General features: G+C 34.6%; 12 protein-coding genes, 1 long non-coding RNA gene and 3 pseudogenes across 18 annotated transcripts; 6 read left to right on the forward strand and 10 right to left on the reverse strand.

Annotated features, from left to right (window-relative positions):
- Positions 1–8442: 8442 nt before the first annotated feature.
- Positions 8443–13097, forward strand: LOC120135531 (BTB/POZ domain-containing protein NPY1-like). The gene is made up of 5 exons (XM_039151809.1): positions 8443–8746; positions 9092–9180; positions 10557–10626; positions 10959–12134; positions 12357–13097. The coding sequence occupies exons 2-5, from the start codon at positions 9119–9121 to the stop codon at positions 12882–12884; spliced, it is 1836 nt and encodes a 611-aa protein (XP_039007740.1). The 5' UTR covers positions 8443–8746; positions 9092–9118; the 3' UTR covers positions 12885–13097.
- A 5623-nt stretch (positions 13098–18720) lies between these two features.
- LOC120135108 (protein POLAR LOCALIZATION DURING ASYMMETRIC DIVISION AND REDISTRIBUTION-like) lies at positions 18721–20027 on the reverse strand. Of its 3 annotated transcripts, none has more exons than XM_039151472.1 (3): positions 19658–20027; positions 19154–19521; positions 18721–19033 (listed from the first exon to the last, which is right to left on the reverse strand). In XM_039151472.1, the coding sequence occupies exons 1-3, from the start codon at positions 19962–19964 to the stop codon at positions 18725–18727; spliced, it is 984 nt and encodes a 327-aa protein (XP_039007403.1). In that variant the 5' UTR covers positions 19965–20027; the 3' UTR covers positions 18721–18724. The 3 variants fall into 3 exon arrangements, with proteins under 3 accessions (XP_039007403.1, XP_039007399.1, XP_039007393.1); XM_039151468.1 differs by having other exon boundaries at positions 19154–19560; XM_039151462.1 differs by having other exon boundaries at positions 19154–19563.
- A 4321-nt stretch (positions 20028–24348) lies between these two features.
- LOC120135541 (formin-like protein 13) lies at positions 24349–32077 on the forward strand. 2 transcript variants are annotated; one of them, XM_039151826.1, is made up of 18 exons: positions 24351–24522; positions 24651–24737; positions 25314–26014; positions 26168–26389; positions 26481–28039; positions 28114–28243; positions 28431–28502; positions 28654–28752; positions 28909–28950; positions 29035–29115; positions 29197–29247; positions 29343–29424; positions 29809–29903; positions 30511–30582; positions 30670–30786; positions 30952–31020; positions 31108–31174; positions 31526–32077. In XM_039151826.1, the coding sequence occupies exons 2-18, from the start codon at positions 24665–24667 to the stop codon at positions 31732–31734; spliced, it is 3741 nt and encodes a 1246-aa protein (XP_039007757.1). In that variant the 5' UTR covers positions 24351–24522; positions 24651–24664; the 3' UTR covers positions 31735–32077. The 2 variants fall into 2 exon arrangements, with proteins under 2 accessions (XP_039007751.1, XP_039007757.1); XM_039151820.1 differs by lacking the exons at positions 29197–29247; positions 29343–29424; positions 29809–29903; ... (3 more) ...; positions 31108–31174; positions 31526–32077 and having other exon boundaries at positions 24349–24522; positions 25314–25782; positions 25870–26014; positions 29035–29185.
- A 1018-nt stretch (positions 32078–33095) lies between these two features.
- LOC120135558 (probable WRKY transcription factor 40) lies at positions 33096–56866 on the reverse strand. The gene is made up of 6 exons (XM_039151834.1): positions 56855–56866; positions 53725–53734; positions 34285–34370; positions 34139–34198; positions 33728–34057; positions 33096–33628 (listed from the first exon to the last, which is right to left on the reverse strand). Exons 3-6 carry the CDS (start codon positions 34354–34356, stop codon positions 33146–33148), a joined length of 945 nt encoding a protein of 314 aa, XP_039007765.1. The 5' UTR covers positions 34357–34370; positions 53725–53734; positions 56855–56866; the 3' UTR covers positions 33096–33145.
- Positions 47822–55309, forward strand: LOC120135567 (annotated as a pseudogene).
- Positions 56867–62961: 6095 nt separating the features above from the next.
- Positions 62962–70690, reverse strand: LOC120135577 (protein IWS1 homolog). Of its 2 annotated transcripts, none has more exons than XM_039151843.1 (13): positions 70342–70690; positions 69008–69211; positions 68726–68907; positions 67747–67873; positions 67474–67668; positions 67079–67126; positions 65951–66931; positions 65330–65403; positions 64594–64645; positions 64382–64468; positions 64261–64304; positions 63884–63955; positions 62962–63805 (listed from the first exon to the last, which is right to left on the reverse strand). In XM_039151843.1, the coding sequence occupies exons 1-13, from the start codon at positions 70441–70443 to the stop codon at positions 63250–63252; spliced, it is 2724 nt and encodes a 907-aa protein (XP_039007774.1). In that variant the 5' UTR covers positions 70444–70690; the 3' UTR covers positions 62962–63249. The 2 variants fall into 2 exon arrangements, with proteins under 2 accessions (XP_039007774.1, XP_039007782.1); XM_039151851.1 differs by having other exon boundaries at positions 63696–63805; positions 63884–64005.
- Positions 70691–72759: 2069 nt separating this feature from the next.
- On the reverse strand, positions 72760–73818 carry LOC120135143. Its single transcript, XR_005517229.1, has 4 exons — positions 73804–73818; positions 73532–73665; positions 73248–73402; positions 72760–73126 (listed from the first exon to the last, which is right to left on the reverse strand). It is a non-coding gene; the product is annotated as an uncharacterized LOC120135143 (long non-coding RNA).
- A 624-nt stretch (positions 73819–74442) lies between these two features.
- On the reverse strand, positions 74443–75286 carry LOC120135132 (annotated as a pseudogene).
- A 610-nt stretch (positions 75287–75896) lies between these two features.
- On the forward strand, positions 75897–78190 carry LOC120135594 (annotated as a pseudogene).
- Positions 78191–78932: 742 nt separating this feature from the next.
- LOC120136373 (cell division control protein 7-like) lies at positions 78933–79772 on the reverse strand. The gene has a single exon (XM_039152422.1). The coding sequence runs from the start codon at positions 79770–79772 to the stop codon at positions 78933–78935; it is 840 nt and encodes a 279-aa protein (XP_039008353.1).
- A 6517-nt stretch (positions 79773–86289) lies between these two features.
- Positions 86290–88490, reverse strand: LOC120135604 (U-box domain-containing protein 45-like). The gene is made up of 2 exons (XM_039151861.1): positions 87740–88490; positions 86290–87373 (listed from the first exon to the last, which is right to left on the reverse strand). Exons 1-2 carry the CDS (start codon positions 88351–88353, stop codon positions 86458–86460), a joined length of 1530 nt encoding a protein of 509 aa, XP_039007792.1. The 5' UTR covers positions 88354–88490; the 3' UTR covers positions 86290–86457.
- A 6815-nt stretch (positions 88491–95305) lies between these two features.
- Positions 95306–96579, forward strand: LOC120135615 (probable CCR4-associated factor 1 homolog 6). The gene is made up of 2 exons (XM_039151867.1): positions 95306–95456; positions 95559–96579. Exon 2 carries the CDS (start codon positions 95671–95673, stop codon positions 96502–96504), a length of 834 nt encoding a protein of 277 aa, XP_039007798.1. The 5' UTR covers positions 95306–95456; positions 95559–95670; the 3' UTR covers positions 96505–96579.
- Positions 96580–97638: 1059 nt separating this feature from the next.
- On the reverse strand, positions 97639–100905 carry LOC120136383 (two-component response regulator ARR12-like). The gene is made up of 7 exons (XM_039152428.1): positions 100693–100905; positions 100147–100299; positions 99443–99835; positions 99206–99282; positions 98096–99122; positions 97941–97992; positions 97639–97801 (listed from the first exon to the last, which is right to left on the reverse strand). Exons 1-7 carry the CDS (start codon positions 100820–100822, stop codon positions 97639–97641), a joined length of 1995 nt encoding a protein of 664 aa, XP_039008359.1. The 5' UTR covers positions 100823–100905.
- Positions 100906–108499: 7594 nt separating this feature from the next.
- Positions 108500–109561, forward strand: LOC120135150 (zinc finger protein 3-like). Its single transcript, XM_039151483.1, has one exon. The coding sequence runs from the start codon at positions 108639–108641 to the stop codon at positions 109416–109418; it is 780 nt and encodes a 259-aa protein (XP_039007414.1). The 5' UTR covers positions 108500–108638; the 3' UTR covers positions 109419–109561.
- Positions 109562–111040: 1479 nt separating this feature from the next.
- On the reverse strand, positions 111041–112066 carry LOC120135158 (uncharacterized protein At2g39795, mitochondrial-like). Its single transcript, XM_039151489.1, has 3 exons — positions 111758–112066; positions 111357–111685; positions 111041–111277 (listed from the first exon to the last, which is right to left on the reverse strand). Exons 1-3 carry the CDS (start codon positions 111974–111976, stop codon positions 111094–111096), a joined length of 732 nt encoding a protein of 243 aa, XP_039007420.1. The 5' UTR covers positions 111977–112066; the 3' UTR covers positions 111041–111093.
- Positions 112067–117162: 5096 nt separating this feature from the next.
- LOC120135623 lies at positions 117163–118507 on the reverse strand. Of its 2 annotated transcripts, XM_039151878.1 has the most exons (2): positions 117565–118507; positions 117163–117534 (listed from the first exon to the last, which is right to left on the reverse strand). In XM_039151878.1, exons 1-2 carry the CDS (start codon positions 118439–118441, stop codon positions 117299–117301), a joined length of 1113 nt encoding a protein of 370 aa, XP_039007809.1. In that variant the 5' UTR covers positions 118442–118507; the 3' UTR covers positions 117163–117298. The 2 variants fall into 2 exon arrangements, with proteins under 2 accessions (XP_039007809.1, XP_039007805.1); XM_039151874.1 differs by having other exon boundaries at positions 117163–118507.
- Positions 118508–143769: the final 25262 nt, after the last annotated feature.

Raw genomic sequence — 143769 nt, forward strand, 5'->3', positions numbered from 1 at the left:
TGATTCCATGCATTTTTCATTCATGATTTAACATGATATTATATGAAGGAATGCCATTATCAGAGAATTCTTCCAGGTATGTGAAACAATGAAAATGATCATATGAAGTGACTTATGTGTTTACATGGACAATGATGAAAGAAATAAGAAATGAGAAATGTAATGATAATTAAGCACATGTTATTTAGTATGAGAGTTGTAGGTATAATTGGCATGCCAAGAGTCGAGGGATTATCAGTGGTCCTTCGGGACATTGTGGTCATTCGGGATAAATATTCAGTGCCCCTTGAGCGAATTATACGAGTTGTGGTGACAGCATAATGCATAACCTCTATGTACTCGTGTACCTTATGTTCTCAATAATGTACATGGGCAATCCAAAGATAAATTAAAGTGAAATTAGCATAAGAATATATGTTTTATATGTGCATATTATCGTCATATATGTTATAGTGTAATAAATATATGCAAGTCGAAATGTCATGATCAATGGTAAGAATGCATGTTCATAAATTTATTGTTATACATGTGTATACATATATTTATGTTATGTCTCACTAAGTCTATGACTTAGCGTGTAAGTGATTTACACGTAGGTATAAAAAATCAAGGGGAGCAGTAATAGAGGCGGCAATGACAACATCACTACTAAAAAATCAGATCACAAGTTATTGATAAAGTAGGTATTTTGTTGTGTATATTGTGTTGGCATGTAAGAAAAGTGTTAGTTACAAATACTCTGATCAATTTTGTCTTATTTTAACTTGTGTAAAGTAACAATGTTATTTTAATGAAATTTTTAAATTTATTTGATTTTTCGTCAAGAGTAAAAGTTTTAAAAGTCAATGTGACACCTCAGACTTGTATCAGAGTCGGGTACGGGTGGAGAGTGTTACAGCTTTTCACACCTACAACTGTTTAACAATCATAAACTTAACTAAAATAAAATTTTAATTATAATTGAGGGATCAAATGAATTATTATTCATTAATTATTATTTTTTAACAACAGTTAATAATATTATTCATTTTTAATAAAATTAAAATTTAATAGTTATTTTATATTTTTTTAAAATTAATATTATAAAGAATATTTTAAATAAAGAGATAATATTTTTTAGCTTTACATTATATTTTTATTGAATTTTATTCATTTTTAATTCATTTTTATTGCATTTTTATTTATTTTTAAAAAAGTAAACAATAATTTATTTGATATCTTCATTGTAATTAAAAGTTTATTTTAATATTTTTAAACAATTAAATTTAAAAGTCAATAAATATTAGTAATTGTTGTTAAAAATAATATCAAAAAAATAAATAGATAAAGTTAGCGTTTTTATACAAATATTACCCTAAAAGAAATTAATTACATATTAGGCACTAATTTAAAAATATTTACAAAATTAACACTCAGTTTTTTTACACATTTAACAAGGCGCGTTGCAAGGGGCGCGCCTTACCTAACGTGGCGTAAAGCGCGAAGTAGGGGAGCGTCTTTCTGCAAATGGTGTTAAATCGACAAATATAATCTGAACGGTACCTGACAGAGAAATAAAGGGGGCTAATGTGATTTTTTGGGAAAATCGCCTTTCTTTTTATCATAACCTAAAATAAATAATTGTTGCCAAAAAATAAATATTATATAAAATTTGATGTGCTTATATTATTTTACTTTTTTATATATAATGTGGTATACTATTATGTAAAATTTGAGTTTTAAAAAAAATATAATCCATAAAAAAAGTATAATTATTAATCAAAACATGATAATTCATCCAATAAATAAATACATAATAAAATTAATAATTATCCATAAGACATGATCTAACGATACAGCGTGACTATATAAGCCCATAAAAAAAACAAAAACACATAAAAAAGGAAACATAAAGAAAAGAAAATGAATAATGACCATCTATTAAGGAATGCATAAGTTTTTCAGTGATGAGAGCAATGATTATGATGCTAGGAGAGCTCCCACAGATAGAGCTTCTTTCGTCAGAAGCAAAGAGTGTCTCTGTTACCAGTAGAATTCCAAAGACAATGAAAATCTCCAAAAAATGAAACAACGAAGAGTGACGGCACAAGGATCATTTGAGGAGACAAGTCGTGGTCTTGTTAGAGCAATTAAATTCGTCATGGAAATCTACCATACTGATTAAAGAGAGGGGAATGAAGTAAACAATAAAAATTGGCAAGAGAATGAGTCGTAAAATGGACATCGACTTGTCAGAGAAATACAAAAACTACACCATTGAAGGCCCAACATCCATTTTAATCGTCGTTTGTCAAAAACTTATAAAAAATGAAAAGAAACACACTCTTTTTGAAACTTATTCTGATGGTAAAGTCAAATATAAGTCCTCTCTTAACGATACAGCACCGAAAGGAAAAAGGTTCTTGGATCAAATTTGTTAGGATAATAGGAGGGGAAGAATGGTTAGAGGGGTCAGTCAATCAACGCCTGATGGAACTAATATCATCAGAAGAGACTTATTTAGATCATAAAACGAGAGAAAAATAATTTTTATACTGATAAAAGTTTTACATAATATTTTTTAAAAAAAAAATTCAAAAAATAGTAAATAATTTAATTGATATTTTTAAAAATTTAACTAAGGTATAAATACCTTAATATAAACATATTGTATTCAAGGTCATTAAACGTATGGGTTGAGGCATTGCTGCTTGGTCCACCATATCCTGGTTGTCGTAATCGGTTTTCGTCCGGGCACGAATTTTTATTTCGGTGGGAAAAATAAAACGAATAAATAAATGATTTTGATTTTAAAAAAATTTTGGGAGTCGCCATTGACCTTTTTGGGTTAGGTAGGTCAAATACCTAAAAACAATCTTTTAAAATAATTTTTAAGAAAACATAATTTAAAAGATAATCTGATCTACGTATAACAAAAAAAATTTAATAAAAAAGATTTGTGGTCAGTTACGTTTAGGGAATGATTAGCACCCCTATAACGCCCAAAATTTGTACTCATTAATTATAATTTGTCTCTATTATTGGAAATTTAAAAATTTAAAAATATATTTAATTTATAATCTTGTTATTTCAAATTTATTAGTATCTTTAATAAAATCTATTAATTTATATATATAAATAAGATATTTATTTATTAAGAAATATCAGAAAATGACTTCTAGGTGCCTTAAGACACCTCTTTTCTTTGATATTAAAATAAATAAATAAATATTAATAAAACATTTTTAAAAAAATAGATTAATATATAATTTATAAAAATAGAATATGTATTTATTTAAAAATATCAGAAAATTGACATCAAGTTGTTTTAAGACTGTAATTTCTTAATATCAATAAATATATATTAAAATATGATTAAAATGATTTAATATATTAAATTTATAAATAGTAATTCCATAAAATAAATATTATTTATATATATATTTATAATACTAAATAAATATTATTTATATATATAAAATAATAAATAATAATAGTAATAGTAATGATATATATAAATATATAAAAGTAATATATGATTAAACAATGTTTAAAATAAATGAAATTAAAACATAGTATTAAAATGTAAAAAGTAATAAAGCTTGTAAAATAAATGAAAATATTAAGTTTAGGAACTAAATTATAATCTAATAAAATTAAATACCCAATTTGTAATTAATTATTTGAAATTATAGGGATTAGACATACTATTTTTCATTTATTTAATTTAGTGACTAAATTATAATTATATTAAATTCGAATATTAAATTAAAACAAATTAAAACATACTTTCTGGATTAAAATATTAATTATTAAAATTAAAGGACTAAATCCATCATTTACCTAAAATATTTATATAAACATATTAATGACTAAATTATAAAGTAAATAAAATTAGAAGACCAAATTAAAACGTTTAGAATTTGATTTCAGTGACTAAAAATGGAATGTTACAAAGCTAATGGACTGCAGACGGGATTTGGCCAAACAATAAATTACGGATATACCCCTCCCCAAAACGGCGTCGTTTGGAAAGGGGTATAAATTCCCCAGACGGCTGGCCCGAAGGGCCAGTATTCTCATTTCTCTTCTTTCTCTTCTCTCTCTATCTGAGAGAGAAGAAAACTCTTTCGCCTCTCTCTAGGATTCCCTCACCGGAGGGAATCTGGCGTCGATCACCGTCGTCGATATCGCCGCCGGCCACTGTCACCGGTGGTCGGAAAACACCAAAATTTCTTAAAACGTAGATCGGACCGTCCTAAAGACGATTACAGTGTCATTTTTTCTTAAATAGCTACCGATCAGAGCAAATCTAGGAAAATACCTTCGGTTTTCGAAGGTTTTGATGGCGTGTCGAGATTGGTATGAACTCCGGTGAAGGCGTGGCTTCCTCGATAAGTATCTCTCTGTCTTTTCCTTGTTATTCGTGGATGCTGGGTTACTTTCTTTTCTCTCTGTGTGTTCTCCTCTGTCGTGCCTCCTTCTGTTTGCAGGTGGTCGATGGCTTTTATAGCCATCGACGGTGTGGCTCTCGGACCGGTTAATAAGGTGGCCGCTTGGTGAGTCACCAAACTTCCAGTGGTGACTCACTGTTGAGCTACGTGTGCGGCTGGAATGGATCTTCTAGAAACTTTGACGGGGCATCGTGGCAGCGACGGAGCGACGTGGAGCGGCTGGAAGTAGAAATGACGCCGCGTGGTCCCTAGGGTATCATCATCCTAGAGTTTATTCTGGATGCGTATGGGCCGTTGGATCTCTCAGATCCAATGGCTGTGATGCTGAGGCGGCTAGAGTACTGAGATGGAAACTCTAATATGATTTTAGGGTTTAACTGGGCCACCATGTCTTGTCGATGTTGGGCCTGATGTATATGGATTGGGCTCGTAATATATTTGGGCCTATAATATGTAGTAATATTTATTAATAATAAAATAATAATAATAATAATTATAATTATAATAATAATTATTATATATATAATATTCAAATAAAAAAATGAGTATCTTCACTGGTCATTGCAAAGGGAAAAGGCCATCCACATTCTTCACCACACCCGTTACTGCTACGGGGACCCTCAGCTTCCCTATCATCATTTATTTATGATGGCTTCTGCTCACGCCTTTGCACTTTCATCTTATATACTGTTTTTTTTCACCCAAAAAAGAGTTAGGTATGCTTCATCATTTGACTCATATGTGGCTTTTTGCTAAACTGTCTCAACAAACTAATGGTCATAATTTAACACAAAACATTGAAAATCAGTGGGAACCTTTTTCATTACAAAAGAATGTTATTAAGTAGTGTTTGGCCCAAATTAAGCAAAAAACACAAGTAATTAAATAAATGGGGGAAGCAACTAAAGAGGAGGCTGGTATAAGTAAATTAATTTATGTCCAATCGAGTGTTTGATGTAAAGGCTCACCAGTAGATGAAGTTGAATGGTACAACGTAATAATGAGGAGGCAACTGTCCCTTGAAAAGAATGAAGAATGGTTGAAAAGGGCCTTTGGTCCGTATAATGTAATTAATCACCTAATTAATGGCATTGGAGTGATATTGCACTTTGTAAAAAGAAAAGAAAAAATAGATTCACTGTCGATTTAAAAGTCATACCTACGTTATCGATAGATTAAAAATTTTAAATATATTATTTTATAATTATTAAAAAATAGACCTGTACGTTTTTATGTGGATCCAAGTAGAATAAGAAGATGAAAGCTAATTAAAAAAATCAATGAAGATATGATAAAATAATATGGCTGAGGAGTTTGCACTTTAGTACTCCAATCATTCAATTAATTAATTAATTATATAGTTCAAATTGTTTGATTTACCTCAGTTTATTTAAAATAATGTATTTATTTTCTTTACGATGGATGGCATTATTCACTTTCATTTTTATAATTTACATATACAAATAATGAAAACTAATTGATCTGAATTTAAATAGTTACATTGATAAATGGGAAATAAACTCTGAAAATTTTGAAGGCATTTACGAGCATGATCTTGGGTTGGTAAAGCCTAAATGTAGTAGGAGTTAGGTAGATTCTAAAGCTATAAAAATAGTGATATAAGTCAGTGTCCATTAATTAAAATTCCATATTCGGTGTAGAAATGCAATCCAATAGTGCCAGCATGAACAAACATTTCCACTATTATTCTTACAACCGCCCTTGATTTCGCATTTCTACTTTTTTGAATAATGCAAACCCATCACAGGTTGCTATCATCTATTTCCTTGGAATTTAAGGCACTCAAAATTACTTTTCTCTTCAAAATTTTTAAGTTGAAAGTTTTTTTTTTTAATTTTTCGATCATCATATTTTTAATGAATTACTATCTAATTTATAAGAAATGAAACATCATCAAATGATATTTTTTGATATATCTGGCTGTTCAATTATTCTTAACCAATTAATATCGGATGCTCGTATCCTACTAGTGTTTGAACATGTGACCTCTATTCTTTGACCAATATTTATTTATTTTTCTTATCTCTACATTTTTCACTAATTCACTTCATTATCTCGTTAATCTGAATTAATTATAAGATAATATATATTCAGAGATAACTCTCAATCATTTGATATTGAACGCTTATACTCTTGATATTGCCAACATTTGAATCCAAAACTTCAAGGAATAACAATAATTTATTTACCACCAAAATCACTTGTGAATACAAATTTATTAACATTTAAATTAATTAAGTTGAAGCGAGATTATAAAATAAAGTAAATATCCATTGAAAAATAGCCACGTATGCCGTATGAAACCTCTCGACGACACGTGTCGAATTTCATCGTATTACAACAAACGACGAAGCTATAACTTATTCCATAGGATCCATATCCGATCCGAAGGGTAACGAACACAAAAAAAGCGTGTGACTTCAAAAAGACAACGAAGCAACACTAGGACAGTGGCAAGAGAAAATAAATGAGACAAAAAAACAAAGGGTAAAACGGGAAAGCCAAAAATGGCGTACTTTAACTTAAAGGAGAAGGTACCACCCTGTATGACAGTCTCCCTGCTTTTATTTTTTATAGCAACTTAAAACAATCAATGAAATAGCAAAATGAGAAAATATTAGCAGAGGAAGGATAAAAAGATTGACCAGTTCCTCCGACTCTGGAAGCTGGATCTCCTTCACAACTAAATATCTAAATTATTACTTTCCCTTCATTTTAAAATTATATTTTTTTTAAAATTATATTTAACGTTTAATTTATATTTTAATTTAATACTATATCAATACAAAATAATAGAATTATTGATATGATATATTTTTATTCTATCAATGATGATGTAATATTATTTTATGATGTCATGTTAGTATCACCGTTAAATTTTTAATTGTAGAGTACTAAAATAAAACTTAAATTAAATTTTAGGTATGATTTTAAGAAAATAAAATTTATGTATCAAAATAGAATAAAAATAATAATTTAGATATTAAATATATAATTTATTTTACATATAATATAAAGATATAATTAACTTACACAATATAACTTTTTTTAGTTTTACGTAAATATAAGACATTTAAATGAATAAAAATAAGTAATCGAGATTAACAATAATAAATAAGAAGATATTCATTGAAATAAAAACAAAAAAATAATTTTAAACTTATATTTTTACTCATTTAACAAGCATAAATATATAAAAATATTTTTTACTTATGCTATCTTATATATATATATATTAATGTTTACCATAGTTTAAGGAGTTAATATAAAAAAGTGTATAAATTATATCATTTTTTATTAAATATCTAAATTTTTTCAGTCAATATAGATGTTTAATATTATAAAATTATTATTTTAAATATTTCAACCGTAACAATCGTTAAAAAACTTCGTTAAATAATATGTGACATGTTTATATATTTTTTAAATCCGTTAAAAAGACATGCGACCCCAATGATAATGGTTGTCAAAAAGGAGAGATTAAGATTAGAGATATCAGGAATTTGGATTTTTTTTTAATTTTAAAGGAAATAAATTTTATTAATATATAATAATTTATTTTTAATTTTTTAAAATAAAATGTTCAAAATTATTAGAATACGGTATGTGTCATATTATCGTTCGAAACACTTAAAATAATAATAATAATAATAATATTTATAACGCTAAATACTTGAATTAACAAAAAATAATAATTTAAACATTTAAATAGAAAAATGGGTACAATTTAACTACTATATTTTTATATTAAGCATAGTTTAATAGAGAGAGAGAGGCTCATCGAGATTTGCGTCGAGTGGTAAAGGAGAGAGAAAGATCTTTTTGATATATTCTGCGGATCGGGCAGATTTAATACTAGTGATTTCGACCCCGAAAAAAGATGATGAAGAAATCTCTGATATTAAAAGCAAAGGCGGCGAGAATTTATTGATATGATGGAGTTGATATAAAATAACCCCATCATTTATGTACATGACTCCTTAGTTTTTAGCTCGTCTGTTACCACTCTCGCCTTTCTTCGTTACTTGTTGCTTGCTTTTGTTCTTCGTCTTCCATTTATAACTGTCCATAAATTCTCTCTTTCTTACGCCACAACTTTGTTTTGCTGCTTCTTTTCTGTTTTTTTTTTTACTTCTGTTCGGGATTCTGGACCTTTCCGGAATGTATTTTTATGGGTTCTCGTTTGGCTAGTGAGATTTTTTAAGGGTCATCCATGTTATCGTGAAGTGTGTGAACAGGGAAAATGGACTGAGAGCAGCGTACGTGTTCGAAGAAAGTTTGAATAGGATAAGGTACTAGGGTTCATCGTCTTGGTCAAATGTTTTATTAATTCTCTCTCCTTGGCTTCTTGCTGTCTACTTCGCTTGTTTTGTTTTCATTTTTAGAATTTCAGTGTATTGAACAAGATGGAGATATATATTTCCTTTTTTGGACTATAAAATTTCTTTTTGAACCTCGGTTTCTGGTCTGGTTTGGTTTTACTCACCTGAGAGAGAAGCATAGAAAGAAAGAAAAACTGTCGTTGGTACATGGTATCATTTATTGGCATCTCACAAATCACAATCACAAGCAACTTGGGCGAATCTCCTTGAATTTGTTTGAAGAGTGTTCTCCTGTTGTTTTTCATCTTTTGTAAGGTCTATTTACGAGGAAAAAAGAACAAGATGAAGTTTATGAAGCTTGGCTCAAAACCTGACACCTTCCAAGCTGATGGAAAATGCATCCGGTAAGATAGGTTTCACTACTCACACATTCTTCTCTTCTGCATAAAAATGCAATACAAAATACAATACCAGTGCTTCTGCCTCTCATTTTGTATTCCGTTGGGCTTTCTTATATTTTTCATATTAGTCTGTACAGTTTCCGAGCTGGAATCTCATCAGCTCTAGTTTCTATTTTTATTTTTCTGGATATGCATATCTTATTATAATTTGTATTACTTCTGTTCTGTATGACTTTTTTTTTAAACTTAGCTTTAGAAAAAAAGATAACTTTTTGCGGTTAATCATTCCATTGGAAAAAAAGTTAGAACTTTAACCTGTAATTTTTTCTCTCTTGATTCTGCTTTGGCTTGGTGACAGATTAACCACATGGGTGTTTTCATTACAATTATTATTCTTTTATTGTTTGGTTTTGTGGGGGGGAAGAGAACTGGAGAGTGAAAAAAAGAGATGAGCATCTTGGAGGTGGTCCAGCTGTTGAACATGTCCTTTTTATTTTTTTTTTCATTGAGTTAGTGGTCCAAATGTGGGAAAAGCATGTTGGGGTTGCAGGCCTTTTAATCATCGTGTTGTAAGAATCTCTTTTGTAAGCAATAGGCATATTTTACTAAACATTCGAGCATTTCCCAGATCTCCCAGCAAGGAACAAACTTCAATTTTACACCATAACATGCCTAAATAAAGTCTCTTCTCCTAACAACAACAACAACAACTCATTGGCTCATAGCCGAATCAGTTTCACTTTGTTGATAAAAGCATGTTTACTAACGATGTAGTCTAAGTACCCTGGATACATTCATTGAACGGATGATTTAATAAGATCCCAATAAATTGTTTCTTCTAATTTGATTAGTCGTTGATATCTTTCTTTGTAGCGGTTGTGAAATGAATGACATTTGTGTTCAGATTTCAACTTTTTCAGGATGACATTACTAATTCATTCTAGGAAAGTTGGAAGAAACTTGAGAGTGCTATTATTATGGAAATTGGTCATTGTTGCTCTTCGTTTCTCTCAATCGAGTGGTAATGTTCCGCGTCATGGATTTTCAATGGCATCATGAAATGACGATGTTAGAATTACTTTTTTTTTCTTAGTCTGAGATACTGAAATGGCTGAAGTCCCTTGTGTAAAGGTAGAGGTCGTATGGCTTGTGCAATAGGAAAATAGTTACAAATAAATCAACCATAAAAACCGGTATTAATTCTTAATCATAAAATGCTAGTACTGTAGCTAAATTTTGGAACTTTCAAGTCAACATAGGATCCTGGTTCCTTTTTTATATTGCTTATGGATGCACATTCGTGTGTACTTTGTGGTTCTTTCATATATTAAGTTTTAAGTTTCTTAGTGGGCTTAAACAGAGAATATCTGTCGATGCAGGCATGTCACATCTGATTTAGAAGAAGATGTTACCATAAACGTTGCTGATGTAAAATTTCACCTTCACAGGGTATGCCCAGTCTGCTATGTTTTTATGCTTCCTTTAGGTGCACGTGTTCGTAAATTCTGAATTTATATCCTTCTTTTTGTTTGTGTTAATTTATATATAATTTCCATTAAATCTGATTGAAAATATTGTTATAAGTATCATTTCTGTGAGCGTAAGTTTGCAAAATTCTGCAATTTAGCATAATCGCCATTGTAGTTGGATTGCAATGAATCGTTCTCTCAATGTGACCAAACTGTTGTTTTTATGAATTAAGTTATAGAATGCTTTGCCAGTGGGGAGCAGCTGTGCTCTAATTGATAATTTTGGTTGTGTTTTTTAATGCGCCTTTGCAGTTCCCTCTAATATCTAAGAGCAATCGGTTGCAAAAGCTGATAATGAAAGCTACTGAAGAGAACACTCTTGGAGTTGACATGGTTGATTTTCCTGGTGGACCAAAAGCATTTGAAATTTGTGCGAAATTCTGCTATGGTGTGACTGTTACTTTAAATGCTTACAATGTGGTGGCTGCTCGTTGTGCAGCTGAATACCTAGAGATGACCGAGGATGTTGATCGAGGTAACCTAGTTTTCAAAATCGAAGTATTTCTTAACTCTAGTATATTACGTAGCTGGAAAGATTCCATCATTGTTCTACAAACCACGAAATCTCTTCTGCCATGGTCTGAGAACCTGAAGATTGTTGGAAGATGCATTGATTCCATTGCATCGAAAACCTCTGTTGATCCTGCAAACGTCACATGGTCCTACACATATTACCGGAAGTTGTCAGCCCATGAAAAAATAGTAGAGTGTGTTACGAAATTTAGAGAGAAGATTGAATATGTTCCAAAGGATTGGTGGGTGGAAGATATATGTGAGCTAGATATTATTCTCTACAAAAGAGTCATGACTGCTGTGAAATCGAAGGGAAGAATGAATGGTGCCATCATATGCGAGGCGCTTAAAACGTATGCTGCCAGATGGTTGCCAGATTCTGTTGATGCGTTGGTATCTGATGTACATTCCAGGAGAAACAAATTACTGGTGGAAACAATTGTATGCTTATTACCTCCGGACAAGGGTGTGAGTTGTTTGTGCAGTTTCTTGCTGAAGCTGTTGAAAGTTGCCATTTTCGTTGGGGTGGATGATTCAGCAAAGGAAGATTTAGTGCAGAGGATAAGTTTAAAGCTGCAGGAAGCTTCTCTCAAGGATTTATTAATCCCAGCACGGCCTCCCCAAACTACCTTATATGATATTGAGATGGTGCTTTCTATTGTGAATGAGTATATGATGCATGAAGAGTGTAGTAGAGATTTAGATCTTGGAAAGAGTGATGTGGGATGTACTGATTATGTTCTGGGGCATGGAACCGTGTTGAGTGTTGGTAAACTGATTGATGCATATCTTGAAGAAATTGCACGCGACCCAAATCTTTCGCTTGCTACTTTCATCGACTTATCCCAGTCTATCCCCAAGTTTGCTAGGCCAGTACATGATGGACTCTATAAAGCCATTGACATCTACCTTAAGGTAGGCTTTTAAATTATGGATGCCAATTTCTTTAATCATCTCAAATTCTAGAATTATGCATTATCCCTTTCTATAAAATTCACATTCCTAGATCAATTTTTTTGCTGCTTGATATGGCAGACGGTTTTCGGAGTTTTGGGTTGTTGTACATCTGGTTGTGTGATATGGCATCAAAATTATTCAAACGCGGCTTGGTTTCTTGTAACAACTTGTTTTCTGCAGGAGCATCCGAGCTTGACAAAGGCCGAAAGAAAGAAACTGTGCGGTCTGATGGATGTCAAGAAGTTCACAACGGATGCGTCCATGCATGCTGCGCAGAATGATAGACTTCCACTTCGGGTGGTAGTTCAAGTTCTCTACTTTCAGCAAGCCAGAGCAGCAGCTGGAGTTAAGTCACTTAACAACAATCCCCATGACACTTGCCAGTCCACGCCGAACACTGACGAAGAGTGGGAGAAAACTGCAACTGAAGATTGTAACTCCATCAAGAAACAGATGGACCAGATCAAGATAAAAGAGGATGGGAGTAAATTGGTAAAGAAGAGTAGCAAAAACAGTAAAAGTGGGATGCAGCTGCTGCCTTCTCGATCGAGAAGAATATTTGACAAGTTGTGGGTGGTGGGAAAAGGGCAGGGCGAGAACAAAAGTTCTGAGACATCTGGAAGTTCACAAAGCCCGACATCGATGGTTCCGGGAGATACCAAGTCCTCCGGTTCATCTGCAAAACACAGGAGGCGTTCTATTTCCTAGAGAAGGGTATGTCGATGTCTACGAAGAAGATTCAGCAACTGCAGCAAGTGTAAAGAAGTTGGGGAGTTCCTATCATGTGTGAAGTATTCTTAAATAGGGTCAGCTGCTGAAAAAAATTAATGTAATATCAGATTTTTGGTCATTCTCTTACCAGACATCTTTAATCAGATTCTATGATCATCTTTTCTAGTAACAAGGCGACTACGTTTTCTTACAATGGCTAAAAAACCATGGCAATATATATATATATATATATATATATCTATCTATCTGTTGGTTATGCGATGAGAGGATAAGGATTAATTTTATTATATATATATCTATCTGTTGGTTATGCGATGAGAGGATAAGGATTAATTTTATGTTAGTAGTTTAAATTTAATTTTAATTCTAAGTCGGTTATGTAGGAGGTGTTGCGGAAGACGGCTATCGGATAGAGCAAAATCGTAATTGATAATTTGAGAAAATAAAAATGAAGATAAAGAATACACAAAATTTACATGGAAAACCCTTAAATAATATAGAGTAAAAACCACGGGCAACGGTAGAAGAATTTTACTATGAGAAAAATAAGAATTATAACCTCTCCCGATCTACCAAGGAGAAAACAATGATAATTCTCTCTTGATAAAAAGGAGAAAATAATTCTCAAGAAACTCTTTAAATTCTCTATAGTATTGTAAGAAAGCTAGAATGTTTTGGGATGATTTTGAAACTAAATGAGCTAGATATTTATAGTAGAAGCTTTAATGACTAATCTTATAAATACCCTAAATTACAATGACTAATTGCATAGTTTTACCATCCAAAAATTCAACAAAAGTTGGCTACCTAAATATGATCATTTAGCCGCCTATGTTTTGTTTACTTTCAACAATCTCCAACTTGAAGATTTGATTGTAACAATCATATCTTCACATCATTCTTTCTATCTTGTACCATCATGTTGCTTATGTCTCTGACAGACCACAGGAGGATTGACACCAGGTAAATTTATCCGCGTTGATTACCTTCGTCATGAAATTGCTATGTTGTCTTTGGTATGAATTTTCTGTATATCTACCGTCCCTTCTTCCACCTTTTCACGAATGAAGTGGTACTGAACTCGTATGTGCTTTGTCCTTGAATGAAATGTTGGATTCCTTGCTAGATGCAAGGCGCTTTGACTGTCACAAAACAAAGAGACATACTCTTGATTGTGCCCAAGCTCCTCCAATAGAATCTTCAACCAAATTGCTTCTTTACTGGCTTGTGTAGCTGCTACATATTCTACCTCTGTTGTGGATGTAGCCACAACTGACTGCAATTTTGAAACTCAGCTTACAACTCCACCAGTAATTTTGAACACATATCCTGTAGTAGATTTGCTTTCATCCAAATCTCCTGCATAGTCAGAATCTACATACCAATTGATTAATAAGTTTGATCCTCCGTAATATAATGCAACATTTGAGGTCCCTTTGATGTATCTCAGAATCCTCTTTACTATATTCCAACGCTCTTTGCTTGGATTTGCCATGTACCGACTAACCACTCCCACTGCTTGTGCAATGTCTGGTCTTGTGCATATCATAGCGAACATTAAACTTCCCACTGCCGATGCATACGGTACTCGAGACATCTCCATCCTCTCTTCTTCACTGCTAGGACTCATACTGGAGGATAATTTGAAGTTAATAGGAAGAGGGGTAGAAATTGACTTACAATCTTGCATGTTGAATCGTGATAAGATCTTCTTTAAGTAATTCTTTTGTGAAAGTCAAATCTTCCTATTACTTCTGTCTCGGTGAATTTGCATCTCTAGAATCTTGTTTGCTTATCCCAAGTCCTTCATTTCAAATTCCCTAGCTAGTTGTGCCTTCAATTCTTCAATATGATCTTTGTTGGGTCCTGCAACCAACATGTCATCCACATACAACAATAATATAACAAAATCGTTATCACCAGACCTCTTGAAATAAGCACAAGGGTCTGCATTAAGTCTGTTATATCCAAGGCACATAATGAAGGAATCAAATCTCTTATACCAACACCTCGGCGCCTGCTTTAGACCGTACAGAGATTTGTTCAACCTGCAAACCAAGTTCTTCTTTTCTTTTTCTTCAAAACCTTCAGGCTGGAGCATATAAATCTCTTCTTCAAGATTTCCATGAAGAAAAGCTGTTTTAACATCTAGTTGCTCTAGATGGAAGTTCAATGTAGCACACATTGCCAAAACTACTCGAACTGTTACTACTCGAACTGTTGTTAGTCGAACCACAGGAGAAAATATTTCATTGAAATCAATACCTTCTTTTTGAGCATATCCTTTGACCACCAGTCTTGCACGATACCTCTCAATTTGATCATCACCACTTCGCTTGATTTTGAAGACCCATTTGTTATCAATTGGCTTCCTTCCTTGTAGTAGTGGCATAAGGTCCCATGTATTATTTTTATGAAGGGCTTCGATTTCTTCTTGCATCGCCATCATCCACAGTGAAACATCTGAGCTGTGTATTGCCTCCTGGTATGTTGATGGCTCATCGTCCTCTGTTAAAAGGAAATATGCAATATTACCTTCTATAACATAATCTGAGTGTCAATTGGGACGTCTTCTCACACGATCTGATTGACGAGTTGTTGGAGCTTCAGAACTCTCTGGTTCTTGTTCATCATGTGCTGATTCTACTTTAGAAGAATCTCCTTGTTCAACCTCATTTTCCACATGTATCTGTGTGGTCTCTGACTTTTCAGTGCTATCATCATCTTCTTTTCTTTGTAACTTATCTTCTACAAAGATAACATCCCTGCTAATGATCACTTTACGGGCAGTAGGATCCCACAAGCGATACCCCTTTACACCATCAGCATACCCCAAGAATTTGCATTTCCTGGATTTTGGATCCAACTTTGAAATTTCTTGGGAGTTGTACATCACATACACAATACTTCCAAATACATGGAGGTTTGAATAATCAGCTGGTTTACCAGTCCACATCTCCATTGGTGTCTTCAGCTCTATTGCAGTTGATGGAGCTCGATTCACCAAATAACATGCGGTATTGACTGCTTCTGCCCAGAATGATTTTTCTAGGCCTGCATCCCTCAATATTGTTCTTGTTCTTTCTAACAAGGTTATGTTCATCCGCTCTACCACTCCATTTTGTTGAGGAGTGTTCGCCACTGTGAACTGTCTTTTGATGCCTTCTTTCCTGCAAAAGTCATCAAATTATTCGCTTGTGTATTCTCCTCCATTATCTGTTCTGAAACACTTGATCTTATTTTCAGAATCAAGTTCCACCCGCGCTTTGAAGTTTTTTGAAAGTGGAAAACACATATGACTTCTTCTTAATAGGGTACACCCAACATCTCCTGGAGTAGTCATCAATAAATGAGACAAAGTATTTTGCTTCACCTAGGGATGTAACTGGTGCTTGCCATACGTCAGAGTGAACCAATTCTAGAACACCTTTGCCTCTAGAATTTGATGTGTTGAATTTCAACCGGTGCTGCTTACTTGTTATGCAATGCTCACACAAAGGAAGTGATACCTTTGTTAAGCCTGGAAGTATCTTTTGCTCCACAAGGACTTTCATTCATTGTTCTGACATGTGTCCAAGTTTCTGGTGCCATAGCATTATCGAATTTGAACTACATGAGGCAACAGAGGCTTCTGCTTCTACCAAAGTCTCTCCCTTCAGCATGTACAAGTTTGCAGCTATCTTTACACCTTTCAGCACCACAAGCGCTCCACGGAACACCTTCATGATTCCTTTCCGTGTTTCAATCTTGCTTGCATTATTATCCAACAATCCGTAGGATAATAAATTTTTCTTCAGACCTTTCACGTTCCGCACATCTCGAACAACTTTAATTGTTCCATCATACATCTTCAATTTGATGGTTCCCACGCCAACGATCTCTAAGGCATGATCATTGCAACTATATACAGATCCTCCTGAGACAGGTTCATAATGATGGAACCATTCTCTTCTTGAGGTTATGTGATATGTTGCTCCCGAATCAATGAGCCATATATCTGCAAATCGTTTTCTTCCTTCCACGGTGGTTGACGCTTCACAGCATAGAACATCTCCATCATCTGAAGTGTTTGCAGTATTGCCTTGTGGATTGGAGTTTTTATTTAGACTCCAACAATCCTTCTTCAAGTGACCCTTCTTTCCACAGTTGTAACACTTTAAATTCTTCTTGCTTCTCGACTTCGATCTACCATGTTTGTGACTGCTGCTTTGGCCTCGTTCTGTTGATCTCCCTCTCATCGTTGTCATCGTTGTCAACGCTTTTGCTTGTTGCAGATTTACTTGTCTGTCTTCCTTGTTCTTACGCCGATTTTTTTCTTGTAGAACAGTAGCTGCAACGTCATCGAAGACTAGACTGGTGACATTATTGTTTGTCAAGTTGATGATGAGTTGATCATACTAATCCGGTAGACTTTGAAGTAGAAGTTCAGCACGTTATTGTTCTCCTATTTTACAGCTTAAGGATGTAAGCTGAGAAAATAAAGTGTTCAGTGTATTTAAGTGCTCCGTCACTGAAGTAGATTCTGGCATACGGAGAGTGTACAATTTTCTCTTAAGGAAAATTTTATTGTGCAGCGATGTGGCCTCGTACAGTTTGGTGAGATGATTCCATATCTCCTTAGCTGTCTTCTTCTCCTCGATGCTTGACAATACTTCATCTGCTAATGCTAGATGAAAGTTTGCAATAGCATTCCCGTCCATCTCGTTCCATTTGATGTCATCTGCGAAATCCATCGACCTTTCATTGATAGCTGCTAGACAACCGTCTTTCCTCAGGATGACCTTCATCTTCAATTTCCACAATGAGAAATTTTTCTCATTGAATTTTTTAATATCAAATTTCGTTGTCATATCTTCTTTTACGGATAGCTCCCACTATTTCACTATCGTGAATAGTTCTCTGGAACCTTCAAAGAATGGGTAATAACTTCTTACTTTCTTATGTTGGAGGATCCACCTTTTGGTGGCAACCACAAAGATAATAAGCAGATATTACACAATCAAATCTGGCTCTGATACCAATTGTTGCGGAAGACGGCTATCGAGTAGAGTAAAATCGCAACTGATAATTTGAGAAAATAAAAATGAAGATAAAGAAGACACAAAATTTACGTAGAAAACCCCTAAATAATATAGGATAAAAACCACGGGCAACGGTAGAAGAATTTCACTATGAGAAAAATATGAATTACAACCTCTCTCGATCTACCAATGAGAAAACAATGATAATTCTCTCTTGATAAAAAGGAGAAAACAACTCTCAAGAAACTCTCTAAATTTTCTATAGTATTGGAAGAAAGCTAGAATGATTTGGGATGATTTTGAAGCTAAATGAGCTAGGGTATTTATAGTAGAAGCTTTAAGGACTAATCTTAAAAATACCTTAAATTACAATGACTAATTACATAGTTTTATCATCCAAAAATTCAACAAAAGTTGACTACCTAAATATGACCATTTAGCGGCCCATGTTTTGCATACTTTAACAGGAGGCAGTATAGTTTGTGTCATTGTGTGGAATACCAACTCTTTAGCATTGTATATGACGCACTCATTACCTGTGTAAAAAAAGAGTTTGTCGTGAATGAAATTTAGGTTTTCCAGAAACCTATTTTCTTGGAATTAACAATATACTTTAATCTGTGAATTAATTTCATGTTTTAATACTTCCATTCCATTTAACAAACTTGATATATCGAAATAATAAATGCTTTTGATGTTTCAACAAAAAACAACTCATTTTTAAATACCAACAACTACACCTTATACATTACGGGGAAGCATAATAATCTCCAAAGTACTCCCCTATCATTTTTCTCATCTCAGGCGTTGAACATGTCGAACGTACTGGAAATTAAGTGGTGAAGATTGTTTCGCATGGTCTAACATAAGGTGTGCAGTGTCTTTCCACCAAGAAATCTCTCTTTCCTTTTCGCGGAGCTCTTTCTTTGCACTTTCCAAAGCATCTTCTAGATCTTTTATCTGTTGTTCCTGTCTTGTTTCCAGCAATTCATGCAACTTCATCTCCAGTTCATACGGAGGAACCCCACAATGCGAATCCGGACAGCCTTCTTCCTCAGCATCATCAATTACTTCCCCATGGCTTAGACTGCAGCTTTTACACTCCTATAGTTGCAAACAATACAATTTAACATCTTTGGGGAATTTGTAAAGATTTCAATTTAACATCTTTATATGAATCAAATTAGACATGGGAAATTAAGAGTTTCCAAGATTTATTTGTACCTCGATGGTTTCCTGGGGTGGGTTTGTGGGGAATTTGCCTGAATCCAAAAGGAGTTGTAAACGTTCTAATTCAACTTCAAGCTCTGCTTCGAGTCTGTCCATTCCTTCTAAGCAATCTTCTTTAGGCGCATCTTCACTTTTCAGAGACTGGTCAAACAGTACTCTGTTTGATATAAGATTGCTGTTAAATCCCAAACTTTCCTCGACCCCATCCCCTTCATTCGATTCAATATTCTTATGAACCAGTAAGTCTTTATTTAGAAGCCGCTCTTTAACTGTTTGAAGAACACTCTCCATTTGAATCCTCAATTCCGTCATCTTTTGGAGTTCATTCTTACTCTCAGCAATCAGATGGAGCAAACAGCACCCTATTCCCACATTAAATTTTGATTCACACCCACATATTTCTTCTTTAAAAATAATAATAAACAATATTAGGATGTGAATTTTCAGAAGCCAATATATAATATATTGTATATAGGAAATTGATGTTCTTAATCTTACCCGGTGATAAATCAGGACCGTCGGCTACATGATCAGGCGGCGCAACATCATCGTCTCCTTTTTTTTGGTCACCATGAAACTTATTCGTAAGCTTCCCGCGGGTAAAGCAAAAGAACAAGCGATCAGCGATACGACGGGGTTTGGAGCAGTTGGATGATCCTGTGCAACCGTCTGCGTGGAGGAGGCGATCTTCTTCATGGTCTTGGAGTAAAAGCACGTCGGCGATGCGGAAGGGAGGTGGAGGGTTGGATTTAAAGAAGGGAGATAAAAGTAGGGGCTTAAACTTCAACACTATTCGCATTGGCATGGAGTTTGAGCCAATATTTTCTGCGTAGAAGAAGAGAAAAAAAGAGAGTCAAAGTACAAAGGGAGTGAACAGTGAGGCGTTTTCAATTGTGGACAGATTTGGAGGGAAAAAAGTTTTTGATTTTGTGAGTTTCATTTAGAAATTGAAAAACGTAAAATAAAATATTTTTTTCATTTTTCTTTTAATTAAAGTAATGTATTGGCTGTTATATACAAAAAAATAGACGTGATAAATTCATTTTCTGAAAAAATGTATAGAAAATATATTGTTTTGTGGGGTTGGGGAGGAGCGGATATTGGCATAAAATTAGGAAATACAAACGGACGAAAATTTGCTTATTATTAATTGATGATAATTTCTGTCTTACTCGGGGCATAATTGAAGCTTTTCTAAAATAATAGCAACACAAACAACAAATCAAGCAGCTATTAGGCCATAATAATTCATGTCTCTTTTTATAATTGCACCAAAAATATAGATGATTATATTATAATTATTTATAGTTTTTAAGGGAAATTTAGGATTATTTTTAGTTAAAAAATTATTTGATTTCTGTTTTTTTAGCTTAAAAACATTGATAGTGCTCAAACTCAAAATCTCAAAAATAATAATAATTTTTTCATTACCAAGGTCACTTGGTTCGTACTGATTTCTTAATTAATTTTTATAGCTTTATTTTGATGTGGATTTTGAACTATTTAAAAATGGGTAAAGTATACAAATGATCTTTCGATTATATGGTGATATTTTGTTGAATCCATCAATTATTAAAAGTAACAAAATGGTCCCTCAACTACATAATGTTGTTTTGTTAATTCCTCCAACTATTAAAAGTTACAAAATGATCACCCAACTATCCATATATTCCAAACTCATTCTTTTTCATTAAAAAGTTGACAATCATGTGAGCTGAACATTAACATGTTGACTAAGATATGATAAAAATCATATTTTAATAACGGCTACTAGCACCACTGTTGCTTTCAAGCACTGACTCGACAATATAATCTTTCAAGCAAAGCTCAGATGACCACAAATTTTTTAACGAAAAATGACAAGTTTAAAATATATGAATAGTTGAGTTATCGTTTTATAACTTTTAATAGTTAGAAGACTTGACAATGCAACATTCTATAGTCGAAGGACCATATAACTTTTAATAGTCATAAGGCTCAACATAATAATATCATATAATTAGGGGACCATTTGTGTACTTTACCCTTAAAAAATTGATATTACTAATGATACTTTTGTTTGCGTCTCTTTTAATTAGGGTTTCGGCCAGACGCTAGGTATTTGGATCGTGATTAATTGAGAGGTAAGAATTGAATATATATTAGATACTATAATTTTTTTTATCAAATGTATTATAAATACTTTAATTATGTATCAAGATAAGGATTATCATAAAAATAATATTTAAATACTAAATTGCACTAGTTTAATATATTAAACTAAAATTATAACAAAAATTATCATAAAATTACAAATTCTGTAACAGGATATCAAATTGGAGGACTTTATAATTTTTTGGGAGCAAGCGAAAATTATCAAAATTTTAACTATTACTTAAAAGGGTTAAAACAAAATTTGAGAAAACTTTGAGGGAATTAAGGAAATTTCACCAAATTTAAGGGGACGGAACGCTTGCCAATCCCCGCTAAGATTCGATCTGTGTGGATACGTAGTGATTGATACGACAAGATCTTTTGAAACACGGTAATAATGAAGGGCGATTTCTGGTTCTAAAGTTCATCCATATGTTATTCCAAATTAATACATCATAGTTAGTATCGTGCTACCGGTGGTTGTGATTGGAGACCAATGCGTAAGAAGTGGTCAAAGGTAGCTTGTAAAATTGTAAGATCCACCTGATAAACCCAATGCTTCACACTTGAATCTGCATCCACGAGCGAGTTCCCTTGCATCATAACGCCAAAATAATTTTGCTGCTTTTTGGTGGGGACTCGGCACTGATAAAATCAGCCCAATAATCCAAGTGGGTAAATTATTTAGTCTAATAAGATGATTCGAAAAATTATTTTAAAATTTATTATATTTATTATAGTGTTTGTGAAACTCATCTGATGTGACGAGTTTCATAAAATATATTAAAGATTAGAACTCGTCATATGATATAAAATAAAATTGTATGGAACTTGTCACGCGAGCGTGATGAGTTTTAATTTTTTAATATATTTTATAAAATTCGTTACGCTGACGTGATAAGTTTCACGTGTATTGTAATAAATATTGTAGATCCCAAAATAATTTTCGAATCACCATATTAAACTAAATAATTTACCTGCTTGGATTATTAGACTGGTTTGCCCTTGGCACTCACTAGTGCCACTAGCATTGAAATTGCACTCTTTTGAAGAAAAATATATCATATTTTTATTTTGTATTAAAAGTAAAAAAAAAGTGAACTGATTATTTAAATTTGAAAAAGTATTAATTGTTTTTATGTAAATTTGCAAAAAAAAGTATGTCATACGAGCCAATGAAGCAATACACAAATTTAAAAAATAAGGTAGATTATATATATGACTATTTAATTATATGAAGATTGTAATCTGATTTTTTTTAAATTTTATCAATTAGATCACTTATAATTATTTAAATAATTTTAATCAAGTCATTTAATGTTAATATTTGATTGGGAAATTGACATGATAGTTAACAAAATTAATATAATTATATATTTGGTCCTTATTACTTATATATTTTTTATTAATTTATCATCATCATCCGATTGAAGATAAATAAAAATGATGTTGAGGGGAAGAATCAAACTTGAAATTAGGAAAAAAAAATTGATCACGCCTTAACCGCTGGGCAAATCCTATATTTATGATATCGATCAAAACATTATGTACATAATTTATATTGTAGTTAATACCAAATAAAAATAAAAGTGATCAATAATGAATTCGAATAAAAGTCAATTAGGGAGTTTAAGAACACTTAAATACTGAAATAAATATAATGTTATTTTATAATTGAAAGAATTGTATATATTAAAGTATAATTAATGCAAATTTTCGTGTATATTGTATGGATTAAGAGTAAAATTCTAAAATTTAAAACTACGTGAATCCATCGAGTGATCTCAATAGAAAAATAATTGTTTCCTCCCTAAAGGTCTTGAGTTTGAGCAATTGCGTCTGCAGAGTGTGTGTGCGTTATCAATTGATTAAGAAAGTTCTATATAGATATTATCTTGTAATCACTTCAGACAATTCAATTTTTTTAAAATACATAATTAAAAATAGTTAAACTAAAATATACTATATGAACTCATCAAGTAGTCTCAGTGGTTAAAGAGAATGTCGTTTTTCCTTGAGATATTGGGTTTGAACAATTGCATCTACATAGTGTGTATACGTTGTCAGTAATTAATAAATTGTTTAAACATATATTACCTTACAATCATCTAATATCGTTAAAAAATCAACAGTAAATTCATAATATGTTACATAGTATAAAGACAATGTATTTAGCCTAATAGACTAATTTGCCCTCTATTGTTTCATTTTTGTATTTCTGTTTATGGATAAGTCATCCATTGTTTAAGGTTTAGATTTAGTGGGCCGTTCCCCCTTTTTCTTCTTAATTTCCAATCAAATAACTTTGTTTATTATTATTATTATTCCAATCAATGATTTAACAACCTAACTCGTATTGATTTGATTTTGAGAGCCGGATTAGGCCCAGTAAAGAAACAACTTTTAAGTCGTTGAAATGCATGAATAAAGTACGTCTTTACTTGTTTAACGCGCAATTAAAACTGTCGTTTGTTTCCCTAGAAAACGACGTTGTTTTCTTGAAAGAAAATTAATATAGAATTTTTGGTATCATTATCAACTTAAAAGCTACTAACTGAAGGTGGAGTTTCGTTAAATCCTATGAGTTTAATATAGAAATTAAGTTCTCTTCCAGTCATCATTACCCGTAATTAAAACTACCGGATGCGACTACTACACTTTTTGTTTAACGGAGTATAAAAAATAATTTGGACAAAGAGTTTAAGTTTTTCAGACCAAATTATCCAAAAAAAAAAGTTTTTGGGACCAGAAAAAAGGTAGGACAAGGTAAAACAAACGAGCTGGTGAGTATTATTAAATGGTAGAAGATGATTATATTTTGAAGGAAAATACAAAAACAAAACAAAACAAAAAACCAAAAAGGGAAGAAAATTGAAACATGGACCAATCGTTGATGGTTTTCGTTATTCATTAACAATTAACAAACAAAAGGATTAAACAATGCGAAAACAGAGACAATGCTTAGATTCTCTTTTAGTTTTTTTTTTTCCTTTCTTTTTCTCTCTAGTGTTCTTTTATTTATTTATTCATGGTAATAAAACTCTACCAGACCAAATCTTTGTCTGTCCAGACACCAAAACATTGTCGCAATATTCTCTCCTAAATCTAAACTCTTGTATCTCTTTAACGACCTTCGAATCTTGATTGAAAGCTAAGTTTCTGGAACACTTCCCTAACAACTCGTTGCTTCAAAACCCTGCAATATTATCGTTGCTCCGCCAAGTGCTAGTGTAATCATTTGCACCCTTCTTCTCTTTCCTTTTCTTCTTCTTCTTCTTCTTCTTCTTCTTCTTACTCTCTCTATATTAGCTAAAGAATGTGGCTATCTTTTCTTCAGGAATGATTTGATTGTTGACAGATCTTGGAACGACAATGGCGTTGTTTAGGAAGCTGTTTAACAAAAAGCCGCCGGATGGGCTTTTGGAGATCTCTGAAAGGGTTTATGGTACGCTTTTCGTTTCTACTTATATTTGCTTCTTTGAATGGTAAACTATAATGGGATTAAACTGCTATTTTTGTGTATTTTTAATGCATATTCATGTAATTTGTCCTTGATATTAGTAATGCGACTTGGGATTCTTTTTTCATTGCTGAATATTTGAATTGGAGACCATATATGGGTTACAATGTCGTAGAACAGCTAGCCAATGCTTTCCATTCGTTTGTGAAAAAGGGCAAAAAAGAAAAGCGTTTAGCAGTTGGGTCTTCGATGTAAACTCTGCTGGGTGCCATAGTTGCAAGGATTCTTCCTTAGAGCCATTACCATGTAGCTTATTGCTTCTTCTTTTTTCTGTTAATTATGGTCCTAGTTTCAGTATGATGTATCATTTGATAATTTATTCCTTTTTGCCCTCTCTAAACAATACATGTTGCTTCCTTATAACATCGTTTTCTATATTTTGCTGTTAATTATGGTCCTAGTTTCGGTATATGTGAATCTGTGGTTGTGGTTTCAATCATTGGAAAGTATTATGGTATTATTACTTATTAATATCCATTGCTCTATCGTTTGCATATGCAGCTTTTGACTGCTGCTTTTCCACGGATATTTGGGAAGAAAAGGAATATAAATTCTACATTGAAGGTATAGTGCATAAACTACGCGATCATTATCCCGATGCTTCATTCATGGCGTTCAACTTCCAACAAGGAGAGCACCAAAGCCAAATTGCCAGTACATTGTCTGAGTATGATATGACTGTAATGGACTATCCTCGCCAATATGAAGGTTGCCCATTACTCACCACGGAAATGATCCATCATTTCTTGAAAATATGTGAAAACTGGTTATCACTTGGTCAACAAAATATGATCTTATTGCATAGTGAACGAGGTGGGTTGCCGGTTTTGGCATTTATGCTTGCTGCTCTCTTACTGTACCAGAAGCAGTTATCCGGAGAGAAGAAAACATTAGAAATGATCTATAAGCTAGCACCTCGTGAGCTTTTGCATTTGACGTCTCCCCTGAATCCACTACCCTCTCAACTAAGGTATCTCCAGTATGTCTCTGGGAGAAATGTGGGCTCAGAATGGCCTCCATCAGATAAGGCACTTACGCTGGACTGTATTATTCTAAGATTCATCCCTAATATGGATGGTGAGGGGGGCTGCCGTCCGATATTTAGGGTATATGGACGGGATCCTTTTATGGCTGCCGACAAGCCCCCCAAAGTCCTGTTCTCTACACCGAAGAATAGTAAACTTATTCGGTATTACAAGCAAGTGAGTCCAATTCTCATCTATATCTGTAATAACTATTTACCTTTTATTTTTTAACACAAGCTTCTTCTTCCTCATCATGATTCACATTGAGAATTCTTTTGCTTTCAACTTCAAAGATGAAGTTAATCTTATATTCTTCATTTATTCTTGCAGGTGGACTCTGAAGTTGTTAAAATCAATACCTATTGCCACGTTGTGGGTGATGTTGTGCTTGAATGTATTAGTTTGGACAGTGTTCAGGAGCGGGAATTAATGATGTTCAGGATCATGTTCAATACAGCCTATATAAGGTCAAATATTCTGATGCTTAACCGTGAAGAAATTGACACCTTATGGAACGGTAAGGATCAATTTCCAAAGGACTTCAGAGCAGAGGTATGTGATTATATATCTTTCTTCTTTCCTTTGTTTCCTGTCTTGTTTTGTTTATTCTGATCTTGTATAATCATTTTACGTATGGGTGAAGGTTCTTTTCTCCGATGTGGATGTTGCAACTTCTGCTGTATCAATTGATTTACCAGGTCATGAGGATAAAGATGACCTTCCCATTGATGATTTTGCTAAAGGTCAAGATGTTTTCAGCAAAGCTGACTATACAAATGTAGCAAATATGCTAGAAGAAAATTCGGAGACAGGTTGTCCCCGGGGTATGGAAAGAGCCAGTGCCTTGCAAGATGATAGAGTCAAGGAGAAATCAAATTTACTGACATCAGAGCACATCATCGCAAGTCTAACATCCAATGCTATGGATAAACAATCTAATTTCTCTTTTCAATCATCAGATGCAAATCCATCTACAAAGAAGTTTGAACCACAAGAAATCCAGGTTGCTCCTCCAAAGGCTGCACAACATACACCCTCTGCTGGATCTCCTTCAGATTCAAGCTCAATAGAGGGGAAAATTGAATCGAAAGAACTTCAAGTTGCTCCACATGAAGAACATTCTAAGAACTACGTTAAGCCATCTCCAGGAGCCAATTCAAGTATAAGGAATGTCGAAATTCAAAAACCTGAAGTTCTTGAACAACTTGTGCAGTCTACACCGTCTCTTAGTCCAGTCCTGGATGTAAATTCAATCAGAAAGAAAATTGAACCCCAAGAATTTCAGGTTGCTGTGCAATGCCCTGCACAACCTAAGATTATATCCCAGCGATCACTTCAGTCTTCAATCTCTTCTCCAGTTTCATGTAGCAATTCCTCGCAAGGTTCACCTGTACCGATATCAAGATACTGCAGTGCAGCTTCAGCTCTTGGCATTACAGCTTTATTGCATGATCATGATGCATCTGAAAGTGAGGATCGCAGTCATGCTGTGGAGGACTCTCATACCGCCACATCTCCTGCTTATCAATCCCCTTCTTTTCTGGAGGTATCTCCTCCTGCAGTGAAGAGTACATTCAAGTCTCCTCCTTACCCTCCCCCTCCTCCTCCTCTACATTCTTTTTCTAGGGCATCTCCATCTCCCTTGGTTAAGAACTCACTTCAATCTCTTCCTGCCTCATCACGTGCTTCTCTAGCTCCCAAAGACAACAGCTTATCACAAATCCCCTCATTCTCAGCTATTACTCCTTCTACTGTAAAGAATTCATTTTCAGCTCCCCCTCGTCCTCCGCCACTCCCTAGTGTTGCTTCCTCCACCACATGCTCGATTTCTTCTTCTGCACAGCTTCAGAGATCAAGACCCCCTCCTAGTAAATCCTCTGTTCCACAGCCACCACCACCTCCTCCTCCTAGTGTTGCCGTGAAGGGTTTTTCATCAAATAGCTCTGTGCATGCTCCATCCGTACCACCTCCTCCAGCCCCTTGTGCCAAAGGATTATCTAAAGCAGGTGGGAGTATACCTTCAATTCCTGGACCACCTGCTGCTCCCTTGAATTTGAAGGGATTGAGTATATCACGTATAGGTCCTAAAATTCTGGCTCAGCAGAAAAAATCTAACTTGAAGCCATACCATTGGTTGAAGTTGACGAGGGCGGTGCAAGGAAGTTTATGGGCTGAGGCTCAAAAACCAGAGGAAGCTTCCAAGTACGTATTTTTCACTAAACATTTTAGTCCATATGATTCTGTAGAGATGTAATTTGTTCTTTTATCTGTGCCAGGGCTCCAGAAATTGACATTTCAGAACTTGAGAGTCTTTTCTCTACTGTTGCAGCGAATTCAAATGATAGTAGAAGGGATCGGAAATCAAATCGAGGTGCCTCAAACCGTAAACCTGAGAAAGTCCAGCTGGTAATTAGCATGTTACTTTTTTTTCTGAAAAGGTTGAAACCCCTCATTAGTTATGACCATGGCTGTAAATCCTTTTTTTTTAACTTTCAAAACTGGAGCTTTTGGTGTCTTTTAACCTGTCTACAATTCCAGACATGGAACATCTTATCTCTGTTTGCTATCTCACAAGAAATTCATTAATTTGCAGATTGAGCTTAGGAGAGCATATAATTGTGAAATCATGCTAACAAAAGTCAAAATTCCTTTGCCTGAATTGACGGTAAGATAAAACATATAGCATTTCTCTTGATAACTGTAGTTTAGATTCTGAGTTATAGTTAGATTTACAGAGACCAATCTCATGCTTTTTCACTACTAATAAATGCCAAATTGATCTTTTACATTTTTGCATTGCTGACACTATCTTGCAGAGTTCGATCCTTACCTTAGATGATACAGCATTAGATTCTGATCAGCTTGAGAACCTTATTAAGTTTTGTCCTACAAAAGAAGAGGCGGAATTACTTAAGGTGCTGAAAATATGTTCTTATCTTTTCCTTGTCTGTGATCTTAAAGTAATAGTTTCGTGATTTTTAATGTTCACAACCGTGTCTGAGTTGATGACATTGTTTGGTATATTATGCGAATAATCATGTTGTTAGTGGTGGTCATATTTTTATTTTCAGGGTTATAATGGAGATAAGGACAAGTTGGGAAAATGTGAACAAGTTAGTGTCGCATTTTTTTTTGCGTTTATACTCGTTTATTTAACAAGTATTATATCTGATTATCTGCCTCGTATTTGGTGACAGTTTTTCCTAGAATTAATAAAAGTGCCACGGGTAGAGTCAAAGCTTAGAGTTTTCTTGTTCAAGATACAATTTTTTTCCCAGGTATGAGAAGAAACTCTAATCAGATTGGTAGGCAATGCTTTTTTTGTTGTCACCTAATTGGTACTCTTTGTGCCTTTCCAGATTTCTGACCTTAGAAATAGTTTGAATATTGTAAACTCTGCAGCTGAAGAGGTATAATTTCTCTTTCTTTTTCTTCGTATTCAATTGAATTGTTTTTTGTACTGAACAAATTTTGTTTTGTACCATTTGACAAATGCATACATCAGGTTAGGAATTCGGTCAAATTGAAAAGAATCATGCAAACTATTCTTTGTCTGGGAAATGCATTGAACCGTGGAACTGCAAGGGGTGAGTGATTTTTGTTGATGAGGTAGTTTTTATGATAATCTTATTGCAGTCATCTATTTTTATTCCATTCTAGTGAGGAAGATTTTCCAATGAGAAACAAGGTCAATCAACACACTGCTGATTTGCCTTAGAATAGAAACTAGAAACATGTAACTAGTATCTATGTCACCATTTCTTTACAGTTAATTGAATTTGAAATTCTGACAAGAAACCTAAATGAGTTTCATGTCGCTCTAATTTGGTAACTTTGTTTTGTTACTCTCCAAGTGCTATTGTAAGTACTGTAAATTCTTCTCCCCGGATGGCAGTTCTGTTCAATCTTCTGAAGAAGCATCAGTTTACTCCAACGGTTTAAGTAATTTGTAGTTTCTTTCTCTCCCGCAGGTTCTGCTGTCGGTTTTCGATTGGATAGTCTTCTTAAACTCAGTGAGACACGATCTAGGGATAACAAGATGACTCTCATGCATTATCTTTGCAAGGTAAAAGATGAATTACCTTACTTTCGCTGGTACTGATCTTTGCTATTAAGTTTGCCTGAACAACTTGAGTATTCTTGCACTTATACTCCTATGGTTCAAGGGGAATGCTTCTTTATTTGTTTTTAAGACCGCAGTACACTTGGTAAAGAATGTCTGCTGACGTTTACTTCATTGTTTAATTTAGTTGAAGACTAACTTTAAAATGCGAGAGTCATGAAGATTGTGAACAATTCTTGCAGAAAAGTGCATGAACTGTTTCTTTGTTTTTACATTTGGAATGATGGCGGTTTAATTATACAGTTATAAAACATAATAGCTAGTCTGCAGTATCTTTTCCTGCCGAGCAAGCTTCTATAAAGGTGGTTTCTAGTTCTACAAAAGCTTCGTGCTTCTCTTTTGATTAAAAGATGCTTTCTATATTCTTTATGTTTTCTGAAGTTTATTATCATTTGTTTTGATTGCATGTTTATAATTTACAAGAGATTCTATTGTATTCATTTCTATTTCTCAAAAACAAAGTGTTTAGGTTGAGAAGCTGCTTAATTGAACAATAACATATTCAATATGAAAATATTAATTATACTTACTAATGGCATCTAATGTTTAGGTCCTGGGGGAGAAGTTGCCAGAATTACTAGAGTTTCCAAAAGACCTTGTAAGTTTGGAAGCTTCAACAAAGGTAAATTATTATGGCATTTTGATGTCATAGCGGATTCGCTTAATCTTTGGCATATGATGCTATGTAAAATTGTTGATTGCCATGCAGATACAATTGAAATATTTGGCCGAGGAAATGCAAGCCTTCAGTAAAGGGTTGGAGAAAGTTGTACACGAACTGGCTGCCTCAGCAAATGATGGTCCAGTGTCTGAAACTTTTTGCTTGGTAATTCCTATTTATTATCTACTTATTTTGCACGTCAATTGGGGTTTCTGTACATTCTTGTAAACCCTAAACCCTAAACTCTAAACCCTATTTGTTATACTTGTTTTCTTACTCCATAATATTTGATAAGCAACTAATGCTTTGTTTTTTTGTTTTTACATTTAGACCTTGAAGGAGTTCCTTGGTTTTGCTGGAAGTGAAGTCAAGTCTTTGGCTTTGCTTTATTCTAGTGTGGTATGTATTATTTTGAGTTTTTGCTCTGCCCTCCTCAATGTGCTTACAATCTAACAAATTCATTGGCACTAAATTGGATGTCTTCAGGGTAGAAATGCGGATGCCTTGTCTCTTTATTTCGGAGAAGATCCGGCACGGTGCACATTTGAGCAAGGTAGTTTAGTCTTGACAAGTTTGCTGAATTCTTACTGACTACATTGCAAGTATTTAGGACTATAAACTTTATTCAAAGAACTGGTTCACTTATATTTTGTTGCCATTCATTTCAACAAACTGAAGTGGGGGAAAGAACAAGGGTAGGGTTGTTGAAGTCCGGGATAATGTAAACTTAATGGCTCTGAATTACATATTATAGCTAGCACTAATGCTAATATGATAGTTCTAAGTAATTTGATGGCATTTACACCTGTTTATGTGCATGTATTATGACTCTGAATGCTTTACATAACTAACATGCACCTGTTTATGTTATTTGTATCGCTCTTTTAATTTTTCCCCCCTATAGTTGTGTCCATTCTGCTCAACTTTGTGAGGATGTTTGTCCGAGCGCACGTGGAAAACCACAAGCAGCTTGAATTGGAACATAAGAAAGCAGAGAAGGAGGCAGAAAATGAGAAGATGAAAGTTACTACTCCGGAAAAGAAATCTGAACAACAGATTATAGCCGTATATCACTGTTATCATGTGGTGGAGGAGAGTATTGTTTATAATTAGACAGCGAGAAAAAGAAGAGGTAATTAGTTTAGACGGTGGCGGGGCCAAATATAAAGCTATTCTAGTTGCATTCGAGGTTTGGACACGGTTATGCCGTTTACCTGCCAGCCCATTCCTTAAGTTGCTTTCTGGTTTTGGAGCGGAGCGGAGCTGATGGACGGCATTTAATTAGGTCCTCTCGCGCCCCTTGTAGGTTGCCTAGAAATTTTTGTGGCAAAAATATAAGCATACATATATTTGTTCTCTTCTAATTATTTTGTATCAACTTTTAGTAATCAGATACTGAGAATTGTAAAAAAGATAATATGATCTTAATATCTCGAGATGATTAGCCGTTTCAAAGTTTTCTCATCCTGAATTAAGTTATAAGTTTTTAAATCGAATCAAATAAATTTGAGTTACACCCTAAAAGAAGGTAACATCATCTAGAAGAGGATGAATGAAAAGAATAATGTGGGAAACAACCAGGCAATCTACTATCATTAATTTGTGTCGAAAAAGTTTTCTACTAAAAAAACAAAACATGTAGCATGATTGAGTACTACGTCTCTTGTAATGGGAATCTTTAATTTTATAAAATTTACGATTCAATGGAATTATGGGTAATGATAAAAGATTGGAAAGTGACAGAATGCTATATTACGAAAAGAATATTTAGAAAAATGTCTACCTTCATATATAACGTCTAAATTCTCAGTCCAAGCACTTATAATTGGTTTATTCCACAGCCATCCATCCAATTCGTACACGAAATCTGCTGCTTTGACAAAAACACATATAACATCAATCTTAATTTACCTTTAATTAAAATAAAACTTTCAATTAATCATTTTTTAGTTTTAATGCACAAATTTTGCTATAATTTTAATTTGGTACAATCAATATCTATACATAAATATATTTGTTAAAAGTATTATTTAATACCACATTGAGTATTTTCGGATTCAATTATGTTTTGGACAATGACATTTGGTTGACTAAGCTAATATATGGAGCAGAAATGATCATCAGCTGCAAAGTTTGAATTTAAAAGGATTCGTTAAAGAAAATTAGAGGTAATGGGAAGACATATTGTCATTACAATAAAGATATAGTCCGTGATTCATTTGAAAACGTGCTATAGATTAAAGATGTTTTGGATATTCGATAATCATATAAATTAGGGTATTATGATCCCCAAACCTGCGCTCTCCAAATGGATTTCCCTTCTGGATTGGCGTTTCAAGACAACGGCAAGAACGGACCGCAAATTGCTTTGGCAAAGAATTACCTTCTTTTCTTTCCCACTTTTTTAAAATTAGATTCAATATTCTATTTACATCACTTCAATTTTTAACTATCTCAATTAATTTCAACAAAATGAAGAAAAAAAACTACAGAATTATGGATATCTCCCCAAGTTTGTTGAATTTCACCACTTCTGGTCTAGTACTTTTCCAGAAATGGCAGCAGCTAGTGCTGCTGTGAACTTTGGGTCCTTAGTCAAAGAAGCCGCCATTTGTTGAACTAAAATCTGTTGAATCACTGGTTGATCAACTTGTTGGGTAGGTTTTTTTGTATCATGATCCCATCCACCTGGTTTCATCAAGTCCAGAGTTACAACGGGAGCCGAAGATTTGGCGGGGGCAGAAGAAGAAACAGCAGCTGAACGAGGGTTGTTGGCTCCACCATTAATGGGGTTTAATGACGATAATGCATCCGGATAATGGTGTGCATGGTTGTGCTCTCCTTGATAAGTAGCCACCAAGATGGAGGGATCTTCAGCACTTCTCTGCACCTTCTTCTTCACCGGGCAACTCGGGGCGAAGGAGCACTTGAAGTATGCCCTGGGTGAGGGGTTATCTCTTGTGACCTTCTGACCATATTTTCTCCATTGATATCCATCTCTCACAATCTGTAACACAGACCGATTACAAGAATTTTTCAGAACAATTAATACTCGGAGGCTAATTAACATTATCCGGCGAGAAAAAATAAAAGTCTAGGGACTTACCAGGCTGTTATCAGAAGGATCTGTGCGTACGTAGGCTCTGGATATTTGGGCCTTACTGCACTCATTAAGCTTTTTGCATGAGTTTTCATCACTAGAGCTGCTCTCGGCGTTTGCAGTGAACCCAATCACGGTGCTACTGTTATCCTCACACTCGGCAGCTTTCCTCTTCTTTGAAGATGTTGCAGCAGCTTCACTTTCTGAGTTCTTGCTCACCAATTCCTTGTATTTGTTTTGCAAAGAGGTGTAGTGTTCGCATAAAACTGTTAGCATCTCGGTTAGCTTCTTGTTCTCGGCTCTAACCCGGTTCAATTCCTCCACCAAAACTCCAGTCTGTTAAATCCAAAATAAACAATCAGTATTGGAATATCTAGTGAAGACTTCCGATTTTAACCAACTTATCCACAAACTGACCTCTTCTTTAACTGGTACTTGGACATCAGAGGCGGCCATTTTCCCATCAGATTCTCTCTTCTGTTTCAAAAAAATTCAAAAGCTTTTATAAGCCCAATGATCTAAAGCAACAAAAACCAAATATTTTTTTCCTCACCCCAACTCACCAGAGCTTTGTTAGTACGATGAAAAGAGTTGATGTTGAGATCCAGGGTCGTATCCACCCAAGCTGATTCCATCACTGAAATTTACACTATACCACGAAAGAAAACAAGAAGCAGAGCAAGAAAAGAGCAGGTGAGCTGAGTGAGTCTGAAGGATTTGTGAAGAAAATAAGAGATTAATGCCCAGAAGCGAGGAATATGGGAATTATATATAGAGGAATTGGTTTAACCAGGAAAGTGAGTGGAAATGAGGCGACATCCCACTTGGAAATAGCCCGCTCACGTTGGCAACATGTCTACATTCATACAAACAAATAGTGGAATAAAAATAAAATTTGGTTTTCCGAGTAAAGAAATATTGAAATTCCAAAGGCGATGTCAAGGTCAAGAGTCAAAAGGTGAATCCCCCCAACGAGGAAGAGGACATAGATTTTGCACTTGGAATGACTAAAACAACTAAAGAAGGTTCGTCGTGTTGACCTTAATATGATCATGTCCACTTTCTCTCTATCAGCCCACCTCACCTCTTGCCCCTCTCTTTCCATGTTCTTTCATTTATTTATTTATTTCTAAACCACCGCAAAAATAATAAATTCTGATATTGACACGTTTTGTCAAGTGCCCAACGTGTTCTTTTACTTGATAATATTTTAAATTTCACTTCTATATATACTCAATTTTATTAGAGATAAATAAAATTTATTTATACAAAATACATTTATAAAAGTTTATTAAATAAATAAATATAAATGAACCGATAAATAATTTATATACATATTTATTCATCTTGTGTTCACTTTTTAAAATTATGTTTTATAATATATATATGAGTTAGGATCCACTTACCCATTGTAAAACTTTTAGTTTTACATAGATTTAGGATAGTTAGATGAGTGAAAATAGATGGCTAGAATTGACTCCTTATTTTTTTCGATGAATAACTTTTCATTTCCTACTGTTAATTTCAATCATCTATTTTCACTTATCCAACGATTCTAAATCTATGTAAAACTAAAAGATTTTTACATTGTGTAACAGAATCCTATCCCTGTATATATATCAAGGTTTACCTTCTCTTTTTTTTACAGGGATGATCGCTATTTATAATCTGTTTCCACCTCTTGAAATTTTATAAATTTACTCATTTCCAGAATTTTCAAATTCTCTTATATTTTAGATTTTTTTGTGCATTTTCTATTGATAGTCTGTTTTCGCCTCTTGAAAATTTATAAATTTGCTCCCTTCTAGAAATTTAAATTTTTGTCTCCTAATATAAAATATTGTGTCCATCCATACTTTCCATCTATACGTAATATGTTTCCATATCATCGAATTTTCTCATTTTGTAAGTTTTCTTCAATTGTATTGATCTAAGTGGTTAAGAGACTCGATATTCTCCCTAAAAGTTACGGGTTCGAACACCGACAGGGTTATGAGTGTTCATAGTTAATTGGTTGAGAGTTTTTGAACATATATTACATTGTATTTACCCATATATATAAAAAAACCTTTTGTTTTGATGAATTTTGTCAATGATAACTCATTATATTTATTTTACTATTTGAGTTTTTTTTAAGTTTATATGTTATTAATTATGTATCTCAATAAAATTGATCAAATTTCATTATATATAATATGCTTTATTTTATTTTTGATGAAAATTCAAATCGTAAAATCACGTTCAGAGCTTAATTAGTTCTAATTTTATGAAAATTTTCAATTAAAAATTATTACATCTGTCATTGATTTATATTATCTGCTGGTACATGGACTAATAGTTGTTGTTTTCTCTTTACTTTTTAGTGTAATAACAAATGGGAAGCGAATGAAAGGTTGTTTGTTCGTTCAAGTACTTTTAAAAGAAGATTTTTTTTTTCGTTTCATTGAGGATTAAGGGGAAGAGAAAAAACTTCGATTATTTAAGACGAAACAGGGTTAAATGAAGGAACATATTCCTTGAATGTTTTTTTTGGATTTAGATATTTCTTGAATCTAGATAATAGCGATTGAAATTTCGACCCGTCTTTCCCGTTGCCATCCTTAAATTCTCTACTCTAGTGGTTTATCTTTTTTTTAATTAATCATTGGTATCCGATCTATTGACCGACTAATCCAGATCGAATACTGTAGAGGTGAGAGCGACCCTCCCAACCCAATTTATTCCATTCACAAACGCCATAATTCAAACATCTGACCTTGCATAAGTGATCTATTGCTTCATTCCACTAGACCAACTGTTTGTTGGTGGTTTATCTTTAATTACGCTATGGTATATTGGTAATCATCACGTGGAAAATAATGGTTAATGCAATAAACAATGAGGGATTAAGAATACAAATATAAACAAGATAAGATACCCTTAGTTGGTAAGACCTACTCTAGTTTATCCGGTTTGAATTATATAATTAACAGCACGAACGCACGATTTATACACGTTTCCAAAATAAATAAAATGCTTGAAATGGTGAATGTAAGAAAATATCAATATTAAGACTAATCATTGAGTTTAATTGTTCATCTTCCCAAAACTTATTACAAACTCAATTGCGGAATTAACTTATTTTTTTTATGTAAGCATACCATACTTGTCATAATCATTTTTTTAAAAAACAATTAAGTATTATTTTAAAAAACGATTATGATTTTTATTTTGAAAAAATTAGTGATTTTGCAATTAATTTGAATTAAATTGAAAAGGAGTCGCCATCAACCTTTGTGTTAGGTAGGTCGAATAACTAAAAACGTCTTTTAAAACAATTTTAAGAAAAAATCATTTTTTAAGAAAAATTCTGTCTGTGTTTACTAAAAATTCATTTTTAAGGGTTCGAGAGTCGATTGGGCGTGGGGAAGGGTAAGCACCCCTACAACACCAAAAATTAGTACTGTGTCGCTTATATTTTGTCGTAAATGGTGGAAATTATGAATTCACATATAAAGTTAAACTATGATCCGTTTATTGAAATTTAATTAATTTACTTTAAATTAACTATTTAAAGAAAATCCTTTAACTCAATAAGAAATCTTGAAATTTGCAATCATTCGTCGGGAAAGTTATTTTAACCATTTCTCATTCGTATAAGAATATTCTACCTTCGACTATGTAAACAATGCTAATTGAATATAAATTGACAATAAACATTTACGTGAAATAAAATAAATTGTTATTTAGAGAAACATGCATCGCGTTGTTCGATTTAAAATACGAGATGAATTAATTAACAAAATAAAGTTGATTTATTTCAAATTCATATTTTGTTAAAATGTCGTATCAGATCGCATCACTTCGACCAAGTGAAGCTTTCCACGCTCATTCTATAAATCGGTGTTCTTGAAAAACATTCGAATACCATATCACTAAATAAGGAAATAAGATGGGAATAAATATAAAAGTAAAAATAAAAATAAATATATTTACAATATAAAACTAATAATATTCATTTAATGTTGTACATAAAAATACATAGCATGAGAAATATATATATAAAAGGGACTAAAACAAAACAATAAATTATTACACATCCAAATATAAATAACCACATAGACATATTTGAAAATTTAAAGGACTGAACTGGTATTAACAGAAATTAGAAGGGCCTAAATAGTAAAAACAGAAGTTTAAAGGACTAAAATAGCTAAAACAAAAATTCGGGGGATTGAACCACAAATATAAATAAACATCTTCCCTAGATCAAAAATATTAAAAAGTACAGGCACTAGAAGTGAAAATAACCCCTACACAATATTAAGGACTAAAATAAAATAACCAGAAACATAGAGGACTAAATAATAATTAAACCAAATACCAACAATGACTAAAATGACATAATTACAAACATTGTGACCAAAGTCAAACATACACAAACATGACAAAATAAACAAATTAGTGACTTACATGTAAGTGATGAAAAAAGAGGCTCAAAATAAAACATCATAAATTTCATTAATGGCTAAAACAAAACGTTACAAACTAGGAGGGACCTAAACTGTAGTTAACCCAAACGTTGAAAACACGCAGAAGGTCCCTCTTAAACGACACCGTTTAGCTCAATATATATAAATCATACCCAAAGGCCAAAATTGCATGAGTTTCTCATTTGGTTCATTTCACACAGAGAGAAATGAGAGAGAATGAGAGACCCTCTCAACTTTTCCTCATCGGGGAAAGAATAGCCGCCTTACATCGGCGGTGGCCATGGCAGCTCACGGCAGAGCTCACGGTGGCCGGAGAGAGAAACCTTCTCAAAAGACTCCTCTCTCATCCCACAACTCGAAAAACCCGACCCTTCTCGGCTTAAAAACCTCCATATATCCCTAGATCTAAAGCATACCTTTTAGAAAAAAAGGGAAAATATGGCGACTTTTTGGCTTTCAATGTCTAACTCATGTAAAAGGGTTTCTCTCTTTTAATATTTTCTTTCTTTTTGTTGTTGGTTCTTGATTTGTTGCTCTATATTTTATTTTTTTATTTTTTATTTTTTTGGTTCGAGTGGATTCCCCCTGTCTTTGTATTTTCTCTCTCTCCAAAACCTCCTTCACCGAATGCTATCTTTTTCTTTCTCTGAAAACTCTCTTTTATGTCTTGCATGCTTGATTGGTGGATGTGAGTGATGTTCTCTCTGGGAGGGTATCATTTCCCCTAGATTTCCTCAGAATAACAGTGCTAGCAAATAGATGATAACTTTTGATTTTTTATTGTTTTTCCTCTTTGCCCGATTTGCCATGTAAGGATTGTTGAGTTGATGGTGGTCACTGTTCGGTGCAGGTGGGACAGTAGGTGGCAACAGTGGATATCAATTAGGGTTTCAGACCCTAAATGGATCAGATCAGATATGTTGAGTGACTAGGCCGGTTCGAGTTTCAATTCGGGTCAGCAGTTGGGTTCAGATCTCCATTGGGTTGTATTAGGGTCTTGTAATGTTGTTGGGCATGGATTGGTTTGAAATTGGCTTGCAAAATAATGTAATATGTATTATTAATAATAATTAATAATAATAGTAATAATAATTATAAAATAAAACGGGTGTATATAATATTTATGTTGGAGGTTTAGATAATCGTACATCCGTAGAGAACAAAATCATTTAAAAAAATATTTGATTAATTCAGAAATCAATAAAAAAATAAATTAATTTGTGTATCAACTAAGAGACGTGGGAAGAAAGAAAAGGTAGAGTTTAATTTAGCTTTCAATTTCTTTCGTCTCCGTCTCATTGACAACTGAAAAGGCCAAAAAAAACAAAAGAAGAAAAATCTAAAAGTTGGTTCCAACTTGGATTGTGATATGCTTTCACACTTGAAAACCCTCCCCATTTGGATGAGAATAATCAGTAAGCCTTCTCCAAGCGAAGACATGACTCATTTTTTACCAAAGTAAATCAAAGGTTCATACAAGGTGGCAGTTGGCAACCTTGTTTTCTTAGGTAAATATCACTCTAGTCAATCCGCAGTCTTAACCAATACTTGAAAAATCGAACCTGGACTTCCAGTTTCAAAACCACGAAAAACAAGCACGGAAGTTGATTTACAAGGACTAGATATGTCGGCAACGCCAAACATCGATTTCAGACAATGTGAACAACTTGGTTGATTAGGCGGCTGGAAAAAGAGATAGAAGCTGCTACAACCCCCCAATGTGCGGCCACCGTCGATACAATTATACAAAGTTGCGTATAGGAATATAATAGCTCGCTCATTGATTTGTTTATCAAAGGTTGGTAGGAAAATAAATGACCAAATCTGGGTTCCATATACTGAAATATTTGCAGGTTTTGAAAAGTCCCATTTCAGTAGACCATATGCATGTGGACTCTTCCTTTGTTTTCTTCCCTCTTTATCTAAGTCTAACTAAAAGGATATATAACGAATTCATTGATTAATTGCATTTTCCTTTGAAAAAACTGGGTTCTGCCTGCTTGATTCTCAGGATTAAATGCAACTCTTGACTTGTTTCTCAACTGCAAAAGAAATCTAATCTCAACTGAATTGTTATTGCCCCTCGTATCATTGAATTCCCCCCCCCCTTTACTCGACAAGTTCAAGTGTATCTTCTTCCTCGATTAAACTCATCCCCTTGTAAGCTCCACCGACTTAATTGTGAAGAATAATTGGTTCACATGTGGATCCTGCATACTAATAAGTCCAGCAATAAAATTTGTTTTCCAGGAACCCAAGCCCCTTCACGTGATCAGCAAAACGACGTGTGTTGGCTGACGCCCTATACTCTTACGTAAAAATCCACTACCAGTTGAGGTTGAATTTACAATAACAAAGTAGTAAGTGGGAGCCGTTTTTCATTTGGGGTTTTTTCATAGTTTTGTCTGGGTTGATCATGACTATATACAATCTCCCACTACAAGAAAATATACCTTTAATGACACACGAACGATGACACATGCTAATTTATGACTTGCAAAACATGTGTGTCATAAAAGAAATGTCATGTTTTTTAAAATCTGAACGATTAATGACTTACAATAATGTGTGTCATATTTAATAGTCATAATCCAAAAAATTTACAAAAACACGGAGTAAACTTTTTAATTATGTGTCATCTTTAGGAGTCGTATTCTAATTTCCCCTATTACTTTCATCCTTTCCCGCTTCTTCCCCGTCTAATGTTTTCTAATGTTTTCATTCTCTCATTTTATCTCCTGTTTTTCATCCCGATTATCTTCTTCTTGTTACGCCCAAGTTTAAATCCAAGCCTCTGCCGCCCATTTCCGCCTCCAACGAACTCGATGATCTCCGTCTCTTCCACCGCGCCACCGTATCTCCCTCCGCCTCGTCCCACATCTCCTCCTCCTCTTCCCCTAAAATCGCTTTCCTTTTCTTGACCAACACCGACCTCCATTTCCTCCCCTTTGGAACCGTTTCTTTGGACACACTAAAACTTCTCTTTTCAACGAGTACGTCCATGTCGACCCCATCGTCAACGTGACCCGAGTGAAAACGATCTCTTCATTTTCAAAATATTTGGCGGCCGATTGTGTTTAGTGTTCCCGGCGATTTAAAAGGTGCTCGCGATTGTTAACTTGCATATCTTTTCCAATTATACCCAATGGTTTCTTTTCCTTATTAGCCGAAAAGCTCTCATTTTATTTTCTTAGAGGTCAGCTTCTTTGTTTTCGATAAATAATTGGGTTTCTTTTGCACGCGATTCTTAATTTTTAATATTTTATCATCGAGGATGCGGATTTAGAAGCTTGGATTGTGAACTCTTGCTTGTACTATTCATTTTAGGGTTTGTTAATCGATGTATCTAGTTTTCGATTTTTTTTTATTTCCGTGTTTGGAGTGACTAATCTATTGTTTGGCTTGTTCAGTTCAGGTTTTTCTTCCCTTATTCGGGTTAGGGTTTTCTAATTTTGTGGATAGTTTTGGTTAGAAGGTTCATCGCTCGAATTCATTTAACAAGTGTGTGTGACTTTGAGTTCATTAAGTTTGACTTCACACTTTCTTGTCCCTAGTTCTGTGTTTCTTAGTTCTTTAGAATTGTATTTGATGCAACTGAGTAATTGTTATGTGAAATTTGCAGTTATGTGTAAAGAGTTTTGAAGTTTTCATATGGTCTTTCACTCATTGCAACGTCAATAATGACTTTCAATTTGCATTTAACTAAGTTCTTCTCGTTGACGTCCGTAGTTGCTCAGAAAATGTTGCAAACTATAAAGAGTTTCAACGTTGGACATTGAATTGTTTAATTATTCAACTGGGTAGGGATTGTCGTTTTCTTAGTAAATTGTATTATTTCGTGAAAGATTATATTTTCATTTATCTCGAAGTTCTTTTTGAGCAGTACCTTACTTTTGTTGTCCGCTTCCCTTTATATTCCTCTGCCAATTGTGTGTTTTGATTTATCTCAGAAGGACTAAAATTTTGGCATCTGGTTGATTGACTATCCAGGTTCTCAGCAAAGATTGTGAAGTTGCTTTGCATTCCCTAATCTTTTTGCCAAGTTTTTAAAGAGTGGAGTTATATGCCTTGGATTTTAATGTGAGAGGATGGCATGTTTTAGGAACTATTCAAATGAAACAGTCTCACATGGTGTCTTGGAAGAGCAAAGGCATGGGCAAAACATTGGTCAGGTTCTAAGATCAGCAGAGAATGAGGACATAGATGGGACTGATAGTGAAAGAGAATTTGGTATTAACATGGATGCATAATATCAAAGCGACGTGGTTGGCATTTCAAATTTTGAGCAGAGTAGGCTGCTTCGTGATATAGTTACTGATAATGGGGCTGATATTTTAAATTCTAGTTTTCAGCCAGCAGGAAAAAGAACAGTACCCGGGAATTGGAGTTTAAATTTTTGGAAGGACTGTCGGCCTATGGATCGCCATGGTGGACCTGATTCTAGTTTGGAGTCAAAATCAGACCATAAGAATTTTGGAAGGTTCAGTGTATTATTCATCAGATGACAGGGATGATAGATTAGAATCGGATGTTGATGAGGCATAAAAAGATATTGGCAAGACTCAAAGGGGTCACTTTGATGTCCCAGCTGATGAGATGTTATCTGATGAATACTATGAACAGGATGGGGAAGGGCAAGGTGATACAATGCATCATAGAGGCTTTGGCAATTCTGCTGGGTTAAATATTAGACCACAGTCAAAGCATGTTTTTGTCGGGAGCAATATGTCCAGGAGTTCAAGACTGTTAAATTACCGTAACTACAATGATGAAGATGATGACGATAACAATGTTGATGTTGATGCAGATTATGAGGAAGAAGATTGTAATACACCTTCCCTTCCTGTCTTCATTTGTTTCCTTATTTCTTAGTACAACATTTCTTATTGAGTCACTAAGACTTAATAAATCAGTGTTTTTTTATTGATTGGCTATATATAATCCTAGCCTTTAAATATGCAACATTATTTTTGTTCCATTGATTTTGAGATGCCAAGTTTTTGATGTTTTATTTGCTGAATATGATCCTCATGATGCAAATTTTGAGCCTAACTATGGACTTGCAAGTTCTCATGCAGGGAATAAGGTTATTAAATTAGTTTTACTTCTCAACTTCTTTTGTTCTAGTTTTAATTTTATGATTTTATGTTATTCTCCTTCACATTTGAATTTTTCTAAAGGCATATTTTATCCAATCCTTTCTTTGGCGTAAGGGAAAGATAACCAGGAAAATATTAGAATGTGAATTTTAGGATTTGAAGCATGTAGATTGATGTTACATGGACTAGGGATCGAGTGTCGGTATAAGTATTTGCTTGATAAGTGTAAATTATGTTTTTGACAATCTTTTACTTGAACTTTTAGCTGTCATGACCCTCTGGTAAAAAAAAATAAACTATTTTAACAACTTAAAGATGGAGCTTTTTAATACCATGAATTTAATTATACCATGTAAGAGAACATATTCGTTACTATGCTGGGGTTAAGTGTAGGGGTGAGCAACGAAACCGAAAAACCGACACGAACCGAGTAAAACAGTTCAGTTTGATTTGGCTTTAAACGGTTCGGTTTAAAGGCTTTATTTTTTATTCGGTTCGTTCGAGTTTTCCATATGGAACCCATTTGTTCCATATTGAATCGAATAGGCAATTTTTGTAAAAAAAAATATAGTTTCAAGTGATTTTTTCATTGAAAAACCGATAAACCGAACTGAAAAAACCAGCTTCGGTTTTTTTGGTTTTTTAACTATTCAGTTTCGGTTTAAATATTGAAAAACCGTTTATTTCGGTTCTGTTCAATTTTTAGTAAAAAATCGAACCGAACCGAACCGAATACACCCCTAGTTAAGTGTTAGGAATTTCTTCCTCTTGTAGAATGTAAAAAATAGGGTTTCACAACCTCTTCTTTTGTTCTACTAGAAATGGTGATGAATACTACTGTGTAACGATATTCAATTATAGGGCCACAATTAAGATTATCCATAATAAATTATATTCTTAGTTGGTCATGAAGCTTGACCCTTGATGGTTGTGTTGCTTATGCCTTATTATTTGCCTGATGTTTCTCCCCACTAATTTAGTTCTTAAACAGAATAAAGACTGAGATGGTGAATATTCTAAGGAAGAAGATTATAGTAATGGTGATGAAATAGATGTTATAGATGAAGACGATTCTTATCTTGAAAAGAAACCCATGGGCAGGCAACATATTAAAGTTGGGCGTAATAATGTAAAACCCACTAGAGAACATAAATCCTCCAGTCGACAAAGAAGAGGGAGATTGTCTTTTGATGAGAACGATTACTCAGCTGAGGATTCTAACAGTGAAAGCAATGGGGATTTCAAGAGTATGACATGAAGAAGTGGAAATCATCATAAAATTAATGTTCATTCTAATATGGCAACAAGCATGGGAAGACACAATGAAATTCGTACTTCTAGTAAGTCAGTCAGGAAAGTATCATATGTTGAGAGTAAAGAAATTGACGAAGGCAAGAAGAAAAAGACGAGAAAGGTGAAGTTTGTTATTTTGTTATGGTCGATACCCTATATTGTTTCTTAGTAGGCAGGTTTTATCTTTGATATTTGATGTAATTGCTTATAAATTTGAATTTTGTGAATTTTAGTTGTATATTCTTCATATCCATCTTATGTGATCCTGTCTAATTTGTTTTGCACCAACATTATGGTTGATTATGTCCCTCTTGCTCCCTTGAGATTATTGACCATAGTTCTGCAAGGAATGCCAACAATTTATCACAAGAACCGAGTAAGTTGAATTTTCTCAGTAGGGAATTTAGATGTCCTTTTATCATCAAATTTTTATGTATTTTTCTGTTCTGGTCGGAGTATATACCTTTGCACCTTAATATTGTTCTAAAACTCTAGTAACCAGTTTATGATGTAAAAATGATGGAGCTCATTTTGCAGTTTCGGTTTAGTCGTAAGAGTCTGGCTGGAAACAACATTGCTGAACTCAAACTTGATGGTTGATGAAACACAACTAGAATCAGGAAGCCTCAACTCCATTGGAATTGAGAATACAAAATTGCTAAAAAATCTGATAGAGTTTCAAAAAGTAAGCTGTCACTTGGTTTGTTGAAACATGAGTGCATGTTTGTGCATAAATATACTGGACCAAGGAAAGTGTTTTCATAAGTTTAATGTGCATATTAGGAATGTGTTTGTTCAATATATTGCAATTAGTAGAACTTTATTATGTCGTGATATTTTGAATCGACATATGATTACAATATTTTTGATAACTTAATGTGAATATATTGTATGCAAATGGATTGCTTATATATATATGATATATATTTAGTATTATGAGGCATTAAATGTTTTAGTTTGATTATTTGTCAATCTACAATATATATATATATATATATATATATATATATATATATATATATATATATAATTTACGAAATACAATCATGACACACGAATGTGTCATCTTTTTTAATGATGTGTGCTTCAATGAAACGCAATGTAAGTCATACATGAGTGCCATATATTTATGATACACAAATATATGTCAAGCAGATTTATGACGGGGGCTTCAATGACGCGCAATGTAAGTCATACATGCGTGTCATAAATTTATGATGCAAAAATATGTGTTATCTTAATTTATGACGGGGGCTTCAATGACGCGCAATGTAAGTCATACATGCGTGTCATAAATTTATGACGCACAAATGTGTGTCATCTTAATTTATGACGGGAGCTTCAATGACGCGCAATGTAAGTCATACATGCGCGTCATAGATTTATGACACACAATTGCGCGTCATAAAAAATTCATGTCGGTGGCTTCAACGACAGGCATTTGTGTGTCATCCGCACCCATAGTTGACGCGCAATACGCGTCATTAAAGGGTATTTTTCTTGTAGTGTCCCATTACCACTTTTTTCGGTTCATGTTTTATGGTGGTGGGGTGCACTAAATTTGTAGTGGGAAAATGTTGAAAGTGTTGGGCTTGATCAGGGCAAAAGCAAATTGGTTATAACCTATGTATCTTTCCCATTGTTTATGTTGGGAGAATCTGATAAAGCATCTAAACTTTTTTTTTTAAGTTACAACTTTGTCTTTGAGATTGGTGGGAATCCTTAAAAATTTAAAGACAAGCTCGGTCAGAGATTGGAATTAGATGATATATACCTAATTAATTATTCGGGTAAACTACATATTAGTCATCCATCTATTTCGATAGTTTCGTTTTGGTCATCCAACTATTTTTTTTAAATTATACCTAACGGTACATTTTGATTATATTTTAGTCCCTAGTCGCTAAAAAATTAACAGTGATGTTGACGTGTTACCATAAAATAATATCATATCATCATTGAAAAATAAAAAAATACAACGTCAATAATTACATTTATTCTTTTATCGACGAGTGACTAAAAAGTAAATAAAAACGTAATGTTATACAATATAACCTCTATAAATTAATAATTTCTCTGAAATAATAATTTTCTCGGTCTCGACTTGAGCCCAAGGTCTAAATTAATAATTTTGATAAATTAATAAGATAATAATTTTTAGAAAGACCCTTATATAAATTTATGGTCCCTTTAATATTATAAATTAATAATTTTATAAAATTACAAATACAACTAGGACAACTTAGTAAAATATGATTTTATTGTTGTTTGTTTCTTCTTAAAATTTAAATCTAGTTTTATTTCATTTGGTCATCTCTAACTTTTCTTATTGCATCCAAAAATTCTGGTATTGCGTTCTCATATTGCAACGAAAAATTGTAAAGAGTTGTTGTCGCTATGGGTGCTTCCTTCCGCGTATTTGGTCGCAAAGACAATGCATCATCTTCAGTTTCTTCCTCAGTAGGATTTTCAATAACCACAGTTATAATTTATTCTAAACTTTGAACCTTTGAACATGTATCATTTTCAACCGAGTAATCTAAAAGGTTATTGACTTCCATTTTGTTGCGGTACCCGAGGTCACTAATCATCCTATCAAGTTCATTAATAATTTCTTCAGTAGTTCCTTTATTTAAATTAATAAATTATTAATTTATCAATTAATTAATACCTATTTAAAGTAATAAAATTATGTGGTCGCGACATGATTAATTTATAGAAATATCACATATGATTCAAAAATAATAATTAAATGATCAAAATAAAACTACAAACATAAATGAGTGCCTAAATATTATATTTTACCTTAAATATTTTTAATACAATTCGATGTATCTTTAATGTCATTACAAAATCTGATCATTTAATCATTATCGTCCTTTAAAAAATATATACACCGACTCATATTTTATTTTTATTTGTATTATCATATTTTTTTTAAAATTTAAATCCTGATATATTTATTATAGGTAATTCATATTTATTTTAATTAATTTATAAAATATTTATTATTTTATCCAAATCAAATCGAAATCTTAAAACAATCCAAACTAACAATAATTCTTTTTTGTTTAAGAAAAAATAAACCTTAATTACAAAGAACAAAATTCAAAAAGAAATATCAGTGAGCCCATGGTACGGTAAAAAGGATCCAAACAATCATGGGCTTAACAATGATCCGAACCCAGATATAAAAATCCCTACTTCAATCGAAGCTCAGGGAAACAAGCGAAGAATAGAAGAAAAAATTGGGAAGACGAAAGCGTATGCTTGTTTTTGGTTTGTTTTTACTCGATATATTTTTGGGTTGTAGAAGAGAAAAGCTACAATGGAAAATATGCAAGTAGTGAATAACTTTGTAGCAGCTTATTTAAAGAAGAAAGGATTCAAAGAAGCGGAACAATTGTTAGGGGATCTTCAAAACAAGGACTCCGCTCCTATCGATTTCCACGACGACCCTGAACTAGCTAAGTTTATTCACCGCTTCTCCCAGTAAGTTCAAATGCAAACCCTAACTCTCAAATTCGACCAATTTCCCAATCTCATTCGTTTTCGGTTAACTGATATTGTTATCAGCTAGCATTCTATAGTGCGGGATCAGTGTTTGGTGTTCATGTCCGGTTTTACTTTAACTCCGGCTAGGGGAACCGTTCAGAATTGAAACTTTGTTAAGATTATGTGGAATAGTGTTAATCGGTTGAAGTTGAGTTCGATAACATTCCAAACAAATGCAAACTTTGACTCTTAAATAAGAAATTTCCAGCGTAATGACCTAAATTGCATGTCGGATTAAAATCAGTCGCATGTTTGTTAAACATGAATGCATGTTTCAATGGTGCAATAAAGAATGCCAAATAAAGAGATTCTTTTTTGTGTGGAAGATGAATGCTTTCCTTTTTTGGTTGAATTTCACTGTTTATTGTAGGTTTCTTTTCCTTGTTTCTTATCACTCTTCTTTTTTCCAGGTCGGAGGATGGTGTGGCACGTTACCAGGATGGGTATAGCAAACTGAGGTCATGGACTTATAGTTCGCTAGATTTATATAAGGTAATCGATTTTGATATTTAGTGTACGAGTGCTTAAATCAGTGACATAATATAGTCTTTGAATGCATGCAGCATGAACTGCTTCGTGTGCTTTATCCTGTCTTTATACATTCGTTCATGGATATGGTGGCAAAAGGACATCTGCAAGAGGGTATTATTAGAACATACTAGACTTAATTTTTTCTTGTATCCGTGCTGTTATTGACCTCCTGAAGTGGGCTATACTGGGAAAACCTTTGATAAGTTTGTCTCAAATAATTTTGATTTCTATTGCAGCTAGAACTTTCTTCAATACCTTTCGTGAAGACCATGAATTGATGCACTCACGAGACCTTCAAAAGTTGGAAGGGGTTCTTTCTCAGTCTCATTTGGAGGTGGCATACTCTTCTTTTCCTTTTTTTTTACTTACTAGTCACTGCCATTTTTTTTGTACTCACCATCAGTTGTTTCCTTAATCAGGAGATGGAATTTGCTCGTTCTCTTAGGCAGAGTAAAGTTAACATCAAGATATGTCAGGTAAAAGCGTAAATTGTTTCTTTGGTAACTGCTAAAAGATAAGAAAAGAATATATTTTCCTCATTTTGCGAATTTGTTGTCAATCACGGCAGTATTCCTATGATCTTCTGTTGCAATTTGCATAAAACGCAATCCATGCAATGCTTGGAGTCATCAATGAACATTAACTTTCAAGGTGATGCCATTTTCATTGTTCATATTCTGCATGTTACGTATGCAAAGAGGTGCTGTTTTGATTATTGTTTTCTTTGTTTCCTTGCATTTTTCTCTGGACAGCCCCAGTTCCATTTCTGATGATGCAGAGGTTGTAACACTTATTGGAAGCTGCCAGGATGCAGCTAAAGATAAACCAGAAAGAAATACATTGGGGAGTGAGTTGCTGAACTGGTCTTATAATTATATATGGATTTAACAGATATATTCTCCTTCCATTAGTGAAAGTAAAAGGGTTCCTGCTGTCATCAGCTCTCTACTGAATCCTATTTGTACTCCACTTAAATATGCATTTGCATACTCTTCACATATTCTATTTTTTTTAACTTTGAGCTTCTATATACTTCATAGTTGCTTGAAGATTCCCTAGAAGAACGCTTCTCCTTCCATTAGTGAAAGTAAAAGGGTTCCTGCTGTCATCAGCTCTATACTGAATCCTATTTGTACTCCACTTAAATATGCATTTGCATACTTATTCACATATTCTAATTTTTTTTTAACTTTGAGCTTCTTATACTTCTCATAGTTGCTTGAAGATTCCCTAGAAGAACGCTTGGAGAAAGCTGGAGGTTTGCTTTCTGATTCTGAAAAGACAGAAGAAGAGAACAAAGAGGGGGATGTAGATGAGACTAAGGTACTTTTGCTGTAAAAGGTCCTGTAACAATTCATTATATTCCTTCAGCTTTTGAATGAATATATTTTACTTTTCTTAGTTTTTAGATGTTCAGTTACTGTAGTAGGATTATGAAGTTACTGTGTGATTAATGGCTGAATCAGGTTTTTGTTCTTTAATTTGCTTTATCTGTTTCTTGTTCAGAAAAGATCAGTTGAAAGTGGAAAGCAAGGTGCTTCAACGAAAAGTTGAAAAAGGAGAAAGCTCTTAATGCAACAGCAAAAAGTGCTCGTCCTGAGGCTAGTGCAACCCCAGCTGCACCACGAGTCAAATCAAAGCTCCCTTTGCCCTTAATGTACATTCTGTAATTCCCTCTTGATTTTCTTATAAGATGTAAGATGATTCTTAACAGAGTGTGCTGAACTTTCACTGAATTAAACCACCATAAAATTATCAATTTTCTTTACAATGTGAAATGAGAAAAATGGAGAGAAAGGGAGAGAGATGGAGAAAAGCGCTTGAATGTACATCACTTCTATTATCATGTTTGTTATAATAAGTTCTTAATGGGTACTATATGGATTTAAATAAGTTTTGAATAGACTCTAGGTTATTCTTAATTCAAGTCTTTTTTGATTTTAGAGTATCTAGAACCTTTACTCCCCTTGGAGCAAGATTTGTTTGGTCTCTTTCCTACTAGCTAATGTTTGTGAATGATCTGTTGTGAAGAAAGGGAATTCTCTGCATGTAAAATCCATGGCAAAAGCCATAATGCTCACATTGTTTTGCTATGCTGTGCGTATGCTGTTCCTTTTTTTTGATAAGATTTGAAGGCCTCATTAAAAACCTCCTCGATTAATGGAGCTTGTATAAAAGCTTCTTAATCATCGGAAGGAGGAAAAGAGTGCCTTATAATTTTCATTATAGAAAATAGAATTACAACCTTGGAACAACTATTCCAAAAAACCTTACAAACAATACAGGAGCCAGAAAACCAACTAAAGAAGCCAACAAAAAATCAACCTATACCAGCCTTTGCTAAACCATCAGCATCCATATTCGCTGACCTTGCAACCCATCTAACAACCCCCCCGAAAGTTCTAAGACTATCAACAATATCTCTAACAATAAAACCATATACAATTGGACATGAGTCAACATTATTTATCCAATCTACTGCAACCCTGCAATCACTCTCAACGATCAGCCTATCTTTAACCCTTCCTTGAAAAGAGGCAAAGAAAGAAATACCCCTTTGAATAGCTTTAAGTTCCTTCAATGTTGGAGGTCCTGAACCAGCAGGCTCCTGAAAAGAACCTAGGATTGCACCAGATTGATCCCTCATAAGACCTCCAAGACCTGATTCCTTCCAATCACTGCTAGTGGCTGCATCCACATTTACCTTGACGAAACCCATAGGGGGAGGTAACCAAGGGATTATAGAAGACTTCAAGAAATTGTAGGACGATAGGAATCTCCTATAGAAGGATCAGAAATTAAAGAGTCCTTAGTAATAGAAACATCCTTTCTTTGCTAGAAACCAAGAGGCCAGCCTAACTCTTGTTAAGAAAAATAATTCAGACTGATCAAGCTTTCCCCCTTCAAAAACAATAAATTTCTGATTTTCCAGATTGACCAAATAACAGCCCCAGGAATGAAAGTCCATATTGCAGAATTGGATTTCAACTCATCCTAAGCTAGAAGAAAACTTTTTGCTTCTGCAGGAAACACATAACTAAACCTCCAAAAATTTAGAAATTTGTTCCACAAAGACCACGCAACCGAACAAGAAAAGAATAGATGCGATGAAGTTTCTTCAACCATTCTACTAAGAGGGCATAACTCATCCTCAATACCTTGAACACCTCTTTTAACCAATTCCAGAAATGAACATCTTCTGAACCTGATCCACACCTCTCAACACAAGAACCAACTGTATAAACACCGTCCCCACTACCTTTCCAAATCAAACCATCACTAGAATCAAGAGATAGAGAAAAAGAAGAAATGATGCTCACCAAATTACACCATTGTTCAAGCTCCCAATCATTTAAATTTCTTCGAACTTGAACATCCCAAATCCAACCCGAAGAAAGAAATTCCCCAAACTCACAAAGTTTACCGTATTTATTAGTAGAAAGCGAAAACAGTCTAGGAAACATAATCTGAAACGGAAAATCAGCAGCCCAGCTGTCTTGCCAAAATCGAACATGCTTACCATTTCCAACGTGAAAATTGCACAAACTACGAAACTTAGAACCAAGGAGTCTTGTTTGTAATGGTTATTAACCACTGATCTCCATAACCAGGAAGATTGAGTAGAAATTTGCTATCAAACAGTAATCTAGAAGAATCAATGTTGTATTTGCTACAAATAAAATTCCTCCAAACAAAACTTCTCTCATTTGCAAACCTCCAAGACCATTCCCTAGCAGTGCCCTGTTCATACAAATCAGATTCCGAACTCCCAAACCTCCCTCATTCTTTGATCTGCAAACATCATCCCATTTAACCCAGTGTATCTTCTTATTACCATTTCCCCCTCCCCATAAAAAATTAGACATAATTGAATTTAGAGACTTAAGGATAGAAGCTGGAATCTTGAACAAAGATAAAAAATACGTAGGCAGTGAGGAAAGAACCGATTTGATCAAAACCAATCTCCCTGCTAAAGATAGAGTAGCAGCCTTCCAACCTGCTAATTTAGAGTGAAAATTCTGCACCACTGGTTCTCAAATAACAGAGGAATTCTTAGTAGCACCTAGAGGGAGGCCTAGATAATTAGAGGGGAAGTTTCCCACTGTACAACCAATAGAATCTGCCCAAGTCTTAACCTCCTGTTGGGGAATATTAATCCCGAACAATCTGCTTTTCTTAAGGTTCAGTTGCAGTGCGTATGCTGTTCCTTGAAATTATTTTTCTTATGCTTGCCTCAGGTCAACAGAAGTAGAGCAGTCTATTCTTGAGGACTTAAGAAATCGTGTACAATTGAGCAGTGTTTTATTGCCATCTGTCAGCTTTTATACTTTCCTCAACACACATAATGGGTAATGTCCGTGAATAATAGTCGTCTTCATTTATAAATGTTTTCAGACACTTAACGTGCATTATACCTGTGTCAGTTTGAATTGTTCATCAATATCCCAGGATGGATCTTTGGTTGCTGGAGGCTTCTCAGACTCATCACTGAAGGTTGCATCTTACATCATGGCTTGCCTGATATATGATTGCTTTTTTAAGGAAACATATTGGTCGCTAATTTGATTTCTGCACCCCAGGTTTGGGATTTGGCAAAACTGGGCCAACAAGGTGGCAGTTGTAAGTCAAAAAGTGTTCCTTCCCCCCCCCAACCGGGATAACTGCAGTCTTTGTTGAAATTTTATCCCAAAATCCAGATATCTCTTTCTATATTACACTACGATTCTAATGTACCTGTTTATATTTCTGTTTGACAGAGAGTATTGCGTCAGCTATTTTGCAGGCTGAAAATGATTCTACTTCAAGTGAACATGTTGTGGGGCCAAATGGTGGGAAAAGGCCATATACATTGTTTCAGGGTCATTCAGGACCAGTTCATTCAGCCACTTTTAGTCCTCTTGGTGATTTTATTCTTTCTTCTTCAGCAGATACCACAAGTATGTCATACAATATTGCATTCTCATAGAGCTTGTCTTCCTTCAAATCTTGGTTTCTTCACCTCTCCCCACCTCCCTTCTCTCTTAATATTTTACTCTTGTTCTTATATTCAAACCTCTTGCAACCTTAAAAACATGGACTTCTTACAGTTCGCTTATGGAGCACAAAACTAAATGCAAATCTTGTTTGCTACAAGGGTCATAATTATCCTGTCTGGGATGTTCAGGTACATCTGATCTTCCATGGATGTTTGATAATAAATACCACTTCTGAAGTTCTCTCCCGTTCATTCTTTAGAACAAGTCATTTTTCCCTTTTGGTTTTTACCTCTAATACTTTTGATGCTCTTGCGTTCCTGCAGTTTAGTCCTGCAGGTCACTATTTTGCCAGCGCTTCTCATGATCGAACGGCAAGGATTTGGTCGATGGACAGAATACAACCTTTGAGAATAATGGCAGGGCACTTGTCCGATGTTGATGTAAGTAGTCTTGTATATCTTTCTTTTTCTGACATGCTGTTCTACATTTTATTATCAACTGCGTGGCCAATCTTTTCTGTTAGATCTGACCCCATAAAAAAGTTGCACCACTTTGATATCTAGAAGGAAATATGTTCGCTGCCAGATAAAAGCTTATATCTTGCACAGAGTTTTCTGGTTGTTATTTGTGAAAGTGAGGTACATGCTCTTGTTGGATGTTGTATTATACATCAACTGATCACAAATATTTCAACCCTTTTGTTTCAGTGTGTGCAATGGCATGCAAACTGCAACTATATTGCCACTGGCTCTAGTGACAAAACAGTCAGATTGTGGGATGTACAAAATGGAGAATGTGTTCGAATTTTCATTGGTCATAGAAGTATGATATTGTCATTAGCAATGTCGAGTGATGGTCGATATATGGCATCTGGTGATGAAGATGGCATGATCATGATGTGGGACATTTCAAGCGGAAGGTGCATTACACCTTTGATGGGTCACACCTCGTGTGTGTGGACACTAGCTTTCAGGTGGAAAACCTAGCTCCTAGTCTAGATGATCCAAAATTATATCTTGAAAATTCTTTTGTAAAGCAGGTTTCAGGCAATTGCACATTTGAATTTCTTAACATTTCTTCCCTGTTCTTGGACATTCAGTTGCGAAGGTTCACTTCTGGCATCTGGATCTGCTGATTGCACTGTAAAATTGTGGGATGTAACAACAAGCGCAACGGTCCCAAGGAATGAAGAAAAGTAGGTTTCACAAGTGGAAAAAATTTGGTTGCGCGATCTATATATATATATAGTCTCATGTCATATATTCTTGTACTCATGTCATATATTCTTGTAATTTTTATTTATGTTGTAAAATTGGTTTGAATCAACAGGAATGGGAATCCAAACAGGCTGAGATTGTTGAAAACCCTTGCAACCAAGTCCACTCCGGTATATAGTTTGCAGGTAAATTATTTTCTTCGGAATCAGATGCTTTTCTATTTCTATTTTTGTGTGTGTATATATACATGTTGAACTTTATGTTTTGGTCAGTTTTCTAGGAGGAATCTGCTATTTGCTGCTGGGGCTCTCAAAGAACATGTAAATCACACACTCCATTGACCTCAAATTTGATGATGTTGGGGCGCGGTTAGGATAGTCTACCTACTCTGAACTTGCACAGTAACAATATTCTATTAATGCTTTTCCATGAACTAACAATGTATCATTCCTCTGTCTAATAAATGTATTATCTTCGTTTTTTATATTGTAATAACACGAAATTTAGAAATCATTTATCAAACACAAGCGTCCTGTTTCGTTACAAAATGGGTTGGAAGTATATGCTATGCATGATAACAGTTGGATTTCCCTCGTAAAATAAATAGTTGTAAAGGACGCATGGCGTCAAATCTCAATTAGTTTGTAAAAGCAAGATGATTGATTGGAGCCCTGAAAAGTGTCGATTGATTGATTTATTTATTATTCCTTTTTTGTGTGTTTTAAAAATTAAGATGGATGTGTAATCGTATCTTCAAAACCTACACACTGTTAAAACATACGAAAATTTAGTAGTGAATCGGGATACCCCGTACCATTTAACATCTTGGTTTGGTTGACATAAAGGTGTAAGGATGTCATGGACATACCATTCTCCCAAAAACCAAAGGGTTACAAAGCTAAGAATTTAACTGCTACATTTTGTAAAATCATATGCATAAATGAGAACAAAATTCACTCGGGTGTTGCTTTTGCTATCAAAATAATTTTGGTTTCTTAATAATAAATAAATAAAGAGTAGAATAGAGAATCAAGGTCGGTACAGAGGGACTGAAGTTTCTGATGAAGTGAACTTTCTTATTTTGATAAGGATGAGATAAGGTAGAGTTTTAGATGAGATTAAATAGGGGTTTAAAAATTGTTTTAAAATAAAAAAATAAGGATAAAATAAATAAATGAATGAATAAATTTAAAGTGATTTAGATAAAGAAAAAATTGTGTTGAAATTAGCCTGAGGCTTCAGCTTTTGTCTCAATTTCATTTGATCATCGAAATAAATTTTCGCTTCCTTTTAAAAAGATAGATCAATTACCAATCTTATTCCTTTAGAAAATTGAGGAAATAACTCGAAGCTGTTTTAGTGCTTTTCAATCCTCATAATAGGGATTGAGTTGTCGCTTCAGCTCTTGGTTAAGTATGAAAATCATACTTAACATCTTTAAAAATAAAAATAAAAACAAAGAAAAACTTCGAAAAAGAAAAGAAAACTTTTATTAAACCAAAAGAAAGAAGAAAAATAAATTATGAATGTGTTTTTGGGCTTAACTTGATAGAGTGTTTATAACCTTCAAAATCCTAAAAACAAGGAAAATATAATTCCTAAAATAAATAAGAAATAAATCCTAAATGTAATTCTTAAACTATAAAACCCTAAAAACATAGACAATATAAAAGATAACTCTTAAAATATTTAAACTAAAATCCTAAAGATAAACATAGAATAAAAATAATCTTAAATATAATTCCAAATATTTTATTCAAATTCAAACTTTAAATCTCTTGAGATATTTGTATTCGTTCAGCTTCTATTGACTAAATATTCTAAAAAACGGCTAGCGATTTAACCTTTTAAAAACTGTCACACAAATTGTGTCATTCTAGAGTCATGCTCATGTCACCGATCGTGATCAAATAATAAAAAAAAATACAGAATGTATATTTTTTACTACTAACTTTAAAAAGTAAGATCATGCATAAAATAAATATAATACAATCAAATCAATAATAGTAAATCTATAAAATTAAAAAATTAACGAACAAATATTATCGATTTATAACACTTTGACTGTAAATTTTACTCTAGAAGATAAGACCGAATTGGAGAAAGCAGCTGAGACGACGTGTCATGTGAGAAGAGATAGTCCCACTGCCACTGGTCGTACAAATCATATGGCTATGCTTCCACTATCCCCCCCCCCCCCCACCCCACCACATTCTTTGCAATATTCCCATCATCTTTCCATGGCATTCAACTCGAAACAAGATTCATGCACAAAAACCCTTTTCTTCACCACTTGCCACTCCGGCGGCTACGGTTCAACTAGTCATCCACTTACAACAGTACAAGATATAATCTCAACTCTTACTTCGACTAGACTGCATCGCATCGATTTTCTCTCCACCTCGATCGGCTTCACAAAGTTACGGTCAAAATATGATCCACTGCCGCATGTACACCAACAACGCACCCTACTACAGGTTCAAATTCAGTCTCTACTATTTTGTTTCATCTAAACAAAGATTTCTACTTTTATGTTACCTATCAAGTATTAAGATACTCTGAAACTAGAAAAACAGCACCCCATATGCGCCTGAAACTTCAAAGGAAGCTGTAGGAGAGAATCCATCACAAGTGCAGCGTTTTGAGCCTAATAGAAACTGAAAACCTGTGCATATCAGTCATGCAACGAAATTAATTCGATGCATTATTGTAAAAGCTCTCCAAAAACTTATAGCCTTGTATTAATGCTTTCCATGAACAAAACAAAGTGCACAGCAACTATCATTGCTAGTCCCAATAAAAAAAAATTAATGTGCACCAATTGGAATTGTTTTACTGTATCAAAAAGAAAAGCATCCACTCTGCCATATAGCCCCAAGATAGATTCCCAGAAAAGGTCGACATTGACGATCCCACAATTCGGTCATCCATCCAAAGTCTATTAAGTCATCTGTGATTTTTCCGGGAAAAATAACTCTCATTGCACAAAGCAGAAAAGTAGTAAAGGCAAAAACCACTCAAATAAAGCAGCCATCCAATTTAGCTTGATTACTAATATAATAGGGATAGGGAAACGAGTTAATTACGATATCCTTGTTTATTAACATTATCATAGCAAAGGCAAATTCTATTGCCCGCTATATCCCCAGTTAAATAACAAAGATTGCATACAAAATACTAGCTATTCAATGTTTCCTTCTTGAAACCATATCATTTGAGGATTTCAGTGTTTGGTGTATCTATGTTAACCCCATAAAACCAGGCTATACCTTTGATCCGACAACCCCATTTATTCCAATCGTCTGCTGAAGCTACATAGTGGAGAAGAATGCTGCCAAAATGATGATTGCATCGCATACTATTCTAGGATTCAGCTGCTTCAATGGAAAAAGCTTGACTGTATGGGCGATTAATTAATTGGAAAAAGAAAAGGAAGTAACCACATATGGTTAAATTGATACAAGGAATCATGTAAGCATGACACTGCAATGCGTTTAATTCAATCTTTTATTCTTCCCTCTTTTGTTATTTATTTCTAAATGAAGACTAATCATATTTTGCCTCCGCGGGTTAGTATAACATGCTGATGCCTTAGGTAATCCTATCATGGAGCAAAAGTTATTGCTTTAAGCAAACCATTACATGCATAGACTTCCTACATAGTGTTAACTCTCATATTTATCTGCAGGTACTCGCAAAGACAACTATCATTTCACAACAGAAGCCATAATCCTAAAGTTTGACGATTGTTGATTGCATGTAAACTATTTACTTGGATGCCGTCCATAAATGCTTTTGGAAGATAAAAGAAATAATAAAACGTTACCATGCTGCAAGTACTATATGTCACCAAAAACTATTCCTAAAACAGACATATGCAAGTACTTCACACGAAAGAATCCTGCAAAGGAACATGGGAAAAAAACAAGAGAGAAGATATAGATGCAGAAAATTGTTGATGAAAACTCATCATCACACCCAAACCTAGTCCCCCCCCCCCAGGGCTCTTCTTCTCTTCAACCCTCACTGCTACATCATCAAATCACCCTTGGTACACCATAAAATCAGTAAAATCAATTCTGCAAATGACTAATTTTCACCAAATTAAAGCAAAAACAACACCCATTTATCAGAGACAGTAAAACAAGCAACGCGTAACTTTTACAAGAGTAGGGTTACAATTTAACTGACAAATGAAACCAGATTCTGCAAGATTCAGATGACAGCTAACTCCAATCCTGGGTACTGAATATGATCGCATGCGCAGTAATAAAAGAAACAAAGAGAAAATATAGAGAAAGGGTTTTTTTGAAGAACCATACAGGCCTACGCTAGCTACTAGTAGGCACTTGGTTAACGTGAATGGTCCCATGCTATTCATAGTTTTGCCGTTAAACCCGAACAGTAATCAGGCGTACCTCAACAGTCAATAGCATCAAACGTCACGCTTTGAAGCTATTAGTTTTATTAAAGCCATAAATTAAACATATCTAGAATATTAAAAGAAAGAAAAAAACAAACAAAAACAGTCCGTCAGATATAGACCATAAACTCAGAGTAGGGTATCTCCGCTGTCGTCGGAATCAACTAATCCCAGAGATGGAGGAAAGACAAGAGAGGAGTGTTGACTGTTGAGAGCATGGAACAAAACAGGCCGATAAGTGACCAAAAGGAAATTAAGATCAAATTCCGGCACCGGAAACTGACAGAAAGAGTCGTGAGCACGCAAAAGCAAAAGTATATCCTTATACAATTCCCTCTGTGTGCTCACTCTCTTCTGTCAATTTCTACGTCCCACAAATGAAGAAACAAAGCAAACAACACAGAAATTTACCAAAACGAAGAAACAAGACTGTTTCATAATACATGAACCCAAAGACAAAGGATAACTTAAAGGAATGAAGTCAGATCTGAAAACTAAACAAACTAAACCCGTTTAAAGGAAAAATGAACTAAAAGTAAGACCAGGACCTTGAATCCAAGATCCTTGACGTTTTCAGTAATGTGTGGCCTTCAAAAGATTTTAGGGTTTCTTGTTCATACCAAAGTAAAAAAAACAAACAAAAAAACCCAGTAAAAAACACCCCATCCCCAACCTTTTAGGAAAGGAAGGAAGAAGAGGAACGATAAGAAGATTGACAAGAAGAAACCCTTCTATCTTCCCCCGTTATAACTTCATCGTTATATAGGATGGATAACATGTCTTTTCTCATCAAGAATATGAATTATTATCAGGTAGCGGAAAGTAAAGATGTCACGAGAAGGACTAAAACGATGTCGACGAGGTGTGATTTGTGTCTTGAGATATATTTAACAAGAAAATTAACATTATCCTTATATTTGTTTTATGTAATATCTCACCATAATCTTTAAATTATATCATAATTGTTTTTTAGGTCATAATTAGTGAATAATGCAGAGTGTGAATGTCGTTTAACTATTAGAACAATGGGGCAATCAAAAAATCTTATTTAGATAATTGATTTTAATTTATATTCTCATATTTCTTATTATTAGTTGATAATATATTATAACGATTAATTTTGACTATTATTTTTTTTTATAAATTTTGAATATAACTGTAATTATGAAATGTGAATACACTTATAACACTCTAAAAGATGTCCATTTTAGTATATATTATTATGATTGGTCCAATTTTTTGTTTGGTCCATTTACAAATTAGGCGATATTTTTTACTGTAAATAATAAATATGATTTTGTTGAAAGTTGTCTTAAACTTTTCTTTTAAATTAGGGTAAATTATACAATTAGTACTAAATTTATTTTTCATTAATTATAATATTAAATTTTGAGTATGAGTTTAATTAGGACACCTGATTGTTAAATTGTCAATAACGTGATGAGGTGATTATTTTTTTCTTATGTTTCTATAAAAAAACGTCAACTCATTTAACCACTATTGTTGGTTAATCATTGCCCGTCACCGTTATATTTAACGATAGTATTGATATAAAAACTCTCATATTTCATTCTTTTTTCTTTTTCTCGAATTGATTTCTTACGAAACTCACTCAAATTCGATAAAAAATCTATCTAAATGTTTGATGTTCTAATACTTTCATCTCCTTCAACGATCATCTAATGATACTAGTTTTAAGGTATATTATTCGTCTTTCTTCAAAGAATATTTTTACTGCTTATATCTTCCAACAAAACGCTCTAAGCGGGTTTTTACCGCATGAAAAAGGATAGTAATTGTCTTATATTTGAATCTAATATCAATTAACAATTTGATAATAATCGAAGTTCTTTACCTGCTTAATCAACACGAAATCAACCATCATATGGTCTATATTTATAAATTATTATTAGTTGATGGAGAGTAGAGGTAGAAGTAGAAGAAACTTGTAGATAGCAGAGAAAGCGACAAGAGAGTTATGTTATGTGGGTCCATGTGGGTTGATGGAAACCAATCAGATCACCAACGTAGGATGGGAAGGACAAGTTCTGTTTTCTCGGTATATATACTATACTGCATTCCTCTAAGTATCTCATATTATTTATGTATGCTGCTTTCATCTTCATCTCTCATCTACCTGTTTGGAGCTGAGGTCAGAATTGCACAATTTCCACGAAGGACCAATCAATTTCTGCCTCTCCATATTATAGCTAAGGATAGATATCAGACTAATCGTATTTTTAAAAATATTAAATCTATAAAAAATGAAGGATTAATCACTAAAATCGTTTTAATTGATAATTAAAAACTATAAAAATTAATTAATTTAGAGGTAATGTACATAACGGTGGAAAAGCTTGTAGTATTTTATTTTATGGGAAGCAGAGACCACGCCCTTAAAGCCCCTCCAAAAGTCCCACACAAATATATATATATATATACATATATAAGTTTTGATGATTTAAATACTTGAAAGGTTACAACTTTAGGGATAGACGATGGACCACCCATTCTTCCCAAGTCCAACCCTCTACCATTACTCCATTTTAATTAACTTTTCTGTCCTCTCCCACTTGTTCCCAGTTTCATCCCCATTTTCAAAATATTCACCCCAAAATATCCTTAATTAATTACAGATCGTCTTGCTCGGCTGTAACATTTTCAAAAAAAAAAAAAAAAACTCAAACAGTTTAAATACAATTGCTTTTAATAAAAAAAGTTTATAAATAATTTATTTATTATAATTTGTATAAAAATAACAGGAAAAAACACATTGTCCCCTTCTACATCTTAATAATTTCATAGTTAGGATAATAAAAAATAACAACATTTTATTAGAGGTGTATTTTTCCAATAAATTATATTAAAATTTTATGAATATAAAATTAAAAATAAATTAGATAAAGTTAAAATTTTATAGAATAACATTTATGAGAATAGCATTTATATAATACCCGTCGACATAATTTTAACACAACATCAAACTTTCAATTGATTCCGACTCGAGTTTAATAGTTAAGGCAAAATTAGTACTACGTTTCTGTTTGTTTTTGGGAAATAGTAGTATTACTACGTATCTATAATCATATATTTACCTCAAGAAACATAGGGGAAATCTGAAAAGAAAAAAAAAAGTCTAATTAAGTGATTTGTATTGCAGTAGTGTCATGCAAGGGCGGCTGTAGACTCGGAAAGACTGTCGGTGTTTTGGCCTATGGACTATGTTGTAAGATAACAACGTTTTTGATCCATAAGTCCATCTTTGAGAAGTGCGGCTTTATTTGTTATTACATTGCTATCAATCCTGTTTCGCTGCTTCAATCTCATTTACTAAACCAGGCTTTACCTTTTTTGTATCCTTACAACTCTTGAGCTCCTTCCTTGCTTAACCGTCAACCAATATATAACACATTCTAAAAGAGGGTTAAATTGTTATAACTTACAAAGTGAGTTGCATTAGCCACACCAAGAGCGTCGATCCAATCTCTCACCCCAATGCCAGAAAGAATTCTAGCGTATATACATGGAACATTAAAAAGCATGTAACTTTGCTACCAACCAAATAATTATGCAATCATTTTAGTTTAAAAAGAAAGAAAAAGGTTGTTGGGGGGGGGGGTTGTGTGTGTGGTTTGGGGGTTGAATAGATGACACAAGACCACTGCCTCCACAAGTTTCTTGAATCTATTACGTTAATCTATAGAAGCAACTCTTTGGTACAAGACAAAAAAGCTAATCCAATGTAATCCTAAAGCGTGCATCAATAAGAGAAAACACAAACCCTACAAACACTACCTATGAATATTTGCTACCCACAAACCTAACTCCGTGATATACCAATTGCATGGCCCGGCACCCGTATATCTAAGACTGCCAGCAATAATACAGGGGTTCAGCCAAGTTCCACTTTGGACAAGAACCAACCCTTGGCAATGACAATGCAGTTTTAATCCTATTTTAGCTCATCTTCGCTGCTTTTTTCCAGACCTTGAATCACTTCCCAGTGTCTTCGACAAACTAGATGCTTTCCGCTTCGCGCTTCCCACAACCTTTTCTGAATCAGTTGAGTTCTCTTTTGTGACTTCACTGTCTTTCACCTTTGATGAATCGGATTTTGACTTACCAGTGCCATGAGCATTGGATTTGCCACCACTTTTAAGAGGCTTGCCCTTAGAAAGGGGGGAACCTTTTGGGGTTTCCTGCTTGGACTTGGCTGTCTTCGAAGAGTCTTGTAACTTTGTGGAAGCTTTCGGTGTTGCACTTCCATCATCCTTGGATTTTGGTGTATCACAACAGTCATCATTCTTGGACTTGTTACTTACTTTTGAAGCGATGTCAACTGATTTACCACCAGTTTTAGGGGTATGATCCTTGGATTTAGCAACACTGTCCTTGTCTGATTTACCGACACTCTTAGAGCCACCTTTGGATTTGACATCCATTTTAACATCATCCTTTGTTTTGCGACCAGACTTTGTGGCCGCACCCTTGGATTTCCCGGTCCGAGTTCCTCCACCCCTGACCATCCAATAATGGGATTTTCAGAAATCAAATAAAGAAACATATCAAGGGTTCCATTTGAAAGAATCTAGTCACCTTCTTAGCGTAGCACCCATCTTAGCTTTCTTGCTAGAGAGATCAGATGTTTTTTCTCTCTTCTTTTGAGGCCTGATATATGGAAAATGAGCAAAGGGGATATGAAGATAAGCCCAGACCAACTGTGAGACAGTAATGAATCAAATTCCCAAGAAAACAACAGGCAAATGCAAAGCCATACCAATTTTAATACCTAAACCTGAAGCGAACTCCATCATTCAGATAAAATTAACATTGCTACAGAATGGAAGAAGTGTCAACTTAAACTACAGAAACCAAGCGAAGTTCATCGCGCAAGGCCAAAATACACAAGAACTTTCCAGAACAAAGATGGTGCAATCAAATTTAACATTCAAGAAATATAAAAGGACACATACATGTCAGATGAACCATCAGGACTTGAATGATTAGCTGCTCCTTCCTGTTTCAGTGAAGTATATTAGCAAATCTAGAACATGAACAAATAAAAGTTAATTACCTATAAATTAAAGTGCTCACCTCATCGGACCCAGACTCATCTTCAATCACCGCCCACTTTTCTCTCTTAAGATTTAAAATTTCTTGATCACCATCATTATAGTGCACCTACAAACAAACGAAAAATGAAGAAAACAAATCTAAGCATTCTAGCACGAGTAGTCAGGGGGAAAACCCTAGTAACATACGGAGGAAAAACGTTAAAGGAAACTTCTATTTGTTTGAAGTGTCACCTTGTGCTTCTGTTTAGAGGGATCAAATGAATAGATAAAACCTTCATAGAACCTGCAAAACAATATCATCAATGATGTCACCCAACACGACATCATTCCAAATAATTAAGTAATTTATTCTCAATAGTAGAAGTTATTTATTTATTTCTGATCTCTGTCTACTATAAAAAATTTAGGAGATGAGAGTAAAAAAGGTGAGATAATTGGGCACCAAATAATGGTTTTTGTATTATCTTTGTTCTTTCGATCTTTTTAGGTGTTGCAATTCAAGAGTTTGTTCTGTAGGATTGGAAAACCACCAGCATTGCTAAGTTTTTTGGTTTCATCATCGGTCCTAATCATTTCATATTCAAACCTCCTTTTTATACAATCAGATCTTACATTTGCACACATGCCATGTTTGGCAGGGAACACATTATATATGTCATTTTCACCTTGGAGAAAATCATAGACTGAGCGTGAGAACAAGGTAAAAAGGATTATAACATGATACTAAGCTTCAAGGCCAGAAAGAAACTCTGATTCAATGACCTTAAAAGTTGAGACAAACTATTATGCAGAAAGACGGACAAACGGATGGACAGACAGGGTGGGAGCCACATATATAAGCACATTCACGTTAGATACATGCTCACACAAGAATTCACTTCAAAAAACAAAATAAAAAACAAATAAAATTCATGGTGTCTATTTCAGAGTATCATTTCTGCGACAATTGTAAAATATATATACTTACTCACGGTCTTTGGGCCACCAGACCTTCACCTTCAAGCCAACGAGATTCTCACCATACTCCATAGAATCAGAAGCCTGAAAATGAATCAACATAAAAATGAAGTCAATTGTCTCCAGAATGACGTGCAATACCATTCATTGCTTCAACTATGTTCAGATTGCAGCATTTAAGAACGGAGTTTAATACAGGGTTACTTACAATAGAACTATTTGGGCCTATATAATCCAATTTTTTTATATTGCAGACAAAACAGAGAGTTGAATAAAAGGTTTAATGTGCAATAGTTGTGCAGCAGAGCATTGGTTTGATGGATTTTCTAGGAACCTACAATACAACACTAATAAAATTTGATCTTTATAGATGCAAAAAGAAATTACTTTTTTTTTTACTTGGGGTACTCTTTCTCTTGGAATTTGTCTTAGGGGTCTCCTTAATGTGAGAATCATGTTTGTTTGGCTTCACTAACTTTGGCGATCCAATCACTTCCTAAATCAATAATAAGCAAGAATGATTCCTTGGTTGAAGAATATAGAACAGCTAAACAAATAAATCATAAAGCTTTAAAAAGAACACCATCACCACAATAGTAAAATTACAAGTTTAAAGCCAAAAAGGAAGTACCTCGTTGTCTTTCTTGATTAAGGTTTTCGTTCTATCCTTCTCAGGAACTTTTCCCCAGCCTCTCCTTTTCTTATCAGACAGTTGTCTCGAAGTGGATTCATCTGCATTGTTTCCGCTAGAATCTACCTTCTTTGATGATTTTTCAGTGATTTGCCTCTGAATCACTTGCAGTGCACTCTCTTTCTTAGTTTGATCAGCCGCATTGTTACCGCTAGAGTCTACCTTCTTTGATGACTTCTTCAGCGATTTTGCCTCGGAATCACTTGCAGTGTCACTTTCTTTCTTAGTTTCATCTACATCAACTGGAGCATTATCCTCACTGGAAACTACAGCAGCAACCTCTTTCCCTGAACGTCTGTTTGTTTTTGCTTCAGAATCACTTGTTGCTTTAGAAACATCATCAACAGAGGATGTGGTTTCCTTGCTCGCGCCGTCTTTCCTTTTTGGCCTCGCTGCCCTTGTGGAATGACTATCAGTCCCACTTGGTGTTGGGGAAGCAACATCATTAAATTCTTCCTTGGTAGCTTTTTGAGAGGAATGCTGAACATCGGTCTTTCTATTTTCAGAGGATACAGCCCCACCAACAGACAGATGTTGTGAACCAGCGTCATCCTTGCTGTCATTTTTTTGATCTTTTGAGGTCTCAACTGCCTTTTCATCAACATGGGAGCTGTCAGAAGGTTCAGTTAATTTTGAATCAGATTTCCTCTCCTTTTCCTGGGTATTTTGCTCTAACATAGGATCTGAATTGACTACTTCCTCAGCTTTTGATATGTAGGGTTCAGCAACAGGTGATGTTTCATTCTTGGACTTATCAGCAATATGGTCACCCTCTTCCTTCTTTACAGAGTTCAAATCAGCCAACGAATCATCTTCAGCAGTTTGCAAAATGCCATTACAAACAACTGCCTTGGGAGATTTTTCATTTGCAAGATCCACTTTTTCAGTTGAAACTGCCTGTTCAGGAATCTGTTTATCCTCCTGAGAATTTGAAGATTTATAACGACAAATTTTAGGCACTAAACTATCATAAAAGTTCAATGAAACGTTAAAACAAAACAAAGGACTTCACTCCACATGGAAAGAGAAGAATGACAATTGACAATAAATACATGAAATAAAGCATACCTGGGCTGCCTTCTCCAAGGGTGCCTCCACCAGTATGCTCTCGTCATCCTACAGAAAATCAACCCCCAAAAAAGGAACATTAAATAAGCTCTATGTTCACTAAAAAGGGGAAAAAGCATCAATAACATGTCAGCACAAGGCAAAAACTTGTCTTGATTTGAAGGATATTTTAGAAGAAAAAAAAATTAAGACAAAAAACAAAAAGACCACGAACAAAAAGTGAACACACAAAATAAATAGAAAGCATACTAAATGATTAACCAGCGCATATAATCTATCTGCAAATAGTGCTGAGTAGAAATCCATACAAAAACTGCACAAAATGAGTAAATGATTGCCCTCAACCAAAAAGGAATCATGTAATGATGGAATTACAATAAAAAATAGATAATTACCAAATGTTTTCCAGAGGCGGCATCATTCGAGTCCACAACACGAGCTGTCACTTGACATACAGAAGCAACTACACTACTATAATAATCATAAGAAATTCCCAAGTTCTCAACAGCTTGGGTAAGATACGGTCGAAGCTTTGATGCACAGTTCTTGAGCACTTTCTCAGCCAACCTCCGAGCAACAGGAAGAACTTCCTGAGAGGAAATAGAAACCCTAGGTGAATTAAGCAAGATTTCAAAAGTGAAATGAAAGCCACTCATAGGACAACAGACCTCGTTATCTATCTTTACACTAGCTAAGATTGAGGAAAGCAGTTCCATAGGGATGTCTTCACTTTCTTCCAGTACAAGGCTCATAATAGTCACCATTGATGTAAAGACAGCCAGCGGGTGATAATCCCTAAAAACAGAAACAAAAAGAATCATAAGGAAACTAGTGATTTAGAATATATGAAATGTCTCCTTGCTTTGGGTGAATATAGGATGAAGGTTAAAAATCATGTCGAGAACAAACCTATATTAAACATATTTTTTGGAGGGATTGAACTTTAAACCAACCAAGAGGGGGTACCTAGTTAAAGGGAGGTTTAACTGTAGACACTCGAGGGGGCAAAATCTTCATTATTCAAAACCATAGCAGTTTATCAAATTAAACCCACATCTGAAAATTCATAATAGCCATGGTCATTGCTTAACATATGAAGAACTTCCTCAAAGGCACAGATTTATCCATGAGAGACCAAGACAAAGAACCAGAGGCGTTTTCTTTTAGTTTTTTTTTTTTGGAAGTGTTGGTTTTTATTTTGTTATGTTCTTTTGCAACTTGAGGTGTATTTTAGAAATCGGGTTACTATCTTTGGGGCTTTTTGTTTGACGATGGGAGATTTTTAGGTGACATGGTTTTTTTGTAATGGTATATATTCCCGTATGAGGGTATTCGGTGATTTCACTTGTACTTGATGTTCTAATTAATAAATTATGAGGCACTCTTTTCTTCCTTCCAATGTTCTTCAACATACTTCTAAGTATGTGGAAGAATACGAAGGGAGTTTTTAATGAGACCTCCAACTTTTATAATAAAAAAAAGACAGAACTGAGAAGAAAATTTTAAAAAGTAATAATCTTGAAAAAAGAAAACTAATTGTAAACTTATAAATCACACATTAGCTAGCAGGAAAGAGATGAAGAGTGACAGATGAAAAAAAATCTCAACTAGAGAATGAACTCTCCAATCAATAAGTTAGTTTTTTACCTTATTGCCTTAAGGAAATGCTGGAACATCTCAACAATAAGATCATCACATTCAAGATCCAACATCACCACACATGATCTGACTTTGGCAACAATTTCAAGAATTGAGGTCCTCTTAATGTACGAGCGGCTGCACTTGTCAGATAAATTCTCAAAGGATGACACAATCAGTTGAAAAACCTCCTGCATACACATTAATGGCAATCAATATTTCAAACGCGGAAAATGATTTTAAAATGATTGTGGTCTGCATAAACATCCCAAAACAATGAATTCAGAGTACCCTCATTTGGTCATCATCGAAAGGAGCATCAGGTGCAGTTATCCTTGTTATCTCGCTGATGCAAGCGGCAACTGCAACTTTGACATCAACATCAGGATGTCTGAACAGGTGCTCTGCAACCAATGCTTTAAGTGACGGAGACAGTGCATTTTGCATTGATTGGCTTGGTGATTGTTCCACCCTTGAAAGACAACTTTCAACTTGCTATATTCACACAGGATAGAAAGGAATAAACAACCCTTTTCAACTATAGAGCAATAACGCTCTACAAAAAGAAAACAAACATGGGCAACTGTAAGGGCAAGCTGGCAGTGATCAAAAGCAACAAAAAGCATATTCACTAGGAAATAAGGGGACCAAAACCGAAAATTACTTCAAAATTAACCATAAATAAAAGACTGCAGCAAACACTCATCTTGAAATCACACTGCAATTCCGTAAATTGCTAAATTCCTAGGTTCATTCTACAATGGAACTATATAAGGTTTTAATGCAGCCATCTATCCATGAACTAGTTGTAAAACCCTATGAAACACAGATGGTTTGAAGGATACATTGATTCCAAACAAACAATATACTAAAGGAAAATGGATTGTGGCCCCAGTATCACTTTTTTTGCACATCCACTTCAAAGTTCTCTTGCTAGACATCATGAGTACGCATTACTTCTTAACTCTCAAGTTTCAACATCATCACATGTCAGTCAGAAAAAAATTCTATCAAAAAATAATTGCCAAACATAGCTGGTGCTTGATTATTCGAAAAAAGAGAAGAATTAAGGACATATTTATTATATCCATATCCTTGGGTTTCATAAACTTAAATCTTGACATGGTATTTGCTTTAGGAGAAAAAAAATCTCATGCTTTCGCATGCACAATCACTTAAATACTGCTTGCCCACAGTTTTGAATTCGAAAGAAATTCAAAATTTAAAACCATTTCATCCATATATTATCTACAGCGTATCATTTGCATACAATAGATTATAGAATTTAAAGTCTAGTAAAGCAATTAAGCTAAAAGTTACAATAGTTAAGAGTGTTAAACAATATCCATTAGAAGAAAACACTTTTAAACTGATTTAATCTTGTAGCAGTGAGAGCGGTAGCAGAATTGAGCGATTAAGCACGTCAAAACCGTGCAACAGAATAAAACCCTAAGAACAAAGTTAAAAAGAGATCAAGATTGGGGGGATCCAACAAACTTAAGAGCATATAAAGAACGGCAAATAATAATTAGAAAACGCACACCTAACAAAAGCAAATAAAAAAATAACGAAGAACAAAACGGAATTAAGGAAAAATTGAAAGAAAAAAAGGGGATAGGGATTACGTCAAGGAGAGGAATGAGCTCATCAACTGATGGAGGAGGTTCAACGAGCCTGTTTCCAGCCTCCATTAACTGTAGCTCCAGCTCTTTTTCAGATACCGCCATATCTTTTTTCCTCTCTATAGAAAATATATATGACCCAAAATATACAGAAACAGATCCTTTAAATCTGAGCCTGAGGTCCTGATTTCACACCATTGGAAACCTAGAAATGCGAAAAGCCATAAAAAGTAAAACGAAAAGGTCGAATCAGCGAGGGACAGAGAGATAGAGATAAGAGGATTTACTCAAGAGGAAGTTAGGGTTTTCGGGTTTTTTCCCGGAGCGATAAAGAAAGTTGATGGGGTGAGGTTTTTTTTTTTTCCTTCTTTTTGTTGTTATTTTGTTGGCTTTGGTTAATTTAATTGAGAAAATTGCTGAGAAGGAATAATGTAAATTTAATTATATACTTTTTAGTCCTTTTTTTTCTCCTTCGATAGATTTTTGTGTATTTTTTGTGCGCTTTAGAGGAGATTCCAGCACCGCTATGCTCGGATTCCGCCGTGCACATGAATTGGAGTTAAATTAAGTACTTTGACTTTGTGGACGTGGGGACGACGCGGAGCTTTTTGAGCCGCTTGATTATATTGTTGCCTTATTTGCTTTGCCCATTTTATCCTAAAATTACATTTCTGCCAAAAATGTTATTTACAATATACAAAGAAGGGGAAAAGTACTAAAAATTTCTTTGATTTTTATTTATGGAAATATTTTAATATATGGACAGCCATTCACTTTTCTCCTTTCCAAATTCATTCTTGAATGACTAAATTTAAAATATTATTGATTAAACATTTTATATTTATTATCTTAATGCATTTTTATAAAATACTATTTTAATAAATTTAGGTACCAATATAAAAAAGTGTGAAAATTTGAACAAATTTAAGAGTTAAAATGTGATTTATATCTTTTTTAAATTACTTTCATATATTTTATATTTAATATATTTTCTGAGTTTTCAAATATACTTCTGTTTTTTTTCAACATGACATAATATAAAATAGTATCCCATCAATATTTTTTCTTGTCAGCAATGACATGTCATAATTTTGTCTCGTGCAACATCAATAAAGATGTTGGCAGTTAAAAGAAGTTATTTGAATAAAATTAAAACATTGTGATTGGCATTATAAGAAAAGTTCATGATACAATTGAAAAACACAGCCCGACATTGAGAGAGAATTTTATTGTTATGTCTCAAATTTATTGATGTTTAACTATAATATTATAGATTATAATTAGATAAACTACAATTTAATATGTAAACTATTTTTTATTCGTTTTGGTATCTAAATTTTAATTTGTTTTTAATTTATACCTAACGTCTAGTTTAAATTTTATTTTTATATTCCATCGTAAAAAAATTAACCGAATTATCGTATGTGATATTTTTTTATGGATATATTATATCATTCATCATTCAACTACCTTCTCATTCTTATTTTAGATATTAAAGTTTAAAAATTTTCATTTAACTACTCAACTTTCAAATTGCTCATGTATTCATCCTCTAATTTATTTTATTAATAATTTTTAGACATGATATTTTTATTATTATTTTATTAATATATAAGTAAAAAACTTAAAGTTAGAGTGAATAAATCAAGAGTAATTTAAAAGTTAAGTAATTAAAATTTAAAAATAAAACTTCAATGATTAAAATAGGAATGATAAGATAGTGACTGATGAATGATATAATTTACCCATAAAAGTGCACGAGCGACAGTGCCATAGTACAAAACAAAACAAAAAATAAACATTATGTATGATTTTGAAGAAAAAAAATGAAAATTTAGATATCAAAACTTGATACTATTAGTAAAACATATTTTCCATGAGCTGTCTTAATCCACAATCACATGTAAGATTTATTTGACTTTTTATAGCTTAAAACTATAAAAGTATTCTTCATAAACATGTACTACCGCTACACATAACATGATGATGGTGAGTGATGACTCATGCAAGTTTGACTCTCTTACGACTCATCAACCCATTGTGTAAGAAGGTGGCAAGTTAATCACGGTGGTCTTGATCTTCGTCATCATATTGATACTGTTAGTGATTCCTTGGGATCCAATGCCACTATCCTTCAGACCCTGCAACAACTCAATGGTTAGCTCAACCATCAGAATGGCAACTACTTTGCGAGTTCACATTGGGGAATGCGGTAATAAACTCACCTGGAACGGGAAATGATCTGGTCCCGAGCTGAGTTAATCTGAACTACCAGTCTCCATGGCATCACTGATCAAGATTGCTTTGTTTATATCTCTTGTAAAGACACAACCCTGCAATTACATATAGTCTTGAAGAACTTGAAGTGGAAGTATATGCATTTGGAATACAGTTAAGAATGATTAAATTGTTGTACTGCAGACCGAAATTGCTAGCGTTACAATGATGAATTCCTTCTTCAACTGAGGTAATTCTTATAACAGGCAAAACGGGACCAAATGGCTCCTCCCAAGCTATTCGCATATCGGGACGAATGCGTCTAATAACAATGGCCATATAAGGTTGCCTCTCTCCTGTACTCTTGGCAAAATGTAGCCCCTTTCTGTTTGGCATCCATTACCAATCTTCAATGAAATTAGCAGAGGATTCTGTGACAACTGGAGTGATGTCACAATCATATTCTGGTGGGCCAACAGTCATTTCGCGACTTTAGCTTTAACTTCTCGACGAGAGCATTAGCCACGGATTCCATGACCAGCACAACCTTCACGGCTGTGCACCTTGACCACTGAAACATGACAAAGGAAGTTTTTTAAACAACAACATCATGCTAATTGCAGCTATTTGACCAGATATAGATAACCTTGACATAAAATCGAAATGAACAGACATCAAACGATTTCTATAACCTGTAAGAAAAGCCTCCTTTCACGATGTTAGAAGCTGCCAAATCCAAATCAGCATCTTCGAGAATGATACAAGCATCCTTTCCACCCAATTCCATCTGAAGAGGGATCATGCCTGCTTTCTTTGAAATTGCATTCCAGTGTCCCCACCAGTGAAGCTGAGTATGTGTGCTGTTAGTAGACAAACCACAAGATAACTCCTGATTCCTATTGTGTGCAGATGCAGCAGAACACCGTGTCGGCAAAAGTATAAGGAGGACATCATATCAAGGAAATTAAGATATTACCTAATACAGTTGACTAGGGGTGCATTGTAAGGAAGTCCCGATCTCCGAACCTTTTCCCGTAACACAACTAATTAGACCTTTGGGAAACCAGCTAAATGAAAGCAGTGCACCATGTGAAGTGCAGCTACAGCACCCTGCAAATTAAGCGAAAACTTGTCCAGTTATGTCCATATAACTAAGAATCATGGTTTATAGTATATGAAACGCATACTTGACTATTCTTTTTGCAACGAAAAAAAGATTTATAACAATCAGCAATGGTTAAATCAAACCTGGGTGGAGGCTTGAGTACAATAGAATTTCCAGCAATAAGTGCAGGAGCAATCTTCGAACAGCGAGATTAACCGGATAGTTGAAAGGTGAATAGCTAAAATGACCCTAGAGGTATCTGCATGTCAAATAGAATGGGATATAGATTTCGAAGTTAGGGTCCTCAAATCAAAATCAAGTAATAAACCGGGCTTCTTGAATACGAGTTATAAGGGAGCATGAGCTTGAGAAGAACACAGAACAGTTCATTTTATGTCTGATGTAATTTAGAACAAATATGGAATTGAAGCTTCAATTCTATTAACGATCATCATCAACATAGAACTGCTCGGAGTAGTCCATATTTAAGACTAATTTCATCACTAACCAGCTTAGACTAACCAGTGTTCACACCATTTAACATAAACAGCAGCAGTGCCGCCTGTCGTCATCGTTCACTTTAGTAATCATCTTAAGGCTAATGCATATGAGGAAACACATAAGAACATCTTAGGTGAAAATGAGCATACAGATAAGAACAAAACATAACAGAATTATATTATGCAAAAAGGACTGCAACACTCAATTTACCCATGCATCTGCTGACATATATACACATGCAAGATATACACATGCAAGTATCAGCTACACTTGTCCAGTATTTGGTCCTTTCATTCCCTGGAAAACTATCAGATACCAAATTTCCCTTCACCAAGTATCCTGACCCCTTCTTCAGCACAGTATGACACCAAATCCCCAGACCTTACAGCCTGTTTAAAATTTAAATTAAATCCCCACAAAAAGTTTCAGCAGACGAAAAAGATGGAAATTGTCTTTAAACTCACTTCAGCCACAGCCCTTTGCCGGTTTTGCAATCTCTTTGACAAGGCAATCTCCAATGGCAACCTTGTGCTCTTTCAAGAGAGCAGCTGCTTTATGAAGCAACTCTGCTCTTTTCCAAAGTGGAGTTTTAGCCCATGACTTTTGAGCAGTTTTAGCTTCATCCATCAACTTGTCTACCTCTTGCTGAGTACACGCTGTTCCAAACAATTAGAAAAAAAAATTAACCAATCAATGATCATGCAGAAAAACCTAATTGAAGGGTTTAAGATATGTAATGATCATACATACGTAGCTTTGAACAAACAAGAAAAAGGAGTGATCATCAGTGAACTAAGAAGAAAATAGTATTACCTTGGACTTTGAAGTGAGGCTGTCTAGTGGTTGGGTTGATGATTGCCACCGACTTTCCTGAAGACGATTTCTTCCACTCCCCATATGAGTAATACTTAAACACACCATCTCCATCGACTAGCTCAGAAACACCGCAGTTCCTGCCATTATTCTTGCTCTAAATCAAGCTCTCTTCTGATCTTTGAAGCAGGAAAACAAAAGGTTAAACAGAGAGATGACTTGTTTCTGGTGTAAACTTGGCAGTTTGATCTGTCTTCAGTTGAAGTCAGCCAGTTTAGGTGGCAAAAAATTGTGCTATTTGGTTCTCTCGACCATTCAACAATTGGGTCAGGAAAATTAAATAAATCGTCATTTTAAGTTTTGATAAATGAATTATTTTTATTTTTTAAATTATAATTAATAATTATTTATTTACATTAAATTTTAATTTTAATTATTTATCTAAAAATTTTGGTGAGTTTAATAAGTCAATAATAAAATATTTTAACAAGCGACTAGTCTGGCAACGAAATTTTTAACAAGCATAAGTCAAGAACTATCCAATCTTTAAACAGATACTACTTATAATTATCATAAATTAATAAAAAAAAAACGCTATATGTTTGTAATAATTAGGCCAGTGATCCATTTGGAATTCGACTATTTTGTTGGAAAGCAAAGCCCAAACTTTTGGTTGGATCCAAAGACCAAACACAAAAACGGCCCGAAGGTATGGTTCACTAAACGTCGGTTCTCGGCAGTTTCCTCGAAGATCCGATTCCACCCAAAAGACAAAATTCTCAAGTCAAGTCTGGGTTAATTTAAAACAAAAAAATTCCACCCAACTAAAACCATCCACATCATCATTTCTCCACATGTCGACTTTCGATTGGATATAATCGTGTCACTCCAACGTGTCAGCCGTCAATGAAATGTTCCCATTCATACTTCTCGAATTCTCTTCCCTCCTCGATCACCCGTTGCGAGCCAGATCCGTTAAAACGCCATTTCGCTAAACAAATCGGTTAATTTTCCGTTAGATCTGCAAGAATATCCTCCACCGTGGCGACATCGGGGTCGCAAGACGTCCGTCGTAGAAAACCGTATCTGTCTCCGTCGTCATCGTCAAGTTCAGGTCCGAACACCGTAGAGCAGAGAGAACATTTTAGAAAGAGTACAAAGGTTGATTATCCATTTTGGCAACAGAATTGGTTCATTGGATTGTTGTTCTTGATGGCGGTGGGGTTCTTTGGTCTTGCTCTCTTCCTCTTCCTCAGTTTCGATTTGGATCAAGGTTCTCCTTCCTCCGCCTCCGCCTCCGCCTCCGCCTCCTCCCCATCCCAGAACGTCGAGGTATTAAACATCTTTTTTCACTTATTTCAAATTTCCTCCTCATTACTTGTTTGATATATTAATTTGACTTAATGAATGGAACAGGTTACTTATGGGACGGTTTTAAAGCTGATGCACGAGAAAACAAAATTTAGGCTTCATTCACACGATGTGCCGTACGGTTCTGGAAGTGGACAGCAATCTGTCACCGGTTTCCTAATGTAGACGACTCCAACAGCTACTGGGTACTCTCTCTTTCTCTTACCTCTTGATCTTCTTAACTAGTTTCTAAATTGAATATGGTTTTGGGAGCGTTTGTTTGTTGTTGCTTTAACTACATTACGCAATCAAATTATTTTTCAATGGTTAAATCTGATGGATCAATGAACTTTTCCAAGCTTATGGTAAACATTTTTCTTTGTGTCAAGATTTGTTAGTTAACCATATGAATGGGATGATATTATGGTACCCTTCTCTTAGAATAATTATTTATATGGTTCAAGAACATGAAATTCTTCCTTTACTATATACGAATTGGTTAGTGCCTTTTCTTTTCCTAATATATTTTCTTTTATGGTGATTGAAATAATTTTGAAAGTTGAACCAGTTTGGCAGAGTTTGTTTTTTAGTACTTTTTACAGCGCTATTCATTTAATAGTGTCATAATAGCATTATTCATCGTCCAAATTCATTTGAGGCTGTGCTTTGCAGATTGTTAGGCCTACACCTGATACATCTGCTAAACAAGGAAACACCATCCCCAACGGGCAATTATTAGATTGCAACATATGAGGACTAGGAAATGGCTGCATAGCCACTTGCATGCATCACCAATATCAGGAAATCTCGAGGTTAGTTTTTCACAACGTTTCAGCAGCCAATCATAACTTAAATTCTCAAATTTTTTGTCAAATTTAAAGCTAACCTTCATCAATGTTAGAACATCGAGATGCACTTTAGACCCTTTATCTTGATAAAGTTTCCTTTTGAAATTCTCTCTTTTTTCCACTGGGACTTCTGATGATACCCTCTCAATATTGGGTATAGGTCAGCTGCTTCGGAGGAGAATCAGAATCGGATACCGGTGATTATTGGAGGTGAGGCCTAAAATTTTATTTTGTCGAAGTTATGTGTATCTTTCTTGGTTATCTTTTTGCTGGTGCTTCATTATTGAAGGATCCTCTCAGGCTCATAATTGAGGGAAGTGAAAGACTTGGAAGCAAGATCAAAGGATTCGCTTCAACATGTTGACACTGGTGGCTACCTGCTTAGTCACGACAAGAAATACTCCAGAATAGCTGGTGGTCAGCAAGAGGTGAGAATGGAAATATATCATAATTCATAATTAATTTTATATTATTTGGACACTTCTTTATTTTAAATTCCATGGTAAGGAATATGGTCTTCCCTCATGTTTAACTGTACTAATATTCAATACTTGCTTGCTAGCTAATCATTCGGTGTGAAGCCTACTATTATTTTTCTAAACATAAGCCTTAATGGTGAAGGAGCTGGAAATTATATGTACGTCTGACGTTTTTTCTGCCCTTGTTATTAGTTGGTATGTTAACCATTTCCACATAATGTGTAGGTTTGTGGCGTTAGAGAAAAGCGTGCGGATACTGTATGGTTGGCTGCAGAGGGTGTGTACCTCCCCATTACTGAAAGCACATAATATATACATGTTTAAGAGATCACTACTCCGTAAAGCAGGTGCATGGATTTTGCATTCGTTGGTGAGCGATACCTGTTTCTTTAGTAGCTAATAACCCGTTACAGAATCAGTAGTATATTTTGCAGGACAACTTTCTCTGCCGAATACTCTGTTATGCATGTTTATGTACCTTGAGACTGTACTAATCAGATAGAGCCCTTCTAATGATTGATGAATTCCTTTTTTCCCCACTATAAAGCAACATTTTTTTCTCCGTTTATATATATTATTTCTTGTATGAATAAGAAACGATGATAACAAGAATGTGAGGTAGAGATTATATTGTTGTTCGTGAAAGACTTTCAGCGTAGCAAAAAATAATTTAGATGTTTACATGTTTTCACATCTATTATTGACATTTACATTTATAGTTGTAAATACTTTTACGTTTACATTAATAATTTTTTTTGGGTATGATTCATATTTATTTCAAGGTTCATGTTAGGAGTTTGTGACTAATCCTTCTAAAATGTCAGTTTTTATGGTTTAAATCTGGGATTTTTTTAGGAGTGCAATGTATTTTTCCATTAAGGGTTGTTCATTTACATTTGTAACTGATACTCAACATTCATACTAATATATATATATATATATCAATTTAAGGAGAGAAAAAAAGCAATTGGAAATTGTTAATTACCTCTGTCGTCCGCCTATTATTTGCAGTCGAGTGTTTTGCTTTGCTAAAATAGCTTGATCCAACAACACAGTTACATTATATGTAGATTCAAACATATTCTAAAAGGCGACTATTTGCTAAACCATACTAGAAAAACAGCGTATATTCAACCTTAAGTTAGGGTCAGTCAACGAACTCTTCAGATTTTCAACTACTTCATGATATTTCTGCGGAGATTCGCAAGGGATGTGCTTTGTCTTCGTTATAAATTAAGAATGTTTCGATCAGATTTTGATTGCTATCATTGTTATAACAAATCAGTACAGGCCTTCGACTTGAGATAGCTGATTCAACGCATTGCGGTTTTGATGCATCATAGCATGTGGAAGAAAAATTTTCTTTCGAACATAATTGGGACAAAGAAATTCATGAGTTAGAAGCATCTTTGCAGTCCATCGTTGATTGGGATCCATAGCGAAGCATCTCTTCAAAAAATCTTTCCGGACTTGGACATTTGTGGGGGGATCATATCGGTTGTTTCCATTGATGGAGGTGTTCCGTTCTTCATCTCGACAATGGTACATCCCAGCGACCATATATCCATTGCAGCACTGATTTGTCCATAATAAAAAGTTTCCGGTGACATAACCAAAGTACCTCGATGATAAGGTGATACTATGCATCCTCGTCTCTTCTCCAGGTTCTTCGGCCAACCCAAAATCAGCGATCTTCAAAGTACTAAGAGAAGCCGGTTGATTGGAACGAGAAACCAAAATATTCTGCGGTTTGATACAATGAATGTAACCCTTTTCATGAATAACGCAAAGCCCTTGAACAATCATCCTAGTGTGTATCACATCAGATTCTGGAATTTCCCCACCGTACGTGTTGATCAAATTCAAAAGATTGCCTCCAGCGGCGTATTCGAGAAGCAGGTTATGATTTGTTACACCGTCTTCAATAGTTATGCTTTCACCGTAGCATTGAACGATATTAGGTGAATTAAGAAAGTGGCGAAGAACCCTATATTCCTTCTGAAGGAAAGGGCTGGGCGATTCACAATATTTGACGGCAACTGATCGGGGGACTGGCTTTGTTACGGTTGCTAAATACACATCTCCACATCCCCGGAGCCAAGTCTCTTCCACTTCACCCATTCCGAGAGTTGACCGGTTCTGAATGACATCCCTTTTACTACAACTAAATCCCAAGCCATAATCTTCTGAAGGAGCCAAACACAAGCGATTAAAAGCGAAAAGAAAAGACGCTCTCTTTAAACTTCACGGAAGGAATTTATAGGTTTTGCAAATCCCATTCGTCTTTATATTGGACCTATCGGAGGGGGTGCTGAGCTCTCCATGTAAAACAAGGACTAAGAAACTACGTTCGTCTTTATGTTTGACTTGGAGGGCACGAAACAAATTTTCTCTCTCTATTTTTTTTTTTTTTGCTAGATCGTGTTTCTGAAGTAATTGATTTTTGTAATTTTAAAAGTCATTTTTGATACTATATGTTTAAAGTTTTTCTTAATTATTTATAATGTATACATCTTGTAAGGTAGTAGTTCGAACTCAAAACCTCTAGAGATGACAACATTTTCTTTGATCATTAAGATCACTTGATGGGTTGAAAGTTTTTATATCTATACAAGTTATCTTAATTTATAATTTTAAAGAATCTAATTAATAAATTTAACTTAACTTGGTAATGGTAAATGGAGCATATAATCTTTATCCAATTTTAAGAAATAAGATCACGTATGATCAGTGATGAAAATCATCTTTATTTATTAGGATTTTTTTAAAAGTTTAAATTTATTAGAGAATTATTTTTAAAAAAAAAAGTAAATTTATAAGAATAATATATATATTAAGAAATTATAATATTTCTTCTTAAAAAGATAAACATGACTTCAATCCCTTTATAATTTCACCTCTGAATATAATTATTAAATTCAAAGAATTTCTCTTCAATTACACTTCTTAAAAGAATCAAACTCTAATGTTTTTTCGCTCTATACAAATCATTTTGAGTTATCGACTATAATAAGACTTATGTTACGTTACAAATTCTTTATTCGCATTTCTATTTAAATAATTGAACTTCACAGAATTAAACTTTCTCAAAAATTACTTAAAAGTGTTGCGCGTATATAAAGGTGTATCCACACTAAAATTATATACAAATAATAGTCTTAATTTCACTCCGTTAGAAGATTATATTCTTTGAGACTGAAGTTGTTAATAGTTTATCGATTGTGAAAAATTAATTTTCTTGATATCCTTTATACAATTAAAAAATTAACTTATACAATATGAATAATTATTCAGAATTATTGTCCTACATTGTTGAAAGTATAAAGTAATTGAATTTGTATTTAATATATTGAATGTTCGCATGATTTTTTTGTTTTTTTTTGCGACTTCGATAGTTAAGGAATTGATATTATTTTTGAGGTCTCGGGTTTGAGCACCACATATGTAGGGGTGTATGAGCGTTCAATGTCAAATGGTTGAGAATCTTTAAACAAATATTACCTTGTGTTTTTTTCTAAACTAATAAAAAAATATGTATATATTGAGTGTATAAATTTATATATATTATTTAATTGTATTCAAATGTGCTATTAAATTAGTAAATAAATCTAAAAACCATTAAAAATATATAATGTTATTATAATTTTTAACAAACAATATATCATAGTTTACTAAATTATATATTTATTGTTGGACGTAGGTTTTATCTTTGTCATAATATTAGAGAAGATGATGGCTGATGTGAGTTATAATTCACTCTTTTTCATTTAGACTAAGAGTTGTAAGTCAACATGATCGTTAATACTTAAAGTGGTCGAACACAATTTTGATGTCGGAATCTCCCTGTGCCCTTCCCTCTTTTCTCTCTATGTCAACCATTGGATTTGTGTCTTTTACTCTAATTGTGACTACCACCTTAACCCACAACTCTTTATCTAAGTAAGAGAGTGAACATTAACCAACACTGATCACTATACTTCTAATGTTATGACTTTGATATTTTAATGCGATAAGCATGAAATTTTGAGCGATAATTAAAGCCAATGAACGAGGAGAAATTTTTTAAAGAATTATCTAAGGAGAAGATGAGTGTTCGATTCTCTTCCTCTTTTATATTCTTGTTTTCAATAAGGTATAATGATTAAATTAATATGCAACAATGGTACAAATGATTATTTTGTTTCATATTCTTTTTTTAGCATTTAATCTTTAACCTTTCAGATTTTGATCAAAATAGTCTCTATTAGATGAAAATAGTCAATTGACTAACGATCAATGCATATTACTGACATGGTATTTTCACACGTGTTTAATTAATGATGTGACATACACTACATCATCTAAAATAATGACGTGATATATTATGTCATTCTAAAATGATGTGACACATAACACGTCATTAAAATTGATGATGTGACATATATCATATCATATAAAATGATAACATGTCATGTGTTATATCATCTCTTAAGAATGACATGATATATATCACGTCATTCAAAGAGATAATATAATAGAATTATATTTGTATATTATCAAATGAATAATATGACATGTATAACATCACGTAAATTAATAATGTGATAAATGCGATGTCATTTTAAAATATTTATTAACAAGCATTTTTATTTTATTATGCGTAGAGACTATTTCATCGTATTATATTTTGTTGGAAATACATCTCTTAAAAATGGTGTAACATATTTGATTGTTCTATACATAATATTTTTCATACTCAACGGTTGTGTTGCTTTGTATGCGTCTGTGAATAGACGGATAATTAATGTAATAGATGAGATGAATTGAATTTGAGTATTGTTTAACTCGATTCAATTTGAAAATTTTAAAATTATTGACTCGACTAGAGTTCAAAAAAATTTGAACTCAAAATATACTAAGACTTACCTCAGTTGAAGCTCAAGCTCAAACATAAACCTTAATAGATGAAAACCTTATATTACATTTTATTTTTAAAAAAATATCATATAAATGTTAACAATATTAATAATTTAATTTAAGAAATTTAATTTTTATTTATTTTTTTCTTGTTGTTTGCAAGTTTTATGAATCGGATATCAAGTAACTCGTTTTGACTCGTTAAGAACTTGAGTCGAATTCAAACTCAGTCTGAACCCATTCAAATCGAATATTAATTAAACTTTAATTAAATTAAACTAGAATAATTTACGACTTATCTCGTTTCATTTATACTCATGTTAATATGGAGGAGAGAGTGGTCCATTTGGAATTATGAAAACCTGTAATACGGTATCCTTCATGTCTACCTCCTTGTTTTATATACTGAAAGAGGATATGTTGTGATTTAATTATTTTTTATAAATATTAAATTATTACTTAAATGTTTAAATAAAAATTATATTTTCAAATTATGTTTATATAAATATTTAATATTTTAAAATAGTTAGAGCGACTATTTTCTATATTTAGTCAAATATTCTTTTAAAAATATCAAATAAAGGTTTTGGTTCGTATCTACTTAAATAAAGATCTAAGCTTTCAGAATTTTTGAGATCTAATATTTTTAATCTACTTAAATAAAAAATATAACTACTTTTAATATGTTCAAATGATTTTTTGAACGTGTTTTCAACACGTTAGTCCCTTATTTAATTTTTTCTTCAAAAGGTTGAATTATTATTTAAATATATAAAAAATATTAAACCCCTTTTAATCATTTTGAAATGTCAAAATTATGGTTAATAATTAGGAAAAGAATTAAACCATTATTATTGAAGTAATTAAGCTAAACTTTTACTGGATAAAGCCCATAGAAAACATATTTACTTGCTCCAAATGGTTCGTAGAGCAAAAGATGAACCAATTTGTGGAATTAATTCAGAAGAGAAACAATAAAATGTGAATGGTAAGATTGAGTGGAAAATGATGCATCATAAAATGAATAATTGGGGCATCTCGAAAAGACAGTTTGCCCTTTTACTTTCTTCGTGACCCGTTTGGTAAATACTCTATAGCTTTGTTTTAATGAAAAGATGGCCCATTCCACCGTCTCTATCCCCACCCTTTGGTATCAACAAAATGTATACCATGAATTCCAACTAATCATTGCCTACCAAACCTTTTATTTCTCCTTCCAATCTCATACCTAAACATCGACATTTATTTCTAACGATTCAATATTAATCATGTTAATCTCGTTGGTCATAAATATAGGCTAAAATTTTTGTCACCATGGGCCCTTACTGATTTAATGTCAGATGGCCCAATATGAACTACAAATGGTTACTCAATTTAGGTGCAAAAATGAGAATGGGTGTTACATTTAAAGCAAATTTCGACCCCTAAATTCATATTCATGACAATGTACGTACCTCGTTCAACATCTGCCATAACGCATTCACAAACCATTTTTCCCCCACTGTAAGATTTTCTCGTAACCGAAACAGAAATAAATCTCTGACCACCACCGACGTCATGCTTCTCACGGGGATCACATTGCGCATTTTTTTATTGCTTTTTCTGTTTAAGTACTTGTTTCTGCACCAGCCCATACTTGACTATCTAAAGTAGATACAGTAGGTTTTCTTCCACCGAGTGTTCGGGTAAGAGCCAAGTTAACATAATCTAATACATATTTAATATTAGTAATTGTTGACGATTTTTTTAAGATTGGAACGGTTATTGGTGGGTCATTCTTTCAATTTATGTTAAAAATTATAGTTGATGGTAAAGGATGGATTTTTAGACAATCAAGATTTTATATATACGGGTGTGTGGATAAATACTTCATAGGGATGAGAAAAAAACTCATTATTCTATTGTGTCTAGAGATTTATATTGACCTTGAATGATATTATAAGACTTAAAATTATGATGACTACCCGTAGACTAGTAGGTTGAATTAATAGATTTAAGTGTTTAACATATCACATGAATTTACAAGGGATCATGTTAATAGCAAGTAACCAAAAGGATGATGTGAAGTATTGAAAAATTAGCCACGAGTAATATAGTTGACAATGATGAACCTCCACATTCCTCTTATTATTCCGGAGACTATAACCATCGGAGAAATGAACAAAGATGTAATCACTACTATGATCAAGAAAGGAAATCAGATGCCATTGTTCAAGAGGGAGACAAATTCATGATCTCAAACCAAATAGGAGCTTTTATATCCACTTTCTAGTTAAAAAATTCAAAAGATTGATGCAACACACAAACCAATTGGTTTAATTTTTGTTGTATAATGGATCAAATGGAAAGGAGATGGGTAAGGAGTGGTGCTTTTATATTTTAGATCATCTTTTGAAAGATTTGTTAAATGGAGGGGTCAATGAGCAATTCAACACTAATAAGGCTGTAATAATAATAATCCAGCCAGTAAAGGTGGGGTTCATTAAAGTTGATTATCAGAGATTTATTTCACTGGTTTTTGCTTAGCTGGGTTTGCGTTGTTTATGGCTAACAATTAAATCATACAAAAACAAGGTTGAATTTTCATTTGCAGAGTCCCCACGCACTAAAGAATTCATTAATGGCAAAGATTAGAATAAATACAAAGTATGATAATTAACACTGGTTGAAAAAAAGAAGAGGCAGCCCCACTGGCCGGCTCATGTCCTTTCCATTTTCTCACACAGAACTCAATTATTATTTCTTACAGACAGTCTTATGTTTATGGGAAAAGAAAGAAAGCTGTCAGTTTAGCTGCAGCAGGAAACAACAGATCATACATAATCATTTACGTGTTTGGCTTTATCGTCTATTTACATATGCCTTCACAGCAGCCGCTTCAGGACATTGCTAAGGTAATTAAATGGTGAAGAGTGAGTGCACGGTAAAATTTTTTTTAAAGCTGCAACTCTATCCATGGCCACTGTCTTCTGTACTTGTTATCGGCAAACAATAAGAATACAGTTCCACTAAATTCTGTTACTTTACCATTGTCACTGAACTGAAAATCTGTGATTTCTAAAGATGTTCGTTACAAAAATGACTGCTGTCATTTGTAACCCGTAATGAACATGCAAGCCATTAATCCTCCTCTTGATCTGTGTTTTTGAGAAGTTTAAAAACAGTACAGTAAACAATGTCAACGCAGATGATAAACTATACAAATGTTTAAAATATTGAAGGCAAATAAACCCTGGGTTTATTTTAGAATTTTATGTTTCCACTACCGATGAAATGGTCGGAGTTTGATTTTTTATATATATATTTTTAAAAACAAATGTTACAAAGGGGGAAGAGATTCCCAGATGGAATTGCAAAGAATGGTGTCCTTGATTGTTTCTGTACAAGAGAAAATGACCGACACCTCTTTGCTTCACATGAGCGTGTGATGAAAATTGAGAAAAATAAATAAATGGGGATCAAAGGCGTAGGGCCATGTCTTTAGACAAAACTGTACCTTTGATGAGGGTTGACAGTGACTCCATGGCCTTGATTATAGGGCGGTAGGGACCGAGATGGGCTAAAAACATTAATCAATTTCACAAAATCAACCTTCTGATTTCCTGTTTTGCATGCCATCCCCACTGACAACCAGGAATCACTTGGTGCAGATTTCGTTATTCAGACCATTCAATCACAATTCACAGTTCACACATTGGAGTTATTTTTGAACTCAACTAAATGAAAAGAAAAGGTTTCTTATGACATGATGATGATGGAATATTGACAATGGTGATATCATACATTGACAACAGCTACCCAAATAGAAGGGAAAAAAGCACAAAGGACTGCAAAGCCAAGACTAAAACTAAATGCTATCTTCTTCATTCCCCATTCACGGCAATGGGTGGTAAATGGTATCCATTTCTGGTCAAAAGGGTAAGCTCTTCGAAGTTGAGCTTGCTGTGAGTGACTTCAAATGTTCCGATGGAACAAAAGCTTGTGGCAAATTGGCCCTATTCACAATTCTCCTCATGTTGTTCTGCAAACTCTGTTGGACCAATTGTTTAACAGCTTTCTTCTCCTCGCTCATCATGCCTTCTTCTTCCACCATGCACTCCTTTCTGTTCGGATTAGTCGAAGAAGATGAAGAGCTGCAAATCGGAGCCGATACAGCTGCATTCATGTTCCCACCAAAGTTCTCCAATACTCGCTTACCTTTGTCCACTCTCAAGACCTCCAAAATCCTGGAAGCTCTCTTCTGTGCCAATGTACTACCCAAAAGTGTTAGCTCGAGCAATGACGAAACGATGCCTGCTTCGATCATGGCCTGTCTATCTCCATATGCTTTATGTGCCATTACCATGAGAATATACGATGTCTTCTCTTGGCAACTAGGAGAGTCGGTCCAATTCAACACGTCCACCAAAATGGGGAATGCTTCAGGTGCAATACTAATCCCCTTTCTACCTTCGGGGGTGGACACTATATTGCTCAAAATCGAAAGAATTCTCTCACTAACTTCCATATCCCCCAATGCATTCAGCAGAAAAGGTATCAAATCAGCCTCCACCACGAACGAAATGTTCGATGGGGAGATGGATAGATTATAAAGAGCTCGAAGAGCATCATGTCTGGCTTGAGACCTGCGTTTTGTGTCCAAAAGCTTGAGGGATTTAACCAAGAAAGGTATAGCCCCTGAAGATCCAATGATAGGCTTATTCGAATCCAAGGCGCTCAAGCCAAGGAAATTTGCTACAACGGCATCCGAAATCCCCTCGCTTGGGGATTCAATAAGCTTTAGCATCTTGTGTACAGCCCCTGCTTTGACAATGACAGCTTTGTTCCTGCAATAGGGTTTTATAAAATAATTATAATTTAAGTAACAAAATCAAACAAACAAAGTTGTGCCCAAAAAACGTCAGTTAGAAAGATTAAAGGAAAAGGAAATGAATTAGGTTGAAGACAAATTAAATGCATTATTCTACAAATCCGAATCCGTTTCAAGGAAATAATATGCTATGAAAGCAAAAACATGGAAAAAGACTTGTCCGACCAAATTCCCTTCTATCACTTCAGATATTACCCAACATTGCCAATAAACATAAGAAAAAAAAGATTAAGATTAGTAACATTAGAAAGGGGCTTCTTATTTAACACAGAAAAAGAATTGTTTTTTCTTTTAAGAAAAACGGTAAATTCAGGAAACTTACACGTCATTTCCGATTCCCAGATTAAGCAAAGCATAGAGAGCAGTGATCTGTGAATCAGAATCTTGAAAATCAAGCATTGCAACCAAAGGCGGAATGGTTCCGAGCATGGCCAAAGTCACTCTGGCTTCCGGGTCTTCTTTAGTATGAGACCTGACTCTACTCGCAGCTTTTCTCTTACTTTCTTTATCTTCCCCTTGCAACTCCTTAACCACGCGTTTCAACTCCTCTAAAGCTTCCACTTTCCTCTTAGTCCCAGCATCAGTTTCAGTTTCGACCAAGTTCAAGAGATCCGCCAGCTTCTCCGACCTGTCATTGCTGACGGGTTTCTTCACTGCTTTGTCTGGATTTCTCGGCTCATTGAACTCTTTCAAGGCCGATTTCATCGTGCTGGCCGGTAGAGAAGGCTGCTGAGAGACGGTGTCGCTGAGGATTTCTTGCATGAGCTCGTGGCGGTGGCGAGAGCTTGCACCACAGCTTACTGCGTCGAAGATTTTCCTTCGGAATGCGGCGCCTGAGAAGGCTGTCCATAATCTGAAGTTGTTGCCGGTAGTGCTGGTGGTGGAAGGGCGATCGATGGCTATGGGTCCGATGTCGTTTCTGTGACACTTGGCCATTGTTTTGTTGCAAAGAGCAAAAATCAAACTTTACATTTACAAAAGAAAAAGGAAGCAACTTTGCCTTTGAGAGAAGTACAATTGAAGTTAAGAGAGGAAGAAGAAGAAGAGCTAATTCTTCATATTCATTCCCCTCAAATATATTTAGTTTACTAGTATTTATTAATACTTTATTCAGTTTCTTTTCTCAGAGCTCAGATATAGAGGAAAGAGTGAAGAGACAAGCGAGGTATTATTTATTTATTTGGGTTTGTTTATTTACTATAAGTTTATAACTACGTCTGCGTATGTCAGTATTACAGGAAAAATATATAATAAAAACACCGTAGAAACAAAGGGGCTGTTTGGATAGCGTTAATGGTGTGGGTGACTGGTTAGTGCCTATTTTACGTTAGTCAGTTTTAATTGAATAATCTTAAGTACTAAAAAGTTAAATTTATATCAGTTTTAATTTCAGTACTTATAAATGAAATTGAATAATATTAAGTAATAAAAAGTTAAATTTAACTCATAAAATCATATTTTTTAAATTAAAATATTATTATTTTCGAAATGAATTTAAAAAATACTTGAAAATAATATAAGATAATAAATGGACACATTATTTTTGTTGAAAAGAAGTAGCATAACATCCAGACCAAACACATCCGCTCAATTTTTTTTCATTAACCTGTGAAAAGGAGAAAAATACACACAGCTCAATTAGTTTATTTTTAAAATAAAATTAGAAAAACTAGTTTTTTGAAAATAAGGGGTTGAAGCCTTAAAAGAGAAGCCACATTGTGCTTATATTTTATGTTTTTAAGTATTGAATAAAATATTATAATTATCTTTTTAAACGTATATATTATCGATAGGCCTAATAGGTTTAAGTAAAAATAAATGATTAAATTATGCATAAAATTAATTTTTAGTATTTAAAGATATTTTTTCTAAAAATATTTGTCAAATAATTTTTTATTATACTTTAAACGTCTACCTTTAAAAAAATTCGTTAAATGATATATGTCATATGTATTTTTTTTTTATTCTCCACCCGTATTGTCCACTCCCCACGCCGTCGTTTCTCTCCTTTCCGCCACTCTGCTTTTTCTCCCTCCCATCCTCCTCGCTTTCAGACATACGAACCTCGATGTCAAATAGACAAACCCCAACGACAACTTGAGGTCTTGACCATTTTAGGGTTTAGAATTTTAGAATTTTTTTTTGTAAATTTAGAAAAAAATAATGTTTTAAAATATTCTTTTAAAATTTAAAAAATATAAGTGTGATATTATCACTTAATAATTTTTTAATGGTCATTACAACATATATACCTAGAAGTATAATGTTGAAAACATCAAACATTAATTTTTAGTCTCTAAATTTCTTTAAAGGTTTATAGTTGATGCACTAATTTTTGTATTAAATCATTGTTACATTAACATTTCCTTGTTCAGTTTGAATTCTATTTTTTCTTCAATTATTAAAAACTTATGAAATTAAAAAATATTTACATGAGACAGGAAAGATTGTGTTTTTAGTTTTAGGGTATATTAATTTATTAATTATATTTAAAAGTTTTTATTTATAGTTACATATACACAGTATGCTTAGATAATTATTATAACTAATAAATACTACTGAACTGAATGTAGTTAAAATACTCAATTGCATATTCTTAAAAATTGATGGGAGTTGGATAAAATTACATAATTTTAATGTTTTATAATTGTACATTCTTACCGTTACTTCCGGATGTTCAGACGTTTACTTTTTTTCAACTCTTTTGATGTATTTATTGTATTTAGTAAAATATTATTATAATAAAAAGATGTGGGGGGAACGTGCAAAGGAGCGATGATAGAATGTATAAGGATGCAATGGCATAGGTGCTGTTCTCTCATCAGATGCCATCCACTCCATTTAATCAAAAAGAAGCTCACAGTGGATCAATTTAAAGCGTATGGAATACAATACGAAAGACGTTGGTCTTTGGAAAAGCGTATGGATCACCCAAAGACCACGTGGCAACGGCATTCCCCTCCACCCTCACCAAACACTGATACGCTTCTTGTCTTCTCGCTTTCATTGTTTGAGATAACAGTTTAAGCGGAAATCGAAGAATTCTGATTTGATCCAATTTGATATAGTGAAATTCTTAAAAAAGAACTAAGGTTTGGAGTGAATCAAGTTGAGTCACGTCGGGTTGGATTCGGATAGAGGATAAAACGATTCCGACCTAATTCAACTTAAAGGTAATAGTATAATTTTATTAAATAATTTTATGAATAATTATTATAATACACTTTTTTTAATTAAATTATTATTTTATATCAGGTAGGGTCAGATTGGGTTGGATTTATTATATAAAAATTTGGATCGAGTCAAAGTGTGATAAATGATATATATTTTTTGTGTCGAGTTGGATCAGGTAGAGAGTATATATTTTTATTCAGATCGGGTTCGGGTGGAGTGTATATATTTTTCAGATCAATTTAACCAAGTATCCTACCCAACCTGACCCGTTGTCGTCCCTATTTATTACTACTTCTCAATATTAATTAATTAAAGGCTTAATATAAAGAAGTGCCAAAACTAGACATCTTTCCCATTTAGGTGTCAAACTTTTTTTTTCTAGTAAATATAGGTGTCTAATGTTACAAACGTTATCATTTTAAGCGCTTCAACTGTGACAGTCGTTAAAAAAAATCCTTTAATTGACACATGTCATACTCATATAATTTTAAAAATTTATTTTAAAAAACTTAAAATTTATAAAAGGATCTAAATTTCTTTAAAATTACAAAAAAGAACTCCAAAATCTTAAAATCCCCAACTTTAATCCATTTTCAATCGTGGCCGGTCATCTTCGACTACAGTCTCTGTTGCCACCCACCCACTTATCAGTCATCCCATGTTACGTTGTTCTGAACCTTTAAATATGCAAACCCTACATGTTTAACCCTGATATTAATGGGTAGAGATCCTAAATTCCCAACTCTAAATTTAATGGGGGTTTGGTAGACGTGAATAGAAGAATAGAAGAAAGTATTTGGGATGCAGAAATGAATGCACAAGATGGTGCCAACCCCAACATTGCTTAAGTGTACTGTGTTATGGGAGTTTTGGCACAAGTGATAAATGGGCGAATATGTTTATCCTCAAAACCCTAAAACCAAATTGTGAATTCATTTGAGCAGAGATTGAGATTTTTTTTGGGTTGTAAATTTGGGTCGTGTATAGTTCAATTCATAGTGCAAATCGTTGTGATTTTCGAGCAGAGGGAGGGGATGAAGAGGAGAGGGATGACTGGTAGGGAGGAGAGGGACGGGGACTATATTTAAAAAAAATTAAAATTTTAAAAAAATATAAACATGCCGCATGTGATTTAACAAGATTTTTTAACGCCCGTTAGGACCAGTGCTCCTAAAATGATAGTGTTTCTAACGTTAGACATCTGGATTAACAAAAAATTAGGTACCTAAATGGGAAAAATTATATAGTATAGGTGCTTATTTTTACATTAAGCCTTAATTAAATTAGTATTATTTATCTCCAATAAAATTTGTCTTTCTGTTTTTTTAATTTAACTTTTTAAACTTTAACGATGATTATTTTAAATATTTAATTTTTTTATAAAATATATTTCAAAACTATTCTGGAAGTTTTAAAAAAATAAATTTCATTTTTTATAAATATTAAATTTAAAATAGAAATAAACCAAAGTGAAAGTGAGATGGATCCCATTGATGTAAGTACTTTTTTAATCTAGGGTGATTACAATATAATATTTGTTCTCTAAAAATAACAATCATTTTTTTAATTGTTGATGGAAGTAAATTCTTATATTAATGAGTAAACTTCTAAAATTTTAAGGAGGAAATGAGTTTCTAAAATTCTAGAGATAAAATAAATTATTAATAAAAATAAAAAATCTAAAATATATGGTAATTTAAAATTTTTATGAGGACGACTACCCACTTGCTCTCCTTCAATTCATCCCTAATCGCTTGCCTATGACTATTTTTTTATAAAGTACTCTCAATGTCATTTAATCATTAGTTTAATAATAAGTTTTAAAATTTATAGAATAGACCATTCAATTAAAACACTATCATGAATAGTTTATTTCATCGTTAAAATTAGAATAAACATCTAATATGACATTGTATAATAATATTTTAGTTCTAAATTTTATACATTGTATTAATTTTATGTTAAATTAAAACAATTTAATAAATATAATATTTCATATTTTAAAAAAATATTAATTTAATTTTTTAATAACCTTGTTAAAGAAAACGAGTCCACTAGATTATAGCAGTCGTTAAACAATTATATTATTTCATAAAATAATAAGGAATTATTGTTAGACTATCATTATATCACGAAAGTAATATAATATTCTTGAGGGAAAAAAAGACAGAGTATAAAATAATGAAATTAAAAAAAATATATTTTATTTATGACTAATATTTAAAGTTCGATGATTTTTAAGAGGAAAAAAAGACCGATTATTAGTAGGCCGTCGTTTACGTCATTTTTCTTTGAATGAAAGTCCACTTGTGTCAATGAGAGTCGAATTCATCATGGCCCAATGCCTGCAAGGTCTATATTTGCAATGTAGAGTAAAAGATATTTGGGCCAGGTCCAAATTCAAGGATCAATGTTCAGTAAATTCGTTCAGTTTGTGTTCTGAATTCGTTCTCCAGATCTCTTAACCTTTTCTTTGGATACTTAATCCGTGTCACTTTTGAGGATAGTTATCCATCTCTAACATCAGATCACCTAACTCCATGGGATGCCAATCGATCATCTCTTTAAGGTCGATGCCAAAAACGAGGAGGTTAGACCCGGAAAGAAGCATATTTATTCACATATTTTAAGGCTTATAAATAATTAACTTAAAATTATGGATGATATCAAAATTCGTTGTCAATGTTTAATTGAATAGTGACTTTAACTCTCTTTTTTATCATTTAACCTATAATATTTTATTTTGTTGTCAAAAATGATAATTCTATAAATGAAAATTATTAATCAACTAACGATGGTCACTTATTGTTGAATATGTAAATCCACATGAAATAAAATGAAGTGTCATTATCGCATGCGATTAATTGATGAATGTCATATTATCACATTGGTAAAAAATTATTGAATTGTATGGAGATTTAGATCGTAATATTAAGAAGCATGACCATAAATATTTCTTACAATCAAACCTTGAATCTCTTTTAGAGTAACAACCTAGATGGTTATATGGAAGTGTTGAGAATTTACCAATTTTGTCATTCCATCAATTGCCATGTTATTTTCATGACAAATCTATTATATTTTTATTATACAAAAATATTTGTGTAATATAAATATTTTTTAAACTGACTAAAGAAAGTTATTATCGATCTCTGAATCTTCCACTAATTTTACAACTTAAATATATCATTTTGAACAAACACATATATATTCGGATCCATATATTCATTCAATTTGTAACATTTCATATAAACCCCACAACTCAACTTGTAGAATATTGAAGAATTCTGCACTTTTACAAAACCCAAGCAACCAATTACCATCGTAGTTTCATGTACTCACTCAATACAGCCAATGCTAGTAGTTGATACAACAACACAATCAGTATTGAAGTAACACCATCCTTGTGACGACCTTTGCCACATAATGGTTTCAACGCAGCTCGACCGAGGATTAGCATTAGAAGTTTGACGACCAATAAAATATCGAGCTCAATTCAAATTATAATACAATGTTACATCATCATATTGAAAAATATCAATGAATTCAAAGTCATTACCTTTCGTCCATATTTGGCATATCAATGCAGAAAACATAATTTATAAAGAGTATCAAAAATATCAAATAAAACATTTGACACCAGATTTGTACACAGTTGTAATAAAAATGAAAAGAAAAAACATAGTGATAAAGTTAAAGGATCATGTTTGGTGGAAAGAAAGTTTAATGCTTAATTTACTTGATATTATGGATGATTATTGAATTATATTAAAAATTAAAAGTAAATTAATAGAATGTTTGAGTGATAAAGATCAAATATTTTATTCGTCGTGTTAACTTCACCATTACATGTTAATGGCAGATGATTTGATCTGATATAATTTAAATAATTAAATGGTTGTCAACAATCTATAGAGCATGCGATTAAAAGTTTTCAGTTGAAATATCTTCTCCCTTCTTAGGCTGCGAGTTCAATATTCATTATGAACAAAATTTTCATTATCCCTCCCATAGGTAGGAAATTTAAAAAAAATAATTAAATAGTTGATTAAATAAAATAATTGATGATCGTTCAATTTAGAATGTATCCATAAGTGCTTATTGTAAAATTTACCCTAAAAGGAAAGGAGGAAAGTGGATTCGATGGCGGGGTGCGAACATGCAATGAATTTGAGCCGAATAATTGAAAATCCAATGTTAGTTCCATTATTAAACAATTCATTTTTAAAAAAAATGTAAGGTCCACTCAGTCCAATTACGTTGTCGGCTCGTCTAAACACAATTTGACTTGTCAATGTCTAATGTACATGTTTCTCACGACAACAGTATTTGACGGAAGTATTATATAATTTGATCATTTAATCTTTTAATTTATACATGGAAATTTTGTTAAAAAATAAAATACCAAAGGAAAAGAATCGCATTTGGACAACTTGGATGGATGTATGCCATTTGTTTTGTTTCGTTCCCCCCCCCCTAGAACAGTGCAAATGCAATGTGAATATCAACTACAAATACAATGCGCTCTCTCTCCCCGCATTAATCATGCGAAAAATAAAAATATTTACTATTTTAGCAGGCTAAAAATACCAGCCAAGAACGATGTCGTATCAAAAGGACATTCAAGTGGGAACGCCATCGTCCATCATTGGCTCAATCACTTTCCCTTGCTAACCACTTGTCTTCCCTTCCCTTTAAGATGAACCCAGAAAATATAGGGCTCTAACCTGTTACGCCTTTCCTTCATTCTCCATTTCCCCTTCACTCGTTGACCCGAATTTCTCGACTCCGTCGGAACTCGGTTCACTTTTTACAAGCTCTAGTATAGATTTGCTACTTACAAGGCCTGATTTCATAGTCTCAAGGTTAGATATCGTCTCTTCTCCACCTTTTTTTCACACGGTTCTTTGCGAATTCCCATACTTCAAAGTTTCAATATCTGATTTCCCCCTTTTCTTTGTTTTCAGATCGGCTTCCACCATCAAAGCGCGACCGTTTTTTGGAGCTCAACTCGGACGGGATTCAGTTATCATTTATCAAGGTTTGAAATTTGGATGTGCTTAGCTTTGTTTTGGTCTAATGGAAATGTCGGTTTTACCCAAAATTGATTCGGTTCATATTCGAGAAGTTTGGAATGATAATCTAGAAGAAGAGTTTGCATTGATCCGTGAAATTGTTGATACATACAATTATGTGGCCATGGATACTGAGTTCCCGGGTGTAGTTCTCCGTCCCGTTGGATCTTTCAAGAACATCAATGATTATAACTACCAAACTTTGAAAGATAATGTGGATATGTTGAAGTTGATCCAGTTGGGCCTCACTTTTTCGGATGAGAATGGGAATCTTCCCACCTGTGGAACCGATAGCCCTTGCATTTGGCAATTCAATTTCTGCGAGTTCGATATAAGCCAAGACATCTTTGCCAGTGATTCGATTGAATTGTTGCTCCAGTGCGGGATTGATTTTAAGAAGAACAATGAGAAGGGTATTGATGTGAAGCGGTTTGGTGAGCTTTTGATGTCGTCCGGGATTGTGCTGAATGATGTTGTGAATTGGGTAACTTTTCATAGTGGATATGACTTTGGGTACTTGCTTAAGCTTTTGACATGCAGGAGTTTGCCTGATAGTCAAGCCAGATTCTTTGATTTAATCAATATGTATTTTCCCATGTTGTACGATATCAAGCATATGATGAAGTTTTGCAATAGCCTACATGGAGGTTTGAACAAGCTTGCTGAGTTGTTGGAAGTGGAAAGAGTCGGTGTATGTCATCAAGCTGGCTCGGATAGTTTGCTAACATCGTGCACGTTTAGGAAGTTGAGAGATAACTTCTTCAATGGCTCCACAGAGAAATATGCAGGCGAATTGTACGGTCTAGGGGTTGAAAATGGACAGAATACTAGTAATTAGCTGAAAAATAGGAAAAAGTATGATGGATGTAGACTACTTTCTGTGTGAAACTTAATTTTTCTTTGTATACTTTGGACAAAGTGATTGTTAATCTAATTGTGAGCTTATCCCCTTCGCTTGCTTTGTAACTTAAACCTTAACTGATTTCCAGTTACGTATGAATCATGCAGTTAGTGTTTCAATAATAATTTTAACCATTCGTGTTGCATTCAGATTAAATTATATCCCCTTCATCTGTTTCCTTTTTGCATAACAATTTGTTAATGTTAATACTGAACTTCTCCTTGGAGAGGTAGTAGTGCATCTTTCACAAGTAGAGGTTGCTATTTCTCTGGAGACATAGGAATGAGAATTCATGCAGTGAGATAGAGTAATTATTGATGAGCTCGTATTTTTGCTTTTATTTCGGGTATGGTCCATACTGCATAATTCATACAATGATGATGTACCATCCCCCTTTCAGTCTATATTGCTAAATTGGGTGTTTAGCTGTTGGATGAACATTCAATTTAAATGTTGCTTGTTGTTTGCTCTTATCCTTGATTTTGCTCAAGGGTGAGTTGAAAACATATGAAGTGACAAGTGTAGAGCAAAATAACAGACCAAAGGTTTCAGAAATCCCAAAAGAATGGTCAATAGGGATCCCTTCCCAAGCGATTGACCACTTACTTCTAATGGATATGAATGGTAAGGTGTGATTTCTTGCAGTATAAAATTGGTTGAGAATAGTCATTGCCTATTCACTGTTTATCAGAAGCCGTTCTCCCATTGACAACCCTTCTAATATAGAAGACCATCACAGACAGTAAGGCAGCATTCTTCTTTCTCCTTTTAAGTTTTAACCAAATGTTAGTTTCACTAACGAATTACAAGATAATGAAGATTTGATATAGTTTCAGCCACCATGCAATGATATTTCGAGACCAAGATATTTCAAATGCTATTGTTTACGTAAGAAATAATGTTGCTCAAGCACATTTTCCCGTTTTCATTTTGGAGACCTAAGCGATGGACGAGCCTTTCCTGGGGAAGTTGAACTTGTGAACCAAAGCAAGAAAAAATGAGCTCATAAGATATTATAAGGCGTTAAAAAAAACTGCAAAAGTTGCAAGGAACGGACAAGAAAAGAACAGATTAGTTATCAGTTACATGAGGCAAAACTATCAAGAAGAGTAGTTCTTGCATTGCAGATCCTTCGATTGCTGCAAGTGGATACATTCTCATCTTAGATGCAAGTCCCGAGAGAATGAGCATTGCATCCAAAATCAATGTCTGCTGGTTCCCCTTCATCTTGGCCCTGCATCGAAACAAAGATATTACTCACCGTCATAAATTTATACATTAATGGTAAATCATATATGCAGCTTTAACGCAGATATATTGTTATCGGTGACAAATATCCAACAGCAACTAACAAGAGGTTTATTTAAACAGACAAAGCTAGTAACCCACCGAGTTCTTCAGACTCATCAAGTTTCTTTCTAAAACCTAAATTATAAAAAAATGAGAATTTACCAGGAAACTATGAATATATAATTCAAACATCGGCTAAAGAAAATAGATACAATTCTTACCCGTTTCATCATTGCACTTGCCAGATCTTCCAATGAACCAACATTATCAGAAACGTAACTCCCCAGTGGCCTAGGTTGGACTATGAGGTATTCTTCCTTTTCCGTATCTGATGGCTCCAAATTATCAAGAATGTAACTTCCCTGTGTCATAGGTTGGACCATTAGATACCCTTCCTTTTCAATAACTGATGGCTCCATAGATATGTTTTCACATTTATTATAATTGATGGGTAAGGGGTCAACAAAGTTCGATGGTTCAACAGATTCAAGACCAATGTTTCTGTTGAAAATTGGGTTATTTTGATCCAAACATTGGCCCATGTTTCTGATTATTTGCCCTGAATTACAGGGGATTGCGGATGTGTGGCCTTGTATATCTGCTTTTGAATCCTGTAATTGATTAGAAGCAGGAGCTATGGAAGTGAAGTCAGATAAAATACTCCCATTTTGGAATCCCATTGCAGAAACACTGCCTCTCAAATTACTAGCATGCGAAGATGCCAGCTGAGAGTTTCCTTCCAAATTTAAAGGGCTGCTTGTAACGCCAAATTGTGTATTATCATAGCATCTTGAATCCACTAGACTGCCAGAAACAGGAAAAACGGTAGTATCATCAAAAGATTGCAGCTGTCCAACTCGGCTAATGACCCTGTTATTTTGTAGTTCATCCAGTTCTAATGTCATTGGCCTCCCTTGGAGAATGTTAGCGTTATGGTTTCCAGGAATTAGATAAGATTGCAACTTGCTCTGATTGTTACTGGTATTGCCCAAGTTATGTACAGGACTTACCTGAACCACTTGAGGAGAAGAATGTCCAGGAATACCTAGTCCAGCAGTGTTGAATCTTCCAAACACCCCACTTGGAGGGAAAGATCTGAAGGCTGCATTGTGAACCTGATCAGGTCCAGCCAACGTATGGAAATTCCCAACTCCATTCAGAGACCCCATCCGGAAAAAGGTAGAATCTACACCGCCCAAGGCTGCCACCATATTGGCTTGCTGGTTTGTCACACAGCTGATTCTTTTCAGGTAAAGCCTGAATTTCTGCAACCACAAAAAAAATATAGTTAGCTTCCTGCTAAGTTTTTGAACATTGCAACTACGGCAATTAAGTTAAGAAATAGTGCCTGGAGATGGCTGGCAACATTTTCTCTGGTAAGATTTTCAGCATTCATCAATTCTAGTATCTTTTTAGGTACAGCCTCTGCATTAAAAAGCTTCATACATTAGTAGATTCCTAAGTATTTAAACAATAAGGGTTACAACACATTAAAACCGAGGCATAGACATGGGAGTCAACAAAACAACAGTAATAATAGTTATGCCAAATATGTAGCCAAAACTGAGAAAAGCTTTGAACATACTGTCAATGCCCAATTGATTAACTGCTGCAACAAATTTGCGATGCAACTCCACTGACCAAACAACACGAGGTTTCTTTTGGAACGATGATTCCTCGTTATCATGCCCACTTTCATCACACTCCTCATCCCCATCTTCGTTCTGGTCCTTCCTCTTTTTGTTTAGCTTCCCAGTCTGATCAACATTTCCTGTCCCTGCAGCATCACCGCCGTCAATATGAGGCTTGTCTATGCTGCCAGAATTAGACCGGACTTTTCTATCAAGTTTCTTCCTCCTGATCACATGTTGCCATATATTTTGCAGCTCCTCGATTCGAACAGGTTTTAATAAATAATCACAAGCCCCATGTGTAATTCCTTTCATGACAAGCTTGGTATCACCATTTGCTGACAACACTGAAAGCATTTTATAATATCATTAGTTAAAATAGAGATTCAAGTGTTCCAACAACTGTAACATAAACTGGAACAAAACAAGTTCATGAATTATCAGAACTGTAATGGACTTTGAATTAGCGAAATTAATGGAAAGTGATCCAAAATCCAAAATTCCTGAATTTGTTTTCCAAATTTTGTAGGGGATAACCAAAACAATGGAATGTATTAAGAAAATCCTCCAAAACATGGAATTTCTAATGACAAAAATGCGTAAAGAATGTAAAAGAAGACGAAAAAGCAAAAAGCTAATAGTATTATTACTAGCTTACTTATGACGGGCAGGTCCATCTCAAGCCCCACAAGCTCGAGTAACTTAAAACCATCCATGTCGGGCATATGGACATCACTGATAACCAAATCAAACCCGTTCTTGTTTTCTCTCAACAATTTCAATGCTGTGATAGCGTGACTTGTTGTGGTAACTGCAAATAAAAAATTTCACAATAAATGAACCATCTTTCTTTAACATTTTCAGTGATTTAAACTGAATCAATATTTGAATAATAGCACAATAGAAAGATTGAACCAGGATTCGTAGAAAAAAGAAAACAGAATCGAAGAACATGAAGTCACCAAATGAAGAACAAAACCGCATTTAAACAGTGAAAACCATTTGCAAAATCGAAGACAACCAGAAAGTTTATTTTTCTAGATTTTCACTAAAGCAAAAGCGATGAATTAAGTCCCAAAGTTCACTGGGACTTCACCTTAATGGAACGAACCAACGACAACATATAAAACAACTGCGAATACTCGACAGGAAAAATCACACAACCTTGATCCCATTTCTATAAACGCAAATAAAAAAAACGAACCCTTGTACTGGCATCTACGAAGCAGGGTCTGTAGTAGTAAAAGGCAAGTTGGGTCATCGTCAACTGCCAAAACTCGCATGCCAACAGGAAACTGATCCTTGGTGTCACTGATAACTCGCTCTACTATCATCTTCTACGGTTCGTTGTTCTTTTGGGAAACATTAACACATAGAAATCCCAGAAACTAAGAAGTACAGAAAGAACTGAGACAGATAAACGGGGGAACAAGTTTAGATTGTCATTAACGGCTTAATTTAGAAGGAAAGGAAGTATTTAAGGAACATGATTAGTAAGTCCATAATGTGGGAAAAGATCGTCATTAACTCTGTTTTAATATATTATGGAATCTAAGCTAAGTAAGGTGATTGACATATGAAAGTTCATTTGTTATGGAAATTGATTTAATTACTTTGAATGACCAATCAAGTAGGAGATTTAGGGGAAATATTCGAAAAATTTCTGATTCTGTTTTAATTTCATATTCTTTTGCAACTTTTAATTAAATGAAAAATCCATATTTATTAATTAATTATAATACTATGGCCATTTAAACTTTCGCTTAATACATGGAGAGTAACTTCCCTATTATGGAAAATAACCCATGATTCTGCAATGTAAGATTTGACCCCCCAAAAAAAACCCTAAAACGCCGATATGTTTATTTTATTTTATATTAGAGTGAGTGAGTGAGAGGTTTTAATTATATATAATATATTAAATGTTATGATTTAATTTAAAATTTTAACGGTGAAGCTCGCCTGATAGAGAATACAAGTTCTTTACAGTGCGATGCAAGTAATATAAATTATTGATATTGTTTAATATTTTAGATTTATGTATTATAAATATTATAGATATAAGTATTTAATCTTAATTGATCGAAAATTATTATTGAATATATATTATTTTATATTAATAAAAAAATTTGTATAATTTTCGTATATCTTTTAAAAATTATTATATGATAATTTAATTTATTCTTCGTATGGTAATTCTCCAGGAGGCAAGTATATTTGAAAATACAGATGGTTTTTTCTTTAATTTTTATAATAAAAGAGAAACAAGAAGTTGCAATATTCAAGAGAGTTTCAGTCGGACAGGAGAGCATGCTTTTGTTTAAAAAAGTCATTATAAGGCTGCTATTTTTTCAACCTTTTTCCGATTAATCCCTATTTTATCATTCTCTTATTCTTCTCACTTTTGTTTGCCTTCAAAATTGTCTACTTTTGAGGACTTAAACTCGTTTCATTTTAGGCATAAACCCATGGTTTCCTGGAAAGTGGTCGTGATAAGTGAAATTTTAAACTTGAAGGATGAAGACAAATTGAATAAATGTACAAGGGCTATCTTTCTTATTTTTGTCATTAAAAGGACAAAAATATAAAATGAGATATAATTCAATACTTTTTTCTATTTGTTTGATTAATCAATGAGTTCAAAATCGATAAGATAATGAATGATCAAACAATTAAATTAAGATCTAGAATTAATAGTAATACATACCACGAAAGCTTTGTAACAAACAATGAACACGCCCCTTGATGAAACAGAAGAACATGCCCATTTTTTTAGTTTCTATTTTGGTTAATTGCACTTACCTCGTCTTCCAACCATCTCTTTATTTCTCCAATAATCAAGGATAGACCGAAAAAGATAGATGGAAGTAGTCGTCCCCTTAAAAATTTAAAATTATTATATACTTTAGATTTTTCTTTAAATATATTTACTGTTGAAAAATATGTTTTCACTCTTTGAAACTTTATAAATTTATCATCTCTTAAAATTTAAAAGTTCATCTGTCAAATATTATATCCGTCTCAATATAATAACTCTTAAACATTTTACCCATTTTTGTCTCTTGAAATTTATTGTGTGATTAAAAAAATTACTAGATGCAATTTTTTTAAAAATCATCAACTTAACATTATAGGTAGTGGGTTGAAGGAATATTTAGTGATTATTGACGATGGCAATTCATTTTCTTTTAGGTGAAGAATAGTAAGAAATTAATGATAGTTGAGAAATATTTGAGAAGATGATCGTGTGAGTCGAAGAGAAAAAAAGCAAGGCTTCTTGCCAGTACTCTCCACTAAGAAACAAAGGTACATAGAAGGTTGTAAATCAACATTTAATGAATCTTTATTATTTTAAACTTAGGTAATTTCTCTCTCTAAATGTTTGATCATAGTCATTTTCTATCTCTACCATCGTGATTTTTTACGTTATGTCACGTGGCCACGATAAATAAAGATACCTAAATTTATAATAGACGATTTTAAATCATAATTTAATGTTTTATATATTTTATTAGATAATATGAAAGTTGTCAATCAGTATCTCATTAATTATTGGTTTTTGTGTCCAGAAAATATAAGTAACAAAACATTTTAAATTAAAGAGACAGTTATAAAAATAAATATATTGATATGATAAAATCCATCCACATTATAGAAGGGTCGTAAACAAACCAAAAGATAAATACGACGACATTGTTTATAACTATAAAGCACCCTTATTTCTCAATCTCATATCAAATAATATATATTTAAACGGCTTCCCATTTTGCTCTACTTTCACTGGGGAAAAGTATATAAAATAGTACATATTAGAGACCAGAGGGTAGTATATTTAACTTACATGTGTTTTTTTAACTTACATTATAACTGTTCGAACCAAAGAAAAACCACCTTGAACTATTGGTTTAATTTTGATTTCTTTGGACCAAAAGGCTTTTTGGGTTGGTATGACAACCATAACCAACAGCCGCAAAGACATTCCTAGTGAAGTAAACCGAACCTTCGACTTAATGGGCCGAAAATCATCGTACCCATTCCAGGAGTCCAGAAGGATGAAACCCTTAAGCCACCAATGAGTTGGGGTAACTTTTGTTGGTCTAATGGGGTAATGCTAAAAGGTTGGAAAAGTTTGACAAATGTTGCAAATCGTGAAGAAAGGAGTTGTAGATTTCAGGGTAGGCATGATTTGAGATTGGAGAGCAAAAGAGAATCTTGATTTTGACCTTTGAATCTAAAGGGGGCATGATGGGAGTATGGAAATGCCGACATTCTATGTTGTATTGCTGTTGGAGTTTGGAGGGTTGTGTTTGTAGTGTGTTCGAAGTGGTTGAACTAAATTCATTGGAGGAAGTGGTCAAGCAGAAGCAGCCAAATCCCAAAAAAAAAGTGAAGGAGCCGAACAATGTTTTGTGCCTGAAAAGAAGACACAGAGAAAGGCACCACAGCAACGTGGGTGTTTGAGATTTCAATCAATCACAACACTTCAAAGGATAAGATAAAGCCACAACCTAACTTTATTATTCATGTTTTTTTTTTCCTTTTTAAATGGATCCAATCGTCCTCTTGAAAAAGACCAAGAACCAACTCAATTCAACGTTTTGTTTTTGTACTCTTTTACCCGGGGGGAAAAAAGGAGCAAATTCAAACCCAAAGATACTGAACATGTTCCTTTTAGTTTCAAATACATAGTTTCTCCATCATAACATATAATAGAAATAATAAATTGTAAAGCTTGAATAGTGATGATGTTATTCGTAAACACCTTGCCTAGAAGGACGATCTCAATCAATGAAGGAAATAAGGAAGATTTCGGACTACGATTAAAGAATTATTTTGTTAAATTTTATGATACATGTTTCTTGCATATTTAATATATGTGTATGATTCTGATTTGCGGTTTTCGGTGATTTTTCAATAGTTTGATATCAGATTGTGGTATGTTTGTCGATTCACTATGATCTATTTGTATCTATCTTTTGTTCGGATTTTTTAGATGATTTTTAACTTTTTTTCTGATATGATCTCAAGTTATTATTTCACATGTCAATGATTATAGAAATATGTCATAATTAGGTATGTAATTTACATTTATGATTGTAAACATTCATTAAATTTTAGATATTTCTTATTTTTTTAAGAAAAATTAACGATTTCTATTTGCATAAAAAAAACAATATAGCATAATCTGACTATATCATATAAGCTTTTTTTCACTATCTATATCACTTCAAAACATAACTTTAAACCTATTATCTTCTCAAAATTATCAGACAATCATTTGATCTTCTATAAAAACTTCATAAAAGATACTATTAACACTTGATTTGTCGACAACTATCATCATAAATAAATGTATTTGTAAATGAAATTGAGTTAAATTTTATGATTAAACATAATTCCATATTCTTATTTTGATATCCCTTCCGCACATATATGTGTATGAGAAAAGAGTACAGAGAGTGTGAGAAAGGGGCCATGAATGGCACTGTGAACATGAAAAAGAGATGAGCAGCAAGTAAGAAAGTATAACCTTGTATATTGATTGTGAAAAGAATTATGTATGGAATACAAACTTCTGTTGTTTATATACAACTTATAATGTCTAATATAAGCCTAACAAACTTCACAACTGTTACTAACAACCCTAACTGCCACTAACAGCTTCAAGAAGCTCCTAACTACTTTACTAACAACACCATGCAAGCTAAGCATTCATACGCAGTGCATACACAGTACGAGCACCATTATTGCTGACTCAATATGCTAACATTCCCTCTACTTCTTCTTCTTATGCTCTTTTGAACTTGAACATCCATGAAATCCAATATTCTCTTTAAAATGCACTTCTTGATGAAAAGACGAACACTTGAAATGAAAGTGCGCTACATCCTTCCGTTCGACTCGAATCGGAAGTGCCAATGCTTCCTTCCGTTCGACTTGAATCGGAAGTGCCGATGCTTCATTCCGTTCGACTTGAATCGGAAGTGCCGATGCTTACTTCCGTTCGACTTGAATCGGAAGTGCTGATGCCTCCTTCCGTTCCTCTTGAATCGGAAGTGCCGATGCCTCCTTTCGTTCGACTTGAATCAGAAGTGCCGATGCCTCATTCCATTCGACTTGAATCAGAAGTGCCGATGCCTCCTTCCGTTCGACTTGAATCGGAAGTGCCGATGCTTCCTTCTGTTCGACTTGAATCGGACGTGTAGATGAAATCACAAACGTCTCAGCTATAGAATTCAATACAAGTTCATGTTGATGACACCCCAATTTTGAAACTAAGGCATGAACCCACTACAATATCCTTAGTCGTCCAATGAAGAAACATGCATGTAAACTGCTCATAATTGTCACCTCGTTGGGTGCAACCCCATCTTCTTGCATCTTAAAGAAAGCAGAAGCGCTTCATGCATGGATCCACGTAGCACAGAACCTGAAATAATAGAAGTCCAAGAAACAACATCTCGGGAGCTTAATCTTTCAAGAAGCCGAGAAATGGTATTCCATATGGCTAATGACGATGTGAGACCCGTCAAATGGGGTAAGACGTCCATGCTCACAGTGGTTAAAATCCAAGAAGCTAACAGTTTGTCCTGTTGCCGAAAGAGCACAAACGCTGAATTTTCAAGACGTTGGCCATCAATAACAAATTCTCCTGGAACATCAACAGTGTTGGAGATATACCGAAGTAGACCATAAGCATCATCAATCACCAGAGTAACCTGGTGTTTCCATTAAAGATACGTATGCTCAGTGAGCTTAACAATGTCTTGTTTAGGAATCTGTTGAACACCAATGGAATCCACACCAACCATTGCAACCAAGCCAAGAAAAGAAACCAAGAAAAAACACCAAAACGCTCCCAAGAAAAACCCCAAAAAATAAAGAAACCAGAACGAATGAGAGATAGGAAACAAGAAATCATACAAACCAAGAAAACAACCATCAAGAGCCAAGAAAACAACGAAGGAAACTTCGAAGCGATTGAAGAACCCGATCAAAGAACAAAATGGAAACAACGGAAGAAAGATGACGTAAGGATCTTTGGCGAATGATACCATGTGAGAAAGGGGCCATGAATGGCACTGTGAACATGAAAAAGAGATGAGCAGCAAGTAAGAAAGTATAACACTTGTATATTGATTGTGAAAAGAAGTATGTATGGAATACAAACTTCTGTTGTTTATATACAACTTATAATGTATAATATAAGCCTAACAAACTTCACAACTGATACTAACAACCCTAACTGCCACTAACAGCTTCAAGAAGCCCCTAACTACTTTACTAACAACACCATGCAAGCTAAGCATTCATATGCAGTGCATACACAGTACGAGCACCATTGTTGCTGACTCAATTTGCTAACAGAGAGGAAGAGATCAAATTAAGTTTAATTTTATGATGAATTTAGGTGAATTTATGAAGCAGAAAAAAAGTCATATTGTCCTACTTAAAATTAGGATATTATATATTCGATGTGGAAGTGATGTTTTTTAAATTGTAGATTTAGAAAGCCAAACTAGGGATGGCAATGGGTCGGGTCGGGTCGGGTTTTTGGGCCACCCGACCCGACCCGAGAAGAAAGGGTTCTCCACCCGTGACCCGACCCGACAAAATTAATGTTTCACCCGACCCGACCCGACCCGAATATATGACTTAGAAACCCGACCCAACCCGACCCGAAATAATAATAAAAAAATTTAATTCAATGAAAACAGTGACTTAATTGAAAAAAAATTATATATGGAGGGATATTATTGTAATTATCCCTAAATATATAAGATAAAATTATATATATTTTTCGGGTCGGGTTGGGTCAGATTTTTTTTACCCTAAACCCGACCCGACCCGAACAGTGCATTTTAAAAAAACCCGACCCGACCCGAACCCGAATTTTTTTTAAAAAAAATCCGACCCGATCGGGTCGAGTCGAGTCGGAACCCGTCGGATTCGGGTTGAGTTGCCATCCCTAAGCCAAACAAATAAATCTCAAAAAGAGATACGGTTGAATTTATTTATTATACAATTAGTTGCCCATAAAATCATGTGGGTTGTTTGTGGGGTTAAGGTTGGATGACATTTAGTTGCTTAAAATAACACTTGCTTGTAATAATAATTATATATGTAAAAGCTTATTAAAGTTATGCTTATCTCAAGACTTAATTCATCCATTGGGGGTTTGTTCATGTTAAACCAATAATTATATAAACAAAATAAGATGGCACTATCATAATTCCTATGGCATGAGGGCTACCCACGTCAGCCTCCCCATTTCTTTGTCGGTCATTTTGTCCAAATACGACAGCTTAAGTTTTATAATCACACATTAAACAGGAATTATACAACTTAAAACATACTTTTTTTTCTTTTACGATTCATAAACTGGATAATCCAAGTTATGTCCTTAAACCGAGCCCATTATTAAAGGGGATCCCAATCACTCTTCCCCACCAATGCCTCAATTAGCGTTCAATCAAATCACCACAAGAATTTTCTATATGGGGACTTTTAGTGTTTGTGCCTTTTATTCGATAATAATAGCAACAGAGCATGGAAAGAGTGGGGCAAATTATCCAATAAATGCGTAGAAGTGCACGTTCAAAGTAACTGGCTGGGGACATGGTGCCTCTGCTTGATACACTTCGAGTACGATCGTCAGAGAGAGGCTGGTGGGACACTTTTGAACTGAACATTAATATATATATTAGCACGGATATCATATACGTCGTAATTTTAATAAATACGATACGTCCGGCAAATACCTCAAGCATTTTGATAAAGGAAGTCGAGCATGAACCTGAAAAAAAGTGTATCCCTCGGGTGTAGCAATCATGATCACTGATTACCAATAGAAAGTAGTCAAAAAGGGAATAATGTAGTGCTGAGATTAAAGAAGGAACTAAATTGTTTCTGAGGATATAAACAAGTAACATTTTGGAGTTCCAATTAAAGCTAGCTTTTCATGTGAGTGACAAAAGCAAAGCAACCTACCAATGTTTCTTCTTAAAAGGAAAAATGTTGGTTTATATAGCATTATTTGCACATAAAAAGCATTTGGTTGCCTTCAACAAAAAGGCATAGTTTTTATACTACCAACAAAATATATTTCATCGTCTACCCAACATAGCTGAGTGTGTGCCAAAGACTCCTATGGAATCTCTTGGGAAAGGACATAGTCTTTCTGAGAGTACTGTCTCATGCATAGAAGCCTGTCCAGGTTCAAATGAAGTGATCAAAGATGGAGATCAAGAGGCGAAACCCAGTCTCCAGTTAGATCTAAAGCTAACTACAAGTGATTGTGATGATCGTGGGCTCAATAAAGAACTCAATCTAATCGATTCCTTGAACGCAGCAGAAACATCCCAGCCTACGGATGGTGAGCAACGAGTTTTCTCGTGCGCCTATTGCCAAAGGAAATTTTACAGTTCACAAGCTCTTGGAGGGCACCAAAACGCCCATAAAAGGGAGAGGACTTTGGTGAAAAGAGGGCAAAGGATGGGAGCTCATGTAGCAGCCTCAGCCGCCGCTTATTTTCACCCTTATTTTCACCACAACCACTATCCTAGCTTGGCATCTCTTCCCCTACACGGCACATATAATAGATCTTTGGGAATTCAGGTGCATTCAATGATCCATAAACCTTCTCATATTTCTGCATCAGCTGGGTCTGGAAATGTGTATGGACACCATAGTAGGTCTAGGCCTCCTATAGACCAACAATCGGAAGTAAGGAAGTCGTCGATGGAGAATTCCCATGCAATTACAGCAGGATCCACGAGTCGAGCTAGTGTCAGTAGGTTCAACGTCATGAGGACGGCGATGGGTTCTCCAGATGATGAAGTGATTAGCAAATGTTGGTGGTCAGGTGGAGGTAGTCTCAAGACAAAGCAGGAAGAGATACAAACGGTTGACCTATCCCTCAAGCTCTAAATTGAGTAATGTTTTTAAGAACATATATAACTATACATATTTGTTTATGGCTGAGAGTTTTCTTTACTCTAAATTTCTTTGGTAGCAATTGTCATGTATATTTGGGTGGTAGAGAAGTTTTGCACTTTGGCTTTTACTTGGAACTGTTGATCCTTTTACTCCAAATCCTCGTTTCTTCGAGCTGTTTCTCAAATACCTGGAAACTGGCATGCTTGTAGTATGTGTTCTTCGGAGAGAATTTTGCCAATTAAAGAACTTCCAGGATTTCCCCAGACCTCTTTTAAATTGACAGAATAAAACCAGAAAAACAACTTAAAAATTATTGGAGGAATGATTCCAACAATCTATTAGTTTCACTTAATTATAAAATATATAAGATTACACGAAACCTGCTATAATTACATTGAATTTTGAATATCTGGTCAAATTTAGACTTGTCATTAGTTGTTTTTAGGAGAGCAGGTATAATTTTGGGGTTTATGGAGGAGGATGTACTGTGTCACTTTTACCAGCTAATCCCTCAATCTAAGAAAGATCTGCTTTTAAGGTGATAAAATGCCGTAAACCAATCACATTTAATATATGTTTTTCCTTCTTTCCTTATCGGATAGACTGATTTTGTGTTGCTTTGTGGTCGAAGCAAGCTAACCTGGCCGCGCAGTTTTTATTACACGGAGAAATTTGAATTTATCCACAAATGATTTTTATTGGTCGGGTAGAAACTAGGCTTTATGATAGTCGAGAGCAAATCAGACAAACCTCGAAACAGACACTGTGGCCCATTGTAGAACATGGGGTCAGCTTTCACAAAATTAAATACTGATATGTAAAAAAAATAACCAAGTCCCAAATGGTTCATCCGAATCCCATTTGATATGAAAAATAGAACAAAGACCCTAATGGTTCATCCAAATCCGACAGTGGGAGTTTGACCCTCACACTTGCAGATGAAGGGAGTAACCCTCTCAGTTTATCCTCCTGTGTACGAATCAAAAGAATACACAGAGCACATGTGTACTAAGAAAAGCAAAGAATGAGCAATTAATTATTTCTTACACCAAGGCACCTAAAGTGGAATAACACTAAACTAGGTTGTACTATCAAAGCCATGCAACACCAAATGAAATTTAAGGAAATTGCAGCACCTTATAATTAATGGTACTAAAATAGGCTATGGTTACTCATGCACAAGCCTTCAACATCAACTAACTCTTGCATATATGAAGTAAAAGCCTCTCCAGGGTGAAGGTTTGCTGTATTCAGCAAGTACGAATTACTTTCCGATATAATGCTTTGATATGCATATTACATGCGTTAGAAGCCACGCTTGCAGATATCATTCATTACTTAAGGAATGCTACAAGGAAATGAAATTACAATTACTTTTCAAGGATTGCTCAAGCACTGAAAAGATGTTGAGACCCTAAAATTTAGTTTAGAACATGTTGAAGCTCTAAAAAAGAATCTATTCAAATATATAAAATCCTCGTACACTTATTTTTACTGGCACCACTAAGGTTCTGCACAACGAGATTACGATTACGTTCACATTACTGCAGCTTAGATAGAAAAGATTTAAAACTAATAAGCCAATTCCACACAGAGTGGTAGAGGATCCTAAATAAAAATCTTATGAACCTTGCATAGGAACATATACGAAGCAGATATCGGAACTTCATAAACAAACCTCATTCCATTCCTTGCCCTGCATAATGGATTTCACATTTCCCAACCATTGTATGAGTTCAATCCTATCCTTATTCATCATATACTCGTGCAAAAAGCGACAAAGTTCATTATTTACCCCCCTTGCTTCCAGGTAATCACGAAGTGTCTTCTGAAGTTTCCCATTCATTTTTCTGAAGAAAAATAACAAAACTTAGTTTGCCGATCAACATTAAAAAGAAAAAGTGTACTAAAAGAAATAGCAAGATATACCTGAAATCAGGTCCCATGTATGGATTAATAACAATCTTATCACGATTTAGCAAATGAACTTTCTGGATTTCTAAATGATCGGGCCAGGCCGAGCACAAAAATTCCATTTCAGGATAACCTTGACCTTTGGAAATATCAACAAGCAAGCTAATGTGAAGAACCACATTCTCTCCGGTGCTATCTTCTCCGGGCTTAGGAACAAGAGCACAGCCGTCAAACATAGTTGTTTCTATTTTGATATCTTCATTGTCTCCATGTCTTGCCCTCATTGTCATCCACTTCTCTCCCGGTCGGTCATGGACCGTGAATGAATTGAAACTCCGAGCAGGCTACACAAATTGTGAAGAAACAAATCAAATTAAAATCCGGGCGCAAAAGTTTTGATAGGTACAATTAGTTACCTGATGGGGAGGAGCGTAGTCGTGCTGATACTCGATCTCGTTGCATAGGATTCTGATGATGTTGGCTGTGAAAGGCGATATGTGGGCTTTGCAGGTTGCGTAGGTTTTGAATTGGAGTAGTGAAGCTGATGATGGGATTCGTGATTGGGTGCCGTCAGTTAGGGTTTTGGAAGCAGCAGAGATGAATGTTCTTTGAGCTGTTCTAATGAAGCGAGCCATTTTTATTTGTACTGTTGGACTGTGTTGCTGATTGGAGTTCTCTTGATCTATGAATTCGGGTTTTAGGATCAGGGTTTAAACTTCAAACGAATCAGGGTTTTAGGATCATTTTTTTTCCTAACAATATCTTTTACCGATCCAGCCCGTTTTGTTTTCTTCATTCAATAATCCAACATAAGCCCACTGAAAGCGGAATTAAAGTGACCGGCCCATGTTTCTGCAATCAACCGAGGATGATGTCCTTTTAAGGTTTTATTTTATTATTATTTTCAATCACTCATTTTCAAATAATTTTCCAATTTGGAATATATTCTCCAAATTATTTTCCAACCTTTATAATAACATCCGATATTATTTTCTCTGTCTTACTAAATTTGTCTCTTTTAAAATTTAAAATTATCTAATTCAAAATGTCCTATTAAAAAAATAATAATAACATTTAAAATTTTCCTTTTATCCTTTATAGTATTTTCCAATCAAAACAAATTTATCAATTATCTTTTTAAGATAATTTTATCATTTCATTCATTTTATATAACTTGACATGTGATCAAATTAATTTATTAAAACTATATAATAAGTCAATAATAAACAAAAATAATGAGACGAGTATGATATATTTGGCCTTTTTACCGAAATATCACATCACACTTATACGTAATAATTACTTGTCAAACATCATTTCCTAAAATATTATCAATCTAACACCCTTTCTGACACGGTAGCAATAAATCACGGATCGTCATTCGCGCCTTTGCAGGATTCTGATACGTACAAAAGGCGCATATCATGATCCACACTTTCCATTATGCACGTTTAATTATTGGTACTCTATTATTATCGAAAACTCTGCTTTTAAACGCTCCCTCTCCCCTATAAATAACAACACCTCTGAATGCAAACTTAACCACACCAAAATTACTTGCTTATTCTCATTTCTATTAATTCATTCTATCAAGCTAAGTAGATTTTGTTATTGTTTTTATAAAGTACAATTATTTTTGATTATATTATATTTATTTTTATTTAATTATTTGAATAAATTTTATTGTACTAGTTATTTTATATTATTTTTTTACGGTTGTAAAATTGGAAAGCGGAATCATACCTCGAGATATTTTGATGATACGGTAACAATATGAAATTGTGTTATTTAAATTATTGTGAATTTTTTTAAAAAAATTGGATTAGTTTATATTTTAATTCATATACTATTTATTTAATTAGACGTATTTCAGATATAATACTCTCGATCTTTCAAAGTCTCAAAATGATGATTATTTCAGATATGGTTTATCATGATGGAGAAATTTGGGAAGATAAAACCGGTGTCGTCTTCGCATCAAATCATTCTATTAGAATATCCTTTAAGAGAAACATCACTCTTGAGAAGTTGATCTCTAAAATTTCAATGAAGGTTCATGTTGGAAGTACTAGAAGATTGTTCTCACTATGGGCTCACTCAACAAGCTGATCAAGTTGACATCCCAACTCAAGTAATGTGTAATGATTTTAACTCGTTAATGGTAAATCCATATCATGATGTCATCCTATCAAGTTCAATGGGGAGACATTCATCAACAATTTCTTACGATCTGTATCGAGGTGGATCCACAAACAATCTATATGGAAACATCGCTTCCAATTCAAGGGGAAGGCATTCATATGCCAATTTCTTTGACCTGAATATGGAGATGCCCTCAATGCAACAATTTGTGTAAACCTATTTGACACGATGTCTTCAAGTTCCAGGGGGAGGCATTCAACTACGAACTTCTTTGACCTCAATGTCGAGATGCCTTCAAGTTCAAGGAGAATACATTCAACTACCAGCTTGTTCGACGTAAATGTTGGCATTGTGGGAAACCCTCATCTCTACCAGAAGAACCTCTTCGTGAGCCATGTGCGGATGGTGCTAAGACTGGACTATTCGTTTAGTCAGAATCATCGCAGTTTAACATGGACTCCGATGATGATGATGTAGATGAAGTTCCCACAAATACGATACACACCGAACCTCCAACACACATGTATGAAGTTGACTATGGTGCAATGTACGAACCAGAATTTGCATATATGCCTAATGTTGGTGACTACATATTTAACTCATCAGTCAATGATAGTGAGTTATATAAAGGAACATAGTTTCCATCCAAAGAAGATGCGATGATGCCAATTAAGAATTACAATATTCGTAATTCTGTTCAGTTTATAATCGACCGACCGTTCCACCACCAGAAAGTATGTCCGCCACTGCGTTCAACGTGATAACAGATGCAACTGGATGGTTTTTGTATTGAAAATGAAACGAAAAAAATATATGTGAACTAACAGTAGACAACAGTCCTTACACATGTTGTGCTAAAGGGACCAACCAGGATCATCCCAACTTTTACTCCGACATTTTCTGTCAAGTCATCATGTCCATGGTCAAAGCAAGCTCCCATATAGCTATTGCGGTGCTAATTTCAACTATACAATCGCAAAATGGGTATCTCTAACTTAACGTTATGAATGAATGAATCTAATATACAACATTTCTCTTAATTTAATAAATAGTTTACAAATTAAAATATAAACTAATACTACAAATTAATTAAATAAAACATTCACAATAATTAAAATAACAACACAATTTAAAATTGTTATCGTATCGGTAAAATACCTCGAGATATGATTCTCATCTAAACGTAGCAACCTGCCTTTCATTTTATAATTGCAAAAATTAATAAAAAAACCAATACAATAAATTTTAATAAAATAATAAAATTATTATGTAATTCTAATATAATAGAAAAATATTTGACATTCGTAATATAAAGATTGATAATAGGAACAATGAGAGAATATGAGATTTGAGTGCGGTATGAATGTTGTGTTGGGTGTGGTATTTATAGAGAAAGGGAGAGACAAGTGATAATTAATGTGGGAGACAAACAATTGAAGAAATAAAGGAAAGACGCGGATTATGATTCGCACCTTTCATACGTGTCAGAACCCGCGAAGAAGTGAATGACAATCCGTACTTTATTGCCTTCGTGTCTAAAAGAATACTAGATCAATAATATTTAGAGAAAATATGTCTCACAAATAATTATTACGAGTAATGATGATATTTCTTAAAAATGCCCATATATTTTCCTCTCCTCTCATAGGTTGGTTGCGTTTTAGAACCGATATTTTCTGACAAGTAATAAACAATTGTGGGCTTCAGTAAATCACAGAAAACAAAAAGAATCATAATTTCCGACAACTAAATGGTTCCACGTTTCAAAGTGTGTGTCATAGGAAGAGATTCATTGATAGATGAACATTGGAAACGAAAGCCATAAATAATAAAATGCTTCATTTTAAGACGACTTCAATTCTTTGTTTGACTAGTTTTTAAGATGCCATGTTGTTAAGTACCCAAGTACGTTGTATCTTTCTGTGTTGGGAGTGAATTTTCTAATATCATTGATATTTGTTTCCGACTTCCAACTAACGTAATATGGTTCGGTTGGTACATGTGGATATCGTTCAACTTGCACTCGGTTGCCCCAGGGTATCAATGATGCAGGTTGCAGCTGATTTGATGGCTATGGGTATCCAAATTGCACGTGGACAGTTGGCTATCGATTAAAATACAATTTACTTCACCTCTAATGGTCGATCTAAAAAAGTTTGTTCATATAGAAATAGCATTGAATTCACCTTATAGTTTTTTTATTCAAACATTAAAAAAATATGATTATGAAATATAAAAATTATCACAAATAATGTTAGGTTACTTGGATCAAACGCCATTCAACAATGGGTGAAACAGTTTGGTTTAGATGCAAATTCAGAAAGTTCAAATTTGTCATAGTAATATAGATTTAAGCGTGATTCTTACATTTTTAATAACCAAATGGGGTATTTGTCAAATGATTGGACCTAACTTTCAGGTGGTTCATCAATCACCAAAAGCCAAACCCAAGCTTGCAAGAAAAGAGAGGATAGTCTTTTCCATGTATTGTTTGATTCCGTTTGCTACTTTAAGCAGCAAATGATTATATTTTTTAAATTGCAACAAAAGGATATAAGTGGATGCCAGTAAAGTCCATCTACCGCGTGACCCCTTCACAATTGTAGCATAAGTTGGCAAACTGCTTTGCTTGCAGCCTTTTCTTTTTAATCCCCCAAAACAAGCACGCAGGTCCATGGTTTTCCAACCTTAACCTGCGGGCTCACTCTGACACTCCCCGCAACCAATTTTACTGTTCGATGGTCCCAAATACATTAACTTTTACTGTAAGGAACAGTTTAATTTTTTGGGATCATAATAGAAGCTTTTAATACACTTTATGGGGTGGAGTTGGAAATTTGAAGCCACCCCGTCATGTTATTTATAGAAAGTCTTGAAAGAAAGAAGAAAGGCTACGGTGAAACTGTAGGCAATTTGGAACTCTACTTATGCCTAATTCCGAGTCTCGACCAGGAAAGTTGAGCAGTGTCATCTCATCAAACATAGTCTTTGGTTCAATTAAAAAGAACAGTTTTTTAAATGAAAATTTATGGAAACTAATGTTCGAGACAGATTGGGTTTCCAGTTTACACAAACAAAGGCAGCACAGAGAAAATGGAAACAGTCATTTTGTCAGACAGACAAGCCCTACACAATTTGGCCACTTCCAACCACCTTCGTGTGCCGTTCGATGTAGTACGCTATTGTTCTGTTCCTCAATCAAAGTTTTAATATTACGGATCGACGAAGTAACTTTCAGTTTCAGAGATCCAAGACACGGTCAAATCACATAATTGAGGGTTGCTTGCTTGCTTGGCAGGCTGGCAGGTTACATAGGGTCCAAACCTTGGTGATAAGTTTTTACACGCATCCCCAAGGAAGCTCATTTAAAACGAACGAGATCCACATCTCACTTGCAACGTCTCTAATGTTGGAAACATGGAAATCTCCATCTAAAAGCACTATTCCAACCAGCAAAAAGACTTGGCATGCAGCAATGAAAACGAAGAACAAAATGGTGTGCATGAAATAACAAAATAAAGAAACAATTGCTTCTCACTAAATCTGTATCAAATTTACTACCGCAAATTTACAAAGAAACAATTATAATGATTTCAATATAGAACCACGTAAAACAGCCATCTCTTTGAGAACACAGGGGAAAGGATTGGATCTATGTATAAATCTCTCCCTCTCTTCATAATTTCGTTCTCCTAATGTATCATTCTTATTGTACTATGTTCAAGAACAAATGGGGTTAGTGAGAAATCGAATAGCGACATTATCAACGAAGGATTAGAGGACTATAGGAGATTATCAAGGACAATGGAAAATCTTCATTTTTTCCAGGCATAAACAAGCAAAGAGAAGCCAGTAGGAGCACTTAACTCACTCTCCTCCACGCTTGCCCACTCCATTACGGAAGAGTTGCCTCCTGATGAAGCAGAAGATATCGAAAGCGAAGAAGATGATGAACTTCTAGCGGTTCTCAACAAGCTTTTCCTCATCTTTTTCCACTCGATTCCATTGACGCCAAAATTACATGAGCTTTGCTGCCACAAAACGGCCCCATTCTTCTCGTTGAAAGGACCGACTATTTCTTCGGCTCCATCCTGTTGGTAATCTCCTTCAATAATGTCAGAGCCTTCGTTCTCAAACTTGAACATGAAAACTGCATGCCCATTGTTCAAATCATTATCAAACAACCAGTTATACACGTCCCAAGAGACCTGTATTGAGACGCCATCTACTTCAATACGTTCATTGCCTCTAAATTTCCACTTAAGTCGCTTCACTTGCAATACCCTTTTGTTATCAACACTAAAACACAGCTTCCCATCCTCGTCCGCCTTAAATTCAATAGAAATTCCCCTACTTTTGCCTCCAAATCTAGCTTTTGTGTTGTACACTTTTTTGCCGAGCACGCGTTCTCTTCTCAAAACAAGAGCTTGGCTTTCCCTAGGCTTTTGAGCTCTAGTTCTGGCATAAGCCTCTTTGGCAGAATCGCCAACAAGAAGCGTCATTTCTCCATCAACAACAACAGCAATATAGAATCCGGAGTAGGGTTCAGGTCCGGATCCGAACTTGGCCCTGGAAAGGTCCCAGAATACTTGAACATTAGGAACCGTGGCGCTGCTCAGTTTCTTATATCCATGTTTCTTCCAAAAAATAAAAGGCTTAATATGCAGATGAAAATGGAGGGTGGAGAACGAAATGGAGGCAGGGAGAAGGAGCGGAGAAGAGGGAGAGTAGCTAGAGGAAGGGTGGAGATGGAGGTGAGAGTGGCCAAGGAAAGTCCGTGACCAGGCGAGGGAAAAAAGGCCGAGATTTGTGTTGTAGAGACTCGTAGCAAGATCTGTTTTACCTGAGAGTTGTGGCGGCGGCGGTGGAGGAGGTGCTATGAAGTTGATCTCGGCGGTGGAGCAGGGTCGGAAACAAGAAGGGAACGAGGGGGAGTGGTGGTGGGATTGAAGAGTCATCCTTTGTCGGCTGGAGATTTGTGAGAAATGACGTTTCAAGGGTTTTCTAATGGTGGCTGTATATCAGCAGGGCCTTATAAGGATGGGGTTTTCAAGGAGTTGAGAGTTGGGACTTGAAGACTTTCCTACCTGAAAATTTCATTAGACTTATTTTTTTTAATTAGGTAGACTAAACATTATTATTTTCTGAACTATATACTAATTTAATCCCTTGCCTAAACAATGGCATACAGAAACATATTAATCATTTTATGGTGAAGAATAGCAAGTAATTAACAAATAATATTGACTAATTAAATATTAATGCTTCTTGAGGTTTGACCAAGGTCAAATCAGATTTTATTATTTTAAACACTACATTTAATCATATTTTATAACTAAATAAACGTGTTTGGTAGGGAATAAGAAATATGCAAATTTTGGGTTCTAATAAATAATAGTAATGCACAACATATTCCAAATTTTTATATCAGTTTGGTGAACTTGTATAAATGCGAAGCTTGTTGTGACAAATTACTTCCACCTTTTCTCAACAAATATGGTTCAACTTCATTCAACCTGTTTCCTCTGCAAAACAAACTCCATTCATTTTTTTTTTTTTGGAATTAAAGCCTGTGAAAATCCGGTAGCCATTATAATGTAATCCAACTTCAAACATAAATTTCTTTAAAACTATACTCAATTGGGCGTAGGGGTCGTGTAAGATTTTGCCAGCAAATGGCATCAATTCGGGGGTCCAAAGAAACAATTGGAAAAAGGCAGAAATAGTACTAAAGTTTTGACGATGGAATCTAGGTTTAATTATGTACGTAATTGGACCAATTCTCATTTAAGTTGGGAACACATGTGCTGTTAAGCAAGCATGATGCCCGTAGTGGAAACCAAAATGACTTGAAAGAAACATCCCAAACTGTTTGATTTAAGCACTTTGCTGCTGAGACGACGATAGCTTGACTCGGACGGCTCTTTCGTTCAAGATGTACAACATTTTTGGAGTGAAGTAGAGTCATCGAAAATGGTGGAATTGATGAAATCACGTCCCGAAAGCTAACAAGCAGCCATGTCCTAGCCGGTTCATCGTATTTGTTTATTTCCAACCATGAATGGATAACTCTCGCAACGAAGCTGGCATTGTCTACTCGGTCCTTTCTTTGCTTTTAATTCGGACAGCTAATACATCGATGTACTTGCAGTTTCGTCGGACCATTTTATCTTTCTTGGTATCCTTACCCTCACCAAAATACAATCATCCACGGCCTAATTGGCTGGAGTTGGTGAAGTTTCCTGGAAAATGTTTCAAGTTACAAACTATAATAATTCAAAAATGTCGAGGAGTAGAAGCAACATGGAAGTACGTTACATAGTTGTTAATTGAGAAGTCAATAGGTCAAAAGTGTGTCTTGAAAAATAGTTTACATTAGACTGCGTCATAAAACTCAGGCTGATTCCAAGGATTAATTAAAACTCAGACTAAACCCGTGTGCAGATTCGACTTGTACCGTATGGATCATGAAAACATTTGAAGATTGATCTTTACAAGACTTAGTTGTCAAAGTAAACTATCAAGAAAAGAAGAGAGAAAGTTGACCCGTTGTACCACAAGACTCAAAAATGGCTTTTACTGAGCTTAACCAACACGCGGTTTTAACATTGCAGTGATCAAAGTTGAACTCTTTTGAATCCGTTTCTGCCCCACCCCATAAGCAAATTAGTTGCACCGGAAAGACAGACCAAAGATAAAAAAGGTCCCTTTTGAAGTTTGTTTACTACTGCACTTCTTTTGCATTGTTTATTAGAGTAGCAGGCAGCTTGTTGGAAAAAGACACTCAAATTTAATTATTAACATCAAACATAATTAAAAACTGTTGATAAATCGGGCAAAGTAAACGAAAGAATACAAGAATTTTAACGAGGTTCGGCAATGTACTTACGTCCTCGGTGCCTAGGCGGCGCTAGAATTTTTTTTTTTTTTAATTCTCATAGGTTTAGGTTACATCTCTATTTATAATAGAAAACCCTGGTACATAATTACAAAATTAACTCTGTACCGTACCGCGGGGGCTGCGCCCCCGCACCCTCAACCCACATAATCGTAACCCCCTCTACGAGACTTTCTTTGTAAAGCTTTATCGGTATATTTATGAGTCATACCTTACAAATCTCCACCTTGACGAATATCCTGCCCCTTAGGAAACATTCAATGTGGGTTGGGTTACCTTACTTCTTTAACAACTTGAAACATTCAACAAGTCCAAGCAATGCTTGAACTTGTTTGTCGTAACTAGCTTGGTGAACATATCAGCGACATTCTCATCAGTGTGTACCTTCTGAAACAAAATCTCTTCAGATGCAACCAACTCTCTAATCTTGTGAAAACGTACATCAATGTGTTTAGTTCTAGCACGATATACCTGATTCTTAGCTAAGTGAATAGCACTTTGATTGTCGCAAAGCAGCTGAACTCCACCTTGCTGAACACCAAACTCCTTCACTAAACCAGTGAGCCATAAAGCTTCTTTTGCAGCTTCAGCCGCTGCCATGTACTCAGCTTCAGTTGTAGATAGTGCCACTACAGATTGAACAGTAGACTTCCAAAAAATAGGTCCTCCACCAAGAGTAAAACACATACCCTGTCGTAGATCTTCTATTATCCAAGTCACCTGCATAGTCTGAATCCACATATCCTACAACCAAAGGATTATCTCGTTGACTACCAAAAATAATTCCATGTCCCACAGTACCCTTTAAGTATCGAAAGATCCACTTGACTGCTTCCCAATGTTGCTTACCAGGTTTAGACATGTACTTACAAACTTGACTAACAGCATGAGCTAAATCAAGACGAGTACATACATTTGCATACATCAAGCAGCCAACAGCATTAGAATACGGAACCTTTGCCATATCTTCAGCTTCCTTATCTGTCTTAGGGCACTGTTCTGATGAGAGCTTAAAGTGGTTCGCCAATGGAGTACTAACTGGTTTTGCGCTGCTCATCGCAAACCTTTCTAGCATTTTTTCAACATAACCCCGTTGAGATAGCCACAGTCTCCTTGAGTCTCTGTCCCTGCAAATTTCCATTCCAAGAATTTTCTTTGCAGCACCTAAATCTTTCATATCAAATTCCTGACTAAATAATGTTTTCAAACCGATAACATCATCCATGTTCTTCGCAGCAATCAACATATCATAAACATACAGTAATAGAAAAATAAAAGAACCATCATCAAGGCTCTTAACATAGACACAACAATCATACTCACATCGGTTGTAGCCAATCTTGATCATATAGGAGTCAAACCGTTTATACCACTGTCTCGGAGACTGTTTCAACCCGTACAAAGATTTCTTCAATCTGCAAACTAAATGCTCGTTTCCAGGTTGAGTGAAACCTTCAGGTTGCCGCATGTAGATCTGCTCCTCTAAATCACCATGCAAAAAAGCAGTTTTAACATCCATCTGCTCTAAATGCAAATCCCAACTGGCCACCAATGCAAGTACTGCTCTGATTGAAGTGTGTCTGACCACAGGAGAAAAGATTTCATCATAATCAACTCATTTCTACTGTGAAAAACCCTTTGCTACCAAACGAGCCTTGAACTTCTCCCCCTCTTTTTCTGTAACTGTTGGTTTCTTCTTATACACCCATTTGCAACCAATCGGCTTTTTACCCTCAGGAAGGGGAACTAACTCTCATGTACGATTGTGATTCAAAGACTCAATCTCCTCAACCATGGCTGCCATACACTTGTCGTTTTCCTGACTAGTAACAGCATCATGAAAATTAACCGGATCATCACTGCTAACAATAAGTGCAAAAGAGACCAAGTCTTCAAAACCCAATCTACTCGGAGGCTTTATATTCGTCCGTCTCACCCTATCTCTGGCGAGACTATAATCCTGCAAATCATCCGTAGTGGAACCACCAGAAGTCGGTTGAGAAGTTTCTGGTTTCTTAATTGGAAACTGCTCGAAATCCACCATTGTTGTGTCTTTCTTCTATTGCAACATGGATTGTTCATCAAAAACAACATCTCTACTGATCATAATTTTCTTCGCAACTGGATCCCAGAACTTGAATCCTTTGACACCTTTCTTGTAACCCAGAAAAATGCACTCATTCGATTTTGCATCAAGTTTGGATCTCTCATCAGCAGGTACATGCACATAAGCAGGACAACCAAAAATCCGTAAGTTATCAAAACTAACATCATGACCAGTCCATACCTCTTCTGTAACTTTCCCAGCCAATGATGCCCTTGGCGATCTGTTGATAAGATAACATGCCATGTTAACAGCCTCGGCCCAGAAGTGTTTGGGAAGCCCCGCATTCAACCGCAAACATCTGGCTCTTTCATTTAACGACCTGTTCATCTGTTCCGCAACACCATTCTGTTGTGGTGTCTTGCGCACTGTAAAATGTCTCTTAATCCCGTGCTCCTTACAGAAGTGTAAGAACTGTGAATCTGTTTACTCCGTACCATTGTCAGATCGCAAACACTTGATTTTTCGTCATGTTTGGTTTTCTACCTCAGCTTTCCACAGCTTGAACTTCTCAAAAACTTCAGATTTCTGTTTCAAAAAATACACCCAAACTTTCCGTGTAAAATCATCAATAAAAGTAACATAATACCTAGATCCACCCAAAGACGATGTCGTGGAAGGCCCCCATACATCAGAATGCACATAATCAAGAATCCCTTGAGTTGTGTGCCTCGCAGTCTTGAAACGGACTTTAGTCTCTTTACCAAGAACACAATACTTGCAAAAATCGAGCTTACAGCTTTTGACACCATGCAACAGATTTCTTTTGTGTAATTCTGTCATACCACGTTCACTAAGATGAGCAAGACGCATATGCCACTGTTTTTGTAGTATCATCACAGGACTCAACAGAATGAACTCCACCTGCAATGGTATTCCCTAGCAATCTATAAATATTTCCTGCAGTCATCTTTCCTTTCATCACAGTCAAAGCACCTTTAACAATCCGAATGGTTTCCCTATCCTCGTCAGCCTTAGGGATAAAACCATTCTTGTGCAAAGTGCCCAAAGAAATCAAATTCTTCTTCAAATCTGGGATATGTCGAACACCACTCAACGTCCGAACAGAGCCATCATACATCTTAATTCTGACATCACCAATACCAACAATATTGCAACATCGATCATCACCCAAATAAAACAGAACCAGAATTAACCGACCTGTATGTCGAAAACCATTCCCTATTTGGCGTGATGTGATAAGAACATCCAGAATCAAGAATCCACGCATCCGTCAATTGAGTCGTTGAAATAGAAAGCATATCACCCTCACTGCAATCAGAATTGTCATCCTCGACCACGTTCACAGACTTGGATGAAACATCACGCTTCTCATCAGTCTGTTTTTTCAACTTCGGACAGTCTCGCTTCATATGTTCCGCCTCCTTGCACTTGTAACAGTGAATTGTCTTCTTATCCCTAGATTTGGATCTGGAATTCCGCTTGCCAGACCTTGCCTTCTCTGGCTTCCGTCCACGGTCTCGATTACCCTTGACATATAAGTTATCGGCTTGAGAGTTTCCCCCTGCATTCTGCTTCCGCTGGTTGTGAGCCAACAAGGCTGCAGTAATCTCCTCAACGTTGATAGTCTATTTCCCATATATAAGAGTAGTCACCATGTGTTCGTAAGAGGGAGGCAACGAACACAACAAAATCATCGCTCTGTCTTCATCCTCAATTTTTACATCAAGCCGAGCCAAATCAGAAACGATTTGATTGAAGACATTCACGTGTTGCGCCAAATCATGATCGTCCTGCATCTTCAGCCCATATAGCCGCTGCTTTAGATACAGTTTTGTCGTTAAGGATTTGGACATAAACTGACTTTCCAACTTCCTCCAAATTTCGTCTGGAGACGATAGATGCATGACGTGATACATAACCTCGTCCGCCAAGCATAATCGTATGGTTCCTGCCGCTCGTTGTTGCAATTCTTCCCAATTTTCCTCCTCCATCGACGTCGGCTTTGTAGGTCGCAAAGCCTTCAGGATCCCCTGCTGCGCCAACAGATCCTTCACCCTCGTTTGCCATAATCCGAAGTTACCCAGACCATCGAATTTCGCGACTTCGAATTTTGCTCCTGACATCTGATACCAATTGTTGATAAATCGGGCAAAGTAAACGAAAGAACACAAGAATTTTAACGAGGTTCGGCAATGTGCTTATGTCCTCGGTGCCTAGGCGGCGCTAGAAATTTTTTTTTAATTCTCATAGGTTTAGGTTACATCTCTATTTATAATAGAAAACTCTGGTACATAATTACAAAATTAACCCTGTACCGTACCGCGGGGGCTGCGCCCCCAACCCACATAATCGTAACCCCCTCTACGAGACTTTCTTTGTAAGGACAGTTGATGTTCGCTTCGCTCACTCCGCTCCATCCCCTGTCCTCTTTACCGGTATATTTATGAGCCATACCTTACAAAAACTCATTTTTTTCCTTTTATGGTTTTAACAAAGAAAAAACCTGGCTAACCTCTAACTTGGTAATTAATTTACCGATTAGTCAAAGGAAAGAGGGATATGTCTCTGCAATTTTATTAATGTATCCAGACATCTAGCTAACTCTTTACCTAAATATTCTCCAAACTCTTCCAGCTACGACACTGTCCAACAGATGCCTAACCATTTCTCGCTTATTTATTAAGTCAAGTTTAAACTAACTTAATTAATTAGTGTTACTAACCCCAAATATGGAGTTGTTGACTATTGAACTCATCAAATAAGATGTGGGTTTCCATTTTTTATGGTTTTATTCTGCGTTTTTGTCTTTATCTAATGTTTTTTTAGTTGAAATATCGGGGCATGCAAGCTCCACTGCATAAAGACGATTTCACTGTAATGTGAGCTGAAACCTTTGCACAGTGTCTGATAAGGCTGAGCCCAAGGAGGTGGCTTTGAACTTCGAAGAATATAATCCTTATTTAAAGCTGGCAGCCCTAATCTGTCATCATGACTGATTCCAGGCCAGACATCTTTCTTAGAGGGCCCATTAAGGCACTAACCACGGAGTTTTCCTGGTTTTTATTATTTTGCCGTATTATAGATTCCAGTCCATGTACATTTTCTAAGGTAAACTGGTTTTTAACCTTATTAATATACCGTTAAGAACTGTTCCAAAGGACATTATGATAAAGCAATGGAGCTGCAGCAAAGTGTTTTCATGTCATGGAACCTGACAAACCAAAATACAATTCCATCATCGTTTTCACTCAAAACTATTGCTGAAATTTATCATTTTTCGATGAAAGGATAATTTTTTTATTATTTTAACTTTAAAACTTGAATTTTGAAGGGACTAAAAAAAAGAAATTTTTCCATTAGGGGAACTGTCGGTTCCGGGCTAAATTACATAACTGACATCATTTTTTTTAAATTTTCCCTTTCTGACACTGTTTGACTAATATTTACAGAAGTAGCACCCTTTCTGCTGAGTTGGTAAAGGCGTGTCCCCGGGGACGCGCTTTACCCGTGTTTTCGCTGAGTTGGATGCCACGTGTGGAAGGCATCCCCGGGGACGCGCCTTCCATTAAATGTCATAAATGCCCCCATCCGTTTTTCCTAACTACCCCTCCTCCTCCCCTATATAAACCCCCTCAACCCTCCCTCATTCTTCACACCAAAATCATATTCTCCTCTCTTATATAACTCAAATTCTCCAACTATTTGAGTTTTAAATTTGTTATTAGTGGTAAGAAATTTATTTTTATGTTAGTATTTTTTTAAATAGTTATTATTTTTTATATTAATATATTTATGTAAATATTTTTTTATTAAAATAATATTTATATAATTATTATTTATTTAGAATTATTAATTTTTTTTTGCTAATTATATTGTTTTGCCTACAGTTATAATGGAAAACGAAATGCTGTTACGATTGGATATTGATCATATCTCCAGACATTTTAGCGATATGGTAATATTTTTTATAATTAATGTTAATATTTAAATTTATTTTTATTTTAAAGTTATTATGAATTTATATTAATTTTTAATTTTTATAATGTATATTATTTAGGATGCTGATCGTATTTTAGAGACTTTTATTAAAAATCCACGTATACCGACACCGGAACGTATTTTGCCATATTTGGCTTCTGCCGGGTTCGGGTATATTGCAACAATTATAGGCGGTTGCAAACTCGAACCTGTCCTAATTTCTGCACTGATTGAGAGGTGGAGGCCCGAGACACACACTTTTCACCTTCCATGTGGAGAGGCGACAATTACATTGGAGGATGTCTCTATGCATCTGGGGCTTCCCGTCGACGGAAATATGATGTGTGGTATGGCGGATGGTGATTGGCAATCAATGTGCATTGATTATCTTGGAGCTGCTCCGCCAGAGTTTAATGGAGGTAGAATAGCTTTATCTTGGTTGAAAGCTAATTTTGAGGTTTTAAATGAAAATGCTTCAGAGGATCAAGCAAAGGCATGTGCTCGGGCATATATTCTACGAATAATTGGAGGAATATTGATGCCCGACAAATCTTGCAACCAGGTGCATTGTATGTGGTTGCGGCATCTGATCGATTTTGATGAAGCTGAAAGATATAGTTGGGGTGTTACAGTTTTGGCATTTCTCTTTAGAGAAATGTGTCGGGCGACGAATTATAAGAAAACTGCTATCGGTGGATGTCTTCTGCTTCTACAATCATGGGCGTGGTTCCGCATGCCTTTCTTATGCCCGATCGTGAATGAACCATACGTATTCCCCTTATTGTTGAGGTAATTTTCGAACTAAATTTTGATTTAAATATTTTCAATTAAATAGGGTGATATTTAGTTTATATTATATTTCATAGGTGGTCGATGAAAAGAAAGGACCATAAAAGTATACCTACTGGGTTAGAGGAAATTCATTTACTTATTGATACGAAAGTTGGGTCTGAGGTATGTTTTTAAATTTGTTTAATTATTAATATTTTAATTTAAAATGTTAGATATAATTAGAATATTTTATTTATTTGAATTGTATATTTATATTTCAGTTTCAGTGGATACCTTATGCGAGCGATGAAGTGAAAGCTTGCATCCCACCCCACCTTAGTGGGTCATTAGAGGTATGAATATCGGTTATACCTCTTATATATTATGCTATTATTGAGTGGCATCCAGTTGATCGCGTGCTCCGTCAGTATGGTTGTACGCAATATATTCCTGGAGCTCCTAGGAATTTAGACGACGTGCATAACATAGATAGACGAGGAAAGAAAGATGTTAACTGGGTGGTGAGACACAGAGATTGGATTGCGCTTTGGGAGAACCGATATACACTGTTGGCCCCTCGATAATATTACGCTGAAACTGGTCATATGGTTACAGATAACTATATGGATTGGTTTAATGAAAATGGGAAGCCGTTTCTACTTTCGGCGGAAGCACGAGGGGTTAACATTCCTAGGCGCCGAGAAAGACGTCAACCGTCTCAATATCATCGTCCCCCGACGCGTGGACGGAGAGAAGGCGCTACCGGTTCTGCATCAGTCCCACCACAACATCCTTATTCGTCGATGCCGCAGGGGTACATGCCCAGCCCTCCACTTCATATGCCAAGCCCACCAGTTTATATGCCATCTCCGCAGGGTTACATTCCGAGCCCGCAGAGTTACATTCCTAGCCCGCCAGGTTACATGCCTAGCCCGCAGGGTTTTATACCATATGGAGATGCATATACGACTATGTTTAATGATCCAGCATATGGTTCATATGCATCTTATTTGGCTGGTGGTGCTTCTCCGCAGACACCTCAATCTCCATCGATGCCAATGTTTCCACAGTTTTCACAGTTCCCGGGGAGCGGTGGGATTGTTACTAGCACTCCTCCAGGGTCGTTATTTTATACAGGCCCTTCAGCCCCTTCAGCGTCATCTACACCAAATGAAGAAAATGCTGCTGATGATGATAGTGAAGATGAGGAGACTGAAGAACAAGTTCCACGAAGAAATCCTCCACGAAATAGACAACCATCGCCATGTGGAACTCATTCGAGAAGACGACATCGGTGATCCAGTTATATTTAATGTTATTTAAATAATTATATTTCAGAATTTTATGTAATTTGGTTATGTTATTTAAATGTTTCATGGTTGTTACATACATATTTTTTAATGTTATTTTTTATTCACATTTAACATTAAATGTTTGATAAATGTTTTTAAAATACAAATTATATTATTCGAAATTTAAAATAAAAATAAAAATAATATTATTCAAATTTAAATTTAAAATATAAATTATAGTATTCAAAATTTAACATTAAATTTCAACTTAATATTCCAATTGTATTCAAAATTAAAAGTTATATTCCAATTATAGTACACAATACTTAAATTGAAATTAAATTTATCCATAAATATGATTTTATCATTAACATATATATTAAAACGTATACATTAAAATCAACTTATGTTGAGTTCATCGATCGACGGAATCAGCCAAGAGGGGTGAATTGGCAATTTATTCAATGTCACATTTCAATGCTCATTCCATACAATTTCAATGTCACAATCAACTTATCACTTCACATTTATTCAATTTATCCATAACATTTTATCTAATTTATTCAAACTTCACATAACGTTTTAATTTAAGTTATTCTTAACTTGCTGAACTTTCAAAAAGTTAAATTTTGGTTATAATTTACCTGATTTACTGATATATCTAGTGTCCCCGAGGGACATGAGTGACATAATAGGGCAATGATAACATATTCTCTGATGAAATAATGGAAGGCGCGCCCCCGGGAACGCGCCTTCATGTGAATAGTGAAATAATAGGTACTGATATATCTAGTGTCCCCGAGGGACATGAGTGACATAATAGGGCAATGATAACTATTCTCTGACGAAATAATGGAAGGCGCGCCCCCGGGAACACGCCTTCATGTCCCCTGAGAAAATAGGTACTGATATATCTAGTGTCCCCGAGGGACATGAGTGACATAATAGGGCAATGATAACATATTCTCTGACGAAATAATAGAAGGCGCGCCCCCGGGAACGCGCCTTCATGTGAATAGTGAAATAATAGGTACTGATATATCTAGTGTCCCCGAGGGACATGAGTGACATAATAGGGCAATGATAACATATTCTCTGATGAAATAATGGAAGGCGCGCCCCCGGGAACGCGTCTTCATGTGAATAGTGAAATAATAGGTACTAATATATCTAGTGTCCCCGAGGGACATGAGTGACATAATAAGGCAATGATAACATATTCTCTGACGAAATAACGGAAGGCGTGCCCCCGGGAACGCGCCTTCATGTGAATAGTGAAATAATAGGTACTGATATATCTAGTGTTTCTCTGAAAATGAGTCGTCTTTCTGTTGTTGTTTTGTATGATGGAGAAATTAAGGAAGCTGAAGAGGGGGTTGTTTTTGAGTCAGATCATTATATCCCCTTAACCTTGAAGAGAAACATCACAATTGAGGAGTTAATCACAAAAATTTCGTTAAAGATTCGTATAGCAGGCTAGAGAAGACTATCTTCACTTCAGTACAGATTTCCTACTGAACTTTTTCCGCTCACGTATACATCATTTCAGCTTTCAAACGATGATGATGTTTCTATGATGGTTGATACTCATATGGGGAGTTCACAATCTCTTATTGAAATGTATGCCACTTTTATTGAGGTTCGTGCAACTCGTGGTCTCTCATATTCCTCTCACTTTGGCATTGCATATCAAACTGATCAAGTTGATAGCCCGACACAACTGATCTGTAATGATTTCACATCATTAATGGCGGATCCAATGCCATATACCATGCCATCAAGTTCAATAGGAAGGCATTCATCTGCAACTGCTTATGATCTCAACCCACGTGGCTTCACCAATAATCCATATGGCAACATCTCTTCTACTTCAAGGGGCAGACATTCATCTGCCAATGTTTTCGACTTACATATGGAAATGCCAACGAGACGATAGTCTATTCACATCCCACATGATACAATGTCCTCAAGTTCAAGGGGAGGACACGCAAGCGGGAACTTATTTGACCTTAACATTGGATTATCGGAGGAACCCTCATCTCCACCAGAAGAACCTCTTCGAGAGCCAGGTGCAGATGGTGCTGAAACGGGATTATTCGTTAAACCTGACTCACCACAGTTTAACGTACATTCTGATGATAACGAGGATGACGTTCCGATAAATACAACACCAGCCGAACTTCCTGCACATATGTATGAGGCTGATTATGATGCAATGTATGAGCCTGAATTTCCAGATCTTCCTGATGTTGGCAACTATGGACTTCAATCATCAGTCAATGACGGTAATTTACATATTGGAATGGAGTTCGCATCGAAAGAGGAATCAATGATGGCAATAAAGAGTTACAATATTCGTAACTCAGTTCAGTCCCGAGTTGATCGATCTAACACGGAGAAATATGTCTGCTACTGCGTCCAATGTGACAACGGATGTCAATGGACGGTCCGTGTATCAAAGAGGAAGAGGAAGAACAACTTATGGGAACTAACCAGATACAACGATCCTCATACATGTTGTGCAACAGGTATAAACCAGGATCATCCCAACTTGGACTCCAACATTATTTGTCAAGCAATCATGCCCATTGTGAAGCAAAGCTCTCATATAGCTGTTGCAGTGTTGATTTCTGCTATACAGTCACAATATTGGTACACTGTCTCATATAAAAAAGCATGGTTGGCAAAACAGAATGCCATTTGCAAACTTCATGGCAAATGGGATTCCTCTTACAACGAGCTGCCCAGTTGGTTTCATGTTGTGCAAAGACTTAATCCTGGGACAATTGTTGAGTTCGAAACTCAACATCATTACGTGAATGATCGAATGGTTCGCGATCGCTGCCAATTTTACCGAGTCTTTTGGACTTACCCTCAGTGTATTAATGCAGTCAAGTACTGTAAACCAATTGTCCAAATTGATGGTACTTTCTTGTATGGGAAATACAAGCAAGTTTTATTATTGGCTGTGGTCCAAGATGGAAATCGCAATATTCTTCCTGTTGCGTTTGCCCTCGTTCAAGGAGAAGACACTGAGTCTTGGGCTTTTTTCCTTAAAAATTTACGTCTACATGTTGTCACCAGGGAACGACTATGCATTATTTCAGACCGAGGAGCCGGGATAAAAGTAGCAATGGACTCTTTGGGTACAATGTATAGACCTCCACATGTTCAACATCGTTATTGTGTCCGTCATATTGCTGCAAACTATTACGGAAAATACAAGAAGAACGATGAACGTCAGTTAGTCGTGCGGATGGGTATGTTACTTTTTCCCAATTTTTCTCTCAATTTCTTATTACTTATTTATACTTCATATTAACTATTACATATTCCTAATGGCTTAGGTTACGAACTCTTACCTCAAAGGTTTGAGTCGATACTACAAGAGCTGTTTGGCAAAAATAAGAAGGGGTGCGAGTACATTATGGACATCAGCAAAGAAATGTGGACAAATGCATATGACGGGGGGTATCGCTATGGTCATATGACAACAAACTTGGCTGAAGCAATAAATTCAACCTTAAAGGGGGCGCGTCATTTACCAGTCACGGCGTTGGTTAAAACGACTTATTTTTGTTTGGGTCAACTCTTTGCAAAGCTCGGTGGACAAGCTCTTACTTGGATGCAAAACAGACATATTTACCACCCAAGACTAGTAGTTGATTTACAGAAAAAAGTGGCTGCATCAAATGGGATGTTAGTTACAAATTTTTCTCGCACCCGTGAATTGTTTCGTGTAACCGAAATGCCACGTCCGCTGCAAGGGATTGAAGCTAACTCTTTCAGAGTTAATCTGCAAGAGAGGTGGTGCGATTGTGGTTTCTTTCAAGCACTCAAATATCCATGCTCTCATGTCATTGCTGCTTGCTCACATTCGCATTTGGACTACAAAAATTATGTTGATCCCGTATACCAACTTTCACAAGTATTCAAGGTATATGAATTTGAGTTTCCGCCCATAGGAAACGAAAGAGACCCAAATGAGATTCAAACTTGGCTTACAATTGTACCAGATCCATTGCTATTGAGGGACTCAGGTCGTCCAAAATCTACTAGAATACATTGTGATATGGATATTCGGGAGAAGTCAACAGAACAAAAACGATGTGGGTATTGTAGAAACATCGGGCACAATAGAAAAAAATGTCCAGCTCTGTTATCATCATATAATCGTTAACTCTTATGTAATTAATATTGTATTTAAATGAATGTTTTTGTTTCTAATAATTTAATGTTATTGCATTTATATAATTTGTCAATGTATGTACACCTAAATAATTTTTTTTAACTTTTAAATACATAAATATATTTAATATATTTATTTAATATAATAATTAATATTATTAGTTATAATTTTTTTTAAATATAATAATAATTCCACCTTGTAAGTAGAGAAAAATATTAAATTAAACAAATTAAAAGTTATTAAAAAATTTATGTATACGATGACACATTTCATGTTCTGATTGGAGGATTAAATTTATTAAATTAAATTTTCAATAAGACTAATTTTATAAAATATGTAAGTCTTGAAGATTAATATGTAATTATACTAATTTATTAACTTATGCATCAATATTTTCGTTAAATATTGATATGAGATGACTAGATTGATAACATTTAAATAATTAACTGATAAAATTAATAGATCGATAATCAAAATCAAAAATAATAATATAACCATATGTGTAATATTATAATTTCATACATTTTTCCTATAACTACAATAAAGTCAAAACTGGTTTTCATATATTGTTATATCATATTAATGTAGATAATTCACTCCACCTTTAACACACATTAACAAAATACATTTGATAATTCTTACATTATAATCGAAACATTTTACATAATATATTATTAATTTATAATAAAAATAAAATAAACTATTTATTATAAACAAAATACGTGTCTGCTGAGTTGGCAAAGGCGCGTCCCCGAGGACGCGCCTTCCACACGTGGCATACAACTCAGCGAAACGCGGGTAAGCGCGTCCCCGGGACGCGCCTTTGCCAACTCAGCAGAAAGGGTGCTACTTCTGGAAATATTGGTCAAACAGTGTCAGAAAGGAAAAATTTAAAGCAAACGGTGTCAGTTATATAATTTAGCCTCGGTTTCGTCCTTAAGCAAGGTGTTCCCTGTATTTAACATTTAAACTGCACTGTATTGCAGTAATTGATAACTGATAGAAATGAACAGTGCTAAATACTACATTAATAAAAAAGCAGTCACGATTGCAATGGAATCTAATGAAATCTCCAAAGCTTAAACGAATAAATATACGCATAAATGTCTATAATTGTGAAGATACTAATTTTTTTTTACTCATTTTTATTATTATTATTACTATAATAATAATAATAATAATTATTATTATTATTATAATTATTATATATATTATTATTATTATAAAAAAATAATTACAAATAATATTATAGGCCCAACAGACTGGCCCAAACAAAAAAAAAACCCTAAAACCCATTTAGGGTTTGATCTCAGCCGTCGCCTTGCTTCTCAGCCGTTGGATCTAACTTAGATCCAACGGTCCAGATGGTTCCAGCAGGAAACCCTAGGGTGATGATACCCTAGGGACACGTCCCAGCCGTCGCCGTAGCTTCCAGAAGACCACGCGGCGCCTATTCTGCTGCCAACACCATTGCCGACGCTCCACCAGTGCCATGCCTCCGATGAAGACTCCAGAAGACTCAGAGCAGCCGCACACGTTGAAGTCTAGAGTGAGTCACCACTATAGCTCGGTGACTCACCGAACTCCACCTTTCGGACCGGTCCGAGACAAGCGCTGGTGATGGCTATAAAGCCATCACCCAACCTGCAAAGAGAAGAGGAACCAGCAACAACACAACAACTAAAAAAAAAAGAAAGGAGAGAAGCTTACCGAGGAAGCCACGACCACCGGACCTCACCAAAAGCTTCGAAAATCGAAGGTACTTTCTTAGATTTGCTCCAATCGGGAGCTATTTAGAAGAAAAGATCACCGGAACCGTCATTAGGACGGTCCGATCTACATTGTGGTGTAAAAATAGATTTTTCCGGCCACGCATCCGGTGGCCGGTGGTGAGGACTACGGCGGCAGACGGCTGCCGCCCGGTGACCGGCTTCCCTCCGGTGAGGGAAGCTAGAGAGAAGAGAGAGCGTTTTCATTCTCTCTCAGTTAGAGAGAGAATGATAAAGGGGAGAAATGAGAGAGCTGGCCCGAAGGGCCAGTCGGTTTCGGGTTTAAATAGCCCTTCCCGAACGACGTCGTTTCGGGGAGGGCTATTTGTGTAATTTTTAAAGGTTAAATCCCGTCCGCAGTCATCCTAACTTGTAATCTTTACATTTTAGTCACTAAATCAATTTATAATCCTTTTAATTCGGTTCTTTAATTTTAATTTTATTTATTTTAGTCTTTTGTATTAAAATAATATATTTAGGGTAAATAACAAATTTAGTCCTTTAATTTTAATAATTAATATTTTAATCTGAATAGTATGTTTTAATTTATTTTAATCTGATATTCGAATTTTATATAATTTTAATTTAGTCACTAAATTAATAAATAAGAAAAATAGCATATTTAATCCCTATAATTTTGAATAATTAATATTGAATTAGGTTTTTAATTATAATTTTAATTATAATTTAGTCACTAATTTTAAATATTTTCTTTTATTTTACTGCTTTTAAATATATAGTTCTAATTGTATTTTTATTCTTTTAATTTTACTTGTTTATATATTTAAATATTATTTTTATTATTATTATGTAGTCATATAAATATATATATAATAAATAATAATTTATATTTTTTTACATAAATTATTTTAATATTTATTTTTCAATATCGAAGAAAAGGGCAGTCTTAATACAACTGGATGTCCTATTCTGGTATTTTAAAATTAAATATTATAAAAAATTATAATTTAATTTTATTTAAATTATTATATTAATATTTATTAATATCGAAGAAAATAGCAGTCTTAAGGCACCTAGAAGTTCTTTTATGATATTTCTAAATAAATAAATATTTATTTATAAATATATATAAATTATTTTTTTCTCATAATTATAATTTTGAAATAATAGGATTATAAATTAAATATATTTTGAATTTTTAAATTTCTAATAATAGAGACAATTTATAATTAAAAAGTACCAATTTTGGGCGTTGTAGGGGTGCTAATCCTTCCCTAAACGTAACCGACCACGAATCCCTTTTTATTAATAAAAAGAAAGAATTTTTGGTTATAAACGCAGATCAGTTCATCTTTTAACTGATGTTTTCTTAAAAACTCTGTTAAAAGATAATTTTTAGGTATTCGACCTACTTGACCCAAAAGGCCGATGGCGACTCCCAAATTATTTTCAAAACCATTTATTCACATCAATTTTCTCGCCAAATAAATATTTCGTGCCCAGACGAAAACCGGTTACGACAGCTTGACGACTCCGCTGGGGATCGGTCAAACTTTAAAATCAATTATTAATTGTCTCTATCAATTAGAAAATTAAAAATTCATATATTTAATTTATAATTCTTTCTTTTCAAAATTTTTTATTTATACTTATTATTTTCATAGTATTTATATATTTTCTTATTAATATTTCATTTTATTTGCAAATATTTTATTTCATTATTTATTTTTTCTGTCAAAGGTTTGAACATTTCTCCTCACACAGAACACTTGCATTGCATAACATAAAGCTCTATAATTGAGTTTGTCCCTTTTAAGTGGGAGTGAAAGCGACGTCTTCGTGAGAATTTATTCTCCGTGTCAGACCTAGCAAGTAACTTTCGGGGTTCATATGCTCTATGTCTTCGTGAGAATTTATTCTCCGTGTCAAGCATAGAGAAATGTATCCCCTCGAATTGAACTCGATTCACTTTAGTCTGTGATGGACTAGGATTGAGGGTTAGCAACCCAAGGGGGCACTAACAAGGACAATTCGGGTACCTTTATTCTTAGATCTGAAACCTTGCATATAATAAACCCTAGAAACTCTTCCAATCTGAAGCCATGCCGAAATTTTGTCCAAAATAGGTGTACACACAGGAGAAATGAATGCTAACTTTCCTTTTAATTTATTTATTTATTTTCTTACTGAAAAAGCATTTTTAAATAAAGATATTTAGGTAGATATTATTATTAAATTTCTTTATTATGTAAACTAATTCATTTCTTTTTGTGTGCTTTTTATTTTTTCTGTTTGCATAGCATCATACATGATAAAAGGCATTGATCCTCGTGTTAATTGTCTCATTGGAAAGCCTTCATCCATGGATAAAAAGTGTTCAAATCAAATAATTCTAAACTCAGAAGTAAGACAGTGGGCTGAGGACTTACAAAGACAAGGAAGAGACAGTCTGCAAGATGATTATGTATCAGACTTGGCCAGTTATGCTCCAGTTTCGCTAAAAAGAAATGATATGCAAGATTTGCAAAGTATTTGGGAAAGTTGGGACTCAAACAAAAAATTACAGTTTTATCATACTTGCGGAGACATCCCATATTTGCTCTATGTCGAAGTTGATGATGACTTACTTCGAGCCCTAATTCAATTCTGGAATCCAGGGTACAATTGCTTCACTCTCAATAAGGAGGACTTGGTCCCTACTATTGAAGAGTACACAACTTTGCTACATATATAAGGGGCTTTGGAGAATCGAATTTATTCAAAGTCAATTAAAACTCAACCCTTTCGAGTTAAATTAGCAAAGATTGCCGGAGTACGAGAAGAATGGGTGGCATCCCGTACAAAACAAAAAGGCGAAAGCGAAGGCATTGCTTGGACCAATATTAAAGAACTTATTCAGAGTCATCCAGACACTAAAGTACGATTCGATCTATTTGCTCTGGGTATGTATGGTATGGTCATCTTCCCAAAAGTATTGGGATATATTGAAGCTGCAGTAGTAGATTTGTTTGAGCAGCTACCAAAAAAGATTAATCCTGCTTCTGCAATTCTAGCAGAGACTTTCAGATCATTAAATACTTGTAGAAAGCTAGGAGGTGGATGATTCTCAGGGTGTACCCAGTTGTTATATGTTTGGATCCGTAGCCATTTCTGGAGGACAGAAAAGGTTTCATACCGGCGCTTTAATACGGATTACTCACCATTAAAAGAATTTCTGGAGCAAGAATGGCCGAAAGAAATTAAGAAAGATATGTGGATTAATGCATTTCGAAATCTGCAAAGCAATGACATTGTTTGGCGAGCCCCGTGGCAAAACCAAAGAGAATTTTTTTACAAATGTGGTGATTACAATTGGATAATGCTGCTCGGATTGTGGGGAGGAATTGGATATGCACTACTTCTGGTCATAAGACAGTATGAAGGTCGTCAATTTGTACCTGTCACCGCTGGATTACATTAATCCGAGTTCGCATTCCACAGCAAAAATTATAAAAGAAATATCATGGAAGCCGTTACAGCTTGGAAAATAACTTTTTGTATCCGAGCTAAAGAATTAAAAGAAATGCTAACTCCTGATTATGAGGAATGGAGATCTGTCAGGAAAAATGAAAATATTCCTCTACCAGATCAAAATGAGGATATCTCTATGGAAGATCGCATTAAGGTGGTTCCATCCGAGATTGAAATCCTGAGAGCTGAGTTTGAAGTAGAAAGAGAAGATTGGTCAAGAGAATTAGAGCAAATGAGACGAGATAAAACTATGTTGGGTGTTGACATTGACTTTCATTCATCACAATGTGCAATGTTGAGACAAAACAAAGAAAAAGTTGATGGTGAATTTAGAGCATTAAAGAAAAATTACCAGGAGTTATATAAATCCCGGAAAGCATCAGGACCAAGCCAATCAACAGTACAGATGACCAGAGAATTGAACATCGAGAGAAGTCGAGTTGAAGATTTGAAAGGAAAGAATAGCCGTCTACTCAAAAGCCTTGAGAAAGGAAAGCAAAAAATGGAAGATTTTGAGGTTGACAGAAGAGAACGAATTATAAAACACAAAGCTGAACACCGCGAGATCATGAATGAAATGCAAAGAGAAAGGGATCGAGCCAAAGATTTAGAAGAGATGAAGAATGAAATCTTTGACAAATTTGAAGGTGATAAAAATATCATGTTCAAGGGATTTGAATCTAAAATGAACCAGCTGATTGCCGAACTTGAAGTTAAAGGCCAAAGGATTGAAGAGTTCAATGTTGAAAAAGAAAAATGGGAGCTGGAAAGAAAGAATTTCAACACCAAACTTGAGGTAGAGCAAGAAATGGCTAGCAATTGGATGCAAAAATGCAGAAACAAGAATGTTCAAATCCAGAAGCTTAATCAAAGAATGCAAGAAGCACGAACAAAACTTGAAGAAGATCTGGATCAGTCTAGAAACAAAAATGCAGAGTTTAATGCTTACATTTTGCAACTTGAAGAGTCATTGTTTCAAGAAAAGGTTCGTCTAGGACCTAATGATCTCAAAGAAAGTAATGAGGAAAGTGCTTCACTGCGAAGACGCATTAGAGATCTTGAAAAAACTCTGTACAATTGCCAAGTCAGAATCACTGAGTTAGAGCAAACTCTTGAAGGAACTAATGAACAATGGCAAAAGTCAACTGATTTCTATGTAGAAAGAAGTGAAGAAAGAAGTAATATGGTGTCGTAATCGGTTTTCGTCCGGGCACGAAATATTTATTTGGCGGGAAAATTGATGTGAATAAATGGTTTTTGGAAATAATTTGAGAGTCGCCATCGGCCTTTTGGGTCAGGTAGGTCGAATACCTAAAAATTATTTTTTTAAAAGAGTTTTAAGAAAACATCAATTAAAAATGAACTGATCTGCGTTTATAACCAAAAATTCGTTCTTTTTAATAATAAAAAGGGATTCGTGGTCAGTTACGTTTAGGGAAGGATTAGCACCCCTACAACACCCAAAATTGGTACTTTTTAATTATAAATTGTCTCTATTATTAGAAATTCAAAATATATTTAATTTATAATCCTATTATTTCAAAATTATATAAAAAATATTTACAAATATCGGAAAAGGACTTCTAGGAGCCTTAAGACAGCTCTTTTCTTTGATATTGATAAATATTAATTTAAATTAAATAATATTTTTTTATAATTTTTAATTTTAAAATACCAGAATAGGACATCCAGTTGTATTAAGACTGTCCTTTTCTTCGATATTGAAAAATAAATATTAAAATAATTTATTTTTAAAATAAATATTTATTTATTATATATATATTTATGACTACATAATAAAAATATTTAAATATATAAACAAGTAAAATTAAAATAAAAATACAATTAGAGCTATATATTTAAAAGCAATAAAAAATATTTAATAAATGACTAAATTATAGTAAAATTAAAATTAAAAACCTAATTCATAATTAATCAAAATTACAGGGATTAAACATGCTATTTTCTTATTTAATAATTTAGTGACTAAAATAAACTTATCTAAAATTCGAATATAAGATTAAAATAAATTAAAAATATAAACTAGGGATTAAAATATTATTTATTAAAATTAAGGGATTAAATCTGTTATTTATCCTAAATATATTATTTTAATATAAAGGACTAAAATAAATGAAACTAAAATTTAAAGATCAAATTAAAAGGATTATAAACTCGATTTAGTGACTAAAATGTAAAAATCACAAGTTAGGATGGCTGCGGAAAGGGTTTAACCTTTACCAAATTACACAGGTACCCCTCATCAAAGCGGCATCGTTTTGATGAGGGTATTAATACCCAAACGGCCGGCCTCCCTTGGGCTATTGTTTCATTTGTTTGGTTTTGCTTCTCTCTCTACAGAGAGAGAAGCTCTCATTTTCCTTCACCGGAGAAGAGAACCGGTGTCCGTTTCCGGCAACGATCGCCACCGTCGGCCACCGTCTCCGGTGGCCGGAGATTACCAAACTACACCAAATTAAAGATATCAACTCCTAAAGGCCAAATCCAACCTCCTTTTACCCTAAATCCCCTTAGATCGACCTAGATCTAAGGTTTTTTTACCTTTGACTCTCGACTTTCCGATGGTACGAGGAGGCTCTGATGACTGCAGTTTCCTCGGTAAGTTTCTCTCTTCCCTTCTCTTTCGATATTTGACTGTTGGGTTGTTCTGTGTTGGCTTGCTGTGGCGTTTTTGTTGTGTTCTTTCTTCTCTGTTTTTTTTTTCTTTTTTTTTTTCTGTTTCTGTCGTGGTCGTCTTTTTTTTTACAGGATTCGGTGATGGCTTTTTATAGCCTGACCGGTGTCTTCTTCGGACCGGTCTCGAGGGTTCAGTTCGGTGAGTCACCATAACTATGGTGGTGACTCACCATAGAGCTCGACGTGGACGGCTGTTATTGTGGCAGCAGAGCTTCTAGAGTCTTCTGTTGGTGTCGTCGTGGTACTGGTGTGTCGACAATGGCGGTGGAGGCGTCGGCAGTGGGGCATTGGACCACCTGGCAGTGAAACGACGGTTGGAAGCTTGGAGATAGCTGAGGCGGCGCCGCGTGGTTGCCCTAGGGTATCATACCCTAGGGTTTTCATCTGGAAGCATCAGGACCGTTGGATCTTAGCCAGATCCAACGGCTGTGAGCAATGGCGGCTGGGGCATGAGATGAGAAACCCTAGTTGGGTTTTAGTGTTTATGTTGGGCTTTTGTATCTGGGCCTGAGTTCTTGTAATTGGGCTTTGGGATTTAATGTAATTTGTAATATTTATTTAATAATAATAATGTATAATAATGATAATAATAATTAATAACAAATAATAATAATAAAAGAAAACTGAAAAATTAGTGTCTACAGCTGCCCCTCTTTGCTCATCCTTGTGTTAACAAGAATAGAGTAAAGACGAAAAAGACAATAATTTTTCATTTGACTTCTTTTGAGTAGAATGGAAGTGTTGAAAACATCATGCACTGAAGGGCTTACAGATGACCCGAAGGTTTTTGAAAACATCAAAAAGCTCCAGAAGGCTTTTTGGAAACATCATGCACTGAAGGGCTTACAGATGAGCCGAAGGCTTTGAAAACATCAAAAAGCTCCCGAAGGCTTTTTGGAAACATCATGCACTGAAGGGCTTACAGATGACCCGAAGGTTTTGAAAACATCAAAAAGCTCCCGAAGGCTTTTTGGAAACATCATGCACTGAAGGACTTACAGATGACCCGAAGGTTTTGAAAACATCAAAAAGCTCCCGAAGGCTTTTTGGAAACATCATGCACTGAAGGGCTTACAGATGACCCGAAGGCTTTGAAAACATTAAAAAGCTCCCGAAGGCTTTTTAGAAACATCATGCACTGAAGGGCTTACAGATGACCCGAAGGTTTTGAAAACATCGAAAAGCTCCCGAAGGCTTTTTGGAAACATCATGCACTGAAGGACTTACAGATGACCCGAAGATTTTGAAAACATCAAAACGCTCCCGAAGGCTTTTTTTTGGAAACATCATGCACTGAAGGGCTTACAGATGTGGGAAATAGTTTACTAAGTAAAAAAAACTAAGGAAATCGTTTTCTTACTTTTCAACAATTTCATTTTTAGAAAAGATTGAATGAGAAACTATGGAAATCGTTTTCTCATTATTTTTCAAAATAACATGTTGATTAGGTAACATGCTCCAATCTCAAAATAATGCTCATTTTTGTGGATTACGTCCATCTATTCTTCAGATGTTTGCGTGATTCCTGTATTTACGGTTTTGAATACCTTCTTCTTGTAAGGTATTTCTTACCATGAATCTTCTTGTTCTTCCGAAGATCTGTAAAACTTCATTTTTGAATGCACTCAGATGTATCAATGTAATGCATTGTATATTGTACAAATGATGTTCTTATGAATGCATGAATGTTGATGCAATCTTCATTTGACTTCAAAGTGGTGAACTTGGTCTTCCTTCACTTCATCATTTATTGCCAGGGTTACCTCTGGATATCAGTGTAGCAACTTATGCTATCAAGCTTGCATTTTTGCAGAATCATCTGATCAACTTGTATTGTGGTTCCTTCTTTGCTTCATTTAAGTCTTAGAAGAAATGTTTCACTTGTGGAACTCTTGTCGTAGTCAAAATTATGACCCTGATGCCCCATTTTGTCTTGGATAAAACCAACTTTATTTGCTTGGACTTGTGTAGAAATCCCATAAAGCTTTCATCTTTGAAAAGAGAATCTATCATCTTTAAAAAGAGAATCTATCATCTTTGAAGAGTGTAGATGTAGATATGCCTGACTCAGCAGGGATTAATTAGGAAAGTAGAGTCTGTTCTAATTTAACTCTTGAAACATCACAAGGAAGATTTATTCCAATTCCTTTCATGTCTCCACATATAATCAGATCTTGAATAAGGCAACTTGGACCAATATCATGTCGAGATGCTTAACAACAACCTGTAGTTCAACCTTAGTTGACCCCATTAGTTTCTTGTTTAAAATTTTTCAGCTCTCTTTCTGTGGAAAGAAATCTTCATCATATCTCATTTCTGATCTTGAAGTTGAAGAAGACAAACTTCATCTTGTATCAATAAAGGAAAACCATATGATCTACAGTATTGGTTCAGCATCATAATTACTGGTTCATAAAACATTTGACAATACATTCTTCATCTCATGTGGTTTCTGCTCAGATGTAAAATATTTGAAAACACATTTATCCTTTCCTGTGGCTTCTGCCAAGGTTTCTCAATCATTAAAACTCATTGTCTAGTGGTCAAAGCTTTTGTATGATGTCACTAGACCATTTGAGAACAAAACTCCATGGGGATTCAAGTGTGATGTTGGTATGACCAAAAAATTAGTCAAATCCACAAGATATGCTAGTACTGAATTAAATAAGAGACACCAACTGATTTTGATATCATCTCAGGCAAAGGCAAAGTGTGATACAGATCATGTTTTCTTCCGTCATGAGCATGGTAGAAAATAGAAACACTTCAGCTATAGGATCCATGTACAGAACGATATCTGTAGAATTCTTGATGCTGGGGATGAAACGCACATGATAAAACCCAAAATAGATAAAAATTCAGTTCAGCCTGGCTGGCAATGATAACCCCAGTAATAATGGGAATAACAGTAATAAGTGAGTCGATTCTCCCTTTCCAATGTCATCGATTAAGCGAAAACTATTGTAAAAAAATAGCTTCGTAACCTCAACAATATGGTTGAAACTAACTGCCAGGAATCTCAAAGAAATATTTTCAATTGTCACTGACACAGAGAATACAAAATTCAAAGCTGAGATCTCGAGGAACTGATCCTTGGATCGAATGGTCTACAAATGGACCATCTCTATTCATGTAATCATGATGTAGCTTAAC

Source organism: Hibiscus syriacus, unplaced genomic scaffold (assembly GCF_006381635.1).
Source record: "Hibiscus syriacus cultivar Baekdansim isolate YM2019G1 unplaced genomic scaffold, ASM638163v2 tig00001825_pilon, whole genome shotgun sequence".
In the NCBI taxonomy this organism is placed as follows: domain Eukaryota; kingdom Viridiplantae; phylum Streptophyta; class Magnoliopsida; order Malvales; family Malvaceae; genus Hibiscus; species Hibiscus syriacus.

What these genes read in the sequence shown, in the direction of transcription:
- LOC120135541 (XM_039151826.1), top strand. Translation starts at nt 24,665, where the DNA reads ATGGCGTTGTTTAGGAAGCTGTTTAACAAAAAGCCGCCGGATGGGCTT. An exon ending in AGATACAATTTTTTTCCCAG is followed by an intron (nt 29,116 to 29,196) that starts GTATGAGAAGAA and finishes GTGCCTTTCCAG; the next exon opens with ATTTCTGACCTTAGAAATAG. An exon ending in TGTCTGAAACTTTTTGCTTG is followed by an intron (nt 30,787 to 30,951) that starts GTAATTCCTATT and finishes TTTTACATTTAG; the next exon opens with ACCTTGAAGGAGTTCCTTGG.
- LOC120135531 (XM_039151809.1), top strand. Translation starts at nt 9,119, where the DNA reads ATGAAGTTTATGAAGCTTGGCTCAAAACCTGACACCTTCCAAGCTGAT. An exon ending in GCTGATGGAAAATGCATCCG is followed by an intron (nt 9,181 to 10,556) that starts GTAAGATAGGTT and finishes CTGTCGATGCAG; the next exon opens with GCATGTCACATCTGATTTAG. An exon ending in CCATTGACATCTACCTTAAG is followed by an intron (nt 12,135 to 12,356) that starts GTAGGCTTTTAA and finishes TGTTTTCTGCAG; the next exon opens with GAGCATCCGAGCTTGACAAA.
- LOC120136373 (XM_039152422.1), bottom strand. Translation starts at nt 79,772, where the DNA reads ATGGGTGAAGTGGAAGAGACTTGGCTCCGGGGATGTGGAGATGTGTAT.
- LOC120135623 (XM_039151874.1), bottom strand. Translation starts at nt 118,441, where the DNA reads ATGACTCTTCAATCCCACCACCACTCCCCCTCGTTCCCTTCTTGTTTC.
- LOC120135604 (XM_039151861.1), bottom strand. Translation starts at nt 88,353, where the DNA reads ATGGCCAAGTGTCACAGAAACGACATCGGACCCATAGCCATCGATCGC. An exon ending in CTGGGAATCGGAAATGACGT is followed by an intron (nt 87,374 to 87,739) that starts GTAAGTTTCCTG and finishes ACCCTATTGCAG; the next exon opens with GAACAAAGCTGTCATTGTCA.
- LOC120135615 (XM_039151867.1), top strand. Translation starts at nt 95,671, where the DNA reads ATGGAAATGTCGGTTTTACCCAAAATTGATTCGGTTCATATTCGAGAA.
- LOC120135150 (XM_039151483.1), top strand. Translation starts at nt 108,639, where the DNA reads ATGGAATCTCTTGGGAAAGGACATAGTCTTTCTGAGAGTACTGTCTCA.
- LOC120135558 (XM_039151834.1), bottom strand. Translation starts at nt 34,356, where the DNA reads ATGGAATCAGCTTGGGTGGATACGACCCTGGATCTCAACATCAACTCT. An exon ending in ATCGTACTAACAAAGCTCTG is followed by an intron (nt 34,199 to 34,284) that starts GTGAGTTGGGGT and finishes TTTTTGAAACAG; the next exon opens with AAGAGAGAATCTGATGGGAA. An exon ending in AAGTACCAGTTAAAGAAGAG is followed by an intron (nt 34,058 to 34,138) that starts GTCAGTTTGTGG and finishes TGGATTTAACAG; the next exon opens with ACTGGAGTTTTGGTGGAGGA.
- LOC120136383 (XM_039152428.1), bottom strand. Translation starts at nt 100,822, where the DNA reads ATGATAGTAGAGCGAGTTATCAGTGACACCAAGGATCAGTTTCCTGTT. An exon ending in TCGTAGATGCCAGTACAAGG is followed by an intron (nt 100,300 to 100,692) that starts GTTCGTTTTTTT and finishes TTTTATTTGCAG; the next exon opens with TTACCACAACAAGTCACGCT. An exon ending in ATGTTGCCAGCCATCTCCAG is followed by an intron (nt 99,123 to 99,205) that starts GCACTATTTCTT and finishes TTGTGGTTGCAG; the next exon opens with AAATTCAGGCTTTACCTGAA.
- LOC120135158 (XM_039151489.1), bottom strand. Translation starts at nt 111,976, where the DNA reads ATGGCTCGCTTCATTAGAACAGCTCAAAGAACATTCATCTCTGCTGCT. An exon ending in ACTACGCTCCTCCCCATCAG is followed by an intron (nt 111,686 to 111,757) that starts GTAACTAATTGT and finishes CAATTTGTGTAG; the next exon opens with CCTGCTCGGAGTTTCAATTC. An exon ending in TACATGGGACCTGATTTCAG is followed by an intron (nt 111,278 to 111,356) that starts GTATATCTTGCT and finishes ATTTTTCTTCAG; the next exon opens with AAAAATGAATGGGAAACTTC.
- LOC120135108 (XM_039151462.1), bottom strand. Translation starts at nt 19,964, where the DNA reads ATGCCAATGCGAATAGTGTTGAAGTTTAAGCCCCTACTTTTATCTCCC. An exon ending in CGGTCCTGATTTATCACCGG is followed by an intron (nt 19,564 to 19,657) that starts GTAAGATTAAGA and finishes TTATTTTTAAAG; the next exon opens with AAGAAATATGTGGGTGTGAA. An exon ending in CACCCCAGGAAACCATCGAG is followed by an intron (nt 19,034 to 19,153) that starts GTACAAATAAAT and finishes TTGCAACTATAG; the next exon opens with GAGTGTAAAAGCTGCAGTCT.
- LOC120135577 (XM_039151843.1), bottom strand. Translation starts at nt 70,443, where the DNA reads ATGGCGGTATCTGAAAAAGAGCTGGAGCTACAGTTAATGGAGGCTGGA. An exon ending in AGCTCATTCCTCTCCTTGAC is followed by an intron (nt 69,212 to 70,341) that starts GTAATCCCTATC and finishes GTGTGAATATAG; the next exon opens with CAAGTTGAAAGTTGTCTTTC. An exon ending in GTGTAAAGATAGATAACGAG is followed by an intron (nt 67,669 to 67,746) that starts GTCTGTTGTCCT and finishes ATTTCCTCTCAG; the next exon opens with GAAGTTCTTCCTGTTGCTCG.